Source organism: Peromyscus californicus, unplaced genomic scaffold, assembly GCF_007827085.1.
Source record: "Peromyscus californicus insignis strain IS unplaced genomic scaffold, ASM782708v3 Scaffold_19__1_contigs__length_69161282, whole genome shotgun sequence".
NCBI lineage: Eukaryota > Metazoa > Chordata > Mammalia > Rodentia > Cricetidae > Peromyscus > Peromyscus californicus.
In genome coordinates, this window is record NW_026294491.1 from 27,182,166 (window position 1) to 27,304,137 (window position 121,972).

The 121,972-nt window shown below is 43.0% G+C and overlaps 3 protein-coding genes across 7 annotated transcripts in view; 1 reads left to right on the top strand and 2 right to left on the bottom strand.

Moving 5' to 3' along the window:
• Oit3 (oncoprotein induced transcript 3) overlaps positions 1–12,954 on the top strand; it is a 20,810-nt gene extending 7,856 nt beyond the window's left edge. For both annotated transcript variants that reach the window (XM_052744938.1, XM_052744939.1), the window contains 6 exons: positions 2,537–2,659; positions 5,616–5,738; positions 7,065–7,225; positions 8,706–9,121; positions 11,383–11,482; positions 12,774–12,954. In XM_052744938.1, coding sequence (XP_052600898.1) covers positions 2,537–2,659; positions 5,616–5,738; positions 7,065–7,225; positions 8,706–9,121; positions 11,383–11,482; positions 12,774–12,947 — 1,097 coding nt within the window. In that variant the 3' untranslated portion in view covers positions 12,948–12,954. The remainder of the gene's footprint in view (positions 1–2,536; positions 2,660–5,615; positions 5,739–7,064; positions 7,226–8,705; positions 9,122–11,382; positions 11,483–12,773) is intronic.
• An 833-nt stretch (positions 12,955–13,787) lies between these two features.
• Positions 13,788–37,784, bottom strand: Pla2g12b (phospholipase A2 group XIIB). Of its 2 annotated transcripts, none has more exons than XM_052744940.1 (4): positions 36,260–37,780; positions 26,161–26,249; positions 20,534–20,699; positions 13,788–15,237 (listed from the first exon to the last, which is right to left on the bottom strand). In XM_052744940.1, the coding sequence occupies exons 1-4, from the start codon at positions 36,774–36,776 to the stop codon at positions 15,116–15,118; spliced, it is 894 nt and encodes a 297-aa protein (XP_052600900.1). In that variant the 5' UTR covers positions 36,777–37,780; the 3' UTR covers positions 13,788–15,115. The 2 variants fall into 2 exon arrangements, with proteins under 2 accessions (XP_052600900.1, XP_052600901.1); XM_052744941.1 differs by having other exon boundaries at positions 15,106–15,234; positions 36,260–37,784.
• A 21,485-nt stretch (positions 37,785–59,269) lies between these two features.
• Positions 59,270–118,912, bottom strand: P4ha1 (prolyl 4-hydroxylase subunit alpha 1). 3 transcript variants are annotated; one of them, XM_052744936.1, is made up of 16 exons: positions 118,660–118,912; positions 103,114–103,331; positions 100,734–100,836; positions 99,400–99,496; positions 96,738–96,889; positions 93,022–93,159; positions 87,574–87,813; positions 85,343–85,539; positions 82,608–82,784; positions 79,115–79,185; positions 71,751–71,850; positions 68,409–68,462; positions 66,485–66,550; positions 63,575–63,643; positions 62,827–62,923; positions 59,270–61,346 (listed from the first exon to the last, which is right to left on the bottom strand). In XM_052744936.1, the coding sequence occupies exons 2-16, from the start codon at positions 103,165–103,167 to the stop codon at positions 61,276–61,278; spliced, it is 1,686 nt and encodes a 561-aa protein (XP_052600896.1). In that variant the 5' UTR covers positions 103,168–103,331; positions 118,660–118,912; the 3' UTR covers positions 59,270–61,275. The 3 variants fall into 3 exon arrangements, with proteins under 3 accessions (XP_052600896.1, XP_052600895.1, XP_052600897.1); XM_052744935.1 differs by lacking the exon at positions 79,115–79,185 and adding an exon at positions 80,145–80,215; XM_052744937.1 differs by lacking the exons at positions 79,115–79,185; positions 103,114–103,331 and adding an exon at positions 80,145–80,215 and having other exon boundaries at positions 118,660–118,911.
• Positions 118,913–121,972: the final 3,060 nt, after the last annotated feature.

A 121,972-nucleotide genomic window follows, 5' to 3' on the forward strand; every position in this document is an offset into this window, starting at 1 on the left:
AGGTCAAGATTCCTACACTGGCTAAAAATAGCAGCCCTGTGTAACGGTAGCCTAAATAAGTAGAAGTTCATTTCTTCCTCACATTAAAAAATAAAAATCAAAAGAAGAAGCAGTCTCAAGGGTAAGGAGGCCAGGAGGAAGCCTTAGCATGGGTGTGGCCACACCTGCTGCCCGGGAGCTGCTGGCCTCCCGGCCTCCCTGGTGCAGGTAGTGGAGTGGAGATCAGGGCCCAGTTACAATCATGCTCTAGACAGGCCTGGTGGCACACAGCTGGAATCCCAGCCTTGGAATGTGGAAAAGGGAAGATCAGGAATTCAAGGCCAGCCTCTTCTGCATAGTGCATTCTGGACCATCCTGGGCTACATGCAATTCCCATCTTGTCTACTGTCGTTTTTACTTCTGCCAGCTATACATGTTGGCTTCTTTTCAGTTGTGATTTATTTGGTTCCTTTTATTTCTTTCATTTTTTTTTTCTAGTTTAAAAAAATTCTTGTATGGTTTTCTGGATTGTTCTTTTATTACCAGTTCAAAGCCTCCATCCATGCTTCAACCTTGCAGTCCACAGGCCCAGTGGTTCCATCCTATGAATGTGTATCTCTCTCTCTTTGGGCCTCCAGCAGGGAGCCTCCTAAATTGCTGTTGTATTTTCAAGGGAATCCGTGGCTGATATGTAGAACTGAATTGTATTGCAAAATAAAATAAAATAAAAAATAAAAAAAAACCAGCGGGAAGGAGTCACACCATACAACAGGGCCCACGTAGGAGGTCTATCGAGAGGAGGGGAGAGAAGAGTCAGAGAAGGGGGCAGAGACCGGTCCCTGGGTTCAAGGAAGAGGAAGAGAGAGAGAGAGACAGAGAGAGAGACAGAGAGAGAGACAGAGAGAGAGCCAGGAGGTGTATAAGGCACGTACAGGAAACCTAGCAAATGCGCACAGGAGTTACTTTTAGTGTCTGCAGCTGAGGTACATCCTGTCAGGGCACTGGGGGCAGGCCAGTACAGACGCCTAAATGCTGACAACGGCTACTTGCAGCAGAGTTCTACTCTCAGTTTTATTGAAATGTGTATTAGTTCTTGTTAACTATAATGAAATTGCTGACACTCAGTAGGTTACAAAGAAAAAGAAGCTTAGTTCACAATTCAAGGAGGGTCAATGGTATGTTGTCAACATTGGCTCAGCTCCAGGGAAGGCCTGGTGGGAGGTGATATACCAGGAATACAAGCAAAGACAGGAAGGCGGCGAGAACAGGGATCCCACAAGAACCACATTGGTCACCTCCAATGGCAGTGTTCCCGACTACTCCACTACGCCTTGCCTCTCAAAGGCCTGCCCACCACTTCATCACATCACACTGGAGGCCAAACTTCCAATACGTGAACCTTAGGGCTTGCTTAAATCATACCCAAACCCTAAGAGGGAGGGACCTATTCCAGGGCTCTGGGTGTTAAGTGGAGCTCCGCCCAGCTCATCTCCTTCCTGAGTCCAAAACCGTGTTCTGATACACTGTGAGCATTTTAGCTCCAGCCCTTGACTCACATCCTGAATCCAGGTTCCTTCCAAGGAAATAAGACATACTTTACTCTCAGCTTCCTTTTCTCTGTAGGAGAGAGATGACATTTATTGTCCATTTTTATGTTTTTTACAACAAGAATCCGTACATAGTTAATCAGATGTTTTATAGAATGAAACCATTTCTTAAATATAATGTGAAAATATTTCAAAAGAAATTTTTTTTGAGACAGGGTATCACTATGTAGCCCTGGTTGTTGTGGAGCTCACTATGTAGACAAATCTGGCCTCCAACTCACAGAAATCCACCTGTTTGTGCCTCTCAAGTGCTGGGATTAACGGTATGTGCCACCACCACACCCAGCTGAGACGATTTCAATTTTTAAAGTCGGTGTTTGAGGGTGGTTTGTCATGCAGAACAGAAGAGACTGTCTCTCACACTATTTTGCTAGATGTTTCCTTCTGCACTGTAAGCTCCTTTATATTTAAAACAAAATATAATTTATAACCTTGCATTTAACAATTTTTCATGACCTCATTGGAGAAAGAGGAATTCCTAAAAACAAACAAGCTTACCCAGCACACAAAAGGAACCTCATCCCTCCCAATAGCCTCACCTTATTACATTTATGTATTTATTGTGCATGCATGCTCATGTGCCATGCTGTGCATGTGAAAGTCACAGGACGACCTCCTGATGTGAGCGCTCAGCTTCCACCAAGTGTGTCCTGCTCAAACTCGGCCTGTCAGGGTTAGCAAAAAGCGCCTCTAGCTGCTGAGCCATCTTGCCAGCCCCAGAGTTCTGCCCTGAAGGATAGGAACTCACAGGCGCTCAGGCACCTTCTGCTCAACCAATGGTCAAACAGCTTGGCTGGGGAGACCAGCCCCCCCCCCCCCATGGGTCCATGCTGATTCACAGTAGGGGACAGGAGTATCCTACAGCTTCTGAGAAGAGGTGGGGACTCGATTCATTCGGTTCCGGGGCTGGGGGACAGCCATGGGGCGGTGACGTGATTTCCCTTCTACAGATGAAAACGAATGTGAGCAGAACAATGGTGGCTGTAGTGAGATCTGCGTCAACCTCAAAAACTCACACCGCTGTGCGTGTGGGGCTGGCCGCGTGCTGAGGAGCGATGGGAAAACCTGCGAAGGTGAGACTGGGTAAGGAGGGTAGGCAAACCCAGAGTCCAAAGGGAGCCACATTTGGAAAGCTGCCCCGGCCGTAGAGGCGAATAACAGTTTGTCAGCATAAGGCAGCGACAAGGGGTTCGTGGGGACTGGGGGTGCTTAAGCTGTGGACAGAATTCAGTATTGATTTTGTCTTCAAGACTGAAGAGGAGTGGGTTTTGCAAGAAGTGGAACGCTGTGGGGAAACTAACGTGGAGTAATACTCATTTTTCTCAAACTTCAGTGTGCCCCCAAATCCCATAGGATCTTGTTAAGGTGCAGATTCGGACTGAGTGGTGTGGGGTCAAGCTGAGGTGACTGTGTTTCTAGATAATGACTAGGTGCCTGAGGCTGCTGGCAAGAAGCTCTGAGTGGCGTCGTGGAGCAGAGCATGCTCTACAGCTCTCAACCTTCCTGGGCCTGAGACTGGCCTCCCACCCAGCCCCCACCGGACCTCTTGTGGGCGGGGAAGTCTGCTTCAGTGGGCTGGGATGGGGCCTCAGAACTTAGAATTTTAACAACTTCCATGGGTGATTTTTATTGTCTTAGAAATTTGAGAAACTGCTTTTACACGAAGTCATGTTTTCCTTTGTGTTGGGGGAGATTCATATATTTTTAGAGATAAAATTATTTACTTAAAAATTTTAGGCTTATTTATTTTATTTTATGTATATGAGTATTTTGCCTGCATGTGTGTATGTATACATACATGCATGCCTGGTGTCCATTGGGGTCAGAAGAGGGTGTTGGAGCTCCTGGAACTGGAGTTACTGATGGTTGTGAGCCACCATGTGGATGCTGGGAAAAGAAAAACAAGTGCTCTTAACACTGATCCATCGCTCCTGTCCACAAATAATCTTTTTTAAAAAAGATTAATTTCTTTTTATGTGTGTGGGTATTTTGTCTGCATGGATGTCTGTGCCCCATGTGCATATCTGGTGCTCAAAGAGTCCAGAAAAGTGTGTCAGAGCACCTGTAACTAGAGTTACAGATGGTTGTGAGCCACTATGCGGGTGCTGGGAATCCAACCCAGGTCTTCTGGAAGAGCAGCCAGTGCTCTTAACCACTGGGCCACCTCCCTAACTCCATTGTCTACTTTTAATAACAGAGATGCTGTGTGTACACGGCTTAGTAACCAAAAACTTATTGATGTATTTCAAGGAATTGAAATGAAATTGTCTATTATTACCCTCTTACTTCTTAAATGATATAGCATTTCACATAGTTATGGGATACTAGGTATGATTCAGTAATCTGCCACTGTTTTGTGGGACTCAGGTCGTGCGCTTGTTACAGCTAAAGTGACATCATATCTGTTTTCACAAATCTGAGGTCCCGTAGCGTTCTCTGCAGAGTGTGCCATGGAGAGGTAAATGGCATAGTTGTTATTATTTACAGAGGACACATGATTTGTCCTTCAGGAGAATTGAACTTGTGTATACTTGTGTATTAATAGAGCTCTAAATCCTATATTAAAATTTGTTGTATTCTCGGCACATTCAAGATAATAAAATATCATCCCAAAGAGAAAAATTATGAGTCGTGTCCAACAAAGTCTGCATTATTAATGCAGAGAACGTTAACTGGAGCACTAAATTGCTGTCCTTATAACAAGGCTAAATTATTTTAAATTTTATTGAATAAGGATAATGTGTGGAATCTTCCCTAAATCTTAATAATTTTGTGTAATAATTTTTGCATATTTTAATAGTAATAAAATATTCCTTGAAGAACATTTGTAATTATTCATGAGCACTTTATTGAGACTATTATGGTTAATACTCATATAACCTTAAAGCCTAATAACCATAACTGAAAAATATTTAGCAAATGATAAAAATTTTATGTGTCCATATGAGCAATACTTTAGGAATACTGTTTCTATTTATAACATTTAACTTTTTTTGAAAGACTAAATGTATTTGTTTCTTTAGTGCGGCTATTAAATGGTTATAGCTTTTTAAAAATTAATTATACTTTTAAATTTTTAAGTAAATTTGAATAGTTTATGATATAAATAAGAAACTAGAGAAAAGTAAAGGGGAGAATGCAAATGATCCTCAATCTCTGTCGCTAGGTAGTTCCACTCTGAACATTTCACTCCACCATCCCGAGGGGCTGAAATCCTTTAAGGCAATTTGGATTTTTTTGGTCTATTTTTTCTTTTGCATTTTTACATCTGAAAATGTTCAGTGTGATCAGTTAGGGTTACCCCTTCATCTTACAAACATTGAAATTGCAACTTAGAGAAATAAAATGATTTCAGAAAGGTCATTTTGCAGGTGGAGGCAGCAGGGTGCTGACTGAGTGTGGTGAGCACCTCAGTGATCCCCAGTACTGAAGGATCCCCAGCCTTCTATTAGAAAGGAAAACACATGTTAATGTTGGTATTTTTGTTTTGAGAGAGAGGCTCTTTTTATGTACCCTCAGCTGGCCTGGTACTTGATATGTAGACCAACCCGCCTCTGCCTCCAAAGTGCTGGGATTAAAGACGTATGCCACCACTGCTCGGCCCTACTCAATCGCTTTTTATCCATCAGTATGTCTATAACATTTTAACTTATATGAATATATTAAATGGTACAACAGTTAAGAAATGACTTTTGGGTCTTAGTCATAAATATTCATGACCTCACTCTAATCATGAGAAAAACATGGGAGAAATTGAGAGACCCTCTACAAAATGCCTGGAGCGCCTCGGGAAGTGTTGCTGTGGATGGAGGGTCAGGCCACTCTTGGTGGTCACAGCCTTTAATGGGTGTTTTCTGGGTTTGCCTCATGTTTCACTTACCACATTAGAGCACAGGGATTCTGCCATGAATCCAGAATCATGTCTGGTGATTAACGCTAGGATTCCTGCAGCAGAGGGTCTCATGGTGACTCGTTTTTTTTTGTTGTTGTTGTTGGTTTCTTTTTTTTTTTTTTTGGTTCCCTCTGCAGACATTGAAGGATGCCACAATAACAATGGCGGCTGCAGCCATGCTTGCGTTGGATCTGAGAGGGGCTACCAGTGCGAGTGTCCCAGGGGCTTGGTACTGTCTGAAGACAGCCACACCTGCCAAGGTAGACAGACCCTCTATGTCTTTCTCAATGAGATGTCTGTAAATTCATTACGCGACTTTGTCCAAGTTAAAGGATAGACTGCAAGGTTTGACTCTCTGTGGATCCACACACCCTCCCCCACTCAACCTTTGCCCTCCCTCCTCCAAGACTGTCAGCTTCTTATCTTTCAGAACACTGACTCTGAGCACCATGAGCTCCTGAGTCACCATTCTGGGGTGTGATGGCTCATATCTGTAATCTCAGCACTTGGGAGGTGGAGACCAGAGCCCTGCCTGAGAGCAAGGCCAACCTGAGCTACACAGTGAGACCTTGTCTCAAAAACAGACAGGAGTGAAAGAAGGTCTCTTTTTTTTTTTAAAGTCAAAAAACGCTAACTTTCCTTTGCTGTTTGCCTCTGAGTTCTCTGATTTCTATAGCCAACGGTACAACTACTCCTCAATTTGGAAGTATTGACCCAGTCCTTATTCAACAGTTTCATGGGCCCAAACTAGCTTGAAGGATGATGAATGATGGATTCTTCCCCCATTGATATGTTCTGAGAACGGTTTTCTAGTTCTTGGTGTCTGGGATAATAATTCCAGCAGCTAGCAAACAGTGACCAAGCTTCTCCCGTTTCTCATTTCTTTGTGCATCTCTTTGCTGAGATGTGTGTTCACAGGTGGGCATGGAGTTGGGGGGGCAGGGAGGCGGGGCAGGGGGTGCGGTGGGGAGAGGGGGCGGGTTCTGGCAGGACCCAGTCCCCTTCAGGGTGTTTGCAGGGTCAGAGGACATGAGGGCAGGAATGCTACAGAAAAGCAAACTCTTTTTATTATTAAATTCAAGTGGAATTTATAGTCAGAGTTTACCGTTTATTGAGTCGCTCAAGGACAATTTGGAAGGTTTCCAGAGTGCAGGAACACTGTTTATCACCTGTTTAATGGGGCAGTAATTAATGGTCAAAACACAGCAGGTCTGTTGTGCCATTTAAACCCATGTCAGCAGTGTCTTTCCTGGGCTGCCAGTAAACTGTGTTGGCATTAAAGTTCATCCTTGGGGTGTCTCACTCCATGGAATCATGCGAGCCACACTTTGGACAGGCGTTTGTTGAGCTGAAGCTTAATCACACTATTGCCTGCTAAAAGGAACATGTGATTTGAGGAGCACCATTGACCATAATCTTGGGAGTTAGTGATACCGATTGTGTTCATCAACTTGCTTCCAGCCCTTTCCTGGAGGAAGGAACAGAAAGTGCAGGTTGTGTGAAGGAGAAAGCATTCCCCTAGAAGCCTTCCTTAGCCTTTCCCCCAAGACAGGTTTCATGTTCTAACAGAATCCCCTCTCACACAGTCCCCGTGTTGTGCAAGTCCAACGCCATCGAAGTGAGTGTCCCCAGGGAGCTGGTTGGTGGCCTGGAGCTCTTCCTGACCAACAACTCCTGCCGAGGAGTGTCCAATGGCACCCACGTCAACATCGTCTTCTCCCTCAAGACCTGCGGTACAGTGGTTGATGTAGGTTCCCGAGTGGACACTTAGGGAATGACCCAAATTCCCTACTTGGGAAGGCAGTTGACAGAGGGCGTAAAGTGTGGCTTGTGTCAATGAGATAGGTTCCCATAAAAATTCTGAGCTCCAAACATCCTCTGCCCTGCACCATGGTCCTGGAACTGTGAGGTATGGAATGAATAACTCAGCCATCCCTGTTCTTACACAGCCCTGAGCAACCTGTATGCAAGGTGTTTTCCTACATCACCTCCAGTGGTACCAAGAGGCAGGATCCACTCTCTGTAGTCAATTATTTGGAGACTAGGGATGATAGGGACCAAAGGGCTGGTGGTTCATTTGTGACAGGCTGAGGTTAAAAGGTTTATGGTTTGTTTTTGTTTTTGTTTTTTCCAAACATGCTCACACCCTCATACTGGAAACTCAGAGGGTTCCCGCCTGTTAGGAAGCTCACAGCAGTACTGAGATGTCAACACATAAAATGTAAATAAGGGCTGGGCTGTCCGACACGTGACAGGGACTCCAGGAGTCCATGAAAAGGACGTGTGTAGCTCCCACAAGCAAAGAGGCAAAGAACCTTTTGATGAGGAACACGGGAACAGAATCTTAAGGGATTCTCCAGGTCCATGCTAGGGAAAATTCCTTGCAGCCTGCCCTGCAAGGAATCCTCACCAGAAAACGACACTGGAAAGGACCTGGGGTCGAGATCGCTTCCAAAGGCCTGGCTTGTGTGGTCGGGAGAAATAGCAGGTCTGAGTCCACAAAAATGGGACTCAGCTGGGGGCTGTGATCCCGCAGTGTGCAAGATGGGTGATGTACAGAGGACTGCTTACAGGTCAGTGCAGAGGCCTTAGTGGTCATTTATGAGTCCTGAGAAGTGAGTCAGAGGGCTGATCGCTGTGGGTGAGATTCAAGGTAGCTCCTGAGGAACAGCGGTTCCCTGTTGAGGCAAGCTGTGTGGATTGTTTCTGTGGATAACCTGATAGAATAGCCGGTAACTGGCGGTACCACTCCCAGGGTAAACAGCTGAAAATCCTCAGCACCAATGCGGGTGCAGATTCGGGAGGAATCCAGGCATGCTTAGAAACAGCGAGATCCTACATCTGGAACTCCTGCCGAGAGAGCATGTGGTGCTTGTCCTCTTCGGGATGCCAGAGCTTGGGCTTTGCTGGTTCTCTCCCTAGATCAGTTTTCATGCCTAATGCACCCGAGCGATGCCTGGGCCAACCAAGAAGTAGCCAGCATGCTGGCTTAGTCTGACTGTCTTACTAACCCACAAGAAGAGAAAGGGCTTGATTCACTTGAGGCCAGCCTGGGCAACATAAACAGCCCCCCATCTCAAAACGCACGCACTCAAACCCAAGCTCTTCTGGCGGAAGGAACAAAATCTGTGATGTTTGACATATCAGGTGTTTGGAGGATGTTAAGGTAAGAAGAGAGGTAACTAGAAATAAATCTCACAATCTCCGTTCACCTCGGACGGGCACAGGTGGTGAATGACAAAATCGTGGCCAGCAACCTCGTGACAGGTCTGCCCAAGCAGACCCCTGGGAGCAGCGGGGACATCATCATTCGGACCAGCGAACTGCTGATCCCGGTGACCTGTGAGTTCCCACGGCTGTACACTATCTCTGAAGGATACGTGCCCAACCTGCGCAATGCGCCTCTGGAAATCAGGAGCCGAAACCACGGCATCTTCCCCTTCACGCTGGAGATATTCAAGGACCACGAGTTCGAGGAGCCGTACAGGGAGACTCTGCCCACACTCAAGCTTCGCGACTCACTCTACTTCGGAATTGAGCCCCTGGTGCACGTGAGCGGCCTGGAGAGCCTGGTGGAGAGCTGCTTCGCCACGCCCACTGCCAAGATGGATGAGATACTCAAGTACTACCTGATCCAGGACGGGTGAGCACTGCCTCGCTCTGTGTGTGTGTGTGTGTGTGTGTATGTGTGTGTGTGTGTGTGTGTGTGTGTGTGTAATATATTATATATTATATTTTCATAATAAGTAACTCTGTTTACTGATAATAAATGATAAAAATAATTTAATTGCAATTATTCTATTTTTTAAATTATTACATAATTTTTAAAAAGCAGATTTGAGGTACAACTGAATTTGATCATAAAACATAGAGAATAATTTTATACTTGAAATGCCTACAGAATGCCTAGGAAGAAGTTCAGTGGGGCCACTAGAAATGTGTGGTTGTCTCAAGAACAAAGTCAGACCTACAGGCAAAGGACATGTGACTAGGATAGGCTAACTTGCTCAGAGGGGCCAGAAGTCAGGGAGGGGGAGGGCTGTGGGAGACACTGAACCAGCTCATGGAGACTCCACTTTCAGGAAGTTTGATCGTGGGGACTGGGAAAATGGCTCAGTGCTTGAAGTGCCTGTCACAAGGGTGAGGACATGAGTTCAGATCCCTAGAACCCAGAAGCCCACTGCACCTGGGTTAAACAGTCTACCTAATCTATGAGTTCCAGGTTCCGTGAAAGACCCTGTCTACCTAATCTATGAGTTCCAGGCTCAGTGACAGACCCTGTCTACCTAATCTATGAGCTCCAGGGTGAGAGACCCTGTCTACCTAATCTATGAGCTCCAGGGTGAGAAACCCTGTCTACCTAATCTATGAGCTCCAGGGTGAGAGATCCTGCCTCAATAATTAAGGTGGAGAGAGACTGAGAAAAACACCTGACATTGACCTCTCACCTCCACACATGCACACATGTGTACCCACATGGACACGTACATACACCCATATGAACATGAACATACATCACACATACATACACACAAAAATAAAAGTAAGAAATGAAGTTGGTAGTGTTGCAAAGAGAAGAAATTCTTGGTTGATTCTGGGGAACAAATATCGAGATTTCGGTGGCATCACCGAAAGGTTGGGGTTTGTGAGTATGTGGTGGCATCAATAAAAATCTAACTGCTCCCCAAATTCTTATCAAGGTTTTGTTCTTCCTTGGCCTAATGGCAGCTGGGACACATCTCCAGTGGTCAGGAACTGCAGCCTCCTGAATGGGAGAAGGGTCGAGTGTGTGCCACACAACATTTCTCCGGTTCTTCCCTTCCCTTATTGGCCCAGTTCCCCTGGAAGTTTCTAGTCTGCTTCAGCTTCTAGTTTTCCTCTCACCACAGCTACTCCTCATGCAGCTCTCAGTGCCTTGAACAGTGGGTTCAGAGTCCTTGGTGCATTGAGATCAGCTTGGAAGCCGATGCCTTTACACTCGCTGGGGATGAGTCACCTGCTGTCTCAATGCTGGGGAAATCTGCTTATCTATATGTTATTTGGACTCCAGGTGAAGGACTGTTACCTTCTGTTAGATAGTTCAAAGAAGCTGTGCTGTTTCCCCCTTGATCCTTAGTACATACAAAAGAGAAAAATATCTCTGTGTGTGTGTGAGCATTCATGTACATGCACACATGCACAAAGATACAAAATGGGACAAATCACACAAAGGTAGTCTTGGCTTCTCAGGAGAAAATGTGCATTAATACCTAAAACCACAGCCTTAGCATGTCAGTTAATGTGTCCCTTCTCCAGTTGACCATGACAGGAACCTCCTAGCAATGTGTCAAACTGACCTAAGACAAAGACCACAGACTGTGAAAGGGCAGCTTGCTGTTACATTTGGGAAAAGAAGTGAAACCATTTGAGGCCAGTTGTCACCTGAGAAGCTTAAATGTGTGTGCACAGATGGTTCATTGCCCTTTGTACCCCCTCCTGAGGCTTGTGTCCCTTATAGGAAATGGGTGTTAAGTTAAAGAAGAGCCTTCTCACACTGGTAACCATATTAACCCAGATTCCAACAATAGATCACCAATGGAAAGACAACCTTAGTAGCCAAGGGTCTCTCTGAAACACATTTTGGTGCTTCTAACACATGAAGCCCTTAGTCAAGCAAGAAGTGCTGTCTTCTCTGAGGCTCCATGGATGAAGGATGGGAAGACATGGTACTTAGCCCTACTTAACGAGGTCTGAAGATGCCTTTGACAGGAGGGGATGCCATTCACCCTTAATTCTTACAAGGCTGGCATGCAGCCCAGCACGCTCCACCCACTCTCCCTCTCTCTGGGCCAAATGCCTTAGCCGGGATTGTTTCCTACCCTATGGAGGCGATCAAGTCTGACACACAATCTGTCCCACTTTCAGCTGTGTCTCCGATGACTCAGTGAAGCAGTACTCATCCCGGGATCACCTAGCAAAGCACTTCCAGGTCCCCGTCTTCAAGTTTGTGGGCAAAGATCACAAGGTAAGCTGAACACCTTTGTCTCACAGCCCCATGCCCAAGCCGTCCTTCTCATTGTCTTGATGTGTTGACATTCTAAGAGCCTGCGGTTCGCTTCTGCTATCCTCTGGGGGAATATAGTTCAACTGGCTATCGAGAAACTTAATGCTCATACATGTTACGGTTGCCTGCCCCACCCAACTCCTGTGTAAAATGACTCTGCACAGAGAATATTTTAAGACCCTAATTTAAAATCTTTGTGGGCAGATAAGGGGGAAAAGCCAATGTTACTGTCAGTTCAACGAATAATTTAGACAGGAATCTCACAGAACGGCAGCAATGGCCTGGGAAGAGACTAGAACTCACAATGCTAATCATAGGACACAATAATATGGAATGTTCCCCATGGAATGTGTGGCAAACAACCAATTACAAAGCCATAGGAAGTGAACAGCGACAGTATAAATTGAATTTTTTTGAAGTAAGCTAGTATGCCATAATCGTTAACTCAGCATATGACTTTGTCTAGATACGTTGTTGGCAATGTCACAAAAACAAAACAGTTTGCTGGGTATGTTTATCGAACGTGGTCATAAGAGGGGGAAAGGGGCCCCCAAAGAAGCATAACCAGGGGGCTACACTGTATCAATGTAGTACAACGTTAAGCAGTTTTTAAAATTATGAACATGAGAAAAGCAGGCATGCAGAAAGTGTCATAAGAGCATGTGTATGCATGGGTCAAGATGGCAAGGGGCTGTCCCAAGGGGCTGGGGGTGACCACATGGAGCTTTGGCTGCTGTTACCAGTGTTGAAACACAGCCCAAACGAAGCACAACAGAGCAGCATTCTTTTCCACGTTGCCGCTAAGTGTCCTTTCAAGCTGTTTTGTTGTTCCAGAACTCCAGCTCAGTAGCTGAACCTGCCCTAGGCAGATCCTTCTGGAAAGGACGCACTCCTTTACAACAGGAGTCCTTGACCCCAGTGTTACTCCAGCCCAGGAACTGACATGTTAATGTCAGGAGACATGCTTCCCTAAGGTCTCTTCGGCATGCCAAAGTTGTGGGCCTAGGTTTTGAGGTCACCCACGTGGCTCCCTCCCAACTTGGCCACATTTCTCAACTTGTAGACTGGGCAATTTCCTTTTCCTAAGTCTCACTTTCCTGTCCATAAATACAAGACTGTCACTGCCACCTCAAGTTGTTGCTGCCATGGCCAAGGTGGCACTTGGGGAACATGGGGTACTGTGTGTGGCTCTCAGTCGTCGCCTACTGTGACAGTTGGCACCCCAGCTTTTCCATCATTACCTTCCTTCCAGGAGGTATTTCTTCACTGCCGTGTCCTTGTTTGTGGGGTTCTGGATGAACGCTCCCGCTGTGCCCAGGGATGCCACCGGCGAGTCCGTCGTGAGGTGAGGGAAGACGAGGACTCTGCTGGGCTGCGGAGCCAGACACTGACGGGCGGCCCCATCACCATCGACTGGCAGGACTAGTCCCTGCTTCCAGCCGCCCTCCTCTCTGGAATGTCTTCCTAGGTCCTCTGAGAGCGGCAGAGAACCTCCCAGAACACCTGGCTTCTTTAAACCATATACTGTGAGTTTAGACAACCCCTCCTACCACATGAAAGGATTGATTAGCTGGTTTTGTCCCTGGCTTTTGTCACTACTGACCCGTGACCTGGGTGGACTTCAGTTTCTGGGTTTGAAGAACTATGTTGTCCCCATGGAAGGACAGCTCCTTCATGTTCTCTATTTCTTTCTTACAATAAAACACCTCATTTATGGTAAAATGAGGTGCTGGGAATAGCATTCTAATTTAAAAACCTAAAAAGATGAATTACTAAAACTATAACTCGTGATCTCCTAAATATATAATAATTATGTCCTGAAATTCCAACCCCAATACAGAATATTTATAGGAGAGTTGAAAGTTTATCAATAAAAACAAATTCATAAGATGCTTAAGAACATTGGCTGCTCTTGCAGAGGACCTGGGTTCGATTCCCAGCACTCACATGGTGGCTCACAACTGTCTGTAACTCCAGTTCCAGGGGATCGGATGGCCTCTTCTGACCTCCTCAGGCACCAGACATGCATGTGGTGTGTAGACATACATGCAAGTAAAACATTCATACGTATGAAGTAAAATAAAACAATTTAAAAAATTGCCAGCATGCATGTAAGTGGTTCAATGGCTGGACTGAACAATAAGCAAAACTGAATTTTGGTCACAGATGCCCTGAACATTGGTATCCTGTGCCTTTGGTTAGGTAACACAATAGGAAACGGTATCAAATTATACCATACTCTTACTTTGCAGGTGCTCAATAAATTTTATTGAAATAAATATCATAAACTACAAAGATAAATGTTATCTGCGGTTGAATATGGCTCCTTGATATTCCAGTTAACTCCCGACTTGACAAGATGATCAGCGAAGAGTTCTTTTTCTTTCTCAAAGCGGTTGCAACGGACAGTTCCTTCTTTTTCTCTTTAATTACCATGTGGGGAGACTGACAATTCTGGTTCAACTTAATGAAATTAGGAAGAAAGGAAGTAGGAATTTCGGGTCAGAGAGCAGAAATGCTTCTCTACATGGTCAATGATGACTATTTCAGACTTTGGGACCTTTTACTCTCTGCCATACCTCTCTTTCTCTGACGTCACAGGGTGAGAGCAGCTTTAAACAAATAGAAACAAACATAAAAAAGTGACCGTGGCTGTGCTCTCAATGGCCACACAAAACAGCGGGCCTTGGACTGAAGCTGGCCTGTGTGACTTTGTTGGTCCAGATTGGTGGCCTTCTCAGGGCAACAGGACACCTGCAGAGTGTCATAGGTGGCCCAGGAACAGCAAACAGAGTCTTGGCTGCCTCCATTTAGAGGGTCCACACGAACTCCTAATCCATGGTCAGTACTGAGGGCCACAATTTAGGGACTGGCCCGTCACTCCCTGTCAGCTGCAAGCATGTCTTCTAGCCCTAACCAGACACATCTCAGATCTTCAAACGACTCTCACGCAGCTACGAGTCTGAGCATACCAACCAGGGCAGACCAAACATACCACCTGAGGCAGGCTACTGGAGGGAGAAATGGAACCTCGGGGACCTATTCCAGCCCACCTTTATCCGCCAGGCCTCCGCTCTCCCACCTGTTGTCTCTCGAGCCCCCGGGAGAATCCTCATTGGCAGAACTTACCAGGCCAGATTCTGTTCTCGTTAAGCGAAATAGAACTATCGGTGAGAACGGAATTCATTCATCTCTCTTCATGTTTTCTAAAAAGTGCACTTTATTAAATGTGAGGTGCTCACTGGCAACTGAAACATGGGCCAGAGGAAAGTCATTGTCTCCCAAATGTTTGGGCTCCCCCAGATTTCGCTTGTGACTATCGTGATCGGATCTAGGAATGGCGCGGTATCTGCTTGCTGTTCTGAGAACTGAATTTCCAGGCTCATGAGTCTTGACTGGGAGACCAGTGTTAGAGTGGACAGTCTTCAGCCTCTGCATCTCTTTTTTCTTAACTTTCCTCAAAGGACAAGGCTTGCTATCTCCCTTCTCCAGCCCACAGTCTCCAAAGGGTTGGAAGAAAGGATGGCCCTTCCGTCCACCGCCATCTCTGAAGTGGAGCCGTGGTGTCACTCAAAGCCTGAAAGATTTGCGTCTTCATAACTCTTCTTTCTCCTCCTCTGCACAGATGCAAGCTGCCCGCTGACTGTTCATAAAGGGTCGGCAGCCCAGGGTCCACACGGTGTTGAACACGGTGTCGGCCAGAGAATCACAGGCTGCTTGAAAAAGACGAACAGAGACAGAAGGTCAGCAGACGTCACCCCGTAGCATGTGAGGCAGCACATTTCCTGGGTGATCCCCAGAGGATGACAGACAGAACACAGAATTGAGAGGACCAGCATACCTTTAGGAGAGGCACTTTCAGAAAAGCCCCTCTTCGGTCCTCACATGTGTGGTACCCCTGGGGAAAGTCATTGAAATCCCACACCATCGTGATTTTAGAATACTCACTCAGACTATACTACTTTGTTTCCCATAGCTTGCCCTGCTCAAGTGTGGGGTACACAATCATTTGCAGCTTGAAGAATATGTGTATGAGAGATAGGCTCATTCTCTTGGGTGCCAGAGATAAACAGAAAACAATACATCATCCCCCATCTCGAGGATCTCATAGTTTGGGCCAAGAGGAGGAGCAGGCAAACAGGACAGCGGCTAATTATACTCCACTATGAAGACAGTAACCATAAGGTGGCTGGGAACTCGCTGAAAGGTTCCTGTCCCTTGGGAGAAGAGGCTCTGAGGGAAGGCATCCCAGGGAAAGACCTCTGGCTCACTAGTATAAGGGACACCATGACATGCCAGGAAATTTAGACAAGTTAGAGGAAATGGAAATTCCATGCTGAACTGACTCAATAAAATAGAAAATGGAAATAGTGCTAGTCCCCCCAAAATACACCTCTCAAGGAAATCCATTTCCCTATGTAGACCAGGCTGGCCTCGAACTCAGAGATCCACCTGGCTCTGTCTCCAGAGCTGGGGTTGAAGGTGTGCACCACTCCTGACTCCAGCTTTTTTTTTTTGCTAGATATTTAAAGAACTAACAGCCATCCCTTCTAAATGCTTCCAGAAATTAGGATTATGTCTTTCATTTTATGAGGTCAGTATTATGTTGATAACAAAAATCAGATAAACCAGAGGAATTATAAACCACTCACAGGTATTTCTCGTGACTAAACGTAACATCTTCAATGGATACCAGTCAACAAGACTCAGAAACACATAAGGGGACTCACACCATGCCCACGTTGCGCTTATCCTAAGAATGCAAGCTGGTTTAACACACTAAAATCAGTACAGCCTATGACCGACCAATAGAATAAAAGCCATAAGCCACATTCTGCAGAAAGACTCCAACCCCTTTCCATGATAGAAACGCTCAACAACCCAGGAGGATGACTTCCACACCTGCCAGGGGTCACCTAGGAAGATGCAGGGCCAGTCTCGTGCTCAGAGCTAAGCTGATTCCTCTTCCCTGCAGGACAGGGAGAAGATGCAAGGATATGAAGTCCTAACACTCCTGTGGGGCAATTAAAGTTCTAGCCAGAAAGGCATTCAAATTACAGTGGGAAAGGATGTGCTGGTGACAACTTATGTAAAGACTCAGAGATGCACTGAAAATCTATCAGAACTAATCAATTAACTCAGCCAGATCGCAGGATAAATCAATAGGCAGAAACCAACCGATTGTCTTTCTGTATAGCATCAATAAATCATCTGTCAAGAAAATTAAAAGGGCAGGAGAAAGGGCCCAGTGGGTAAAAGCCCCTGCCTGACATAGCCTGAGTTTGTCCCTGGAGCCCATGTGAAAAAGCTGGAGTCAGGAGTGGTGCACACCTTCAACCCCAGCTCTGGAGACAGAGCCAGGTGGATCTCTGAGTTCGAGGCCAGCCTGGTCTACATAGCGAGTTCCAGTCCAGCCAGGGCTGCCCAGTGAGACCCTGTCTGTAGCAAACACCAGCAGAAACAACAGCTGGAGCAGTGGCTTATGGCATCATTTCAGCTTTCCTAGAACGAGGTGAGAGGCAGGCGCAGGAGAATCACCGGGGACACCGACACTAGGAAGTTGTCCCGAGACCTTCACATGGTCTTTGTGATGAACACACATGTGAAAAGTAAGACCAAGACTGAAGAGATGGCTCAGCGGTTAAGAGCACTAACTGCTCTTCCAGAGGACCTGGGTTCAGTTCCCAACACCCACATGGCAGCTCACAACTGTCTGTAACTCCAAGATCTGACACCCTCAAACAGACATACATGCAGGCAAAACACCAACAGCATAAAATAAAAATAAATTAGATAAAACAAATTAAAATTTTTAAAAGAAAATGAAGAAAACAGTTCCATTTACTGTAACATCACAAAGGAATTACCAAACAAAGTGCAAGACCTATACTATGAACGTGGTAACACTGTGGGAAGAAATGAATGAAGAGATAAGCAAATAGAAAGACATTCATATTCTTGTACTGGAAAATATAATTTTGTAAAATTGTCAATATTGGAATTTATCCACAGACTCAAACAAAGCTCTGAGAATGACACCTGCCATTGCTTGCAGAAATTAACAAACCAATCCTGAAAATCCATAGAAATGACCAGAATCTAGTGTCTGGAGAGATCTAGATGAAGAGCAAATCAAGCACACATCTTATCTTCCAGATTCACTGCGACGCTGTGGAGCTAGGGACAGGGCTGTCCCAACTCCTGCTGGAGCAGGTCAGTGGAATAGAATCAGGTCAAAAGTCGCCAGACCACTGTTTACAGTTTAATGTGAGTAAGAATGGTATTTCCTACAACAGTACTAAATCAGCTGGATACCCACACAATGAAAGTGGACCCCATTCTCACACCATCTACAAATGATCTGCAAAACGGATCACAACCCTATACCAAAAGCTAAGATAATAAAAGTCTTAGAAGAAAAGACCAGTAGGTACTTTTGACCTTGGGCAAGTAAAAGCCTTATTACCACATAAGACAGCAAAAACACCATTGATGAAAATTAATAAATTGAACTTACTCAAAATTCAAACTTGCTGGGCCTCAGAATAATAACACTGAGTAGAAGCTGCTGTGGTGGTGTCCACCTGTATCTCCAGACCAAGGAGACTGAGGCAGGAGGATCTGGGAGTTTGACATCATCCTGGGCTACATGGAGACCCTGTCTCGAAGTGGGCCAGTGAATACTTGTAAATCATTCATCTGACAAAGGACAAGAAACAAAGAGCTCTCTGGACTCAATGTCAAAAGCAAATAAAAAAGCCAGGCGGTGGTGGTGCACGCCTTTAGTCCCAGCACTCGGGAGGCAGAGGCAGGTGGATCTTGGTGAGTTCGAGACCAGCCTAGTCTACAAAGTGAGTTCCAGGAGAGCCAGGACTGTTACACAGAGAAATGTTGTCTCGGAAAAAAAAAAAAAAAAAAAAAAAAAAAAAAAAAAGCAAATAAAAAAGGTAATGAACCTAGATAGACATATCTCATAAGCACGTATATGTTCAACATCATCAGTTGTCAGGGAGATACTCAAGAATCTGTGACAAAAATGATAATGAATGTTGACAAGGATGTGAAGAAACTGGAGGTTTGGGGGGATATAATATGGTGCAGCTGTTTAGGAAGACAATTTTTCAGGTTATCCAACAGTTCAACATATATTAACCATATAATCCATCAATTTCTTATATATATATGTATATGCATATATGTGTAAAAGAATGAAAACATGGTTCCTGCAGATATTCATATGTCCGTGTTCATGGTAGCAGCATTAATGCCAAAGCCAGCCCAAATATCAATCAATGGACAGATAAAGATGACATGGGAAGACACACAGTGGACTATTATTCGGCAATAAAGAGGAATGACCTTCCAGTACGTTCTACAGCAGTGGTTCTCAATCTGTGGATCGAGACCCCTTTGGGAGTCTAATGACCCTTTCATAGGGTTTGCCTAAGACCATTGGAAAACATGAATATTTATATTTCGATTCATAACAGCAGCAAAATTATAGTTACAAAGTAACAAAAATAGTTTTGTGGTTGGGGGGGGGGGTCACCACAATCTGAGGGACTGTATTAAAGGGTCGCAGCATTAGGAAGGTTGAGAACCACTGCTACACAGCATAGATAAATGAAATAAAATGGTCAGAGAGATCCATGTATTTTGATTCCACTATATAAAAAGTCTAGAATAGGCAAATCAATAGAGGTAGAAATTAGACTGATAGTTGCCTTGGGCTGAGCAAGAAGAGTTGGAGGGAAATGGCAATGAGATTTCTTTGGGAGATGATGAATATGGGGTTGAGCGTGCGACTCTGTAGACATATTCAACTAGTATTTAAAAGAGCTAAATCATACGTAAATCACATCTCAGATACACTGTCTGAGTACCACCAACGCATACTCAGAATGTTTCATGCAGAAGGAACTTAAGGGTGGAAAGCCTGGGCCTTCAACCCTGTTAGATTTCAGTGTGGGGGTCCAAAGGGAGATCTGGATGTCTGAATGATGCTAAGGAGGTCGCCTAGGGCCGACCTAGAAAGAGCTGTGCAAGCCGAACTCCAGAGTTTTATTTAGTCTATAGGGAAAAAAATTTTTTCAAGTGGCTTCAACTGTAGGCAGAGGCTGTCAGATTTAGGTGATATTGAAATGTAGTTGGTCCCAGGGGATGGCCCTCACTTGGAGAGAACATAAAAACGGAATTTACAGTAACCTGGCCAGTGGGAGAGCGATAAGATACTTAGGAAGGAAAAATCAATAGGACATTGGCCTAGAGCAGTCACCTGACCTGAACCTACACCAACAACAGTTCTTTCCTACCCTTTGTGGACACAGGATAGAGTTCTCCCTTTTACAAGGCCCAATTCATTACCCATATTCCCATATTCTAGACACGGTTCTATGAGCCACATCCAAGATTGTTCCCACAGTTGGTATCTCTGTGGGTCACAGGACCCTGGTTTTCAACCTTTCCCATCTGGGAGCTTTGAACATTAATACCAGGTTATCATGTTCTGGCGTCAGAAGTGGAGAGATTAAAACCTTTTGGACCGTAAATTAGGAAAAAGAAATTACAGAGTTGAAGCTGGGTGCTCAGTCGTTAGGCAGGGTTTAAAAATAATTATCCGGAAGCCCACAGAAAGCTGGAAACACACAGAAGAGGATTTTTAAAGTTCCCACCCAGAGTGAAAGCAAATATGAAAAGGGGCTTTAGCCAGACCACGTGGTCCTGTAGAGAGGGACTGCTGAGTGGAAAGTTATTTGACAGGGGTGTGGACGCTTTTTCTCCAGTCTTAAAGGAAAGGTTTTTATTCCGTGGAAGCGTTGCTGTGGCCTTTTCCAGCAGGGAAGGTGCCAGCAGTACGTGGACAGCAAGACCTTTCATGAAAGAGTGCCTGGACTCTCCCTCTGCCTTTCCAGCACGTTCTGACCATCTCTCCCCGTAAAGGGCGCCCTGGCTCCCAGTGTGGAGACAGGGGCGAAACTCCCTGCCACCGGGAAGTGTCCTTAAGAGCCCTACCTTCCACGTTGGAGACGAAGCCGAGGCTCCGCTTGAGGTCAGAGCAGATGGAGTGGAGACACCATCGGAATTTCGCATCACAGCGGTATTTGTTGGCACCGCAGGTGTCGTAGCAGACGTCCAGCTGGTTGCAGCACTTGGTCATCGCCGGGATGCCCAGGTCCATCTGGAAAAGTGAAGCAGGAGAGCGCCACGTTTAGACCCAGGACCTGAGGCAACCCTGCCCACCTCACTATGAACTAGCCACTTCTCAAGGGTGTGCCACGCATTAGATTCGTTCAGAAACACCAAGGACTTGGAAGAAGAAGCTCCGAGTCATTGGATGCTGAATTTTAATGTTGTTATTAGCTTCATACATGACTCTAGCCTATTTTTTTCATCTTTCCTTTTGTGAGATTAGTTATTTTCAAATCCACAGCCAGATGTGGTGTGAAAACAGAAACCAGAGGGGCGATCGAGATGATGGCAGAGTACCAGGAGATTCACGTGTGGTTCAAACTTTACGTTTGGGCCTGAGAGTCTGCTGAGGAAAAAGATTCTGTGACTACTCTGAACAATTCAGCCTCAAGTAACTGGGGCATGGCTGGCCTTTCAAGGACCTGTCCTCTCTAGCACTGTTTTAAGGTTGTATGTGAGTTGGGGAGAAAACCGAGGTGCAGGACGCTAAATGCCCAGCCACGAGAGGAATGACGTGATAGCACAGCATGGCACACACTAAGCATCCTGTAAACAGCTGTACCGACTGTGGCATACGATGGGAGAGCATCACACAGTTAGGACACAGGGATTGTGGGGACAGTGGAAGACTGAGAACGTCATGAGAAATGAGGTACATGGGCCTGGGATGTGACTCATCCAGGAGAGTGCTTGCCTAGCGTGCATGAAGCCTTGAGTTTTATACTCAGAACTGCATAAACCAGGCCTGGCAACCTGTATCCCAGCATTTGTGAGGCAGAGGCAGGAGGACCAGAAGTTTAAAGTCATCCTCGGCTACATTTCAAGCTTGAGGCTAGCCTGGACTACATAAGCCCCTGTCTTAAAAGGAGGAGGAGGCCGGGCGGTGGTGGCGCACGCCTTTAATCCCAGCACTCGGGAGGCAGAGCCAGGTGGATCTCTGTGAGTTCGAGGCCAGCCTGGTCTCCAAAGCGAGTTCCAGGAAAGGCGCAAAGCTACACAGAGAAACCCTGTCTCGAAAAACCAAAAAAAAAAAAAAAAAAAAAAAAAAGGAGGAGGAGGGCCGGGCAGTGGTGGCACACGCCTTTAATCCCAGCACTCAGGAGGCAGAGCCAGGCGGATCTCTGTGAGTTCGAGGCCAGCCTGGTCTACAGAGGGAGATCCAGGAAAGGCGCAAAGCTACACAGAGAAACCCTGTCTCGAAAAACCAAAAAAAAAAAGGAGGAGGAGGAAGAGGAGATGAAATAAAATTCAAGTAGACTTAGAGCAGAAAAAGAGAATGAGCAGGTTAACAAGTCAGTTTATTTAATGCGTCAAAGGTTTTAGCAGGAAACGTACATGCATATACATAGGCAGGCAAGCATGTGTGTGCATGGAAGAAGCTTTGCCGACCTTAGAGTCAGTCTGGTTCACTGGCAGTACCTGAAGCACCAAGTTTGAGTCTCAGCACCACATAACAAAACTTATTTGCCAAATTGATAAATAGCTTTGCCTGAGCAAGGAGGAGATAGTTTTAAAAAATAAAAACATGGGTATGTGCACACTCAGTGGTGCGTGAGCTCATTCAGTGATGCATGAGCCCATTCAGTGGTGCATGAGAGCGTTCAGTGATGCATCATTCAGCAATGCATAAGTGCATTCAGTGATGCATGAGTGCATTCAGTGATGCATGAGAGCATTCAGTGATGCATGAGCCCATTTAGTGATGCATGAGAGCATTCAGTGGTGCATGAGAGCATTCAGTGGTGTATGAGAGCATTCAGTGATGCATGAGCCCATTCAGTGGTGTGTGAGCTCATTCAGTGATGCATGAGCCCATTCAGTGGTGCATGAGAGCATTCAGTGATGCATCATTCAGTGATGCATAAGTGCATTCAGTGATGCATGAGAGCACTCAGTGGTGCAGGAGAGCACTCAGTGGTGCAGGAGATCACAGAGCAAGTGAGCTTAGTACTGGAGAGGGCATCTTAGACACCTTTGCAGTTTTCTGATAATCCGGGCTTGGTTTCTTGCTTGCTAGTTTTTCCAAACAGGTTCTTATGTAGCTCAGGCTGGCCCCAAACTCATTATGGCCTTGAGTGAATCCTGCCTCCACACCTGGCTTTGGAAGCTGGGATGTGGATGGGAGATGGTGAAATCCGCTTTCAGGGCACAGGAGAGGAGTGTCATCAGTGATTAGAGAGCCTCTCCACCTAGGGCCTTTCAGGTCCTCTTACTAATCCAAGGCCACCTGACACAACAAGGACTCCACTGTTTAAAATGCCCTGAAGCAAAGCAAAACAACAACAAAATCACATTAAAGACAGCCAGCTCTTTAGATGGGACACAGACTGGGTACAGTCTTGATAGGTAGTCTGATGCCTGAGGCAAAGGATTTTGTCTGGCCACACTACAGCAAGGCAGCTGCCCATAGCTGAAGTGTAATGACCACCACTCCACTGGATTGGATGGGAGATTCCTGAACTACTTCTAAATAGTGTGAATCCATTTGTTGGTTTGTTGGTTTGTTTTTTTTAGATGGTTTCACTGTGTAGCTCTGGCTGGCCTTGAACTCACAAAGATCCACCCCCTTCTAACCCTTGAGTGCTGGCATTAAAGGCATGCACCACCTCTGTACTGCATTAACTGGTTGACTGATTGATTGATTGATTGATTGATTGATTTATTGATTGATTGATTTTGGCAGCAATAGGGACTGAACTCAAGGCCTTGCACATGCAGGTAAGTGTTCAACCACTGAGCTACATCCTCAGTCCCTGTGCATCCCCTTCTAGAATGACTAAACTCACAGCTGAAAATAGGTCATTTCTCTAATCCACTCAGTTGAGAGCATAGTCTTGCTCGTGGATATATACTTACTGCTGATGGAGAACAGGCTGGCCCCAGGCAGTGTAAGGGACAAGAACACTGTATAGAGAGACCCCTTCCTCCAAGACAGTTTTAGTTCCACATACTTAAAACATATCCAGCCAACGGCAGTCAAGCTTCTAACAAAACCAGTGTGTGAGTACGTATTTCTGACAGATGCATGAAAATTGCCCAGAGGATAGAAGACCTTTCTGCAGTTGGTGTGGAAGTGCCAATAGCTGAGCAACAGGTCAGTTAGAAGCAGGCCGCTTAGACAGCAACTGCCCAGTGAAATTCTTGAATCAGCTAAAAATTGAGGCTTAGCTGTATTAAGATCCAATTCAGGGGGCTGGGGAGGTGCCTCAGAGGTTAGGAGCACTGACTGAGCTTCCAGAGGATCAGCATTGACATGGTACCCCGAAACAATCAGTGACTCCAGTCCCAGAGGATCTCACGCCCTCTTCTGGCCGCCATAGGCACTGCAGGCATATAGTGCACAGACATACATGCAGGCAAAAACATCCATACACATAAAATACCATTTCAATATCTATTATTTGATATATAAAACATATATGAAAAATATTTTTTAAAAAGAGACTATTCAGGGCCTGAGATGGATGTCAGTAGGTACTTGCCAAGCAAACATGAAGACCTGATAGTTCAACTCTAAGTGCCCACTTAAAAGTTGGCAGCCTGTAGCCCATCCAGGGAAGGTGAGATAAGAGGATCGAGGGCCAGGCAGTCTAGCTAAATTGGTAAGATCTAGATTCAGTGAGAGACTCTGCTCAGAAAATGAGGAGGATCTGAGGAGAGGGTTCAGTCACTAAAGAGCCTGCTGTGTGAGTGAGTGGGCCGGGGTTCTGACCCCAGCACACACACACAAAAGCCAAGCATGGTAGCCCCCCTGTCACCCCAGTGCTGTGGAGACAGCCGGATCCCTGAAGCTGACTGGCCAGCTGGCCTAGCCAAGTGATGAGCTTCAGGTTCAACACGAGACCCCATCTCTAAATAAACAAACAAATAATAAAAATAAGGTAGAGGGGAGGCAAGATGGCTCCGTGGGTAAAAGCACCTGGCGCCAAGCCTGAAGACTTGAGTTCAATCACCAGGATCCACAGAGTGGAAGGAGAAAACTCTGGTAAGTTGCCCTCTAGGGGCGTGTGCACACACACACACACACACACACACACACACACACACACACACACACACACACAAATAAACAAACAAATTAAAAAAAAAAACAAGTTGGAGATCAATTGAAGGAAACATCAAGTGTCAACCTCTGGCTTCCACACACACATGCACACACGTGCATAAGTATTTGAATGCGCATGTGCTCATAGACACCCCCCCCCCCCACACACACACACACGACATAATGCAAACACACATACACAGGACACAATTCAATATCATAATTGATGTACCTGTAGCTACATTTTATATGAAACCTCTCTTCTAAAGGGCAGGTCAAAAGCAACCTATGAAAGTCTCTTTCTCTTTCTGTGTGTGTGTGTGTGTGTGCGTGCGTGCGTGCGTGCGTGCGTGCGCCCGCCCATGTGATCTTTTGAATGGAGGCCAGAGGACAACATTAGCTATTATTTCCCAGGTGCCAATTCATGTGTTTTTTGTTAGCTTGTTTGTTTTTTTTTTTAAGTCAAGAACTTTCCAAACAGATCAGTTTGCTGCCTAGGGAGCCCTAGGCACCTGGCTGTCTTCACCCCACAGTGCTGGCATTACAAGCAAGTGTCACCATGACCAGACTTTTTAATGTGGGATCTGGGGACCGAACTCAGGTTCTCTTGGTTGCAAGGCAAGCGCTTGCTGACTGAGCTATCACCCAACCCAACCCCTAACTTTTGAGACAGAGTCTCGTGTAGCCCAGGCTGGCCTCAGATTCACTGTGTAGTCAAAGATGACCTTGAACTTCTGAACCTCCTGTTTCAACCTCTGGAATGCCGGAATTACAGGCATGGACCACTACACCTCGCTTATGTGGCACTACCTAAGGGCTTCATGCATCTGGGGCAAGCACTCTACAAAACCCAGACCCTCCCAAGAAACCTTCAAGGAGATCAAGTCATCTCTCGCTCCTAGAAGAAGCTGACAGTCTGAGAAAGGGTCAATGGTGTGCTAACAAATCTCAGCAAACAGCACCTGTGTCAGACTCCAGACTCTGTTGATCTGATACTTTGAACAGGAAGTCAGCCTGCAGAAGTCAGCCAATATAGCAATCAGTTCTTTCTGGCCAGTACCAGCCGCTCCAGTCCATCGCTGGAATGAATTACTAGCTTAAATAAGTCAACATCATCTAGTCATCTTTACATTGTATCTTGATGCCATAAATCGTAGCCAATGCTTATAGAGGTGATTTTGAAGTTCAATTATACCAGAAGCTTAGCAGAGGGACAGCAGTCTGAAAGAAAGAACTCAAGTGTCTGCCTTGAAAATCCTCTCCCTTCCCCTAGTCTTGTTTAAAATACCAAATCACACTGCTTAAGTGGATTCCATAAATGATCGCTTCCATCAGTGATTATAGCTCTTGGATTGCTCGCACTCAAAAACACATCAATCAAGAAGGTAATAATAGTGGTACATACACTTCCTGGTACCTTGATGCCCAGGAAATAGGAACCGCAACCATTGGGCTCCTGAGGTTTGTAGCCAGGTCTGGGCATCGGCGCCTTTCCTAGCAGGAAGAAAAGAGACAAGTAGAAGAATATTCAGAAGTCAAACATTTGACATTCATTCATCAAACAAAAATTTCCTAAAAGCGCATTCCATTTTTCCTTTAAATATCACTATCCCCCATAAGATATTCACATTAGATTGGTAGTGAGGAGGAGGTCACCAAAAATTCCACTTTACCCTTTTACAAACTGAACTATCTTACCCTTTTACAAACTGAACTATCTCCTCCAGACAGTGTGGGGCCACACCCCACAATTCAGAGCAGCACAGTCTGGTCACACACACGGACAAAATCAGTGTCATGCTTTGCCATCAAAGAGATTGACTCTTCACTGAAGGAAGCTTAGGGAGTCTTGGCAGGTGCAGACCAAGCATCACTGACCACAGAACAAAACAAACACCTGGTGTTCAGAAACTCGGAGGAGACAGTCTGGATGCTTTGACTTGTTCATGGAGCTTGAGAATCATTTTAAGATCTTGCAAATGTGTCAAAGGAGTTAGTTCAGTTGTACTGGGGGCGGGGAGGAGTCATCACATAACCTTGACCTGACTGCTTCCTGTTGTGACAGAGCAGGAGGAACCTCTGCCACACACTCCTGTCTCCATGAGCTCGGCCATGCCTTCCTTGCCACAGGGAACTACCGATCCCTCTGAGACCGTGAGCCAAGATAAGTCCTCCCGGTTTGAATTGCTTCTCTCGGGTGTGTATGGCAGAGATGAGCCGTACTGGAGGAGTAGGATTTCTGGGTCGTGTGATGACCCTGTGTTTAATTTTTTGAGGACCCCATACACACACTGTTTTCCCTAACAGCAGTACTATCCTTCATCCTAAGTAGCAATGCTCAATAGTTCCAACCTCCCCACATCCTTGTTCTTCACTACAGGGAACCTAGAAGGGGGATCTCTCCTTTTCCTGCTTCCTGGAGCAGAAGACTTGGGTGCCACACATTCCTGGGAAACTTGCAGTTGCTGTATACATACTTTCTTTGCCCCACTCACCTTCTTTTTTTCCTCCTGGGCTATGTATTTCCTTTCTAGCCTTCATATATCTCCATACATACTAATCTCCCTTTCATATTTTACTTTTCTTTTTCTCTCTCCTGAATTCTGGCATGCCTTATCAAATATATTTTCTGGGTCTAATTTAAAATACTGAATTATGTTGTTCCATTTACTAATTTTCTTTAGACGGACTAATCTGTTTAATTGACCCATTGAAGTTTTTCTTTCACAAGTGATATTTTTCATTTGAATTCTATTGATTCCTTCCTCCAGGCTTGAGCATTCACTTTTCATTAGGTTTTTGTTTGTAAAACTATACTTTCTGTTTATTCAGTAATTTGAAATATTACATTATGACTTCTACTCCTTGGGGATGCTGATTCTCAGTTTGTTTTGGTTATGTTTTGGCTTTGGTTTGGGTTTGATTTTTTTGGTTTTTTTGTTTTTTGTTTTGTTTTGTTTTTTGAGCCAGGGTCTCACTATATATGACCCAGGCCAGGCTGGCCTTGAACCCAGAATCCTTTTGCCTTAACCTCCTGAATGCTGGGACCACAGGCATGTGCCACCATTGATGGCTAATTGTCACATTTTAAATGCTGATTGACTTTTTCCCATGATAGATTATTGATATGGAATGTAATTTTTTTAGTAAGAACTATTTAAAACAAAAAGATTTATTTTAGGGCAAGAGAGATGCTCAGACTACAAGAGAGATGCACAGACTGCTCTTGCAGAGAACTCAGGTTTGGTTCCCAGCACCCAAATCGTGTGACTTCCAACAATCTGTAACTCTAGCTCCAGGGGATTCAACACCCTCTGCTGGCCTCCACAGGCACTACATTCAAGTGCACATACCTCACAAATACACATACATATAATTTTTTTAAAAAATGAAAAAAATTAAAACATTTCTTTTGTTTTTAATTATGTGTATGTGTGTGGCTCTGTGAAGGGGTATGTGCACGTGCATGCTGATGTCTGTGGAGACCAGATGTTTGGGACATGCTGGGAGCTGGAGATACAGGCAGGTAAGGGTACCATTGACTACTGAGCCATATCCCCGCCCCCTCAGTTCTTGTGTCCTGGGTGTATAGCTACAGATCAGCCATCAATCGCTTTTGGTGGCAATTGTTCTAGAACTGTAGCAGGGCCTCGAGTACTGTAAGAGTGTGCTCTGCCACTGATCTATGCTCCATCCCTCCACAAATGGTTTTACCATGACCACGAAAGTCTCAAGCTAGTTAAATCCTTACAGTCACTGTTCAGCTCGGGGCTCCTCAGGCTGCAGTTAAATACTGGGTGAACAGTGATCATTTCCTGTGTATGAAGTGTGCTTGGGTTGGAAATGTTTCAGGTAGACACTCTTCACCTTCATCACTAAGTAGATGGAAGCATCTAGATTCTTCCTTGTAATATTGGGGTGGAGACTATGTAATCTCTTTGCACATGTGGGTGAGTTCATGTGTGTATGTGTGTGGTATATGCATGTGAGGTGTATGGAATGTGTGGTGTGTGTGTGTGGTGTGTGTTTGGTGTGCTGTGTGTGGTGTTGTGGGTGGAGCGTGTGGTATGTAATGTGGTGTGTGTGGTGTGCAGAGTGGTGTGTAGTGTGGTATGTATGTGTGGTGGTGTGTGTGGTGAGGTATATATGTGTGGGTGTGTGTTATCATGTGAGAGGAGGTGCCTGTAATTCACCCGTGTGGAATTAGAAGCACACACCGCCAGGCCCGGGTGTGTGCCTCTGGCCCCGGTGCTTTCGCACACGTGCTGGGATCTGAACTCGGGTCTTCGTAACCAGGTGTTCACGCTTGTACGGCAGCACTTAGGGGATGGCACTGCCTCCCACGCTCTGAGATTGTGAACAACTTCTGTGGAAATGAAGACACTCAAGTCCTTGCAGCTGTTCAGGTTCTTCAGGTGCAGGCTACCTGTCCTCCTTCTGACACTAGACAGCCCTGACCTCGGTCCCAAGTTCCTGTCTGCTCTCAGGTCCAAGCCCGGGATCCCCCAACGTCTGCTTCTGCCCGCCATTATCTTCTCATGTTCTCTTCCTTCCTTCCTTCCTTCCTTCCTTTCTTTCTTTCTTTCTTTCTTTTTTTAGATTTATTTATTCTGTATACAGTGTTTTGCCTGCATGTATGCCTTCACACCAGAAGAGGGCACCAGATCTCATTCTGGGAATTGAACTCAGGACCTCTGGAAGAGCAATCAATGCTCTTAACCTCTGAGCCATCTCTCCAGCCCTCTCTTCATTTCCGAAGATCTCTCTCTCTCTGTCTCTCTCTGTCTCTCTCTCTCTCTGTCTCTCTCTCTCTCTCTCTCTCTCTCTCTCTCTCTCTCTCTCTCTCTCTCTCTCTCTATTTATTATATATACAGTGTTCTGCCTGCACGCCAGAAGAGGGCACCAGATTTCATTGCAGATGTTTCTGAGCCACCATGTGGTTGCTGGGAATTGAACTCAGGACCTCTGGAAGAGCAGTCAGTGTCCTTAACCACTGAGCCATTTCTCCAGTCCCTGAAGATTTCTCTTACCATTCTGCCATGTATGTGTGTATGTGTGTGTGTATGTGAGAGAGAGAGAGAGAGAGAGAGAGAGAGAGAGAGAGAGAGAGAGAGAGAGAGAGAGAGAATGAGAGCAAGAGACAGGCAGACAGACAGACACACAGAGAGGTGTATGTGTGTGAGAGAGGGTGGTATGAGACAGAGACAGAGACAGAAAGAGAGACAGAGAGAGTGTGAGAGTGTTGTATGTATGTGTGAGCATGAGTATGTGTGGGGGTGGGTGAGAGAGGGTAGAGTGTGTGTGTGTGTGTGTGTGTGTGTGTGTGTGTGTGTGTGTGTGTGAATATGTGTGGGTGGCTGAGAGAGGGTGGTGTGTGTGTGTGTGTGTGTGTGTGTGTGTGTGTGTGTGTGAGCATGAGTGAATATGTGTGGGTGGGTGAGAGAGGGTAGTGTGTGTGTGTGTGTGTGTGTGTGTGTATCACAATGGGGAACAGAGTCTGATATCACTAATTGAGTCACATGGGCAAACAATTGAACTGTGTGATATAATTCAATGTGGTTGTCTCCTAAGATTAGGGGTCTTTTACCTGTTCTTCAGATTGTCCTTTTTCAAGTGTTCTACACAAGTTACCTTTTTGTATATCAGAGAAAACTTAAAGAGACTAATGTCTGAATTCACAGACAATGCATTTTTTAAAATTTTCTTCTTAAATTGTTTCTTATTGTATGTGTGTGGGTGCTCTGCCTGCATGTATGTGTGTCTATATACCACATGTATGCCCCGTGTCCTTGGAGACCAGTTACAGATGATTGTGAACCATCCTGTGGGTCCTGGGAATTGAACCCTGGTCCTCTGGAAGAACAGCAAGTGCTGCTCTTAACCTCTGAGCCATCTCTCCAGCCCCCGAAGGCATCTTTTTAATGAGTGCTGGAGAAGGTGCTTGCTGCAGACGCTGGTCGTTTCCCAAGTCACCCCTGGTCTTTTTGCACTTAAGAAATCACAGAAGAAGCCGGGCGGTGGTGGCGCACGCCTTTAATCCCAGCACTCGGGAGGCAGAGCCAGGTGGATATCTGTGAGTTCGAGGCCAGCCTGGTCTCCAAAGCGAGTTCCAGGAAAGGCGCAAAGCTACACAGAGAAACCCTGTCTCGAAAAACCAAAAAAAAAAAAAAAAAAAAGAAATCACAGAAGAGAAATCTCGGTGTCAGTTTGAAAGATGATGGACCGGCCATCCTGCCTGCAGTCCTGGTGACGCAGGGTTGAGTATGAACTGCAGGAAGCTGCTTCGGAGAGAGGGTTTTATTGGAAATGACAGCTAAATCTAGGCAGAGATAAACACACCCTAGCCCCGAGCTGTGCTTTCTGGCTTGATGCTCTGAGCCTAGGCATCAGCAACAAGCTACATTGACATGGAGATTCATTTCCTGGTGTGGTTGACAAGTTGAAACTCTAGTTCTTTGGCAAATGGTAACTCCACTGGCTGCCAGCCTTTTGTAACCTGCCAACTAGGAATGGGCTTCATCTATTTTAATGATCGGAGGCGGGAATCAAAACAAGAATAATATTTTATAACGTGTGAAAATGATATGAAATTCAAATTTTAGTGCCCATAAAGAAGTTTTATTGGGCACAGCCACACTCATTTATTATGCATCAGCTGTGGCTGTTTCCACGGGAAAAGAAATCAGAGAATATTGCTACGGTCTTGAACTGAGGATGCTTTTCTAATCAAGATGCAAAAGTCAGAGGCCATAAAGAGCTTGACAAGTTTGATCTCATAAAACGCCAAACCTTCTAAACAAAGTTGACATCATAAAACACTTGAGAGACTTCGGGAGGGAGGTTCAGGGAAGAGTGAGCCCCGACACGCAACAATGCCGCCTCCAGCCACGAGTCCTGTGCTCTTGGCCAACATTTCTCCTCTCTCATTTTGGTCAATAAAAAGACTGGGAGAAAGGTATATCACAGATAACAGAATGTCGCTTGTGGAGGGTGAGACTGTCCTCACAACGCTGCTTCCCCCGAGGGGCCGGTGAGGGCACTGTGCACATACTCCTGGCAACCTCCAGGAGTGCCCAAATGAGCATCGAATTGATGGGAGGCAGCAAAATAGTGTCCATTCCATCAACACATAGACTTTGCATGTCAAGCACCAAAATAGATTAAGTTGCTTCCTGATTCAACTTGTCTTGGTCTACCTAGTCCCATATCTGTTTAACTACCCAGAGCCCCAAATCCTCTTTGCTGAAGAGGGACCACCTTCTTCAGCAAACTGGGAGACCCATCACCCCAGCACCGAGACAACCTGTTGGCTCCTAAATCTGTGGGTGTTTTTCTTTTCACGGGCTTCTGAGAATCCAGTGAAGGCTGTAAGAAAGTCCTTTGCGAGGAAAGTAGGCAAACTCACAAGTGTGTGGAGTTCTATGAAATTTCAGACAGATAAAACCATCTCTAGAAAACACAAAAATGGGAACGGGGCTCAGGTGGCAGAGTGCTTGCCCACCTGGATCCTTGGATTTGAGCACCAGTACTGAGTGAGTAAGCCTGGGCTTGTTGGCCTGTGTTTGTAATCTCAGTAGGAGATTGGAGGAGGTGGAGGCAAGGGGATCGAAGTTCAAGGTCATCCTTGGCTACATAGAAAGTTTGAAGCTAGCCTGGATTATAGGAGACACAAATATTTAAATAGGTAGAGATTTGCTAGCGTGAAAAGCTTTGGAACCGCAGCAGGAGTAATGACGGAGCAGAGACAACAGAGGAGCAGGGAGAATCGATTGGCACACTGTGCAGCTAATAAAGGGTTAACATCCAAAATACAGAGAGGAGCCAGAGCGTAAACACAACTTTAAAGTGGCTAAAAGCTGTTTCAAAAAAAAGAAAAGAAAAGAAAAGAGAGAGAGAGAGAGAGAGAGAGAAAGGAAGAAAGGAAGAAAGAAAGAGAGAGAGAAAGAGAAAGAAAAGAAAGAAAGAAAGAAAGAAAGAAAGAAAGAAAGAAAGAAAGAAAGAAAGAAAGAAAGAAAGAAAGAAAGAAAGCGTTTAAGAGAACTGGCTGCTCTCGAAGAGGACCTGGGTTCGAGTCCCTGCACTCACTTGGTTGTAACTCCAGTTCCAGGGACTCTGGTGTCCCCTTCTGGCCTTCACAGCCACCAGACACATGTATCACACACAGACATGCAAGCAAAACACCCGTACACATAAAATAAAATTAAAAAAAGAAAAAGTTTGAAGGCGGCAAACAAGTGATGGGCAGACCGGGAAACAGAAATGGAGACCACAGGAGATATCACCTTACACTTGCTAGAACAGCTCTTAGTGACAGACGGAAGTGGTGAGGGCGTAGCAAAAGGGAACTCGTTCCCCAATGGTGGGAATGTCATTGAGCATAGCCATTTGGAAAGCACTATGGAGGCTCCTCAGAAAACTAAAAACTAGGGGCTGGAGAGATGGCTCAGTGGTTAAGAGCACTGACTGCTTTTCCAGAGGACCTGGGTTCAATTCCCAGCACCCACATGACGGCGCACAACTGTCTGTAACTCTAATTCCAGGGGATCTGACACCCTCACATAGACATACATGCAGGCAAAAACAATAACACACGTAAAAATAAAAAAATTAAAGAAAAATTTTTTAAATTTAAAAAAGGAAAAGAAAACTAAAAACTAAGAACAGAACTGCTACACAGGCCAGCAACCCCACTTCTGGTATATATCCAACAGAATTGAAGAGAGCATGTGAAAAGAAGTCTTTTATGGGAGTAGATAAAGAAAACATGTGTACACAGTGGAGTGCTACTCCACCTTAAAGAGGAAACCCTATCATTCTGGAACTGGAAATCATTGCACCAGGTGGAATAAATCAGAAAAGCGCATACTCTATGATCTCAAATAAGAAAGGAAATAAGAAAGAAAAGTCAATTTCTTGGAAACAGGGTACAGAAAGCCTGAGAGGAGGGGTGATTGAGAAAAAGGAGATCTTGGTCTAGGGGCTCACAGAAGGAGTAAGTTTTAGTAATCTACTGTACAGAGATGATCACTGCTAATGACAATGTGTTGCATATTTCTATTATGATTTGAACCTAAAATGTTCCATGGGAACTGGGGAGATGCCTCAGTGGGTAAGGATGCTTGGTGTGCAGCATCAGGACCTGAGGGCAAATCTGTAGCATCTATGCAAAAAGCTGGGCACGACTGCTCATGCACCTGTAACCCCAAGGCTGTAAGAATTCAGAGACAGGATGGCTGTGACTTCCTGACTGCCAGCCTAGCTCCACATTCAGTGAGAGAACTGTCTCCAGGAACAAGGTGAAGCATGATCATTCGAAACACGGATGTCCTCCTCTGGCCTCCATGCATATATATGAGTATGTACACACACACACACACACACACACACACACACACACACACACACACACACACACTGCTCCCCACGGGTTCAGGTTTTGAGTGTCAGTTTTCTGGCTGATAATAGTGTCTGGGGAAGATGAGAGAGGGTCTGTGTGTCAGAAGTAGCTGTCCAGGATCAGGCCTTAGATACACCCAACCTGGCTATCTCTGATTCCCAACATTGCCTGGTGAATCAGCCTCCACTTCAAGCTCCCTCCACCCATACATAGTTCCTCCTCAGCCTTGCCTTCCTCCTTGATAAGCAGAGATCTCTGGAATCCTGAGGAGAAACATAAGCCCTTCTTCCCTTGGTTATTTTCAGCAAGCGTCTCCACACAGCTGTAGGCAAAGCAACACACCCTGAGCACCACAGAAAGAACAGACTTTTAACAGTCTCACGACAAATAGAAGGGAAGTTGGTAAGAGCCAGTGGATGTGATAATCAGCTGTTAAACCTTTCCACAATGGATCAAAGCATCAGGTTTTCTCCATAGATATCCACTATTATTTTTGTTGATTTAAAAAATTTTTTTAAAGATTGATGTTTAAGCATCCTTTCTGGGGGAGGTGGGCTGAGAGGGGACTTCAGGGGTCTCACTCTGTAGCCAGGCTGGCCTGGAACTCGAGCCTGTCCTGTCTCAGCCTCCCCAGTAGCCGAGATTGGATGGGGAGTCGGCTGGCCCTCGCCAGTCAGAGGCTGTCCAACCAAAATCGGCTGAAGTCTCTGGATGCCATTTTGCTAGAGAAGGAAGAACAGGGTTGGGTTCACAATTTGACAAGAGGCCCTGGCGTTGGATGTTTGCTAAACCTTGGGTATTATTGACAACCATCTGTGTTGATTCAAATGGCAGGTATTAACCCTTTGCTGCCTCTTCAGGGGAAACTAGGCGGCTTACTGCGGTGACCTGGCCTCTGCATTTATGCACCCAACTTTGGGTAAATATGAGGCTGAGGGGCCCAGGATTTGACTCCATGACGTTTTCATGCTGCGCTGAAGCACCGTTTTTTGCAGGTGCCTCAGTGACATTAAGCCTACTGAGAACAATGGTTTGGTTTAACCATTATCTCCTGGTTGGCCGCTCTTAGTAAGCAAGGACGCCATTTTTTCTCTCTCCAAAGATGAGGGCCAGAGGTGTAGGCCATGCAGCATGTACGTCCCAGCTATTCTGAGTGTCTCTGGCAAGCTAGTGCTGTCCGCTGAGAAAGTGTTTCCCAAGCCTGTTTCCCCCATAGGCTAAATAGACTTGGCATTTCCACCTGTGAGCCTCCTGCGGGGCATTTGCATAAACTAAATTCAGAGGCGTGTGCTGCGTGCTCGTGAAGAGCATTTCAAGGCCCAGGTGCAGCTCGGTGGTGGACCACACACTTGGCAAGTAGCCCTGAGTTAAAATTCCCAGCACCACATTACCAACAAGGCTTTTCACCTGCTGTGGGAGCGGCCAGACCCAGGCAGGGGCTCGGCTCCGACCTCTTTAGGAGAGCGAAGGCAAGCCGCCCAAGGTAGGCATGGGTGCCCAACCCAGTCCCCAGATCTGCCTCTGGTGTCTAGCTCTGGGATCCCTGGTGGGCAGCAGTGATGCCTGAGGCTACCGAGTGGGCCAGGGCTGGGACCCCTCCCTCAGGAGTGTCTAGGCAAATCGCTGCCAGTCAGAGGTCTGCGGCGGAAAGAGTCCTTTCGGGCTTCTAGGACTCGGAGGAGTTGTTTGACCGCAGGCAAAAATCTCCAAAATGGAACACCAGGTTCAATTTCCTTCCCTAAGAGCATCTCGGAGACCTCGAGGTCCCTCTCACCATGCCCTCCTGTTCCACACTGCTCTAACTACCTTCTCTTAAGGCCCAGCCTCCCAGCAAACTCATAAAGGGCCTCTGCGAAGACTCCCAGGAGGCTGAGTGGGGCTTGAGTTTCAGATCAATCATAATCGATCGGGAGATCGAGATCCCAAATGTCACCCCAGGCTCCTCGCAGGAATTTGTTGTCTGCCTGGATTTCCGATGTCACTACACCTGATTCGCTCAGTCTGGCAACCTGGCCTACCCGGTGTAGGACAGATGTGACCTGCTGCGCTGCCGGTGACCCAACCCCCGTCCCCCATCCCCCCCAGAGTAGGCACCCGGGGTACTCACCGTATCGGCACCGGTACTGACAGACTCCGTTCTTCCCTCCCAGCAGCTCCATGAAGGAATCCACGTAGCTGTTGACCGACTCGAAGCTGCCCCGCAGGTGCCGAAGGCCCCAGTCCGAGTAAGACTCCTCTCCCTTGGGGCTGGGGTCGCTCTGAGCCAGGCTGCCCGCCAGGCCAAGCCACAGGAGGAAGAAGCCGCAGGGCAGCTTCATCCTGCCCGCCAGTAGGACGCTGCGCTCGTCCCCCACCCCAGCCAGGGTCCCAGGAAGCCTGGGGACACACACAGCCCCGTGCCTGGGCTTATCGGAACAGTCAGCCTGTGTTCCCCAGAGGTGGACTTTAAACACAGCCATGGAGGCCGGGAGCAGATCCCAGCGATTAGAGAGGGCAAAGGTAAGACCGTGGGAGGGCCTGGATGAGGATGGCCCATGAGGGGACTTCCCGGTGGACCCCGAAGAGCTGGAGGGCATGATTTCACTCTGGGAATGGGGGAAGGGAGCCCCGGGATCCTCCTGCATACTTGCGCTCCCCAGGCTTCTTGACTACAGAGCTTGTCCCAAGATCCCAGCCACACCCCTAAGCCACTTCCTCCTCCACACCTGTCCCGGGGAGGCTCAGGAGGGTGTGTGCAAGGCTCAGGCAGCCTGACTTGGGGTCACCTTCACCAACAGACAGGTGTCTCAATGAGAGTTCAGGTTTTGAGCCCAGTTTCTGCCTGGGTCCCTCCTTGTCTCTAACTGAAATCCTTCCATCTGGTCAAGGTCCTGATATCCTCCCAGGGAATCCGCAGGCTACTCAGCGCTGTATCCTAAGATCCCCAGGCCTGCACGGTGGCCCCAGGTCTGTTCTGGGAACACTCAGCTCTCTGGTGGTGGTGTTTTTCCTTTGAGGCAGATAAAAAAAGTCCAGGCTATTATCAGAAAGCCTGTTGGAGATTCCAAGCTTGGAGACTGCTCACTGAAGTCCAGTGTTTGGGCATCACTCTGAGTGCTTTGCTCTTGGCCACGTGAGGAAATACCTATAAAATCACTCGTCTGGAAAACGACACCGTTGTGTACCAAGTAATCATTCGGCTGCTTTCTCAGACATCATGAAAGCTCTGTAGGAAATGTTAAACATATAACATCCTCAGTTTAGATAAAAGAATGTGTTCATCTAAAGACTTGATGTCCAGGAAGGGTAGTGGTTAAAATGGATCTCCAGTGTGCATTATTACTGTGTGAATTTTAAAAGAAGACGGTAATAATGCCACCCAGTATTTAAAGCACTTACACATTCTGAACTGGACAGTCTCTTGTCTGTCTCTATCCCTTTCCTGTCTCTCTATGGCTTTCTTCCTGTTTCTCCGTGTCTCCATCTCTCTCTCTCTCTTCCTTCCCCTCCCTCCCTCCACACATTCATACCTGTTCTAGGCAAGGTTCTTATCATTTCTATTTGAGGCATAACAAATCACGCACAGGTTAAATGACTTCATCACGTTGGGCGCGTGTCCAGTCAAGGCTGGATGAGGGCCAGTGATATAACTGATGAGATCATATCAAAACAAAACCGTGGAACTCCTTTTTTCCAAAAGTAAGGAAAACTGGGGGCATAGCTCAGTGGTGGGCCACATGCCTAGAGTGTACAGTGCCCTGAGTTCAATCTCCAGCTAACCAAAAAAGGAAAAGTGTCATTAAAAAATACGATAAATACAAAAGTTTTGGAAAACTTTTTAATAATTTTATTATTTTTAGTTACGTGTATTTGTGTGTGTGCGTGTGAGTACTGAAGCTGTGGAGGCCGGAGGATGTCCTGGAGCTGGAGGCTGAGTCACGTGACACAGGTGTCCGGAACTGAACTCAGGACTCTGGAAAAGCAGTGTGGGCTATTGGCTGCTAAACCTTGACTTTTTTTTCCCTTAAAAAAAGTCTGCTTGTTTGTAATTGCCATAATAATAGTGACACATGAGGAACATGTATACAATACATAATATTTTAATAATATATGCTATGCTGATCATGAGAACTTTAATGAAAATTCATTCACACCACCAAGACTTACCACTGCTTCAGTTCCGATATAAATGAAATTACAACTTCTCTGAACAGACACAAGGAATACTTATAATTTTTAGTTGCAAGAAGGATTTTTTTTTCTTTTTTTCTTTTTTTTTTTTGCTTATGCAATTGTTAGTGGCACTGTTGACAGTATTTTTTCCCTCTTTTTTTTTAAACCTAAATTTTGGGGGGCAGATACTTATTATTTTAAATATTTTTGAGGGAATAGTGCATGATGTTAAGGATATTAGTATTGTTATGTGACCAGCACCAGGACCATTTCCAAAGCTTTTTTCATTCTTGACGTCCAGTTTCCCAGCATCGTTTGTGGAAAAGGCGGTCTTTTCTCCAGTCTAGCTTTTGTAGATTTGTCAAAAATCAGGTGACTGCAGTCATGTAGACTTATATCTATGTCCTCCATTGATCTGGGCATCTGTGCTGGTACTGTGCTGATCTTATTGTGTTAGATCTGTGGCATGACTTGGATGATAATGATACCTTCACAGTGTTCATTTTCATCAGGATGGCATAGTCTATCCAGGGCCTTTTGTGATTCCACATGATTTTAAGGTTTTTTTTTTTTTCTACGTCATAAATGGCCCTGAAATTTTTATTGGGATTGCACCACATTTGTAGAATGCTTTTGGTAGGATGGCAGTTTTCACAATGTTAAGTTTTCTGATCTATGAGGATGGGAGGTCTTTCCATCTTCTGGTGTCTTCTGCATTTTCTTAAACTTTTCACTGTAGAAGTCTTTCATTTCCTTGGTTAGGCGTGTGTGTGTGTGTGTGTGTGTGTGTGTGTGTGTGTGTACATGTACATGCACATTTATCATGAAAGAGATTGTTCCCCTGGTTTCTTTTTCCATTGTTACTTTTATATATGAAAGCTACTGATTTTGCATTTTGTATTCTGCCACTTTGCTGAAAATGTTTCTCAGCTTCAAGAATTTTCTGGTTGAGTCTTTAGAGTCTCTTAAGTATGGACATCTATCGTCTGCAAATAGGAATACTTTGACTTCTTTATCTTAGTATCTCCTTTATTACTTCTCTTGTCCTACTGGTCTGGCTAAGACTTCAGGCACTATGCTGAACAGAAGTGGAGAGAATGAACACTCTTGTCTTGTTCATGGTCTAGTGGGGATACTTGTAGTTTTTCTTCAGTTAGCATGATGTTAGCTATAGGCTTTTCATATATAGTCTTTATTATATTGAGATATGCTCCCTCCATTCCTAGTCCCTCCAATGACTTTTTTTTATAATTTTTTTTTAAATTTTTATTTACTTTTATTTTATGTGCATTGGTGTTTTGCCTGCAGGTCAGATCTTTGAGTTACAGTTGTTAGCTGCCATGTGGGTGCTGGGATTTGAACCCAGGTCCTTTGGGAGAGCAGTCAGTGCCCTTAACCACTGAGCCATCTTTCCAGCTCCCTTCCATGATTTTTATTGTGAAATGATACTGGATTTTGTCAAAGGTCCTTTCTTTCTTTATTGAAATGATCAAGTGATTTTTGCCTTTGAGTCCATTTATGTGACAAGTTGTGCTTATGACTTCTGTGTGTTGAAACATCCCTGCACTTTTATGGAATGAAGCCAACTTGATCATGATGAATGATACTTTTGATGTGGTCTTGAATTTGATGTGCCATCATTTTATTTAGAATTTTTGCATCTATGTTCATCAGGGAGATCAATCTGTAATTTTCTTATTTTGTTGTATCTTTATCTGGCTTTGGTATCAAGGTAACACTGGGTTAAAAAAGTCATTTTGAAGCTTTTCTTCCTTTTTTGTTTTACAAAATGACTTGAGTAGCATTGGTGTTCTTTTTGGAAGTCTATTACAATTCTCCAGTAAAGCTAACTGACCTGGTTTTATTTTGTTTACCCCATCTATGGTGAATGAGAGCTTTGCTGGGTATAATAGTCAGGGTTGGCATCCGTGGTCTCTTAGTGTCTGCATAACATTTGTCCAGGACCTTCTGGCTTTCATAGTCTCTATTGAGAAGTCTGGTGTTATTCTGATGGGTCTGCCTTTAGATGTTACTTCTGACCTGGTTTTAATTTGGGAAAAAAATTATTACTGCTTCAATCTCATCCCTGGTTATGTATGTAGTTTGATTTTATTTCATATTGATTTAATTTTTGATAAGTCATATGTGTCTAGAAATTAACCCATTTATTTCAGATTTTTCCAGCTTAGTGGATAAGATTTTATGGTATGTCCTTATGGTTTTCTGAATGTCATTGGTATCTGTTGTAATGTCTCCCTTTCCATCTTTAATTTTGTTAGTTTGGGTTTTCTCATTTTCCCTTCTAAGTTGTCTAAGGGTTGGTATCTCTTATTATTTCAAAGACCCAAATCTTGGCTTCATTGATTTTCTATATTTTTATTTTTGTTTCTATTTCCTTAACTTTGGCCCACATCTTGATTATTTCTCTCATTCTACTGGTGTGGGTTTAATTTGTTCTTGTTTTTCCAGGGGTTTAAGGTACATCATTAAGATATCAATTTGAGATTTTTTTTTTATATTTATATAGTCACTTATCGATATAAATATTTCTCTTAGGATTTCCTTCTTTTGTGTCCCATTGAACTTGACATGTTGCATTTTTATTTTTATCCCATTCTGGGGAGTTTTGAAATCTCCTTCATTTCTACAGTGACCCATTCACCAGTCGGTAGTGGGCCGTTCAGTCCCCATGGGCCTGTGCTTGCTGCCGTTCCTCTCACTTTATCTACCTCTATTCCACTGTGTCAGATAGAATTCAATGTGTTCCTCTCACTTTATCTACCTCTATTCCACTGTGCTCAAATAGAAATCAATGTGTTCCTTTCGCTTTGTCTACCTCTATTCCACTGTGTCAGATAGAATTCAATGTGTTCCTCTCACTTTATCTACCTCTATTCCACTGTGCTCAGATAGAAATCAATTTCATCCAATTTCCCTATGTTTGTGGAGATTTGCTTTTATCCTAATATGTGACCTATTTTGGAGAAGGTTCCATGGACTGCTGAGAAGAATGTGAATCCTTTAGTACTTGGGTGGAAAGTTCTGCAGATGACTATAAAATCCATTTGGTCCATGATGTAATTTAATTTGAATGCTTCTTTGTTGATTTTTTTTTTTTTTTATGGATAGCCTGTTTCTTGTTGAGAATGGGGTATTAAAGTCACCACTGTTACTGTTCAGGGTTAGTCTGTGACTTTATATTTAATAATATTTATGAAATTTGGTACATTTGTGTTTGGAGCATATATGTTTAGAATTCTCTCTCTGTCTCTCTCTGTCTCTCTCTGTCTTCTGTCTCTCTGTCTCTGTCTCTCTCTCTCTCTCTCTCTCTCTCTCTCTCAGCAGGGTTTCTCTGTGTAGACCAGGCTGTCATGGAACTCACTCTGTAGACCAGGCTGGCCTCACACTCACAGAGATCCACCTGCCTCTGCCTCTGGAGTGCTGGGATTTAAAGGTGTGAGCCACCACCGCCATGCCCAGCTTGTTAGGGAAAGTTTTATTTCCCTTCAATGATGACAGATATCTTTGCTGGGTATAGAAGTCTGGGTTGGCAGTTGTCATCTCTGGGACTCTCTAACTTTTGACGTTCCAGTTAACCATCTACTGTTATTCTACTGAGCCTCCTTTATATGTGACTTGGTGTTTCTCTCTTGTCACCTCGATATGCTTTTCATTGTTGTTGCTCAGTGTATTTAGTTAGTATTTTAATTATAAAATGACAAGACAAGAGGAAGTTCTTTCCTGGTCTTGGGGTATTTGAGGTCTGAAATACCTCTTGTATCTTGGTACCTCTGCTCTTAACTCTGGGATATTATCTCTTATGATTCTTTTGAAAATGTTTACTATGCTTTTAGACGAGATTCTTCTTCTATGCCTATTACCCACAGGTTTGGTCTTTTCACTGTTGGAATCCCTACTGATACCCCTAGTTTGATGTTACAGTCCTTCTGCCTTGCCTTCAAGCTCAGATACGCTGTCCTGTCTTGATCCACCACAGCTGACACATTCCACTGTTTTCTGTGTTTTATCTCATCCTATGTTTTCTTCCATCTCCAGCATTTCAGGTTGGGTTTTCTTCAACAGTTCTTTGTTGAATTCCTCTGTCTTTAAAGAATTTCCTTTAACATTTATTTGGGGTTGGGGCATGCACATGCCACTGTGCACCTGTGGAAGAAGTCAGAGGCCCAGGAGTCTGTTGTCCCTTCCGTCATGTGGGCTCCGGGGATCCCACTCAGGAAGTCAGACTTGGCCCCCAGCACAGCTACCCACTGAGCCATCTCACTGGCCCCTGAACTTGGTTTTCTTACCTTGCATCGTTTTTCTTATTTCTCCCAGCTGTTTCCGTTCCATCAGGGGTTTATTTTCTTCTTAATTTTTGTGAACATACTTGAAATCATTATTTGAGTTCTTCGGGATTTCACTTAGCGCTCATTAGATTCCATTACTGTCTAGGTAGTGATTTTGGGGGTGTTGTCCTGGTTTTAGTGCTTCTGGTGTTACTGTGTTGGGAATGATACAGCTGGTGTTATTTTGGTGGCTGCTAATGAGATGTATTCTTTCAGTTTAAATATTGGTAAAGTTTGTGTAAGGCTTGCATGTGGCAGAGCTGAGCACGGTTCAGAGAACTCAATCCAGGGGCTTGGTGCCCGGTGTAAAGTTTATATTATTTTCTGAGGGAGGGCATTAACTGGGAGGATATCCACAGCTGTGTGACATCATCACTATGCAAATTCACACTAGCCAATGAACAGCAGCTGCCTCTTTAACTCCAATAACTGTTGGAGGATCAACACCCAAGGGTCACATGGTGTCCAGATCTCAGTTAATAAGGTTAGGAGTGGGAGTAGAGAATGCTGAGTAAGGATAACGGGAAGTATTAGATTGACTTCGAAAAGAAAAAATTGAGGCAAGTAAAGTAGTGGAGGGGATGGTTGGGATGCTGTTAGGACCCACAGATGACAGAGATGGTTAAAGTTATGGAAGGGTCTTATTAAAAAGAGGGAAGGATATGGATGAGAGAAGTCAGAAAAAGAGGGCAAATGCATGAGAGATGTGAGACTACGAGAATAAAACACGCCTTATAGTAAACAGCTGTCTTCAAATACAAATGCAAAACCGTCATGAGACATACACGTAAGAGGAGACATTATGTAACAGAAAAAGATAACAAAACAATGCTTTACAGAGTGAATGGCTGGCACAGCTGTGTGATTTGAAAGGCGACATCCTCTGATCTCTCTGGCTCCAGCAGGCTCCAGGTGGCTCTGCGGGAGAGGGGAGGTCTACATTTTTATATGTGTGCACATCTCACTTCCTTAACGCTCTTCCATCTGTTTGAGCTGTCCTTGATTGCAAGACGAGTTTTGAATTTTGAAGCTGTAATTGTAGGGCTATTTGTCTCTTCAATTCTGTCAATATTTATTTTTTTCCATGCTGTGATGTTAGGCAATTGTGTTTATATTTATTTCATCTTATTGAAGTGGCTGCTTTACCAGATATAATGGCCTTTATCACTTGTAATAGTTTTTTACCTTTTCACTATCCTTATATGAGTCAAATAGAAACCCATTATAACAGATGGAGAACATTATAGTCTATTCATCTCTGCATTGGGTATTTTTCTCAGTCTTTTCATTTTCAAACCATTTTTGTCTTTAGACATAATCCCCACCCCCTTTCCTTTTGAGACAGGGTCTAACTATGTAGCCCTGTGTGGCCTGGAACTTTCTATGTAAACCAGGCTAGCCTTGAACTCACAGAGATACCTCTGCCTCCTGAGTGTTGGCATCCGGGCATGTGACACCACACCCGGTACTTTTTTTTGTTTGTTTTAATTATGTGATGTGTGTGGGTATGCGCTGGTGTCCATAGAGACCAGGAGAAAACATCGGCTCTCCTGGAGCTGGAGTTACAGGCAGTTGTGAGCCGTCATCCAGTGTGGATGCTGGAAACCCAACATGGATCCTCTGCAAGAGCAGCATGGTCTCTCCACCACCACGCTGGCTCTCCAGCCCAATGAAAGTCGGCGAGTATTTGGATCAAGTTGGATGAATCCATTTCGCCACTCTTAGCTTTTTGACTGGAGACCTTAATCCCTCACGTGACTGCTGAGGATCTGCTCTGGCTATGTGGCTATTGTGCATGTTACTGCTTTTTGTCCTTCCCATCCCCCATCCCCCATCACTTCCTTCTTTGTGCTTAGTTGATACTTTTGTAGTGACACATTTTCACTCCCTTGTCATTGTGCAAACCAGCAGTTCTCAACCTGCATATCAGATATTTACATTATGATTCATAACGGTAGCAAAATCACAGTTAGGAAGTAGCAATGAAAGAATTGTATGGTGGGGGGGGGGGGGGTCACCACAACCTGAGGAACTGTGTTAAAGGGCCACAGCACTGGGATGGTTGGGAACCACTGATATGGAGGCCCTTTAAGTACTTTGTGAGATTTGTGCATAGCTTACTTTGTTTGTGGTTACCAGGATTTTACATAAAATACACTAAAGTTGTACTGGAGCAGTAGCTCGGCAGCGAGAGTGCCTTCTGCTCTTGCAGAGGACCCAACTTTAGCTCCGGCACTCACATTGGGCTCCTGACCCTCTGTATCTCCGGTTTTAGGGAATCTGATACCTTCTTCTAGATCCGGCAGGCACATAAGCTCAGGTACACGTATCCATACATGAGTACACACACACACAGGCATGCACACTTAAAGATACTGAAGCTCTGTCTCAGTTTAGCAGTATCACCAATTGCATCTCTATCTGGTTTATGCCCAAAAACAGATTTATAATGATTTCCAGGCATTTGTCTTTCAAGCCTTTTAGAAAAGTTACAAATCAAAATTAGAAGACTTTATATTTGCCTTCGCTTCATGTCCTCCTGAGTGACTGTCTAGATTCAGCTTGTGGAGTCCCTGTGGTGTCTCCTGCTGGACTGGTCAAGTGGGAATGTGCTCCTTCAGCTTTCATTTTCCTAGCAATGTATTGTTTCCCTCATTTTTGAAGGTTAATTTTGCCGGCTGTAGAATTCTCAGCAGATGAGAATCTCTTTCTCCTTTCCACACTTGAGACATACTGCTCCTGTCGTCTACTGGAGCCCTCTGCTGAGACACTGGATCATCTTATTGAGGATGAGCCCTGCTGTGTTCCACGAAGCCCTGCACAACCCTGATGCCAACTGCTTGGCACTGGGGACTCCTCCCATGTCCACAGATCGGGTCCCATCACCAATGCTCAGAGCCACGTTCCACTGCCATCAGAATTCACTTATAAAATGTTAAGTTCAAAGCTAACAGCTTTAAAAACATGAGGAAAGCTGGGCGATGGTGGCACACACCTTTAATCCCAGCGCTCGGGAGGCAGAGGAAGGCAGACTTCGGTGAGTTCAAGGCCATCCTGGTCTACAGAGTAAATTCCAGGATTATGCAGAGAAACCCTGTCTCAAGAAACAAAACAGGGGTTGGGGATTTAGCTCAGTAGTAGAGCGCTTGCCTAGCAAGCACAAGGCCCTGGGTTCGATCCTCAGCTCAAAAAAAAAAAACAAAACAAAAACAAAAACAAAAAAACGAAAGAACACGGAGACAATGGTATATTTTAATTAGCTTGCAAGATACACACAACAGAAAGGGGACATTCAAAGTAAGTTCTTGCACACAGGACAGCCTGGCTAGAGATGGACAGTGACGACGGAGTCTACACAGTACAAACACCCTCTGCTTGCTGGCACTGAGAAGTCCGCTTTTATTTTATTTTATTTTATTTTATTTGCATAGGATTTATGTGTGTGTCTGACCAGTGTTCCATAAGCAAAAAAAACCAACTGCTTGAGTTTGATTTATTTATATTATATCTATAAAGCTCATAGCACAATTGTGATATAAACCTTGTCATTTGCTCTAACTTCCTGTTGTAAATTTACAAACAGAATTATGTAAGAAAATAACTATATAAAGAATTTACAACTTTTAGATTTTACAACTGAAAATGAACATTAAAAGTGGAAATCTGGAACATATTGGCGTTTTGTTATATAACGCTTGAAAAATTTTTCAAAAGTTCCTTCAAACATTTTACAGCTCAGTGTCCAGGGCTCAGCACTCAGTGGCTCATTTTATCCCCCTCGACTTGGACACCCAAATCTAAAAACAGAACAGTCCACAACACTTCCACGGGGCCATAGAGACTGATGGAAGGCTTGGGTTGGTTGCTTACTTATTTAGAGACAGGTGCATATGTAGCCCAGACTGGTTTTGACCTCCTGATCCTCCTGACTCTGCCCTTTGGGTGCAGAGCTTACAGGCAGCTGTCAATCACATAGAGACCCGCCCACACTGGCCAGTTGAAACTCGCCCTCCATCCGGCCCTTTGCATCTCATTTTGAAAACCCTCCAATACTATTTTCCTTCCCTGCTTTCTCAGTAGACCCGGGAAGAGTGATTGAGGATTTGTATTGAAGTTTGTAGCTCAGGATTGTAAGAGGGACGTAATCAGGGAATAACCAAGCCCAAAGGTTTCCCGGGAGTTGAGTCACTCTAGGGACTCCATCCCAGATTTATTAAGCAGGTGGAGGGCAAAGTCGGCATGCAAATGCCAGGGAGGTCTTCCCAGGTGCCTGTCTTCTAGTGCAACCACTTTTCCCTAACGCTACTTGTGCTACCAGATATGGGAGCCGGGACCACGAGCATGTGAGGCAAGGAGCTGGTTTGATTCCCTTGACCATGGATGGAACTCTGGTCTTCAGGTTTGGAGGCAAGAGCCTTTATCGGCTGACCTTTCTCAGCAGCCCTTGCTTGCTCGTACACAGGTTATTAGAAAGGACACAGCTCAACAGCCTCAAAAGTTTTATTTCACAGACCCATAGACACCACCATTTCCACCGCACCTCTATCTTGCTGCCTCGGTGTTCCGCGATTCTCCACTCTTTCCCATCTAGATCCAAATGGACGCCATCTCTGCTCCTAGACCTAAGTGTGTTCTCAACTGACTTTTTTTTTAAGTCCAAATAATGGTATTGTCCAGAAAAATTCACGGTTGAATGAAAAAAAGAAGGAAAAGAAAGGACATGACTGCTCCGAGGTATGGTAGAGGAGAAGGTTTATTATAGATAAAAGGGAGACAGAGACAGGGCAGGGGCATCTGGGAGAGTCCGCAGTGGACATGACCAGACTGAGCTGGGCCATGTGGGAAGAGGCAGAGGGGAGAGAGAGGAACCAGGTGCAGCAGCCAGGAGGCCAAAGGTACAAAAGGGGCGGGGAGAGGGTAACCAAAATGTCTGGATTATATGGGAAGAGCCTCTGGGAGAAGGGCGGCCAAGCCCCTGGGCTGGATCGGTCAGGGTAGAGGGCAGGGTATGCCTGCCAGACCCTGTAACAGAGACTGAGGGATGCTGGGAGAGCCTGGAGGCCAGGTTGCCTTTCATATGTTAAATAAGCACCTCAGCTATTTGTTCTGGGTTTGAAACTTAACAGTGGTTTTATTGAAATTAAGAAGTTGAGTTGTAAAACCTTGTTCACGGAAATATTTTGGCACATTCTTTTTCTTTCTTATATTAATGCCATAGACCTAAGCATTTATATTACAACCTCACACACGGATGTAAATAGAAAAACTGGCAACAGCAAATGTCTGTCCTGTTTTTCCACTTGGAATCACAATTTTTTTTACTCTGTGGTAGTGGCAGTGGGATGATGTATCTACAAATAACAGAAAGAGGAAAACATTTTTGGTAATGAGACATTCCCGTCACTGTGGGGTCTTAAGCAGGTGGACGCATATGGAGTATGCTGGCTGCTGTCTTTGGCCATGACTATCCCGCTCACAACTGAGTTGGAGGCTTCAGAAAGGCCAATGGAAGGCGCCCTTGTCTCCCACAGAGTACGGGTAGTTACCTGAGAAGCCCACATGGTTTTTATCTTGAAACACCACCTCCACACTCCCTCACCCCTCGCCCCAGGGTTTCTCTGTATAGCCCTGGGTGTTCTGGAACTCACTGTGTAGACCAGGCTGCTAGAGATGAGTCTGCCTCTGCCTCCTCAATGCTGGGATTTGTGCCACCACCGCATGGCTTTGTCTTGAACTCTTGAAAGAAAACTTTGAAATGAGCTCCGGGGATTGGTGATGAGGGCTAGTTTGAATGTCACACGGTCCGGCAGCCATGAGGTTCTGCTCTCAACCAGTAGAGGGCACACTCTCGAGAGCAACTTCTGGAGCACTGCTTCCTGGGTGCTCTGCCTGAGTTTCTACCCACCGAGGGGGGTGGGGACCTCTTCAGCTGCAGCTGTGTGAGCTAGAGAGAGTCGGCTTCTGGGGTTAGGGAGTGATGGGAGACAGCCCAGCAGTTTAGAACACAGATGTGATGTGATGTGATGTGATGTGATGTGTGTGTGTCTGTCTGTCTGTCTGTGTCTGCCTGCTGCCTGTGGATCAGGATATAAAGCTCTGAGCTATTCCCCGGCACCACTGCCTTTGGGCCACCGAGCTCCTGCCTCCACACTGTGAGCAAGCCCCACTTAAATGCTTTCTTTTGTAAGAGTTGCCTTAGTCGTGCTCTTCACAGCAGCAGAACAGGGACAAAGACGGTATGCAGGCAGGGGATGACCTTGGCCCTCCTTCCTCAGGTGCCAGCTACCTTATGTCATCTGTCTGTCTGTCTATCATCTATCTATCTATCTATCTATCTATCTATCTATCTATCTATCTATCTATCTATCTATCTATCTACATGCTTGCTTACTTACAGGATCTCTCTGTAGAGTCCTGACCCACATGGGACTCACTCTGTAGCCCAGGCTGGCCTGGAACTCACCGAGATCCACCTGCCTCTGCCTCCTGAGTGTTGGGGTTAAAAGTGTACACCACCACATCCAACCACATTTCTTTCTATTTGTTTTAAACTTTACTGTTTTTTTATAAAAGTTGCAAATTAAGAAAATCACACATCTTTTGCTGTTGGTGGTGGTGGTGTTTTTAATAGCGCAGTCTGTCTCACTGGCATGAACTGGACAATTAAGCGAGGCTGCCAGCAGGCCTGGGGGGCCACCTGTCTCTGCCTCCAGGATCTGGGATTACAGGCACGCATCACCCATGTCTGGCTTTTTGATGTGAATTCTGGGAATCAGCTCAGGTCCGGCATGTGCTTTAACAATGCTGTTATCTGTCCAACCACACAATTCCATTTTTTTTTTAAGTTTCTAATCAAAAACGTGACTGCCTTAATGTTTTTAAAAGATTGGATCCCTATCTCCATATAGCATGTTTAAAACCACATTGATTTGTTTGTCAGCCTCCTGTGAACTTGATTTCTGGAGGGTAAGATTAATCTGTAACCCCAGGCTCAGAGTCCCAGCCCCATCACAGTTTCCCAGGACCAAGTGTCCCACACATGTGTACATGTGTATTTGTGATCTCACTGTATTCAGACACTGGACTATAGCCACTATTACAGCTTTGTGAGCCTGCCGGAAGACTGTGGAAACGGAGGACAAGACAAAGGGTCCATGGGAACCCAGAGGACGCACTTTAGGTCAACACGGACAGAGAGATGAGCGTTCGCGGGTCCTAGCAGGCAGTCATGAATGGTGGGGGAAGCATAGTGTATTCTACAGGGGTTTGGGTTCCTCCTGTCTCACCATCTCTCCATGTCACCCCATCCACGGAGCCTACAGCTTCCTGAATGCTAGGCAAGCATTCTACCTATGACTTACTACCTAGTCTTGAATCACTTTCTGGAAAGCTTACCTGTGTCTGGTCAACCCTGACCCATTCTTCGTGGCTCCGTTGGACTTCACTCACATGTGGAGTTCAATAATCATGACCATCACTCACTGAACACTGAGTCTCTACATGGCCTGGCACTAAAAATGTTCTGTTTGTACTTCCGGTGGATTTCTCAGAGCTGGGGAAGGTAGATACTGTCACCACTGTTTGTGGGGAAGCACAATGAGGCATGCCAACAGGCTGAGGGATTTGAGGTCAGGTTATCAGTCCAGTCCAGCCCTGCCTCATTCCCAGGCCTGTTCCTGATACTGCGGCCTGCTGGCTCCTGGTCGGTGGGTGCCGCCTCAGCCCCACTGAGCATCTCACTCCAAGGAGGAGAGGGGTCTCCCTAGAGCGGCAGCTGTGGCCGTCCTCCCTCCCTCCTGTGCCGAGGTCTGATTCTGGAACCAGGCTGGGCCAGTGACCTGAAGCTCCTCTGTTAGCCTGGCTGAAGTAGCCTAGGAATCGGTTACCCCGGAGCAGCCACTGTCAAAAGGGAGATAGTGTATAATCTCCTGGTCCTTTGCCCTGGGCTCGAGAGACCTCTGAGGAGTATTTTTAGAGTGTAATGGAAGGCTCCCTGCCAGGTCCTGTAGTAGTTCACCATTTTGGTCTATTTCTCTCTCTCTCTCTCTCTCTCTCTCTCTCTCTCTCTCTCTCTCTCTCTCTCTCTCTCTCTCTCTCTCTCTCTCTCTCTCTCTCTCTCTCTCTCTCTCTCTCTCTCTCAGGTACCTTACAAAGAACCTACTGGCACACCCCATCCCCACCCCACCCTGCCTCTGCCTGAGGAACTGCTACTGGGAAACTGAAACTGAGACCCCACCCCCCATGCCCCACCCCCCCACCCCGCCTCCTAATGTTGCGCCCTATTTCACTCAGCCCCCCAGCCCCCTTGTAAGGCAGATCCTTACCTTCTCTATCTGGTCACCCCATCTCCCTGCAGAACTAGAGTCAGCTGGGGCCCTGGGGCGGCGACTCTGAAGAAACACATCTCACTTGACTGACAGGCTGTGTTTGCCAAGGGCTTCAGTGAGGAGACTGAAAACACCCACCTCCTGGCTCTGGTTGAAAGGACTAAGATAGCTAACGGGCACACCCGCCCTTAGCAGGCAGTGGGCTGCTGGGGCTGGGGGTACTTGATAGGAGTTCTTCAAGTTAACTGTCTGAGTGGTCTGCTCATTTTCTTCGGCCCTTTGCCTTCTTCCTCCATTCTGCCTCATGACAGCCTTGCTTGAGTGAAGTTTTTTATTTTTATTTATTTATTTGGTTTTTTGAGACAGGGTTTATCTGTGTAGTTTTGCGCCTTTCCTGGAACTCACTTGGCAGCCCAGGCTGGCCTCGAACTCACAGAGATCCGCCTGGCTCTGCCTCCCGAGTGCTGGGATTAAAGGCGTGGGCCACCACCGCCCGGCTTGAGTGAATTTAGAGTTGACAGCAGAAGATGGTGTTGGGAGGAGGAGAATGCACAGATGACTGATTGAACAGCCATGCCAGGGTTACAAATCAATCCCTGCTCTTGGTTGTGAATGGTAGAAACTCAAGTTACCTTAGCAAAGGGGATCTACTGAAAGACTTGAAGAAAACGAGCGAGCGTAAAGAAAGGTGGGCCCTGCAGGAGTGCTCTCCTCACATAGTAAGTTTCCACAAGTGTACCCCACCCCACTGGCTGATTTTAACCATTAGAGAGCTGCCCTTCGGCACCCCTCCATCTACAGTGCCCCCGCCCCCCGCATCTCCCTGTATTTTATTTTTTGCTCAGTTTATGAACTGCCATCAGAGCATCAGTGTGTCTCTGTCTGTCTGTCTGTCTCTACTCTGTGAGATACACATACACCTAGGCAGGCAAACAAGCACCCTCCCTACTCAGTACACTCTATGCTCCCCTCAGGTCGAAGTGGAATTTCCTCATTTTTTTCCCTTGTTTCCTTTACAGCTGGCTTCTCTGTGTTAACTTCCTCCCCACTACGCCCAGACGGTCCCTGTTTTATATTACCTCCGCTTTCTTAACACCTTTTAATCCCGATACTGTAATAATTCACCTGGGAGGTGTGGTTATGTGTGTACGGTATATGTGCATGGAGTGTGCACGTATGTGTGTGAAGGTCGGAGTCAGCTGTCTTGGGTCACCCCCGAGTTTCTGTTTGAGTCAGAGGCAGCCACCCAACCTGGCAGGACCGATCTGGGAAGGCGGTCTGGTGAGCAGCTCTGGGGACTGCCTTGTCCTTGCCGCCTCCGCGCGGGGATTACAGGTGGGTGCTGTCCCCCTAGATGATGTGTGTGGAGGGTTCTGAACTTGGGTCCTCAGGCCTGTACAGCAAGTATTTGCCCTGTGGAGCTCTCCCCCAGGCCCCTACAATTACTTTTCTATGGCATATAGCTCAATTTTTTTCTATATATACTCAGCCATGGGATAATGCAAATAAAGAGAAATTAATTTTCTCTTAGTTATTATTACTTTTCTTGGTTAAGACTGCTAACTTCTTGTAACTCTTTAAGCAAAATGATAACAATTAATAATAATAATTAATAATGATAAGTTGAAAATTACTAAGGAGCTGGGGAGATGGATCAGCAGTTTAGAGCACTTGCTACTCTTCAAGAGGACCAGAGTTTAGTTCCTAGCACCCATATTGGACTGCTCACAAGCATCTGTTAACTCCAGCTCCAGGGGAATCTGATGCCCTCTTCTGGTCATCTTAGGCACTGCACTAAAATTCACAAACCTCACTACCACCCCTTCAAAAAAAAAAAAAAAAAAAAACCACGACAGATGTAATTAAAAGAAAAAATTTTTAATTAAAAGTATTTTTAAAATGATTAGGTCTTAGACTGGACATGTAGCTTGATGCTTGCCTAGCATGCACTAGTCACTGGTGTTAGACCCGCAAGAGTAAGAGCAGGATCCTAACATCTTACATCATCAGCGGGGGCATGGTCACGCAATCTCCGACTTTTTGCAATCTCTGCCTTAAAAAGTCAGACACGGACCCCCCACCCTTCTCTTTTCTGTTTCCTCTCTGCTGTCTGCTCTGCCCCGCTTCCCTCCCCCGCTAGGCCTGACTTCCACCACCCCCCCCATCCCCTCTTCTTTCTAATGAAGCTCTTTCTAACTCTGCCATGGCCGTGACTCTTCTGCCAATCAACCAGCACCGTTCAGCCCTTTCAACTGGCCCCACAAAACCAGGCATTACTATGCAAACATCTGTAATCATAGCACTTGGGAGGTAGCGGCCAGAGGATCACGAATTCAAGGTCATTCTCCACAATGTAACAAGTTCAAAGATTGCCTGGGATACATAAAAACCTGCCTCAAAACAGAAAACGAAACAAAAACCCAGGGTTAGGTCACAAAACCTATGGACCTGTTGAGCTTGGGCACTGCCTATTAAAATGTCCAACCTGCCCCTACTGCCACTTAGCATTTATGACCCTGAGGACAACATCACAAATTGGCTAGAGAAGTCCTGGAAGATCAAGATGCTACCACCTTGAGGCAGAGCAAGATTTCTGGAAAGCTACTAATTGGTTCAGGAAATCTGTGCTTTATTTGAGGCAGGGTCTGGCTAGTCTGAAACTTGCTATAGAGCACAGGCTGGCCTTGAACTTGGGGCAAGCTTCCTACCTGAGCCAAGGATCACGGACACATGTTATCACACCTGGCTCACTTAAAAAAAAATTATCAGCAATACTGAAATTTGTCGTGTGTTCTCTGGATCTTTTGAAATGATATTTCTTTTTTCCTCCTTTAACTTGCTAATATGATGATTTACCCAGGTAGAATTTGGACCATTAAACCAACCTTAGGTTTTTGAGATGAACGCGACTTTGCCATTTTTATTGCACTAATTTCTGTGTGAGAGGATACTTGTATGTGCCCAGCATGTGTAATGGTCAGAGTACAACGTATGGGCATCGGTTCTTTCCTACCCTGTGAACTCCGAAGACTAAACTCTGGTGGTCAGACTTAGCAGAAGTGCCTTTACCCACAGAGCCATCGTGCTGGCCCCAACTTTTGTGACTTAATTGTTGAACAGGACTGGTTAGTGTATTAAGCATATTTCAGTTAAACACACATTTTCCACTCATCGTTGGTTAAATGTAAGACTATTTTTTTAATAGTGAAATGTTTCATTGAGGCTTACCCAGTAATTCAGTCAAACCAAAACTTATTATAAGCCACAGTCATCCTAGGGTCCCCCCTGCTATATAGCCTCCCTGGTTCTGTGGGTTGCAGTCTGATTGTTCTTTGCTTTATATCTAGTATTCACTTATGAGTGAGTACATACCATGTTTGTCCTTCTGAGTCTGGGTTACCTCACTCAGGATGATATTTCTAGTTCCGTCCATTTGCCTGAAAATTTCATGCTGTCATTGTTTTTCTCTGCTGAGTAGTACTCCATTGTGTATATGTACCACATTTTCTTAATCCATTCTTCAGTTGACGGGCATCTAGGTTGTTTCCAGGTTCTGGCTGTTACAAATAGTGCTGCTATGAACATAGTTGAGCATGTATCTTTGTGGTATGAATCAGCGTTCCTTGGGTATATGCCCAAGAGTGGTATGGCTGGGTCTTGAGGTAGTTCGATTCCTAATTTTCTGAGAAACCGCCATACTGATTTCCACAGTGGTTGCACCAGTTTGCATTCCCACCAACAGTGAAGGAGTGTTCCCTTTGCTCTGCATCCTCTCCAACATAGACTGTCATTAGTGTTTTTGATCTTAGCCATTCTGACAGGTGTAAGGTGGTATCTCAGAGTCGTTTTGATTTGCATTTCTCTGATGATTAAGTATGTTGAGCATTTCTTTAAATGTCTTTCAGCCATTTGTGATTCTTTTGTGAATTCTCTATTTAGCTCTTTAGCCCATTTTTTAAATCGGATTGTTCAGTATTTTGATGTCTAGTTTCTTGAGTTCTTTATATACTGTGGAGATCAGTCCTCTGTCAGATGTGGGGTTGGTGAAAATCTTTACCCATTCTGTAGGCTGTCTTTTTGTCTTATTGACCATGTCTTTTGCCCTGCAAAAGCTTGTAAGACTATTTTTAATCTACATTCCTGAGAGATATTGATCCTTACACTTCCTTAGTCTCGTTAGAGATCAGGGACAATCTTTATTTTTGTGTGTGTGTGTAGGTGGGTGGCTTGAGACAGCGTTTCTGTGTCTCCCTGGCTTTTTTGGAGCTTGCTTTGTAGACCAGGCTGGCCTCGAACTCACAGATATCCTTCTGCCTCTATCTCCTAAGTGCTAGGATTAAAAAGTATGTGCCACCACCACCTGGCCAATGTTTTTTTCTTTTTTTAAAAAAGATTTATTTATTTTATGTATGTGAGTGCCCTATCTGCATGTATACATTTATGCCAGAAGAGGGCATCAGATCCCATGATAGATGGTTATGAGCCACCATGTGGTTGCTGGGAATTGAACTTAGGTCTTTTGGAAGCCCATGCTCTTAACCACTGAGCCATTTCTCCAACCCCCGCCCCTCCCCCCCAGTGTTTTTTCTCTTAAAGTGAGTTGGAAATTATGCATCTTCTGAAGCCATGTGTGTGGGGTATTCCTTATGGGGCAGTTTGGTGATGCCATCTAGAACTCTGCATTGCTTTTTGGGAAAAAAAAAATCAATAATGGGGATATTCAGGATTTCTCTTGAGATTTTAGTAATTTGTTAATTCACAGTCTGTCTGATTAGTCATAAAGATGTTAATAATACACCCTTTTAAGCTCTGTAGGATCTGTAGTTGTGGCCCATTCATGCCTGATATTGGCACTTTGCTGGTGTTGGCTTAGCTGGAGGTTTATCATTTGTAACAATAAAAGTTTTTTGGCTGCTTTAAAATTTCTCTATAGTTGGCCTAGCTTATGTTTATGTTTGATGTTTTTCTAGCTTTTTAAAAACAGCTTTTAGATATGTATTTCATACCATCCAACTCACTAACTTGAAGTGTATGTTTTATATAAATTATCAAATACTTTAGTTTTAACTCAATGGCTTAGTCATAGCATTGCACAGTCATCACAACATTCTCACCCAACATTTATCGTTTTTGAGGCAGGGTCTCTTGTTCCAGGCTAGCTTTGAACTCACCATGGAGCAGAGGACAACTTTGAATTTCTGATCCTCCTAGCTCCGCCACTCCTGGTTCGCACAACTTAGAAATGTTTTCATTACCAGCTGAAGAGAACTCAATCCCTCTGCTATGGGCCTCTAATTCCCCCCCCCCCCCACACACACACACACAATGGTGATACTTTGTTGTACCGTAATAAAACTTGCCTGAAGATCAGAAGACAGAGCCAGCCACAGAGTTAAACATAGAGGTCAGGCATTGGTGGCACACACCTTTAATCCAAGCACTCCGGAGGCAGAGGCAGAGATCCATCTGGATCTCTGTGAGTTCAAGGCCACCCTAGACTACACAAGATTAATCCAGTCTAAGGGAGAAACAGCCAGGCAGTGGTGGAGCACACCTTTAATCTCAACACATTGGATCTCATGCCTTTGCTCCCAGTATTTGGGAAGCACACAGGTCATTAATCCCAGCACTGGGAAGGTTGAGATAGGAAGTGAAATGGCTGGGTGGAGTTCTGACTCCTTTCAGCTGAGGACTCAGAGGCATTTAGTCAGAGTTGGCGAGGTGAGAAGTGGCTATGGCTTGTTCTTTTCTCTCTCTGATCGTTCAGTATTTACTCCAATATCTGGCTCCAGGTTTTTATTACAAGACCATTTAGAACTCATGTTACATTCCCCCACCTCCATTTTTTCTCTTTATACATTTCAAACATGGAATCACACACAGATTCTTGGTGACTTCAACTTCTCTCACTTGTTAGTTACACTGTACAGTAAAAATCCTGTCTAGTTCTGTAGGGTAGAAAACATGGTTCTTCTAACAACTCTCTTCTAAGCAATTCCTATTCCACTAACTTTGGGTGCCTTCTGTAGTTTATCAGGCTACTATGACACAACACTAAAGACAGATTTAAAACTCATAAACAGTAGCTGAGCCTGACCGTACAGGCCCACAATCTCGGCTCTGGGGCCAGGGGTTTCAGGAGTGTGAGGCTGGCCTCAACTGCATGCTGGAAAACATTCTTTGGTGGCGTATACCTTTAATGCCAGCACCAGGGAGGCAGAGGCAGCCAGATGTTCTAGTTCAAGGCCAGCCTGGTCTACATAGCTAGTCTAGGACAGCCAGGGCTACACAAAGAAACCCTGTCTAGAACAAAACAAAAACCAAACAAAAAAACCCACCTCTCACCACCCCAAATCGCAAAACGCTAAGTGCTACCATCCTTTGTGAACACTGATGTACCCACAGATCTGATAGATATCAACTGTCTTTGGAATCTAGTCCACAACTTCTAGAGGTCACAGCTTGTCTTCTAGCAGACTCCTTAGAGAAAGGATTTGTCATGTCCAATGCTGTATCAACAGATTTGTCTATGTACTGAGTGGATGTAGATCCGTTTGTGGGTTGTTTACGCACAACTTACGTGTGTGACAGTGCAGGTGCCCAGGTATGCACATGTGGAGGCCAGAGACTGATGTTAAGGTGTGTGGTCCGAGGTGGCTTTATGTTATGACAGGGGTCTAGAACTCAGCAGTTCTGATGGCTGGATTGTTCTGGAAATTCCATCTCCATCTTATAAGAGGACTGCCATGCCCACCTGACATTATGTGGGTTCTGGGGCTCCAAACTCCAGGTTCGAGCCATCACCCCAGCCCATACTAAGTATACTCTTGTTCTATGCTAAGAGTTGCTGCCAACGCCTTACACTCCAGTTTCCTCTTTTCTAGGTCATGAAGTTCGCTTATATGTCCAGTTTTCATTGTCTAAGATCTGGTAAATTCACAAGTGTATTCATGGTGGCCATTCTGACTGTTCTCAGAGTCATATAGTATGTTTCTAAACCATATGTAGTGTTAAACACTTTTTTAAAGAGTTGTCTTGAATGATTATGTGAAGCAGAGTCTCACTATGTAGACTGGGCTGGCTTCAGAGTCGGGTATCTGTCATGTCTCTGCCTTGAGTGTTGGGACTAAAGGTGTGCAGCAGCATGCCTGCCTGACTTGAATTTTTTTCTTAAAGAGCTGTTCTCATCCCTTAGTCTTGTTTTGGGATTCTGCTAATTCTCAGTGTTTGTCAGCTCTCTGGAGTTCTGACTCCAGATTAATTTTTAAGCCTATCTCGATTTTTCTTTTGCTTATCCCTTCAATTGCAGATACATCCTCAAGGCAGTTGCTTCCACCTTTGGCCAGTATAACTAATGCTGCCATAAATTCAGATGCTCTTGCTTTCAATTTGGGCTTATAAAAAGAATTGGTTGGAATGTAATTGTTTAAATTGTCAATTTTTTTTCTTTTCTTTTTTTTGGGAGAGGACTGAGGATTGAACTGAGGACCTTGGGCACACTCAACTACTGAGCTACATACATCTCTGGCATGTTTATTTTTAAGATTGTATTTAGGGGCTGGAGACATGGCTTGGCTCACAGGTCCCCCCTCTCCCCCCACGGAGCTGAGGACCGAACCCAGGGCCTTGTGCTTGCTAGGCAAGCACTCTACCACTGAGCTAAATCCCCAACCCCGGCTCACAGGTTTAAGAGCACTACTTGCTGCTTTTACAGAGGACCAGAGTTCAATTTCAGCACCTACATGATGGTTACCAACCAACCATAACTGGTTCTAGGGGATCGGATGGCCTCTTCTGATCACCAAGGGCACCAAGCTCACACATGGTGTACATATATTCATGCAGGGAAAACACTCATACGTACAAAATAAGTCTAAAATCAAAGAGTCTATTTAGATCATATTAAGTGCATATTCTTGTGCAACATACCCATTAAGTACTAACTCCCAAGTGTCTTCTCCACCCAGGCAAGCATCTGCTTCCTTTGCATTTGATTACTCGGGGCATCTCATCAAGTGGAGAAGAGCATTTGTGTGACTGACTTCACCAAACTTCATCCATGCTGAGAGCGTGAGTATTTTTCTAACGTATAACCACCTTGTCCCACTCATCTAGTTCTGTACTTAAGTGGCCTCGCTTCATGGTGATTACAAATACTCCTGTTAGGAGCCTGGGTGGAAACACTTCAACTCTCTGTCTTCATTTCATACCCAGAATCAGAATTTCGGGATGCTAACTTCTGATAGGAAATAAAGTTGTGAAGAACTTTTATACAATGGCAGTTTTCACACATCCTAGACAACACACTTTATTTGCCTGAGTTAACATTGCTGACTTCCTTAAAAGATCAGTGAGGTCAAGTGTCTCCTCATGTGTTTACAGGCCATGCCTGGTTTCAACAACTGTCCCCCTTTCCCTCACAAACCCTGTGGCTTTCTGACTGGGGACCAGCCACTGGACAGTTCCCTGAGACTGCAAACTGCACCCATGACAAAGTACCTTTCTCCAACTGCCAGATGTTCAGAACTCAGGAGGCAGAGGCAGGCTGATACATAGATTAAGTTCTTATAGAAGATACATAATCTGCTTTTAAATGTATACATTACCTTCCTAATTTATAATCTAGTTGCTAACACATTGTGACAAAACAAAAATTTTCTGGCCTTGAGACCCCATTTTCCTTGTAGAATTTGTTGCCTCCATGTTAACTGGTGTGGAGTTTTAGCAGTGGAATGGAACCCAGGGCTCACCCATGTTGCTCTATGCCTGAGTTACACCACCAGCCTAAGAGAAGTTGATTTGCTGGTCTGGTTTTGAGACAAGATCTCTCTACGTAGCTCTGGCTGACCTAAAACTTACTGTGTAGACTAGGCTGTCTTTGAACTCAGAGATCCTTCTGCCTCTGCCTCCAAAGTGCTGGGAGTAAAGATGTGGGCCACCATGCCCAAACTGTGTTTTGTTTTTTTGTTTTTTTTGTTTTTTTTTTTTGGCTAAAATCTTTGATTGGAACAGTTCACTTTAATACCTACTTTCCCAGAGAATTAAAAAGAAAGAACCAGAGCCCTGTGTGAATGAAGAATTCCCTCATACATATCAAGACCACACCCAGGCTTTTGAATAAAAGAAAGTGTAAGTTTCGTTATTTTAACAACTTACAATCAAAGCATGACTGTCTCTGAATAAGTACACTTTTTGTTAGTGTTTCACAGAGTCTAGAGGGAGTCAGGCATGCTCTACCCCAAGGAACCATGTTTTGATTGACTAAATGTCTAACCACAAATATTAAACCTAAGCTCTATGTAGTAAAGGAGTAATGTATATTAACCTGTGAGCACTGTTATTTTATACTTGAATTTAAACATGAAAAATACCACACAGAAACATTTTTTTAAAAAAGATTTAAGATCATAAATAGGTCACTGTTATAACACGTTTCAGAATTTAAAAGGAAAACACATTTTGGCTTTTTATAAAACAGATTCTTTTTAAAACTCCACTCCCTCACTCGTCATGACAAGGACCTGTCTATGTTAACCCCCAGTCTTCTAAGGCACAGGACTGAATCAGAGTGCCAACATCACCAGCTGCTGTAGTGGGATACAGGGCAGGGTGTCGGCACATGGAACAGCAAGTCTCTGGACACCGTCAGTCATTGAAGAAAAAGCCCAAGTCTGAGCATTTTAATTGTGAGGCCAGGTCTGCTCTGCAGGACTTTTTCAACAAAGTAATTTTCTCTAACCAGCTGAATTCACCACTGGTGAGGAGGGGGATTTGGTAAAAACTATGGTTTCTTTAAATAGTAAGAAATATGAACGTGGAATAATAGATGGAGGCGAGCCCCTTAGGACCCAGACTAGGCTCCTAGTTGATTACCAGTGCTCAGCAACCCAGCAAAGGAAGAGCGGGGGTGTAAGCATCTGAACCCCATGCACAGCCTCTCTTGGCCCACCATCTACTGAGATGTGGAAAATCTACAATTGGATGGTTTGGTTTTTTGTTGTTGTTGTTTTTTTTTAATCTAACCAAAATGCTCTTAAACAACAATTAGGATTCCTCATTTTAAATGTCCTGTACCCTGTGATAACTGAACTGTAAAATTTTACATAATGTGGTGATTGAGTGTTAATTAAAAAACAAAAACCCCCATAAAATAAGTGATTGTCCACTGACAAAACATGGGATGAAGTTCATGACCGAATGAATCATGGAGTGTTAGTCAGCTGTAAACTTCAGAAAGTTCTAATCAGCAATTGTGCCAGGCATGTTAGAGGACATCAGGAGCGAGGGTAGCCTGTCTGTCATTCCAATTCTGACAGGGTGCACGGCCTTCGAAATTCTTGTCCACGTTCATGCAGCCATTTGTTGGATACTATGAGAAAAAAAAAAAAAAGACTTTTCTTCTCTCCTCTAAAAGCTTGTCAATAACAGTTTCAACATGGATTAAAACCCAGATAAAGGCAGATGCTGCATAAACTTGACAATGTTGGAAACATCAGATTTCATGTATGTGTATCTAATGAGGCCTAAAGTGAGCTACACGTGGAACAGCATGGATGGAACAGAACGCTTTCCCTCTGCCTCCAAGTGCTACCTCCAAATCCAAGGACAGTAAAGCAAACACGATTCTCTGATCAGTCATTGCTATCACATACACAGACAGTTACCTTGGTTCCAAAATGTTTGTTCTTGAGAAGGGTTCTTCTGCATAGCCTTGGCTGTCCTAGAATTCACTCTGTAGACTAGGCTATCCTTAAACTCAAAGATCTGTGCTTGATTCTGCCTCTTGAGTGCTGGGGTTAAAAGCATGTACCACTACATCCATAATATACTCTTTTAAAGGATCCCCTCCCCCAAATTTTCTACCCCATTTTCTGGTATTACAGAATAAGCCAATGTCACTGACTTATACAAAATATCTGAACTAGGTTGCCTACACTCGTTACTGTCACCTCCCTGGTACCCAGTCTTTATTCAACAGTTGGCTCAAAGACATAAGAAAAAAATAGCCAAAACCTTTTGCTGCTGCTTTAGACCACTCACATGATGGAGAAGCTGTTTCTTTGCTTTAGACCACTCACATGATGGAGAAGCTCTTTCTTCCCAATCAGCCTGTCCTCACTGAGGTCCAGCAGTTCACAAGCATCACAATCAGCAAGAGGATTTTATGGTCTTGCTAAACAGGCTTCCTTGCAGTGGTTATATCATAACCACTAGACACATGTAGACTGTGAGCATTTGAAATGTGGCCACTGACATACTGTAACTCACATACTGATTAATATATTATCAAACCCGTTTCTTTTCCTATTGTAGTTGTTAATGGGGCCATCCTATACCTGCAAGGTCTGAGAGGAGGCCTCTTAAACACTACACTAGAACCAAGTGCTGTCCCAGCCTTAGCACAAATCTATTCTGGCACTGAACATGCCTAAAAAGTAACTGCTGTGTGCTGAGGACACAAAGATTAAGCTAAGGCTTAGGAAAGCCCCATTAGCTCAGGGAGAAACACTCTCTCTTCCATCTCAGGCATTAGTCTGCACTGTGCCATATTCTGACTTACCCATCAGTACATGCTCTCAGACTGTGACTTTTCCAAGGGAAAGAAGTCAACTAATCTAACGCTTCTTGGAAAACTCAAGTGAAATGGAATACCTACCCTCAAAAACAATCTCACTAAAATGCTCACCTATGGGATGCAAATTTATATTCAGATCAGGCTTAGCTGAATCCCATACAACATGAAGCCATATGGCAAATCATGGGAGGAGGCATTTTGTTGTAAGGTGCAGGTTATAAATTTAAAAGTGAAATAAAGAACTCATTTTTCAGAGACTACAGGAACTATTTACCCCATTTGTTTCCAACTAGCACAGGACAGGCTGCATGGCGTGTGCTGTAATCTCCTTCTCCACTGGCAAACAGATTATACCAGAAGACAGCGGTGCCCTGTGGAGAACAACGCAAAATTATCACCAGATAAAATGCTAGGTCTTCACTTTTCACAGCACTTATATTTTCCTGTTCCTTCTACAGTAGCGAATAGTGTTCTCTAATTCCGTGAGTCTATCTATCACTTTGAAATGTTTCCTTACTCATATGGAAGTTAACACATGGTTGACAAAAGAGTGTTTTAGCCGGGCATAGTGGCGCACACGCCTTTAATCCCAGCACTTGGGAGGCAGGTGGATCTCTGAGTTCAAGGACAGCCAGGGCTATACAGAGAAACCCTGTCTTGAAAAACCAAAGTGTTTTAAAGAACAGTCCAGCAATATGGAGAGAACTACACAAAAACCAAATCTTGGAAATTAGATCTCAATTATTGTTCCTTGCCCAGCCTTTACTTAGAGATTAATGTAGTCTGAAAATCTAACTTGGGGCTGGAGAGATGAACCCAGAGGACCCAGGTATTCCCAGCACCCACATGGCAGCTCACAATTGTCTGTAACTCCAGGATCTAACACATACATACAGGCAAAAGACCATATAATAAATATAAAAGAAAATGTAATTCATTCCTGGGCCACAATCTGCAGGTGCAGCTCTACTTCAGGAGAAAAAGACCCATAAAGACAAGCCCCACAAACAAAGTGAGCTTACTTTTTTGGGCCAAACACTGGCTCCTACTTCAGGAAAAACAGTAGCTCCTCCAGCAGACACATCACTCATCTACAAGAGAAAAAAAAATTTATCTTTAGATAAAATTTAAATGAAAAAAAACAAAAACAAAAACAGAAGATTAAAGAAATATATATATAGTTATCATAAAGGTAACCTAGAATAAAAATACAAACCTTAATTAACTGAAAAAGCACATGCACCAAGGAAATCCATCATAGTGTGAAGATTTTTAAATACCACCACAAGCAGAAAATACCAAATAAAACTCGACTATGTATTGCATCATAATGTCACCTCTAAAATAAGTGACTAAAAACATTGTGCCACCATGCCCTGCTAAACCACGTATTTTAAAAATAAGGGTTACACCACTAGCCAATTGTATTTCCAAATGTAATAACGTCCTAACTACGTGTTTTTGTTTTCCCAGTGCTCAAGATCCAAGCCAGGATTCTGAGCTACAGCCTCAGTCATTAAGGCTCTTTTGACATGACTTTGGAATCCCTTCAAGTGGTTCGAGCCCATGTTCCCTCACCCCGACGCTGGGTAGAACTGAGGATGTAGTTCAGATGTAAAGTGCTTCCCTAGCAGGTGTGATTTAAAAACAGAGGACAACACTGTATGACTTCTAAAAACAGGCTGTAAAAATGTCATGTTCATGTAAAGTTTTTTGTTTGGGAGGCTGGCTACTCTCCAAGCGTGAAGATGGCCAGGCCACATGGACTGGCTACAATGCTGTGGGTATCTTTCTGTACGCTGTGAATGTATGTTGTTCCCACTGGTTAATAAAAAAGCTGCTTTGGCCTATGGCAAGGCAGCTTAGAGGTAGGCAGGAAATCCAAGGAGAGAGACAGGAAAGAGACAGGTGGGAAGAAGAGATGCCAGCCTGCTGCCCAAGGGGCAACAAGATGCCAGCAAACTGGTAATGCTACGGCCATGTGGCAACATATAGACTAACAGAAATGGGTTAAGATGAAAGAGCTCATTTGCAAGAAGCCTGAGCCATAGGCCATACAATCTGTAATTAATATAAGCCTCTGTTTACTTGGGACCAAGAGGCACTACATTTGGTGTTCAAACATGGGGCAAGAATTTCCACCTAAGACTTGAGAAAGCTTTAAGAAAGAGTTCTAAAACAGAGCCAGAGCAGCTTCCCAGTTTGTGCCTCTCATGTGGCACAGAGACGCTGCGGCATCTGAGCTTGACCTACAGCATGGAGGATTCCCGCCATGGTACACAGAGGCATCTCCAAGTGGATTTAGCTTTTGCTAGCACAGACCAAAAAAAAGGTTTCTGGGCTGCATGCTGCTTGATGGAGGCACAGACCCACTGCTTCCCAGAGTTGGCAGTGAACGTGGCTCCCAGAGCTGGCAGTAAGTGTACCTCTGCCATGTTGGGAAGCTGAATGGGGCAGAATCAACAGCAAAGCTGCTGCACAGCTGGGCAGTTTAAAATCTCTCCTAGCCAGAAAAGGATTATAGATACACAATGAGACAAGATTCAGATGGAATAAACATCTAAACGGTTTGCAATGTGTGTAAAAATGTACGTAGGCCTAGATGGGAGAGGAAAATGAGTATAGGCAGTTATATAAAAAAAATAAGGGCTGGAGAGATGGCTCAGAGGTTAAGAACACTGGATGCTCTTCCAGAGGTCCTGAGTTCAATTCCCAGCAACCACATGGCGGCTCACAACCATCTACAATGAGATCTGATGCCCTCTTCTGGCCTGCAGGCAAAACACTGGATACATAATAAATAAATAAACCTTAAAAAAAATAAATAGTTTAAAAAATAGTCTTTAAAGAGATAATAAAAAATATAAAAGAAATAGCCATGTAAAGATGGAAAATACACAAAGAGTCTGGATTAAGTATATTGTGTTTTCTTTACATTTTTGGACTGTTAAGGAGCTAACAGCAAGAAGACATTTGATTGTAAAGGCTGCTATATGAGAATGAATGAGACCATAGGTTTGACACCCTACCACCTCCACCAAAGGGAAAATCATTTAGGGGTGATTTGTCATATAACAGAAAAGTTTGATGAAATGGAACAAATATTAATTTTGGAGTTGGGCATGTAGCTCAGAGACACAGTGTTTGCTTAGCATATTTTAGGCCCTGAGTTTAATGCCCTCCCCCACACACACACACACACACAATTCTAACAAATGTAATTTTTGCTGTTTTGAAACTTTAACCATGAAAATAGCTACTGTTCTGTGCTATGTTCTAATCTGATTACCAGACATGTTCAGTTTGTGGAAAACTGTAAAGCTACATGTTTATAATGTGTGCATATGTAGATAATGTATATATAAAAACAGTCCAAATTCTAAAATACTCAACATCTCCAAGTACTAGGACTACCAATAATTTTTTTGTTGTTTGGTTTTGTTTTTCAAGACAGTCTTTCACTATGTAGCCCTAGCTGTCCTGGAACTCATTCTGTAGACCAGGCTGGCCTTGAACTCACAGAGATCTGCCTGCTCTGCCTCCTGAGTGCTGGGATTAAAGGCAGGCACCACCATCGCCAGGAATTAATTTTTAAACAACACCCTTCCCCCTCAGAGACAAGGTCTCATAATCAATGCTGGCCTCAAACTCACTATATACCCGAGGATGCCCTTGATCCTTCTGACTTCCAAGTACTGGGACTGCAGGCATGCAGCCCTATGCCTGGCCTATGACATGCTAGAAATCAAGCCCAGGCCTTCCCGCACACTGGACAAATCATGGAGCCTCACCCCCAGGCCTTTTTCTGTCTGAGACCCAGGCTGGCTTTGACATGACTGTGTAGTCAACGGGAGTGACCCCCAAATCAACTTCATGTAACACACCAAAATCAAGGAGTCATGCAATCCAATCTCAATTTAGCTGTAACTTACATAGAACAGCCACGTAGCAATTCTATTTCCTGTCCCAAGCTCTCTGAAAGCATCCGGCTCATCTTTCTGTGGATAAAGCAGTGAACAGAATGGTATACAACTCAGTAATGTGAATACTCAGGGACACAGTAGTAGGAAGTTAAAGAACATACTCCCAACACACCACCAGTGAGCTGTGCCCACACTAGCCTCTCGGTGCTTGCATCAGCCCACACCCTGGATACTTTTGGCAAAATTATCAGAGAAAACAAACTCTAGACCTGTTTTCTGAATGAATCAATAGTGTGTTCTTCTATGTAATGGTGTTAGCAGAAATTAAGGATGGGAGAAGGAAGGGGGTGTGTAGTAACAGAACAGTACTTCAGGGGGACTTGTGACGTATAGTGATGTGCCTCGGACATGACAGGAATTACATAAAGTCACATGTATGAGAGTGCAGAGCCATATGCAAAAATAAGCAGAACTGGTGACATCATAATGAGTGTTGTGAATGCACCAATGGCACGTTCTTGGTTTGCTACTGTGCTACAGTTAAACAAGACCTCAACCTTGGGGGTGGGACACGGAAGTGTCTCATACACTTATTTGCTACTTCCTAGGAATCGACAATTATCTCAAAATAGTGTGTTTTAGTTTTGTGATGTGGGGCTATAACCTGACATCACCAAAACCCCTGACATGTTCCAGTATCGGGAATAAGAGGAAAAGAGACAAAAGTGTGGTTTTTGCAGGATTCCCCAGAAAAGCGCCCAGGGACCTGAGCTAAGTCAGTAAAGAGCTGCTCCAGGCCAGGACTGTTGCCACCCTGAAGAGGCGAGTTTGTGGAATCACACAGCACGGTATCAGAGCGTCAGTGGTTATGTTGAGAGCTGATTAAATGAAGATTTGATAATGGCACTGGAACAGGCTCATGTCCACTCAGCTCCCAGACTCCAGTCTCTCTCACTCTCAAATGCACTCATCTCTCATCTCTCAGCCAGTTCAGTTCTCTCAGCTCTCATCTTTTTACAAGTCAACATTTGTCTATTTAGAACTTCCCTTTGCTTATTTTTCAAATTTCTGCTGCCCCTTATTTATTTTTTAAGGACCACACACGGTACACAGTGACTGAGCGAGCGTCTGCCTGCTGCTTGCTACAGTCTCCAGATGCACCTTATCCACAGATTTTTTTTTTTTTTTAATTTGCTTCTGCCACACTGAAAAACATTACCAAACTAAGCAACTTTAATCCTTCCCATGAGGCCAGGTCTACACTTTCATCAAACTCCTAGGGAACAGCTCCCCTCTGGAAGCAGGTGTTAAGGCGTCTTTTCTTTCCTAACGATGGGATCTGACTGTCTGACTGGAGGTCTATGGGCAAACCTCTCTCAGAGCACCAGGTGCTGACAGGAGTGCTCCTTCACACCTCCTCCCCACTGTCTTTGTTCAGTGTGTCTGTGGGAAATAACCTTTCATTCTTCGAGGCTCACCAATGCACTGAACTAAAGGTCTTCAATGTTTTGGAGTGCTTTTGCTATTGTTTTCTTCGGAGACTTCTCAAGATCTCCTGGCACAACTTTCAAGCAGTCAACGGGTTTTTATATGAAGACAGCATCCACAAAGGCATTCTTCCTGACCACACCTCAGTTCCTCTGCACCCTCTCCTCAGCTAGGCCCCGGATTCGAACCTTTTTATGCTTATCTCTCCACCCTAGTATCTCATCAGGCTCCTGTCCCTGTGCAGCAAGAAAGCCCAATCACTGCTCAGTCATCGGCTCCCTATGCCCCCTGCCCCATAACCTGGAGTTCAGCTTAGTCTCTCACTGAAATCCTCATTACAGCTGCACCATCCCCACACCCCCAATAAAGTCTGCCTGTCTTAAACAAGCACCACGAAGATCTATCTTTAAACATGGAGTACCTAAGTGGATTTAGTTTCACATACCCGTGCAAAGTCAAAATGGGGTTCATACTGTCCTCCAACTCCATAATTTGCTACCTGAAGGAAAGAAAGAAAACATAAATGAGAACTATTACTATTACCATTCAAGGGCACAGAGTTTGCAAAGCAAGACTGAGTTCCTGAGTCCAACCTCTAGTATCAAAAAAGGGGGGGGGGATCAAGATTAATATTCAAAAAATTCTTAAGAGCCCCCATTTTGACCTCTTATATAGCTAGGTAAACTTTAAAAAACTATTGTGTATGTGTGCATGTGTGGGTGTGTGTGCACTTGCGCCCCTTCATGATTATATGTGCATCATATGTGCTGGAACCTGTGGAGGCAGGAAGGGGGCATTGGGTCCTCTGGAAATGGAGTTACAGGAGATTGTGAGCTACCATGTGTGTGCTGGGAACTGAACCCCGATCCTCTGGAAGAGCAACAAGTGTTCTTAATCACTCAGCCATCTCTCTAGCCCAATGCACTTTAACAAAAATAAATTGTCTTTTACATAATTTTCATCATATTAGGTTAAAGGGAAGAAGTCCACACCAATGTAATCATTCCTGCTGTAGGGTCCTAATAATTCAGATGTTCCCCATGATGCCCCAGTAAAGGAGGCATTTGGTCTAAGTCCACATCACAGTTATAACTTAGGACACAATATAAAATGAAAATGATGCTTTCTTTAACCCTATCCTCCATCACAAAATCAAATGCTGACAAATGGACAGTTAAGAGCCACCATGACAGAGAAGACGCCATCTGTAAATTATTACACTGTGTCCTTTACTTGTTATGTTGTGGAAACAACTGTATCCTCTAGGAAGGAGAAATGTATCAATTCTCTAGTAGGGTAAATGACTAGGTAAGAAAAAAACACATCAAGATGGTTTTTAAAAATAATCAGATCAAATACCCAGGAAGATGATCAGAGACTAAATGACAATTTAAGCAACTCTGATCCAGGCTCCCTGCTTTGCAGTGGCCGTCAGCTCAGCTGCTGCGGTATACTGACTGTAAGGGCACGAGGCACAGGAGCTGCTGCTCCAGTTCTTCCTGTAACAACTTACTACATACACATCAGGTCAAGGAGCAAGCACGGCATCCCTCCCAAAGGCTGTCACGACAGCACAGTCGGGACCTGTGTCACCTGCCCACCGCAGTGACAAACCCAGGTGACAGTCGACAGAGACGGCAGTACAGTACAGTACAGCACAGTGGCGAGCATGAAGGTTCGAATGCTAATGAGGGAGATATGTCCACTCTTGTCTGAGAGACTCCAGGCAAGCAGCCTGGGAACTTCCTGACGGCAGGTGAGTGGAGGGAGGAAAATGTCACCTCAGATACTTCCGAGTACTGAGAGCACAAAGGACAAAGCCAACTCCAAAGTACGCCGTGTCACAAAACGGAAGTCCACAATAAAACTGGGACAAGTACCAAACCATTTTTTTTTAACAAAAAGTACAAAACGTTGGTTCTCCATTATTTCTAAATGTTGTAAATTGTCAAGATAATTAAACAGAAAAAAGTCTTTTCAACCAATGGTCCTGGGACAATTGACACCCACTCGGAAGTGATGAAGCTGGAGCCGCCTCACCATACCACATGTGAAACACCATCCAAATGGATGTAAGTGGTAACAGAATTCTTCAGAGCCAGGGGTAGAGTATGTGGTCACATGCTTGAGACCGCAGACTTGGTTCCTAGCCACTGAGGTAGAGAACGGAAGCTCTCACTACAGGAGGAAACTCAAGTGTTGGCTGTGGATCACGTGACACAAGCAGCAGAAAGTGTCAGAAAAACTGCAGCAGTGAGACTCGTGGGTAGAGGGCTCAGGCTTAGGGTAAGAGTGCTTGCTGGCAGGCAGGAGGCCCCGAGGGCAGGGTCCCGGCACCCATGTGTGTAAAAGCAGGGCCCAGCTGTGGCTGTGGAAGCCCAGCCCTGGAAAATGAGGTGAGGGTCTGCAGAGGGACAGGAGGATCACTGGGGCTCCCTGACTAGCCAACCTAACCTAGGCTCCAGCTTCAGTGAGACCCCATCTCAAGGGTCGTCCAACACCTGACTTCCTTGTGGGTGTGCAAATACACAAACCACACATAGATTAAAACTTGTGTTAATGGACACCACCGAGAAAGTGAAGATAGGTCACAGAACAGGATTTCCTATCTACAAGTCAGTTGTCTGATAAGGGACTAGTATCCAGAACATATAAAGAACACAAATCAACAGAACAGGAGAAATGACCGATAAGCCTGTGAACGGTGTTCAGTATCATTACTCATCAGGAACACGCCAGGGAACCCGGAAACAGTTCACACCCACTGTGCATGCTGCACTAACACCGGAAAAGGACAGTGTTAAGGAGGTTCATGTGTTGCTGCCACACCCACTTTGGAAAACAGCTTGAAAGCTCTTCAGATGTTAAGTGCAGGGCTGCCACATGAGTTCACTCTCACATGTACACACTCTCACAAAACACACATGGGAATTTCCCATGTTTGGTCCTACAAAAACTTGCATGCAGAATTAGTCACAGCAGCAAAAAAGCAGAAGTAACCCAGATATCCATCAACTGATGAGCAGAGAGATAAAAGGTAACTCTACGAAAGGAATCATGCTATTAAAAGAATAAAGTAGGAATACAAGCTGCAATGTACATACACCTTAGCAACATAATTTTTAGTGAAAGAAATCTGATATAAAGGTCACATGTTAAGCAATTCCTATACACAAAATATCCAGAATAAGTATATGCATAGAAGCACAAAGTAGCTAGTGGTACCAGGGGCCTGGGAAGGGGAATAGGAAGTTACTGCTCGGGGTATGGACAGTTTCTTGCTAGGGTGATGAAAACATCTGAAATTAAATCATGGTGATGAGATCACAACCAAGTAAATATACCTAAACCAAGGTAAAATGTATGACACCCAATTATACCTCAATTTAAAGAATACCTTTTAAAGAACCAAAGTCACCCCAGCCATTCATAAGAAGGCTGGGTCCAGGAATGAACAAGAAAAATTAGGGACAAGTAGGATGGCTCAGTGGGTAAAGGCCACCAAGCCGGGTAACTTGAGTCCAGTTCTGAGGACCCACAGCATATACATGCATATGTACACACCATGATAAATAATTTGAAAATTTAAAAGTTAAGTGTATGCTTAATATTAAGTTTAGTAATAGGTATCTTTCAAATTTTCAATTTCTGCAGTGGATTAGGTGTTTTGAATGCTGTGGCTTACAGGGTCTCCTGCACAAGTAAAGCACTGTCTGTTCAGTGCAGGAAATCTACAGAAGAGCCTCCTGGAGAAGCAGGAATAACTTCAGATGCTGCGGTTGCTTACCTGCAATTCCTCTGCTGTGGAAACATCTAGTCCTGTGAGATCTTGTATTCTCATGTTAATTCTAGACACCACAGGGTCTTCATAGCCAGCCAGCCAAGCACTAGGACAAGAAAATATCAGTTTTATGGCTACTGTTTCATTAGATAAAAGCCCAACAGCTGCCACTTTCAAAGCAACACAGAGGACATTAAACTTCTTCAACACAGTGTTAGAGATCAAATCCAGCCAGGACACTGAATGCTAAACCAATGTCTACCATGATGCTTCCCTCTCACCCTTAGTTTTCTGAGTTTCACTGTGGAGTTCAGGCTGGCCTTCATCTGCAGCGTCCCTTGATTCAGTCTCCCAAGCACTAGGATAACTGTACACTACCACACTCAGCCGGATAATAAACTTGCAGCTCATCTGCTTCATCTGCTCGTCTGACCGATTTTCACTAATAGTTCTTAATGGTGACACATTCTGCAGTTAGAGGAAATCCCACGTTGCATTTCTATGAAATGCTGCATTAATGGAGGGAAACTATTAATGCTACTTCCTATACTGAGAATCCTCCTTCTGCCCTCTCTCCTTTTCTCTCTTGAGACAAGGCCTCATTTTATTGCCTCATCTCCAACTTCTGGGCTTGAGGAATCTTACCCAGTCTCCTGAACAGCTGGAACTGCAGGGGCACACCACCTATTTACACTGAAAATTTCTGGACATTTCAGAAAAATACATATTAAGCTGGAAACAATTATTTCTTCTACATACAGTATAGAAGCTGACTAGATTAGGTCAAAGGGTTTGGGGGCTGCTCTACAATGATATTTTACTGGGGACAAATTCATGCATTATATGCTTAAATAACTTTTATACATACATTGCTGGCAGGAAAATAAAATGGTGCAGACAATATAGAAAACAGTTTAGCATTTCCTTTAAATGTTAGACATAGTTTACCACCAGCAATTCTACTTCTATTTAGATACTCAAGAAAAACAAAATCATAAAATACAGAAATGTTCATAACAACATTATCAGCCAAAAAGTAACAACCTTATTAATGTTCATCAATTTATGAACAGACTCACTACAAATGTAGTAAATCTAAAAACATGAATTATTGTGCCATTAAAGGAATAAAGCAAGGACGCATGCTCTAACATAAAATCTTAAAAACATGTGAAGTGAAAGAAGCTAGATACAAAGGGCCTCATGCTCTATGACTCCATTTATGTGAAATAGGCAGAACAGGCAAATCAATATGGAAAGCAATTACTGGTTGCCATGGGGGGGTATGGAGTGGGGGTAGGGTGGGTAATGAGTAACTCCATTCATGGATTCATGATTAGGGGTGTGTGTGAAAAATGTTTAAGGAGTCTGGGGAAATGGCTCAGTGGATAAAGTGTCCAGGTCCTTAAGAGACAGAGACTGAATCCTTAGACTAGCCAAACTGGCAGACTCCAAGTTCAGCAAGAGATCTTCAGTTTAAAAAAATATACGGAAAACAAGAAAGACTCCTGACATCAACCTCTGGTCTCCACTTGACGCATGAAAAAAGAAATCTGTGTTTAGTGAATGCTACTATATAAAAGTGCCTGGAATTAAATGATAAGTGTAGCACAACTGAAATACACACTTTCGAAAGGTATATTTGACAGTGGTGGCTGAAGTAGATGCTGCTTTAACCTCAGGATTTGGGAAGTTGAGATAGTACTAAGAGTCTGAAGTCACCCTTAGCTACAGAAGAAAACCCTGCCTGAAAAACAAAACTTAGTAAAAATTTAAAAAGTAAAAACAATGCTGGACAGTGGTGGCACACACCTTTATCCTAGAACTCAGGAGGCAGAGGCAGGTGAATCTCTGAGTTCAAGGCCAGTCTGATCTACAAAGAGATTTCCAGGACAGCCAGGGCTGTTACACAGAGAAACCCTGTCTCCAAAAAAAAGGACTAAATAAATAAATAAAATTTTAAAAAATGTAAAAATAAGGCTGGAGAGATGGCTCATCAGTTAAGAACATTGGCTGCTCCTCCAGAGGACTGGGCTGGGTTCCCGGCAGACATGGTAATTCCAGTTCCAGGGTATCTGATGCCTTCTTCTGGCCTCTGCTGGCACCAGGCATGCCATGCATTTATGCAGACATATTTGCAAAATATCCGTATTCATAAAGTAAAATTAAAATTAAAAAATTTTAAACATAAAAATGAAGTGAATTTTGTGACTTGGAAGCTGTACTGCCAATGTAAGGCCAAGGGTAAACCTCAGATCTCAAACAAGATGGTACCCCAAGTTCCAGTATATCCTTTTGCTGTGGGATGGTCTGTATGTCAAGTGTGTTGCTGATTGGTCAATAAATAAATCACTGATTGGCCAGTGGCCAGGCAGGAAGTATAGGCAGGACAAGGAGGAGAATAAAGCTGGGAAGTGGAAGGCTGAGTCAGAGAGACACTGTCAGCCGCCACGATGACAAACAGCATGTGAAGATGCCGGTAAGCCACGAGCCACGTGGCAAGGTATAGACTTATAGAAATGGATTAATTTAAGCTGTAAGAACAGTTAGCAAGAAGCCTGCCACGGCCATACAGTTTGTAACCAATATAAGTCTCTGTGTTTACTTGGTCGGGTCTGAGCGGCTATGAGACTGGCAGGTGAGAGAGATTTGTCCTGACCGTGGGCCAGGCAGGAAAACTCTAGCTACATCCTTTGTTCTGCTTCTGACCAGTCCATCAACATTTTCTTCCTTCTCATTAAGCTTTGATTCTACAGTCCATTGTTTTAACAGTATTCTTGCTAAAAACCTAACTTAACTGTCCAGTAAAAAGAACAATCCTGTATCACTTTCCTATCTTGTTTATTATATTTCATTTTGTAGTGCTGAGGATGAAACCCAGAACCTTACATATGCTAGGCAAACATTTTAACACTGAGGGGATATACTCAGCCCTAATTTTTTTATTTACATTAATCACAAAATAAGGTTACGGTATGTTCCAGTAAAGTTCCATGAAGCCATCTTTGAATGGTGAGTCTGTGCTTATCACAACATGAAATTTACTACCCAAAGACAGAAACCAACTTCTACTTCCACTTCCCCGACAGCTACCAACTTTTTAAATGTCTATTGTTTGTTTTGAGACAGGATCTTAAGTGGTCAGGCTGGCCTTGAACTCACTATGAGCTGTACTCCCAACCCTCCGGCATCCACCTGCCCGCTCTAGCAATTCTATACGCACTGCATCCTCCATTAAAAATTAAATAGCCAAAAGAGGAAAGAAAGGAGAAAAAGAGAGAGAAAGAAAGAAAGAAAAAAGAAAAAGAGAAAAAAAGTAAAAAGAAAAAAAAAAGATAAAAAAAATTAAATAGCCAAATATCTTCCTTTTGGACTCATAACAGGGCTTGTACTTTCAATTACTTCAATTAAAAAATTACATTTTTTAAAAGCAAGATTCCTCTACTTTAAATAATCCTGACTTTTCTTTTTAACATACAAATCTTAAAAGCATCACAGGAAAGTTGACTGAGGAATAAACAACATCCTCCGTTTTGGAGACAGTTACAGACCGCCACAGGAAGATGTCAGTAATCCAATCTGAACACTGTCACACCTCCTTCCACAACACAGATGTGAAAACTAACATGTTACAATTAGCTAATATAAAATCAATATACTGTTCCTTTGTAAAGGCAAATGATAATGCTGGGCTTATAAAGTACTAGTTCCTAAGAGCAACATTTCCAATTTCTAATAATAATTCTTTTTTTTTTCTTTTTCCCTGAGACAGGGTTTCTCTGTGTAGTTTTGGTGAGTGTCTTGGATCTCTTTCTGTAGACCAGGCTGATCTCAAACTCACAGACATCTGCCTGGCTCTGTCTCCTGAGTGCTGGGACCAAAGACGTGCACCACCACCGCCCAGCAATAATTCTTTAAGTGCTTGATGGTTGGTAAAGTAATTTTAGACAGGGCTGGAGAGATGGCTCAGTGGTTAAGAGCATTGGCTGCTCTTCCAGAGGTCCTGAGTTCAATCCCAGCAACCACATGGTGGCTTACAACCATGTGTAATGAGATCTGGCACCCTCTTCTGGCCTGCAGGGATACATGCAGGCAGAACACTGTATACATAATAAATAAATAAATCTTAAAAAAAAAAACAACAACTCAATTTTAGGCATAAATGTCATGTTTATGACATATAATTATGAAATTATAAATAAATAAATGATTGTCGGAAATCATTACTTCAGAGTGAAAAACTGAAAACTGTCTCCAAGAATAATCCACCAAAATCAAAGACCCTTCCTCCTAGTTTAAGCAGAAGACTGTTTACTTTTACAGCAGGATCTGTGCTACAGCAAGCTGACTTCAGAATTCACCCAACTTAACTGTCTTTTCACAGCGCATAACTGAACCTTTCAAACCTTAAATTCCATTCATCTCATCTAGCCATTTATCCAGCCAGCAATAAGAGGTAAGTGTTGTTTTGTTTTTGGCTGGGGGGTATTTGGTTTTCCTATAGAAAAAGACAGACATGATTTACCTGCTTAATGTTACATATAGTTTGAATTCTTGGAATCAAGCAATCCTGCCTTAGCCTCCCAGTCTGCTGAGACTACAGGTACCCATCACGGCCAGCCTGAACTTTTTTAAACAGTAGCAAACTTCCATGTGTGCCCTGCCAAAGAAAATTCCATTTGCTGGAATGCTGGAACCTTTCCTTCTACACAAAATGATATAATCACTTGGAATGTTACAAAGTGCAGATGTTGCTAGAGCAAAAGGGATTATTACATTAACTGACATCAGAACATATATTTTCTTCTATGAAACCCTTTTCTCATAATTTATAAGGGAAATAAAATGTTGGGTTTATTTATAACTTAAATTCTAATATAAACTTCAAATTTCAGGTTTTCAAAACTATGTTCAGTGGCTCAGACCTGTACTAGGGTACTCCCAAGTATTAGGGAGGTTGAGACAGGAGGATCACACGTTCAAGGCAAACTGCATCAATACCTTACTAAGGCCCTGTCTCTAAATAGAGTTAAAGAAGAGGGCCAGGGTGGAGCACCTGCTTAGCACACGATCGCTGGCACCAAAGAAAACCTGACTTCCACTAGTAATAATAAGTATCTGGATCGACCTACCTACCTACCTACCTACCTACCTACCTACCTACCTACCTACCTATCCATCTACTCATTCATTCATCATGAAATTCTTCCTCTAATAGTAAAAAACTTTATTTGTTAAAGTATACTCAATACTTCCAGTGGGAAGCTTCTTTAACAGCTAAGGTCTGTCTCTCAAAGCTTATTTTTATTTTGATACGTTTCTTTAAAAATAAATACTAAAGTCATTGAAATATAAAGTTCATTTTTCACTAGTTCATTTAAAACACACCATACTTTGCCAAGACTGGTCAAAATTCTTCTCAGGCATTGAATGCTATTGGCTGGAAGCCTTCTGCTGCCACTTAGAATGTATAACATCAAGTATGACTATGCCTTTCTCAAATAACCCAATAAAGCCACTTCTCAGGGTTATAAAACTAGAATACTTAAACAGTAAGTCTGAAATGTTTGAGAGTAGTTAGTTTTAAGAAAACAAATATTTGCAGATCACTTTCAACAGAAGTTATTTGAAACCAGTAAGAGTCCAATGATGTACTTGGCTGAGAATTTCTTCATCGTGTCTGTTTTATATATAGAAAGCTTTTTAAAATGTCATCCAAAACACTTCATTCATGAAAGTTTGGTTTTTTAATTTTTAAGATTATAATAGAACCGTATCATTTCCCTTTCCTCCTTTGAAGTTTTAAATACTCCTTAGAAGCATCCAAATTAGGAGAACCTAAAATACTTACTAGCTTTATGACTGTGAAAATGTCAAATCCATGCGCAAGTCTCTGAAATGTAGAAACAGCTTTTGGGGGATACTTTGTTTTGAGACAGGGTCCCCTATGTACACTAGGCTAACCTCAAACTCACAGATTCTCTGGTCTCGGCCTCCTGAATACTGGAATTACAAGCATGCACAGCCACACCTGGCCAAAGAAGGTCATATTTCGATTCAGTAACAGAATGGAAAATCAGTATAGGATTAACTTGAAACTAAGATTGATTACAGTTCACAGAAGCCCAGTAAAACATGTCTTAGAACAAATTCACCCAAATTAGTTTTTTGCAAATCCTCACTATCTGTTCGTGTTCCTTAAGGATAACTGCTCTGATTATTAGTAGATCTAAAGCAGACCATGACTAACTTTAATTCATCCACGTCTCTGGCAAGTTTGTGGCAAGCAGGCCACAGAAGTCTGACCACTAAGACCTGGACACAGAAATGCCAAGTGTCTGAAGAAGCAGACCCAGCTAAAGTCCCTCCAGTTTATTACTGTTAGAGCACGTCACCATTACTCAACCATTTATGTTATCAAATGATTTTCTGTTTCTTTGGGTCTTCATTTCTGAAAGCCTTAAGTCACACACACACACACACACACACACACACACACACACACACACACACACACACAATCAATAAATCAACTAAAAAAAACCCCTTTAAAACAAATTTAAAAAGCAGTAGCTTCAGACTGAGTTATTTCAACTAGTATTAGTACATATTAATCTAAGCAATTGATTAAACAGTTACTATTAAATATATTTAAACATTTATAATGAGATGGGAAGGGCTTGTATTTATCTCTATAATTGTTGCATCTGTGGAAAAATTTAACTAGGGTTAGAATCAAACAGAATTCAGTGCAATGACATTTCTGTTTTCATTTTCTGATCTGAGAAACCTTTATCACATAGGCCAGTCAATGCTGTACTAACCTTACTCAGCCTTAGTTACTCGGCTGAGCTGCACCATATTCTTAAAAATTACTTCTAGGGTTGGGGATTTAGCTCAGTGGTAGAGCGCTTGCCTAGCAAGCAAGGCCCTGGGTAGCTCCGAATTAAAAAAAAAAAAAATTACTTCTAAATGTGGCTAAAAGCGAGGAATTTGAAACTGGCTTGTAGAGGCGTCACTGTCCTTCCAGGCGTTCCTTCCACATTCCTGGTGATGCACAGATGAACTCACAGCACAGTCTACCTTGGGCCGTGCTCTGTGCAGAGCCTTTAAGGCGTTCTCGAAACATGAGACACTCACATGCCAGTGAGCACTGCCAGAGCCTCACCAGGCACTTATACTGATGGTGATTTGGAAAACACCTGTAACTGCCTGGGTCTGCTGACTGGTCCACCATGAGAATTGAGCACAGATATCAAAACCTTCCCCTGACATCTACATCTCAGAAACAAAATCATATTTTGTCAAACTTAGATTCTCAAGAAAGAACATTCCAAGTACGCCTGAAGTTCTCTCCACTGCTCCCTTACCTCTTAGATACTCTGTACTGTGCTGTGGTCAATTTCCCCGTCTCAGGGTCATGTACTGTAGCTCGGCTCAGCTACAAAAAGAAAAAAGAGAAAGGACAAGGGCTTACACTCCAGCAGGCCATGGGGCTTTGTTCACATAGGTTGGTTTTGCCAAGCCACAGGTGATTGGAAGGATTCTGATTGGTCTGCATGGTGGGTAATGGTTCGAATCAGCAAAACATTCAGGAAGGTGGCAGAAGACCAGCCACTTCTGAGTCAGGAGGAAAATGACTGACAGAATTTGATTGTAATGTATTTATTGTCCTTTCACTTTTTTTGAACTAAAATCATTTGAGGCTGGATGGAAATGATCTGCAGCAGTGGGTTTCACAGGAACTTTCCCCAGGTCTAGAAGTTTAATGTTCTTCAAATAGAGTTTAAAAAGTATTCACATGAGATCACCATTTTAAAACTTTCATCAAGACAAAACTGTTTTTCAGTCTCTCTGCATCATCCAGATCAACAGAGATCACAAGTCGTTTGGAAGACTGAACTGCTCTTTCCACAGCCAACTTTTGGGCTAGTGACTTTTTTTTTTTTTTTTTTTTTTTTTTTTAATGAAAAACTCCAGTAAGAACAGATTAGTCCACAATGACCATGACAGATTAAAGTGGACAATCACCACAGAAGAGGGTGTGAGGCACTGTAGTCCTCTACCCCAGATTAACCCACGGGTTCTTTGTCTTTATTTCCCACTCTCACAACAGAGGGAAACAGAAAAGGACCAGGCAATTTCCTGGGTGTTTAATACCTGATCTTAAAAAACAGAGCACTCAATTCCTGAGACCTGAGAGCAAACAGATAAAAACAGAACTTCTAGTTAAAGGGAGCCTGTGAAACACAAAGCATGCGTCCATGCATCACTCTTCGTATGTGGAAGGCGGCCACTTGAGCTGGAGACTGGAAATGACCTACTCCTATAAATGATAAGACTTCGGTAGGATGTTCAAATACTCTTTAGGAGGAAAAATATGCAGCATATATCTCTTACCTTTTGCTAATTCTGTAATGTACCGTCTCCAAGTCTCCTGTTATTGGGTTTGAAATGGTGGCTCGCCTCAGCTGTGAAGCCAACCATCAAAATAGTTGCATTACAAGACAAAAAATGAATCACATTTACCTAACCAGTCAGATCTCTCGGTTTTCTTTTTTTTCTTTAAACAAGAGGATGAATAGAGAAAATAATTCAATACCCTTCCAATCACCTTGTGTTGAGCCTTGAAAGCCATTTAGTTTTTTGGTGTGTTTCTTAAAAATTATTTTACTTGCTTTTGTACTACATGAATACAGGCCACACAAAAAGAAAAGACTGGAAATTAAATTTCTTCAATAGTTAGAGAATGTGATAAGAAAAATTCCTAAAATGTAAGTACAATTTATAGCTGTAAGAATGGCTGTTTAAACAGTGCAGGGTGGTGGCACACATCTTTAATCCCAGCACTCAGGAGGCAGAGGCAGGTGGATCTCTGTAAGTTCAAGGCCAGCCTGGTCTACAGAGCTAGTTCTAAGATAGACAGGGCTACATAGAGAAACCCTGTCTGGCAAAACAAAAAACAAAACAAAACAAAAGGCTATTTGTAATCAATCATCTACTCTAAAATCACCAATTGTAACTCCAGTGAGACGTGTTCACAAAGGTTAATATTGTCTAAAATTTGTTTTAAGGTCATTTATCTTTTCAAGAGATGGTATGTACTCAGTAAGAGATACAGTAAATCAGCCTTTCTGCAGGAGGTAGAAGAGCAGTGCAGCTGGGCTTGAAAGGAAAGATGATAGCCAAGACAACCATTTCAGACTTTTAAATGGGAGAGTGACTCCGAAATGACAAAAAATTAACCAGCTGTCACTGAATTTATTGATCAAAAACAATCCCAACAAAAGTATTTCCTTTGGAGACTTAGGCCTTGCATCTCAAAAGTGAATTCTTCACAAATACTCTACCAAGGAATACTGGTAAACTGGGTCTGACTACAAATAAAGGACTGAATTAGGAATTCAAGCGAGGATGAGGAAATATGGAGTCCTATTAAGGGGCATTCTGCCTGGCAGCTGATTTCCGAGACTCTCCCTGGACAGCACCCACACGCAGCACATCAAACCTTTGCACCTACAGTGCCAGCTTTTTTTTCTTCCTTTTTTTGATAAAACCAAAAAGTGTACGTTTGGAAAAAATAATAAAACTTTAAAAATTTCAAGTTTATATGGGCAGCACAAGTTGGACTTGTGGTTCTTTTGTTTTTCTTTTTTGGGGGAGGCCTCAAGGGTGGGGGGCATCTGGGAGGACTGGGTGCATGATGTGAAGTTCCCAAATAATCAATAAAAATATTATGTTTAAAAAATTTAGAAAAAATAAAAAAATCTCAAGTTTATCTAAGTACCTATACACACAACCAGGAAGCCCACCAGCCAAATCAGCTGCCACCAGCTTTTAGAAGTAAAGACTTGACTGTACCATAACCACTGCACTTATTCACATGCTCTCTTTGGCTGCTTTTACACCAGATAGCAGAGCGGAGTAGTTAGGACAGAGACCACACAGCTGACAAAGTCCAAAAAACACTTACTACCTTGACTTTTATAGAAATGTGTCAACCCTACATACTACAAAAGAAATAATAATCAGAGTTTATTTAATAACTCTACAAAAGCTTGCATTTTATTATTAATCAAATGTGCTGTCTTAAAGAACAAAATGATCGGAAAGGGCAAGGACAGAGAGATAGTCTCCACATTCTCACACAAAGACAAGCTTCTACACGTGTAGAAGACCAACACTACACGTGTAGAGTTAGGTGTAACTCACGTCCGACTGCTCTTCTTATTAAGATAGATTAAGGGGGCTGGAGAGATGGCCCAGCAGTTCTTCAGAGCACTTTGTTGCTCTTGCAGAGGACTGAGGTTCGATTCCCTGCACCCACGTGGCAGAACACAATCATTTGTAACTCCAGTTCCAGAGGATCTGACACCCTCCAGCCTCTATAGAGGCACAGCATGCACATGGTACATGGACACACATGCAAACAAAACACCCATATACATAAAAGAAAATTTTAAAAAAAATGATACAAACTAAAATTAGGAAACTATAATACTATTTTAAAATTAGCAAGATTCCTATAAAAATATACTATGTATGAAGTTTGACTTTGAGTGGTACTGAAGGCTACAAAATACGTAGAAAGGTCTTCCGGTAAGACAGCAAACACACTTCTCAAGTATGAAGAGAAATCTATGGTTTTCATTACTTACTGTTTAAAGTCCAGCCATAGGATGTGTTAGCTGTGCTGATAACAAACTGAGACAACTAGTATAAACCGTAACTTAACACCATTATGTTGGGGCAATAACACTTAAGACCATCTGAAGTTATGGCCACCTTAGTTATCCTTCCTGTCACCATGCAAAGAAAAGATTATCACAAACATTCAGTCAACTGAGAAGAAAAAAAAGTTACCCTTGGTTTTGCTAAGTCTTTGACAATTTCAATTTCTGCATCAGAAATAATATCATGGAAACGAATAATTCGAGGCTTGTCCCACTCATCCTCTTGTTTGGCTGGAGCCAGAATAAACTTAGGGTTCCGGTTTCCATCGTGGTAGCGGCAGAACAGCTTTTTTTGTCTCCGAGGAGTCTAAATAGAAAGAAAATAAGAAATATATTAGAACAATACCTTACCGTCTATTCCTCTATGGGTTAGAAACAATAATTATGTTTGCACACACATACACAGATGATCTCTGGAACAGCACACAAAGCAGCAGTATCCTGCAAATGTTTTGCATCAACCATTTAGGATCTTTAAAATGTTATTAATGATTCGTAGGGTTTGTGGGTGCAGCTTGGTGGCAGAGTGGTTACCTGGCATATGAAAAGCACTGGGTTCAATCCCTAGTACTGCAAAAAATAAAAAGATTATTTTCTGGAGAAGAGGGAGGCTTCGAATTAAAAAAAAAAAAAGATAATGTTTCTTATTTCCATCATTCTCTTATCAAATAAATTTTAGGTATCATAAAAATCAAGTAACATTTAAATGCTTATTTAAAAGAAAAAAAAAAAAAAAAAGTATGTCCAGCATTGCTCCAAAATCCAAAGTAACCAGAAAAATGCAGTTTCAAGAAGGGGGGAAAAACACAAAATAACTAAACTAAATGAAATATTCATAATTATTTCACAGTTAAAAGCTTGTGGTAAAAATAGCAGTTATGGGGGGCTGGAGAGATGGCTCAGAGGTTAAGACCACTGACTGCTCTTCCAGAGGTCCTGAGTTCAATTCCCAGCAACCACATGGTGACTCACAACCATCTGTAATGAGATCTGGTGCCCTCTTCTGGCCTGCAGCCATACATGCTGTATACATAATAAATAAATAAATCTTTAAAAAAAAAAAAAAAAAAGCAGTTATGATAATATTGTGTGTGTGTGTAATTTTTAACATGTATGTGTGTGTGTGCATGTGAGTGCAGTGCTCATAAAAGTCAGAAGAGTGTGTTGGTCAACTCTCCTGGAGTTATAGGTGGTTCTGAGTCACCTGACATGGGTATTGGGACCACACTCAAATCCCTGGAAGAGCAGCAAGCACTCATAGCCACAAAAATCTCTTCAGCCCCAGTAATAGTATATTTTTAACAGCAAAAGTGAAAATGAGTACTTAAAGTAAATTCTTAAAGAAACCAGGCACTTGTATTATTGAGAATGAGAACAGACAACAAAACAAATAAATGTTTCCTTCAATCATCTATGCACATACAGTAATGAAATAAGCTACTGTTTTGTTTTAAAGGCAAGGTCCCTCATACTCCAGGCTGACTTCAAACTCAAAAACCATTTGCCTCAGCCTCTTGGATGTTTGAGTGATGGTTTTACACCCATGTGCCACCATGATAAGCTTCTGGATTCTTATCTTAAACATGTATGTCACATATGACATTTAACTGTTAGATAACGAACAATAATTTGTTTTTCTCCATGTACTTCAAGAGTCAAATCCAAGGCTTTACATCCAATCAATCTTTTATAGTGATAAATTTAACAATTTGAAAAAGGGATGCTTCTCTGACTATGGGCAGAGCTGACATTCATGAGGCATACTAACAAATGTAAATTAGCAAGATTCTATATGGAGTCATAATTCCCCTTTGGTGGCTTACTCAAAGTTACTAAGGACTGGGCATGTAGTTCAGTTGGCAGAGTGCTTGCCTAGCATGCACAAAGCCCTTCTAAGTTGAATCCCTAGCAATGTATTAACTGGGTGTGGGCATAAATGCACAAGGACCAGGTCAAAATTCCATAGTGAGTAAGACACAGAGTTACAAGCCAATAGTCTGTGATGTAGAAGATCCTGTTTCTAAAACAAGTTCAGACGGTTCACCATGGAAATTTGAAAACTAACTAGACGTTTGATATTATTATGTAACTTCTATAAATCTGTAAAGATATGATAATGGCCTCTTGTGAGTTTGAGTTCTTAATGCCTTTAAAAGGAGGAAAGATTAATTTAGGCTCATGGGCTCAGAGATTTTAGTCCATAATCCATACCACTCACTGCATCCTTTGGGCCCATGGCAAAGCAGAACACCCTGGAGAGAGTATGTGGTGCTTACCCCACAACCTCTGGCATTTTATCAGCAATACAAAGGTGCCTAACACACACACACACACACACACACACACACACACACACACACACACACACACACGTATTAGAAATGAAATGAACAGCTTCAGGAATCTAACAAAGTCTTCCTATTCTTGCCTTCTCATTAGCTCCCAAAGCAAAAGTAAAAAGTTGTTGCTAGGGATCTGTGAACCTGTCCATAATGATGCAATGTACACATCTGTGGTTAGCGATTAGACGTTAGCACTCTTCAATGCCAAAACAGGAAGCCTAACTTTACTTTCTTAGTAGAGATAGAGAATGTAAACATTTTTTAAGTGTTTACACTTAGAAATACTTACTCTAAAAACTCACTAACAATCTATGTCTGCACCACAGAACAGTTTTAAAGAAGGTTCCATAATCAATTCATTTGGGGAAATAATGTGTAACGTATGCAGAGTATACATGTTCATCCACAGTAAGGCAATACAGCACACTATTTTGTACAGTCATTCTGATTTTTATCATATCTCTAGAACTATGTACAAGCACATACACATTCACACACACACAATTGACTTTTTCCACTTTACCATTTTGATACCCTCCCCACGGCACAGCATTTCGTACTTCTGTCTCTCTGGCAGGTAATCCACAGCAATCCCTTTTTTCCTTGGTGTAGTTTTCTGATCAGATTGGTCATCTGAAGCAGACTTATTGGTATCTTTTTCTTTAGTCATAATGTACTCAAAATATCTTAAGTTACCATTAGCTCTCTGATGTTCAGGATCTATTAGAGAGAGACAGAGTATACATGGTCAAGATTCCAGTTGTCCAATCATCAGAAAACAGTAACATAAACACAGGGATCTAAAGTTTATCTTCTTAACTAAGATGCTTTTGAGAAAGGAGGTACTAATATAAGTTGCCAAAACAAGATGTAAACTAGTCAATCAGGACAGAGCCGCCCTGTACAGAAACAGCTCTGGCGACAGAGCAGTCTTGTGTCTTTAGGCAGCAATTCTTTGAGAATTGCTCAATCTCAATCTACTTTGAGAACTTTACTCATCAGCCCCCAACCAATGTTCAATCTGATGTCAAATGACACTTTAGAGTCTTACTCAGCTGGGCACAGTGGGCACACCTTTAATCCCAGCACTTAGGAAGCAGAGGCAGGAGGATCTCAAGTTCAAGGCCAGCCTGGTCTACAGAGCAAGTTCCAGGATAGCCAGGGCTACACGGAGAAACCCTGTCACGGGGGAAAACAAAACAAAACAGTCTTTCTCATCCATGTATTTTAAGTAAGGAAAAGATCATTTTGTGGCTACAAAGTAATCACTATAGTAAAGACAAAGTAGACCCACTTCTAACTAATATTCACCACAGACAAATGCAGACCAGTTTACATCTGAGGGCTGAGGAGACTTCAGCTCTAAATTTCTAAGTAAGAAGGAAAAAGGAAACTGAAGAGATGTAATTTTCAAACATGCCAAAATTCACTAACTGCCCCAGAAATTGCTAGTGATAATTTTTAGCTACTTTCTATTCAGGAAAAACCAATCCAAACAACCACAGAGACAGAAATAAAAAAGAACAGGAAGTAGATGCATCACTTGTGGCGTTAATCAAAGCGTTCAGTTTGTAAAGTATTTTAGTTCTTCTGAAACAGATCACAATGTACATGACGGTATACAATAAGAGAGAAAAGTAAATGTGTGTAGAGAGGGAATATATACTACAGTGGAAAAAAGTTGATTCTCTTTCTCTATTAATACATTTTCGACATGGAATACAAAGTATAATTTAAATCATGAGAAAAACATACCAAAAGAAAAACCAATGTTATTTGACCTAATATCTTGATTTAGTCATTAACTAAGAAATAAACCAATTATCATAAAGTTCACTTTCAGTTCATCAATCTTTTGGAGCAGGCTCACTTTTCCAACATCATCTTAATCATAAAATAATTTATTAAATGTTCTCTCTTCATATTGTATCAAAGGATGCCTGAATTGATTATTTTGTGTATTCTGAGACTCTGTTTCCACAGACCACGGCATTTCATTGGGTAGAAATCAAGGAATCTGGGCGGCCAGAGAAACGGCTCAGGGTAAGAGCGTGGCTGCTTAAAGGACCAGGGCTCAGTTCCCAGCCCCCACGTGCTTTCAAGGGACGTGACAGCCTTTTCGGGCCTTAGTGATCACTACACACACGCAGGTGAATACTCATACACACAAAATAAGTCATTTTTTAAAAATTCTCATGTCATTTTTCTAACATTTGAATATGAAATTCAAAACAGAATTTTCTTCAAAGGAAAGTGGTTAGCAATTACTATGGCCACATGGCAGGTAAGTAAACATTTTCAACTGAGTTCTTCATCTAGGTTTGACCTATTTCTTTACTCAAAAAAAATTTTTTTTCCCCCTGAGACAAGATCCTACTGCGTAGGCCTGGCTGTCCTGGAACTCACTATATAGACCAGGCTGGCCTTAATCTCACAGAGATTCACCTGCCTCTGTCTCCCAAGTGCTTGAGATTCAAGGAGTGCACCACCATGGCCTGGCTGTTCCAGTTTTTAAATTCCCAGAGGAAATAGCAGAGGAATAGAGCAACTGCTGTGTTACTATCAAGTGACTAACTCAGTTCCGGCTTACTCTGAGAATAAGTAGTGAGAAGATAAAAGTATGTATGGTGGAGCAAGTGCTAGACTTCTGATGAAAAACACATGGCTGGCTGTGTGGTTGGAGAGACAAGTCAATAGATTTGCAGAAAGATCGTCCCGTCCCCGAAAATAATGTAAATAGGCCAGATAACATACCTAGTTCAAGAAGCTTCTTCGTGAGTAAAAGTGCCTTATCCAGGTCTCCCTGCTGGTACACGGCATAGCTCAGATAATCTAGAACAGAGACTTTATCCACAGCAGAAACCTCGCCTTCCTCCAACTGCATTAGCGCTTGTTCCATCCACAACTCTGTGTGGTAGTAATCTGCTTCTGTATAGGCCACTTTGCCCAACTCAAAGCAGTCCTCAGCTGTTAGGAAAGACTTGTGTTGCACTCCTATGGAGAGAAAACACAGAGCATTGGCCATCTTCACATCGTTCACAACTTACTTAGGGTCACACAAACTCTCCAAGTGCTGCTTCACCTTGATTTGAACTTCTTAATCATCAGTGGTAAGAACAGCAAAACTCAGCTCAATGTGCTAGCACACACCGCCGTTAATTCCAGCACTCAGGGGGTAAAGGCAGGCAGTGAATTCTCTGTGAGTTCAAGGCCAGCCTAGTCTATATAGCAAGTTCCAGGACTGTCAGAGCTACAGAGAGAGACCCTGCCTCAAAATCAATCAACCCAAAGACTGGCCCGATTTAGAAACAAACAAGAGCGCAGCACAGAGGATGACACAGCTGGTTCGGGGATGTGCCTCAAGAGCCTAAGGCCAGCCGGGCGGCGGCGGTGGCGCACGCCTTTAATCCCAGCACTCGGGAGGCAGAGGCAGGCGGATCTCTGTGAGTTTGAGGCCAGCCTGGTCTACAGAGTGAGTTCTAGGACAGGCAAAGCTGTTACACAGAGAAACCCTGTCTTGAAAAAAAAACAAAAAAAAAACACTACGAGCTGGCTCAGCAGGTGAAGGGACTGGCTTCCAAGCCTGAAGACCTACCTTCATCCCTAAAACTCACAGTGGCAGGAGAGAACTGACCCCACAAGTTGTCCTCTGACTCCCACATGCAAGCCATCGCACTCATATGGCATATACACAAAGTCAGTAAATGTAAAAAAATGAAAAGAACCCAAGATTTAGATGGAATCATGTAGCATCTATGTTACATTATAATTATTACCACATTAACATCTGTGTACAGGTCACGGTGTGGGCAGGTGTTTTCATTTATGAAGTATATATGAAGCAGATGAAGTTACCAAAATGAACATCCATCAAGATGAAGTACGCTGTTATACATCACATCAGGAATCACACTGTCTCAGAAGCAACAACAAAAATGGGATATCTATCTTATCCTTAAGGGACCTTCTGGTCAAGAGATGAACAGAGAGAAAAGCAAACCGCTGACGAGTTCACTTTGTAAAAGCAGTCCTCAGTGTCTGCTCTACCTCCTCCTTTTGGTCTCTACTTTGAGTTATGTGGACCTTCTCTGTCCGTTTTCAGTTAATCTGGTTAAGGGTTTACCAATCTTACTGATCTTCTCTTTGTTTCACTGATTCTCTGTATTGTTGCTGTTGTTTCTATTTACCGATTTCAGCCGAGTTTGATCATCCTTACCGTCTACTCCTTTTAGGTGTTATTTCCTCCTTTGGGCATCTACCCAAAGGACTCTACATTAAGAGACACTTGTTCAACCATGTTCACTGCTGCTCTGTTCTATTATTAAAACAGCTAAAAATTGGAAACAGATGTCCATCATCAGATGTGGTGATGTTTTATCTGTGTACCCCAATAAAGTTTATCTGAGGATCACAGGAAAAAGCCAGCCACTATAGCAAACATAGAGGTCGGGCAATGGTAGCACACGATTTTAATCCTATCACTCAGAACTCAGCGATCCATCAGGATCTCTGTGAGTTCAAGGCCACACTGGGAATAGAGCCAGTCTGGTAGTACATACCTTTAATCCCAGCATTAACCATAAAGGTCTGGAGGTCTGTACAGACAGACAGGAAGTGACAGAGCTGGGCAGGAAGAGGAAATGATGTAGCCAGGCAGAGAAAGGAAATGAGATGGCAGAACAGAAAGGCATATAGGCGTGAGTATTCTGGAAGTAGTCTCTTTGGACACTGAGGTGTCAGTGCGGTGAGGTTGGCTGTGGCTTGTCCTATTCCTCTGATCTCCGAGTTTTTCACCCCAATATCTGGCTCCAGGGTTTTATTAATAAGACCATTTAATAATTCGTTTACAAACAGATGACTGGATAAAAGAAAATGTAGTACACTACTCAGTTGTTTAAAAAAACAAAAACAAAAACATAGCTAAATGGATGGAACTAGAAAACCATCAACCTGAGGGAGGTGCCCCAGACTCAAGAAGACAAATGTGGTATGTGTCTGATTATATGTGCGTATTAGCTGTTAAATCAGTATAACCAGAGGTGAGGTATAGAATAAGGGACTAGTGGGGAGGAAAGGATCTCCCTAGGAAGGCGAAAAAGAACCGTTATGGAGGACCAGGGAGGGTGGGGGTGGGGCAAAGACAACTGGGATGGGAGAGTCAAACAGGGAAGGGATTAAGGGAGGGAAAACACTTGTCTTGTCCCACTTTTTTGTCTTTCTCTCTCTCTCTTTTTTTTTTTTTAGAAACCTGTTTGTATTCTAATGGAGAGAGAAAGAAAAGAGTGTGGACTTGGGTGGGTGGGGAAGTAAGAAGGATCCTGGAGGAGCTGGGAGAGAGGAAACTAATCAGAATATACTATATTGAAAAAACTACTTTCAATAACAAATGACAAACTATTCCTGTTAAATTTACACATCACCCCATTGAGGGAGTGAACCCACCTTTAGTGGGCAGGCCCTCCTATTTCATTCTAGTATTAAAGACAATCCCCCACAGGCAAGTCCAGAGGCCCATCTCTTCCCAAGGCATTCTACTTTGGTCAAATTGACAATTAATACTAACCAACAAACTGACAAAAGAAACAACTTTGCTATACATCCCTGTGTGGTCGGGTACTTGTTAATGTACCAGGCTGGCCTCAAATCCATGGCGGTGAAGTCTCAATAGCTGGAACTGGCAGAGAGACATTAAACCATAGCAGATAACAAATCCTACTTCTTACTAGTTCAGTGTGATAGAATTCCAGACACCAAAGAGTCATATGAAGTTTTGACCCTCACTGCTGTGCGGCTGGTATGTGTCTGAAATGAGCTCACGATCCAGCAAGTCTAGTGTTTGGGGCCACAAGGCACAACGGGAGAGTATGGACATGAACACATGCAGGCCACACAGTAACAGTCTGTAAGTGACAATATGTGGCAGTGTGGATGACAAGCATGATGATAAAGGGCAGAATATCTTCTGCTTTGGCAAGGTGATTATGACTTAGCTATTATCTATTCACAATTATTACAGAAGACTGTATGGGAACTGGGTGCTTCAAACAAGAAAGTAAAAAAAAATCAACACAGCACCTGAACATGAGAATATTCCACGGTGGGCATGAAGGAAACAAGAGCAGATAGGCAAGAAAATGGAGAAATAATACAAGCCCTCTCTGGGGTGATGTTCACTGCCCTCTTTAGCCTCATGTCTCACTACTCTCACAAACCAAAGCCCATTCCTGATTCATGCAGCTTCCAGTGGAACTGTGTGGTAAGCCACACAAAGTACTTGTTAGCCAGTGTGGTGGCGCACACCACTAATCCCAGCACTGGGGAGGCAGAGGCAGGCGGATCTCTGTGAGTTCGAGATCAGCCTGGTCTACAGAGTGAGTTCCAGGACAGCCAGGGCTACACAAAGAGAAACCCTGTCTCGAAAAAAACAAAAAACAATACCTGCCCTCCCCTCTGGGGAAAAAGAGAGAGAGAGAGAGAGAGAGAGAGAGAGAGAGAGAGAGAGAGAGAGAGAAAGCATCTTCATCAATAACCATCTCTCTGTCTTGTTCTCTTACTGAGAAAACCCACTTCAGTCTGACCACAGAGCAACCTATTTTTTATTTCTCCAGCGATAGTGCAAGAGGACAGTGAGCCATGAACTCACAGAGAAAGTGACAGAAGCAAATTATCACAAAATCAGATGTAACTCAAAGTTTTTCACCAAAATAGTTGTATACTATAGTAGGTTCCTTCATACTACAGAACTTTTTTTTAATTAAAAAAATTATGTGTATGTGTATTTTGCCTGCATGTATGTTTATGTACCACATATATGCATAGTGCCCATGGAAGGCAGAAAAAGGCATCTGATCCCTTGGATGTGGAATTACAGATGGTTATAAGCTGTCTTGTGTGTACTAGAAACTTAACCTAAGTCCTCTGGAAGAACAGCCAATGTTCTTAATCACTGGACCACCTCTTCAGCCCCATACTACAGAATATTTTAATATGAGTCCATATTTAGAACATCTTAGCTTCTAGTTAATGAACATAAAAAAAAATTTTTTTAAAAGATTTATTTATTTATTATGTATACAGTGTTCTGTCTGCATGTATGCCTGTAAACCAGAAAAGGGGCAACAGATCTCATTACGGATGGTTGTGAGCCACAATGTGGTTGCTGGGAATTGAACTCAGGATCTCTGGAAGAGCAGCCAGTTCTCTTAACCACTGAACCATCTTTCTAGCCCAAACATAAAAAATCTTGATGATTAATCATCTTATAATTTTATCTACAAAGCATTTAAGTAATATCAGATGTTCTAAAGGAAAAACTGGAAAAATGACTTTTCTTATATACTGGAATTCCTTCCTTAGTTGCTGCTTTCACAGCATCAAGATAAAAGCATTACCCCCCTGCCATCAACTCCTAGAGAAAGGGAGAGTTTTCTTTTGTTCTCAAAGAATAGAAAGCAGGACAACTGCGATGGCCCATCAGGTGGATCACCAGATCCCTCCCTCCCACGGAAGAAGGAGAGAAGCAACTCCCAGGCTGTTCTCTGACCTCTAAATGTGCCCTGGCACGTGCAAGCACCCATATACTCTCATATCCTTGCAAATACCAACAACCAATAACTTTATTCATAAGAAAAAAAGAGCCGGGCGGTGGTGGCGCACGCCTTTAATCCCAGCACTCGGGAGGCAGAGCCAGGCGGATCTCTGTGAGTTCGAGGCCAGCCTGGTCTCCAAAGCGAGTTCCAGGAAAGGCGCAAAGCTACACAGAGAAACCCTGTCTCGAAAAACCAAAAAAAAAAAAAAAAAAAAAAAAAAAAAAAAAAAAAAAAAAAAAAAGAAAAAAAGAAAAAAAAAAAACAGGTGTTGGTGGTCCAAGCCTTTAATCTCAGCACTCAGGAGGCAGAGAAAAGGCAGAGCTCTGAGTTCCAAGCCTGCCAGGACTAAATAGATCCTACTCAAAATAAATAAATAAATAAAATAAAATAAGCTACATTTGAAAATTTTAAGATAGAAAGCCAGGTGTAGTAATATCTGCTTGAAATCCCAGAGGCTGAAACAGGAGGACTGCCATGAGCTTGCGTTAGAGACCAGCCTGAACTGCAGGAGACTCCGTCACAAACTTTAAGATATAAATTACTCACATTCTCCTAGTGGGCTGAAGACAGCAGCTGGGTGACAAACACTGATGGAGGGGAAGAATTCTCTTACCTGGAAGATTGCCCTTTGAGATGGTGTCTGTGTCCAGATTATAGGTGTCTTGCAGACGAAACAGAGCTTTAGCGGCCCCAACCTGATCTTCATCATTAGGGAAGTACTGCCTCTGAATGGTCAGGTTAGAGATAAAGCCTTGAAATAGAAAAGACAGTGGGGAAGGCTAGGCTGTAAATATTCATTGACTTTTAATAGAAATGCACTGACTTTTAAGAGTATAAAAAAAAACTTACAATTTTTCTACCTTAACATGAAATTTCCACATGTTCACCAAGAAGAGAAACACATTGACATTGATGGAACAGACCATTAACTTCAATTCCCTAGTCCCATTAAAATGTAAGCAATCTGAGGTCACTTCAGAATTCGTATTAGTCATTGTTACACAACACAACAAGAAAAAAGGAAACAAGCCGGGAGGTGGTGGTGCACGCCTTTAATCCCAGCACTCGAGAGGCAGAGGCAGGCGGATCTCTGTGAGTTCGAGGCCAGCCTGGTCTATAAAGCGAATTCCAGGAAAGGCGCAAAACTACACAGAGAAACCCTGTCTCGAAAAACAAAAAAAAAAGAAAAAGAAAAAAGGAAACAACCCAGAGGCCAAGGATGGTAGCACATGCCTCTAAATCAAGAACTCCTACAACAAGAGGATGACAAGTGTTTGGGCCAGCCTGGGATACATAATAAGACTGTCTCAAAATGCCCAAACAAGCCAGGCATGCTAGCCCTTAATTCCAGCATGTGGAGGCAGAGGCAGGCAGAATCTACGAGTTGCAGACCAGCTAGTACTACACAGTTAGACCCTGTCTAAAAAAATACACAGAAGGTTGGGCAGTGGTGGCACACGCCTTTAATCCCAGCACTTGGGAGGCAGAGGCAGGCAGATCTCTGTGAGTTCGAGGCCAGCCTGGTCCACAAAGCGAGTTCCAGGAAAGGCGCAAAGCTACACAGAGAAACCCTGTCTCCAAAAAACAAAAACAAAAAAAAAACAAAACGAAAAGAAAAGAAAGAGAAAACCCACCGAAGAGACATACAGAAAATACAAAGTTGGTGATGTAAAATACCTGTCTAAAATGCACAAAGCCCCAGGTTCCATCCTCAGGACCCTTTTCCTGACAGACATAAACACTATAGGATTTATATAAACTATATTAAAGTCAAACTAACAAGTGAGTTACCTGATAACTATATAGCCCCTAAAGAGAATGGATTATAAACACTCCTTTAAAAAAATAAACAAAATCAAAATGTGATTCAAAATTTTAATAACACTAATGTCACCATTGGAAATTGTTTCATTAATTTACTATGGACTATATGTATTTTGATCACTAAACAAACATCATATATTTTTTAATGGTAATGTACAACTGAATATTTAGCTGGAAGACTAGCATTTATATCAATACTTTCTTTTATTTTATTTTATTTTATTTTGGTTTTTCGAGACAGGGTTTCTCTGTTTAGTTTTGGTGCCTGTCCTGGAACTCACTCTGTAGACCAGGCTGGTCTCGAACTCACAGAGATCCGCCGGGCTCTGCCTCCTGAATGCTGGGATTAAAGGCGTGCGCCATTGCCGCCCAGCCTCAATATTTTCTATTTTAAAACCAACTTTTTCACATGAAATTTCATAAGCAAGTTTTACAGAAGAATATGATTTTTTTCTTTTTGTTTTTTTCAAGACAGAGTCTCATTAGCCCAGACTGGCCTAGACCTCAGAGATCCACCTGCCTCTGCCTCTTGAGTGCTGGGATTAAAGGCGTGCGCCACCACATCTGGCTCTTATGTTTTCTTATGCATCAAAACAAACCTAATATGCTGCTTAAGTTCTCCCAGAGAAAAAGAGGAAAATGTATGTGACTTTATATATATGTAAATTGTATATTACATATAATACATTATATATTATATAATATTCTATTATTGCTATAATTGTTTTATATATAATATACATAACTATTTACAGTGGTGACATTTGTGTTATTAAAATTTTAAATCACATTTTGATTTTGTCTTTTAATTTAAAGGAGTGTTTATAATTCATTCCCCTTAGGGGCTATATAGTTATCAAGTAATTCACTTGTTAGTTTGATTTTAATGTAGTTTATATAAATCCTATAGTGTTTGTGTCTTTTGGGGAAAGAGTCCTGAGGATGGAACCTGGGGCTTTGTGCATTTTACACAGGTTCTCGTTCTCGCTCGCTCTCTCTCTCTCCCTCACCACTCCCCCAAATATATGGTTTTTGACTGTGTGTGTGTGTGTGTGTGTGTGTGTGTGTGTGTGTGTGTGTGTGTGTGTGTGTATAATTATGGGATGACTACCACACACAAAAATGCCAAAGTCTCAAGGTTGACATTATAAAAGAACTATAGGTCATTACTGTAGAATGGGGTGTGTGTATACAAAAGGTGTATTTCCTTATAAATGGTCTCAGGTGTTAATATAACGGGAAACCCTGCTCATGGTAAAGAAGTCTCCACAAGCATCTGTCATTACTTTCCACGGTCCTATAGGTAGCGGTGTTCCATCCTTACCCACAGGAGACCCACTGCAAAACTTTTGGTAGTTGAAAGAAAGCAGGGCTAGTACCAAAGCCTTACAGACTGTCTTTCTTCTACATACATGTACAAGTTCAGTACCTTCTCTAGCTAACTGAGGTGCTCACCATGCAGCATGAGCACAGCTTTTGTAATCTGAGGTGCAACAGCAAAACCATAAAGAACTTATTTTTCCTTCTTCACAATTTAATGAATGAGACTTACTCTTACCAAGGATCTTAGGGACTTCTATGTTTTTTCCTTCATTTCTAAGTCAAGAGCTTTCACTTACAGGAACACTGTATTGCTTCTAACACATCCAAATTGCAGCATCATTATGCTTGCACTTGTGGATTATGTGTGCTCCGAGGGTTACGTAACACTATGAAATGTGAGACCACAACAATGCCCTGAGAACAGAGGATAAGGAAAGGGGCCTCACATCCCAGGAGGGCAGCAGGAGTTCATCTCACAGACAAAAGCCACAAAACTTTCAACTTACTTACTATTCCCTTTTGAAGTTTTCCACACTTTGGACCTGTGGCTAACTGTAACTATCATGATAAAGAGGTTTACTTTACTGCTAACACTGGTAAGCATTCTAGAGAGTATTTTTATCTCCACAGTTCAGCTTGCTCTTTTTTCTTTCTTCTTTAAATCAGTCATGCAGTCAACAAATAGTTGAGCTTCTACTACTGTACACTACAAAATGCCTTTACCTCCTTAAATTCCAGGCTTGGTTTTCTTTGTTATCTAGAACAACAACATTCCAACTACAATTTTATTATTTCATGTACAAAGACTTGTGAGTATTAATGTCTGTAGCTTCGTTTTTTTTGTTTGATTGTTTGTTTAATTTATTGCCTACATTAAGTAAAATAACCCTAAACACAAAATACTGGGTAGAACAGTTAACATTCCTCTTTGTGAAGACAATTCCCAATTGTTTTCACCCTTAGAAATGAAGTTATATTCCAAATAATCTAATCATTTCTGTAGATCAAAAGGTAAAACCACCCACGTTGTTGCAAGTATTAAAAGTTACCATTTTTTTTAATCAAATGCTCCAGAATCTCTAGTCAAACCAAACATACTTGCAATAATTCAATTAACAACATAAACATCTGCTGTACTAACAACTGAATTAGTGTTTGGTTCTCAAGTCTCTTTAAACTTACCATCTGACATATCCTTGAGGACCAGATTCTCCAACTCACTCCACTCAGTGTTCAGACGTTTCATTAACTTGAATGCATTTACAGGATGCCCAACAAACCCTTCTGGATCTTTTGTTGCTGTGTTGGTTAGTCGGTCTAACTTCTCCGCCCATCTACAGACATAAGACATCAAAGCAGTATACTAAGCCAGGCATTGTGGCACATGCTTTTTTTGTTTCTGAAAAGATTTTTTTCCACACAATATATTCAGATTTCCCCTCCCCCCACACCTCCCCACTTCCCCAGCCACCCAAATGTGGCACGTGCTTTTAATCCCAGCACTCAGGAGGCAGAGGCAAGTGAATTCAAGGCTAGCCTGGTCTACACAGCAAGTCCCTCTCCATCCCCTCAAAAAGAGTGTACCAAGGAAAATCACATAAAGTAAAGAACTTGGGAAAAGGGACTAATTATAAGCTTTTCATTTAAAGCCATTGATTACAACTTCCTTTAAAATAAAATTATAAAGACTCTCTAAAACACAAGATCTTACAGATAAAAATCTAACTTATAGAATAAAAAATACAACCATATAACTTTTGTTTTAGATTATTTCTCCCAAATGGAATCTTATCTCAGTCAAAGCTAAAATTTAATCACTCAAAACTTTCATTTCCCCATAAGTCCTAGAAAACTTTAATTACTATTATAATAAAAATGAACTGGCCCTGCCTAAATTCTGTTAAGTATGCATTTAAAACAACTTAAGATTCTTAAAAACAAATTTGTATTTTTTTTCTTATTTTTATATTGTGTATGAGTGATCTGCCTGCATGAAGGTATGTTTACCATGTGCAGGCTTGGTGCCTGAGGAGGCCAGAAGAGGGTATCAGATCTGGAACTGGAGTTACAGACAATTGTCAGTCACCTTGTGGGTGCTGGAAATTGAACCTGAATCCTCTGAGAGAGCAGCCAGTGCCCTTAACTGCTGAGCCATCTTTCTAGCCCCTTATACAATGTTTTTTTCTTTTTTAAAAAATATGTTGCCACTCAGGCTAGCCCTGAATCTCTGGACTCAAGAGCTCTCTCTGCTTCCTCCCCTGGAGTAGCAGTGAGTACTGGTACATGACATTGAGTCCAGCCTAATTCATGCTAATTATTTTATTATTATTATTATTATTATTATTATTATTATTATTATTTGCTTTGTTTTTCTTTTTGAGAGGTCTTACTGTATTATGCAGTCTAGACTGGCTTTCATTATGATCCTCCTGCCTCTACCTCCCAAGCGCTGGAATTACATGTGTGTGCAGCCATGTTTGACTAATTTACAGCAAATCTTTAAACTCTATGTAGAAAATGAGTTTGAAAGCAGAAACATCATCAGCCAGGTGCACACCTTTAATCCCAGCACTCATCAGGCAGAAGCAGGTCAATCTCAGTGAGTTTCAGGTCAGCCAGTGCTACGGTGAGACACTTTCAAAACACACACATAAAACAAGAACATCAATACTGAGACACTCATTAAACAAAGCACAAATTCTCAGGATTAACTATAAATCTAAGTCAATAAAACTAACACTCAAGAAAAACCACATGGTTTTTTATATTAGATAACACTAATCATGCTTATCACTGTAAGCTCTACAATAGAATCTCATGAGTAGAACTGGAAAAGTGTTCAGCAGGTGGCTTATTTGGGAGATTATGGAAGATATTAGCCTGACTTCTACATCCTCATTCGTCCATATTCTTCTACACTGTGATGGTTAATCTTGACGGTCAACATCATTAGATGGAGAAGTTCCTCTTAAAGGAAAGCTTTGGGTGTGTCTGTGAGGTGTTTTCAGAGACGATTAAATAGGTAGGGAAGACCTACCCTGAATGCTGGCAGCACCTTCATAAGTTAGGGAAGGAGGAAGTCTGCTATCCCTCCATTCTCTACCTCTGCTGCTTGTTTTATTGGAATGGAACTAGATCATCTGAACTGTGAGACAAAGTCCATACTTTCTCCAAGGAGTTTTTGTCAAGTTACTTTGTCACAGCAATGAAAAGGCTAACTGGGGACTAGGGAGATGGCTCAGGTGGTATAAAGTGCTTGTCACATAAGGATGGGCACTTGAGTTCAGATTCCCAACACCCACACCAACAGTGGTGTGTGCCTGTAATTCCAGTGCTGGGGTAGCGGAAACAGGAAGATCCCGGAAAGTTACTGGCCAACTAGTCTTGCCTGGTTCAGTTAAGAGACCCTGTCATGCCAGGCGGTGGTGGCGCACGTCTTTAATCCCAGCACTCAGGCGGATCTCTGTGAGTTCGAGGCCAGCCTGGGCTACCAAGTGGGTTCCAGGAAAGGCGCAAAGCTACACAGAGAAACCCTGTCTCGAAAAACTTAAAAAAAAAAAAAAAAAAAGAGACCCTGTCTGAAAAAATAAGCAGCCAGCCACAGAGGAAGGTATCTAATGTCAACCTTTGGCCTCTACACACACGTGCACTTGCACCTGCAAACATAAACATGTGCATACACCTACCACACAAGCTGACACACATGAACCTGACCCAGGATTAACCCATTCTCCTGTGCCCACTGCTTCAGACGTTCTAACTGGCTTTCATTTCCACTTGATGCTTCAGTGCAAAAGAAAACATTCAGGTAGAGTTGGAGTTCTAGTAAGGAAAACACACTTACTTTTTGATTTGCTCTAACTTGTCCTCTTCTGCTTTGATATAATCTTTTAGTGATGTCACCAGGTCTTTCTCAGTATGGATCAAATCAGTCATCTGACCTACATGGGAAGAGAAAGGTTATTAAATATTCATTACTATAAACCTTTAGCTACAGGAGGATTTAACTGGAGTGGAACAGAGATTATAAAGATGTTATAAAGGGTCATTTTCTCTCCTTTTTTTAATTCACCATATAAACCAAAATTAATCCAAATAAAATTCTAATCATGAGTTCCAGTTCCAGTTTTTGTAACTAATAAATTTTGCAAACTTAGATTATGTTGGGAAATGGTATTTTCATTTACAAACTTAACAAATAACACTGCTTTCCAAGAATTACTGTTTCTTCTTTACTGCCTCTGCTCTTATATCTCATCTTTTGTGTTCAAGATTAGTTGGGATCAAACTTTTCATTAAAAAAAAAAAAAAAAAAAAAACTACACACACTTGAAACAGTTGCAAAAATAAATTTTTATTTTTTGAAGAATAAGAGAGCTCATCATTTTGTATATGGAAACTAAGTGTTAGAAATATTTATACTTCTGTTTTAGTTCTGCAATTTTAAAAGGGTCAAAATGGTCACTAGAATGAAGGGAAACATCTCTTTTAACACTTCATTTTATATATCAAGTGTACAGAGAGGAAATTACAGAGAGACATAGCTCAAACTTTAGGCAAGGCCTATTCTGAGAACAAGGAAGGGCGGGAGATCTTACAGTCTATACATTTGCTCTTTAGAGCCCCCCACACACAAACTCTGCTTTAATCTACATACTTAGTTTGTTTAAGACAGTTTCTCTGTGTAGCTCTGACTGTCCTGTAACTCAATCTGTGTAGACCAGGCTGGCTTTGAACTCACAGAGATTCATTTGAACTCACAGAGATCCACCTGCCTGCCTCTGCCTCCAGTCCTGGTATTAAAGTCATGCACCACCACACCCAACTATCAATAACTCTTTGGTATGCTTGTCTAAATTTACCTAAGTTTCTAAGCAAAAAACCTGTCACTTCTGTAATCAGGAAAAATTAATTTAAAGGAAACCAATGCAGGCAGTACTATAGTTACTGCCCAAGCACTACACTCTTATAGTGTACTCAATAAACTATCTTTAAAAAAGAAGAAAAGCAGACAGACATAACTGATTGTTTTTAAACTGCCCGTTTAGATAGGCAAGGGGTAAACCAAGGTTAGTCTTCAGGAATATAGTACATTTATTTTTCACTAATTTAAAAATACAAAAGCATTTACATTTTAAAATGTAGAACACAGTTAAGTCATAAATGGTAAAGACTTACCAATTGAAGTAAAAAAGCCTGGATGGGCTGAAGACTGAGGAAGTAGAATCCCTATCATTAAAACACACCAGATCATCTTGGAAGACTTCACAGGGTCACACACCTACAAGAACACAGCCATTAGTCTCCAGGCTAGAACTGATGTTAATTTTTATAAACCAATTTAATAACAGTTAATTTACAATTTTAAGTTAGATGTTCCATACTAGAGAGAAACTTCAACCCCTTTGTTTTCCTGTTACCATTAGAAGAACAACTAACAGCTGTAGTTTCTTTTCAAGATGTATTTTTCTTAGTTGTATGTGTACACACTGTGTAGCTATGCACACAAGTACACGTGTCCTTGCAGGCCAGAGGCATCAGATGCCCTAGAGCTGAAGTTACAGGCAGTTGTAAGCTACCAGATATGGGTGCTGGGAACTGAACTCAGGTCCTCTGGAAGAGCAGAAAGTATTCTTTTTTTTTTTTTTTTTTTTTGGTTTTTCGAGACAGGGTTTCTCTGTGTAGCTTTGCGCCTTTCCTGGTACTCGCTTTGGAGACCAGGCTGGCCTCGAACTCACAGAGATCCACCTGGCTCTGCCTCCCGAGTGCTGGGATTAAAGGCGTGCGCCACCACCGCCCGGCGAGCAGAAAGTATTCTTAACAGCTGAGCTATCTCTCCAGTCCCAGCTGTGGCTTTTTATTTAGTATGAAAAATAGTTTTCCCTTTGAGCTAGATCTAAAACACAAATTTCCCACAAAAATATACTTTAAACATCACCAATATATTTTAAAGATGTTAAAAATGGTTTAAAAGAAAAAAATATTCAAAGCTCTCTAGTTCTTTTCTTTTTTCTTTTGATTTTTTGGAATAGGGTTTCTCTCTGTAGCCCTGGCTGTCTGGAACTCACTATGTAGACCAAGATGTCCTTGAACTCCTAGAGATGAGTCTGCCTCTGCCTCCCGAGTGCTGGGATTAAAGGGGTGTGACACCACTGCCAGGCTCCCAAGTATGGTTCTAAAATTTAAAACCCAAAGTTGCGGATTTGGCGGTGATAAAAATGTTCTAAAACCGAGGTGACTGAATATTTCATAACTCTGTGAAAGGACTGACTCATGAATGATGAAAGAGAGAGGATTGTATGGTATATTAATTAAACATGAATTAAGCTATGCTATTTCTTTGTTTGTTAGAGACAAGGCCAGACAGGATGGCCTTGAACTTACTACGTAGCCAAGGATGACCTGGAACTTCTGATCCTAATAACTGGGATTACAGGTATGTACCACCATGCCCTGTTTATGTGGTACTGGAGATGGAACCCAGAGCATGATAAACCCAGAGTATGTTAAGTACTGTATCAACTGAGCTACACCCCCAACCACAATGCTATTATTTCAAGTTGTGGAGAATGCCAAAAGAATTAACAGCCCTGTATATTTAAACTAGTAATTTCTCTTAAAGACACAGTTTTTGAGGACTAGCTTTGGAGGAAGGAAGTAATAACTTTTAGGAAGGACTAACTTCTCTTATTATTGTGTTCTATGTTAAAAAAAAAAATCCAAGGGCTGGAGAGATGGTTCAGAGGTCCTGAGTTCAATTCCCAGCACCCATATGGTGGCTCACAACCACCTGTAATAAGATCTGGCTCCCTCTTCTGGGCTTGCAGGGATACACGCAAACAACACTGTATACATGATAAATAAATAAATCTTTAAAAAAAAAATCCAAGCCTAGTACACAGCTGTGATTTCCCCCCTAATTTCAACCTTGTAGCAAAGCCTTTCTTTCTAATTTTTTTCTTTTTCCATTCTTCTGTGTGTGATGCACATGTGCATGCACGCATAGCCTGAGGCGGATGTCTGGAATCTCCTAATCACCCTTTTAATTATTCATTGAGGCAGGTTCTTTCAACCAAACCCAGAGCTCACTCATGGCTAGTCCCTGGAGCCAGCTTGTTCTAGGGATCAGGGTTTTGCCATCTAAGGCTGGACTCACAGAAGACTGCCACACCCACTTGGCATAAAACCTGCATTCTGGGGGTCTGAACTCTGGTCCTCACAGTCGTTTAACCACAGAGCCTCTCACCCCTGCCTCCGGTCTTTTCCCCCAGTCCCTGGAACAGTCTTTCCTAGTGAGGACTACTCATGACAAGGAGGGTCTTAAGCAACCACGGACAGGCTCCGCCTTGCTTCACCCACTACATTAGCACTCTTCCTCCTCCCACTGCGTTACGGCCCTCCTCACTACAGTGGGGCTTGCTTCAGAAGCAGGTTCCCATCGGTTAGACTGACTTGCCAACCTGTTCTTGTAGGCATCTCACTGATCTTTCCCATGTGAATCTGTCTAAACCAACAGACTTTTCAGACGCATTTCATAAAAGCTGAAAAGTACCTTTACCTTCACCCTTATGTAGAATCTCAGTAAAAATAGATCACCGCAATAAAATGGCATTCTGGAAGAACTCCTATATCTCCTCCCTCAAGTTTGCTACAAGTTTCCAGATCCTTCCAGAAGCACACAGTAGTGAGATCCAGCTTTCTTGGCTGCTTTACAGAGAGTGATCTAGGGAAAGCTTCTAGAATGTAGCAGATGCAGGCACTTCCTCTCTTGGGCTCCTGCCAAAGCACAAGACTTTTTCAAAACACTGGGCTATCTGAAGAGTCTAGAATTTTCTCAGTGTTTAATCAGATTTCTGCCATAATTTTCTTAATGAGTAAATGCTATTTCCAGAAAAAAAAATTACACGTTTTGATTATATTAACAGAAGGCTAATCACCAGTATTGTGTAAATTTTTAACTCTTATGATAAATTTGAGATCTGTCAGATAAGATTTTTCATTACTAAAATATAGTTATTAAAGATTCTTCGTTACTTGCCATTTTCTTTAAACCTCATAATAAATCAAGAACCATTAGCTTACAGAAATAACAAAAAAGCAGCTTTAAGATGGCATTTTCTTCAGTAACCGTATTTTTTTAAACATTTCCCTTTTTAAAAACTATTGGTTTAGATTTATTTAAATGTCTGAGTGTTTCTCTCTGGAGCATATATGTGCACCGCATGCATGCATGGTGCTCTCAGAGGCCAGAAGAGGGCATCAGACCACCCGAGACTAGAATTTTCAGCTGGGACTAAACCCCAGAGCCCCTGGAAGAAGAGACAGTGCTCTGAAGTCCTGCACCACCCCTCCAGCCCTGAAAATCTATACCTTTAATAACTACAGAGCCTCTACAAAACCCCAGAGCACTAGGAATAAAGAATAAATGTCTGCTTCTTCAAAATAAAGTTTGCAAAGATCAAACAGTGTAACAAAACAAGTTATAAAGTCTTGGAAAGCTGGGAATTGATAAGCTTAAAATAAGAAAATGGGTGCCAGTAAGACGGCTCAGCTGGTAAGGCACTTGCCAACGAACCCGGTGGGTGGCCTGAGTTCAGTCCCCAGATCTCATATGGCTCAAGGAGAGATCGAGCTCCTGTTAGTTGTCCTCTAGTCTCCACACACAAATCATGATACAAGCTCCACCCCCAGTAAGTTAATTAAAAAATAAAAAGTACACCTTTAAATCCCAGAACTCAAGGAGGCAGGGGCAGGTGGAGCTCGGTCAGTTCAAGGCCATCCTTGTCTACACAGTGAGATCCTGTCTCAAAAATAAGTGGCTAGAGTATGTAATGCCCTTACAGAGAATCTGAACTTGGTTCCCAGCACCCACATCAGGTACCTCATAACCACCTGTAACTCCAGCTCCAGAGAATCTGACTCCTCTGGCCTCCATAGGCACCTGCACTATAAGCATGTGCATGTGTGTGTGCGCAAGAGCTTGCACAAGCTTGCACACACACACACACACACACACACACACACACACACACACACACACACGGGTGGGGGAGGTGAGAGGGAGAAAGGAAAGAGAAAACAATCTATCAAAATCCAGATGGTATAAAAATGAATAATAGGTCTGTAGGGACCACTGAAGTGGCCCAGTGGGTAAAGGCTGCTACCAGCCTGAGGACCTGAGTTCACTCCTCAGGACACACATGGTGGAGAAGAAAAGTGACACCAAGTTATCTTCCGACCTCCGCTGGAGCACCATGGCACACACGAACATCCAGGCACACAAAGTAAATAAAGTGCAATAAAAGAAAAATTTAGATGAAACTGTCTTTTATAATTCTACTGAGGAGTCCTCACAAAAAGATACCAATAGGTAAATGGATAAAGAAATTAGAAATTCAAAAGGAGAAACTATGCTAACAAAAAAATGTTCAAATTTGTACATCTGTGATCCTAGCATTTGGGGAGGCTGAGGCAGAAGTTCAAACCCAGCCTGTGCTATATAAATAGTGAAAGTGTCTCCAGCAAAACAGAAGGGGGAAAAATTAACATGTAATATAGTTGGGACTATGTAAGAAAATATGCAGAAGGAATTCATGAGAATGTAGAAGAGCATTAGGTGACTTTTTATATACCTCTGCATATTTTCCTATGTATGCATAGATGATGTATGTGTCGGAGTGCACACATATGGAGGTCAGACAACTTTGTGCATTTTGTTCTCTCCTTCAACCTTTACAAGGATCCTGGGGTCCAAACTCAGGTCCTCAGCGCTGTGTGGCAAGTGCTTTACACACCGAGCTACCTTGTCACCTACCCATTTTCCAGGTGTCTTATCTGGAGGTCTATCTGAGGGCAAACCAACTATGAAGTAGTGAACTACGCTGTCATGGTGGCATGCCTGCTCATTCTCCTTCTTCCTAGAAATAGACACACAACCCAGAGCAAGCCAATCACTGACCCTCTTCCTCACGAACATAATGGTTAAGGAATGGGCTTGTGACTGGGAGAAAGCAGGTCTTCATGGAATTGCTTAACTCACATGTGAACTGGGGTCGGACCTATGACTATTTTTCCTAGTTCTCAAGGATGTATCCAACCAATAAAGACAAAGTAATATAGCATCAAGTACTTCTAACCACAAGGCCTCTCATTCTTTACAACTGGAGCACTGAACCAGTGAGATATCCCAATAACTTCCCAATACACCGAAGGAAGCCTCTTATATAAGTCTTTTTTTTCCAGGCTACTTTAAATTGGATTTTATCATTTGCAATATAAAGTTCAGGCCTATACAGCATCACTTCAAACAACCAGCAAGACAAGCTAATTGTTTCCATACAGCTATGGTTCTCAAACCGCCAAATCAGAACCATCCAAAGATCTGAGATAGGCAGGTAATTTGTACACATATCCAGGTGCTGCAGACGTTGCTGGTCTGCGTCTGGTCTGCCGACAATACTTGGAGAGCCACTGGATACAGAAAAACACTGAAATCACAACAACAGGACTCGTTCTTTAAAATGGTTTTACACTTCAATTCATCTTTCAGAAAAACAGACTCACTCTAATCTGTTTCAGTACCATGTCTCATTTACTCATATTCACTGAACAACCTAAGAGGCATGTTAATAGGCAGACATAGCTTTATTAATCACAGGGTTTTTTTTAAAGCATAATGATTTTCTTAATTACTATGTCCTACTTCCATTTATTTCTACCCTTCAGGTCTGCAAAAGCAAATCACTACAGAATACTTAAGAGTCAGGCTTCCCAAGGGCTACTACAGCATTAAGAAATAGTGAGATATAATCGCCTTCTGCTCTAAGTCTTCACGCAGGGAACAGAATTTAAATAAGCCAAAGTAAATACAATCTCTCTCATTTTATGGTATTTCTTTATTTGGTTTTTCTGAGACAGGGTCTCACTATGTAGTCCGTGCCCGCCTTGAATTCCCAGAGATTCCTCTACTCCTGCCCCTGGAGTATTGAATGGAATCTCTTCAGAGGAAAAACTAAGTATGAGGACTCCGAGAAGACCTGCAGAGGAGAAGACTTAAGGGATGGAAGGAGGAGAAAACGGACAGGATGCCAGGATAAACCTGGAATCGTGGAATAGGAATAATTTCAGAGCCCAGTGCGGCCCTGCAGAGCTCTAACTGCAGCACTGATGAGGCTAACGCGGAAGACTGGGAATCTGAGGCCAGCCTGGGCTACCATAATGAGTTCTCGGCCAGCCTAAGCTACAGAGCAAAACCATGTATCAAAAAAGAAAAGGATTTGATTCCTGCTTAGACAGCAGATTCATGAATTTTTATTATACAACCCTGTAACATACATGTATATGTTTAGTGTGAATGTTGCATTTTTAGAACTATGGGAGGGGGACAGAAGAGAAGCAACCTTACTGAAGACACATTCTCAGGCAGGCCTGGATAAACATACCCTGCTATCTACCGAACACATAACTTTTCTGTCATGCTTCTTTCAGGAAAAGTCCAGCCCCACACACTCATCAGGTCAATCAAAGCTAGGAACAGGTTTTGGAATAGTTCTACTACACTGTAAACATTTACAGTGTTATCAGCAGTCATTGAGTTTCAAGTACAAGTTATTTAATGGATTACTAGAACAGGACATCTGGCAGATACTTTATTATCCTTTCAGCCTCATATTTTTCTTCTAAAAAAGTTGCAACGTTTTAAGAAAATTCCTCCTTCCCAGACACATCACCCAAATCTTAACGGAGATGAAAGAATGCTTGATATTCTAATCTAAACTTTGCCTGACATTAAAGTTTTTCCACAAGGCTCTTTTAAGTCTCTCCCTGCCTCCCATACTTGCGTCAAACCTTTTAGAAAGCTCTAGCAGAGTTCATACTAACTGCTTGTTCTCCTGGCTTCTGTGTTCACCTTTAATCTTGTGATAGTTTTCCCAATCAACACAAACTCTGGTTCCTAATGAAGGCCATTACAACGTGCTGTGTAACTGGACTTGGCATGCTTTCCCACTCAAGTAGGACATGTTTTCCAAAACAACTAAGCAATTACTAAAAGAACTGGTTAAATTTCTAATCTTCCTTGCAATCCCTCATCAAACTGTAATTTGTCTTAACTTTATTCTATAAATTTCCATCATGCTTCTGATGGACAATTAATTTAATGCTATGGTCAGATTTTTAATAAAAATTTAGGAATCACTATTAAAATGGTCTTGTTCTTGACTTTTAGACTATTTTATTTTATTTTATTTTATTTTATTTTAGAGAGAGGGTCTTCCTATGAAGTCCTGGTTGTCCTGGAACTCACTCTATAGACCAGGATGACCTTGAACTCAGAGATCCACCTGCGTCTGCCTGAGTGCTGGGATTAAAGGCATGTGCCACCACATCTGGCTTAGACTGCCTATTTTAAACTAAACAATAGATTTTAATTGTTTCAAGCACCTTAGAAACACATAGGCAGTTCCTGTCAGGTGTGGTACCACACACCTACAATTCAAGAGACTAAAGCAGTAAGATTATGAGTTCTAAACCAGCCTAAGGGTGTGTGTGTGTGTGTGTGTGTGTGTGTGTGTGTATCCTGTCTCAAAACATACCTTTCCTAGCCGGGCGGTGGTGGCGCACGCCTTTAATCCCAGCACTCGGGAGGCAGAGCCAGGCGGATCTCTGTGAGTTCGAGGCCAGTCTGGGCTACCAAGTGAGTTCCAGGAAAGGCGCAAAGCTACACAGAGAAACCCTGTCTCGAAAAAAACAAAACAAAACAAAACAAAACAAAACAAAACCAAAAAAAAACAAAACAAAACAAAACATACCTTTCCTAATGTAGAAAAAAGTTAGAGCTCTTTTCCCAGGATAGAGAGCCTAAAAATGGCACTGTAAGTGATATATTACAAACATTCTAAATTAATAAGATTTATCAATAATGTCTACTTTATTTGGTGGCCTTTTAATTGGAAGGAGAATAAGCAACTTAAAACATGAGGCTAAAAGTGACCACCACCAAGTAACTAAAAAAGCAGTATTTCAGGGCTGGAGAGAATCCAGCAGTTAACAGCACTGGCTGCTCTTTCAGAGGACCAGGGTCTGATTCCCAGCATCCCTATGACCACTTGCCTGTAACTCCAGTCCCAGGGGATTTGACACCCTCTTCTGGCCTTTTCAGATACTACACATACAGTGTACAGATAAACAATCAGGCAGAACACTGACACATGAAATAAAATAATAATAAGAAAGCCTTAGGCTTATAAAAACAACAACAATAAACCCAAGTGATGTAAATTAAGGCACTTAGGATGGTGTCAGGCACACAGAAGACACTTAAGAATGGCCAACGGTGGGGCAAGAACTACAGCTGGATTTGTTACCAAGGTGTCCTGAGGAACATGGGAAGAAAAACAAAGACTTGGAGAAGTAGAGAAGAGGCCACTTCGACTCAAAGTTCACTACAAATCAGATGCAGATTGTATTTTAAGAGGGAGCAAAGAGTGAAAGGAGGCTGTGGAAAGGAAGGAGGAAAAGAAACATTAACTTATGCATGCAACATTAATTTATTCCTGCAATGCTTGACGCTGCTTAAGGATCCTGATATATACAAACAGTAACATTTTCTAAAATTTCTCTTACAGATAAAACAAAGATGCCAGGTGTGGTGGCACACACCTGAAATCCCAGCACCAGGAGGTAGGGGCAAGAGGATCAACTGAGAGTTTGGGGCCAACCTAGTCTACATAGTGAGTTCTGGGCCAGCCAGAGCTACTGAGACCTTGTCTCAAAACAACAAACAAACAAAAACACCAGAAAATAAGAAAAGAGCCAATAATCCCTTCACTCAGACGACTGAACCAGTAGACTCTTGAGTTTGAGGTTCACCTGAACTACAGAGTCCAAAGTTGCCGGCCTGAACTATACAATAAGACCCTGTTTCAACAAAATAAAACAAACAGAAAACCTTACAAGGACTCTCCTCCCTTTTTTGCATATAATTAAGCAACTGTTCCAGACTTCTCTGTATTGATTTGCTTTTTAGCTTCCCAAAAAAGGAACTGAGCTGAATGTGTAATATTCAAGCAGATGAGACAGGAGAATTTTGAATTCAAGGCAGTCTGGTCTATGACTTTGTCTCAGAGGGGGTTTGTTTGTTTGTTTGTTTATTTTTGTTTTTATTTAATTGGCCATGTTTGTGTGTGAACTCTGTTTTGTTCACTGACTATATCTTTTTCTAATATCAGACTGTCTGGAGTACGGTAGCTTTATAGTAACTTGGCTCTTTCCAAGGGATTTCACTTTTCTCCATCTTTAGAATCAGCTCCTCAGTCTCTGTAGGTATACTGCTGGGATACAGGCTGGCTTGAGAAGAGTGAGCATCGTAACAGTCAGTCTTCCCATCCATGAAGATGGTATAGCCAGTTTTGTCATTTCAGCATACTCACCTTGTACAGTTCTGTGAAGCTGCATGTTTCTGGGGTCATTAAGATGGTAATTGTTCAGTTAATTGCCAGTTGTTAAGTACCCGTTAAGGAGAAGGACAACTGACCGCTGTATATTGACTTTCTATCCTGTGAACTTGCTCAATGCACTCATTTGGAGGACTTTGCTTTTTGAAACAGGATCACATGTAGCCCAGGCTGACCTCAAGCTCACCATGTAGCAGACAATGACCTTGAAACTCCGCATCTTCCTGCCTCTCTCTCCCATGTGCTGGAATTACATGCACAAGTCCTCTAGAGCCTTTTAAAATTATCTTTCAGATCTTTTACATAGATATGTTTGTCTCAGAATAGTGGTAATTCTTACCTCTTAAAGCATACTGCTAAAAAAAATAGAGACAAGCCAACAATGGGGAGGAGACTATTTCCTTATCATTTATGCTCTAGTTATTCTGCTCCTAGATATTAACCCAGGGAGAAGTATGCGCCTCTACAAAGATGTTTACATAAAAGCTCACAACACAACACAGAAAATGGCCCAAATGTCCATCAAAATACTATTCATCAATAAAAAAAAGAATGTACATGCAGCAACATGGATAAATGCCAAAAGTCAATGTTAACTTTAAGAAGTCAGACTCACACCTCCACACAAAATTATTTTATATAATACCCACAAACGAATCTTAAGTCACATAGACAAAAGGTCTCTAAGAGCAGGAAACGGAGACCTCAAAGAGCCATGAGGAAAATTTTAAGGGTGACGGACGTTCCTTGTATTGACTATATTGACATTTTTTAAGTGTCTTTGCCAAACTTACCAAATTGCACACTAAACATGTGCACTTTACTGAGTGTCTGTTATTCCTCAGCAGAATTGTTTAAAATATGTCCATTTCTTCAGCTTACTAGCAATCTCCTTTCTCATTTTCATCACTATCACTCTGCTTGGTACCTATAACAACTGTTCACTGTATTCATATGTAAGGTCAGTAGTGTTTTTCATCATTCAAGTATAAGTAATTTATTTTCAAAATACATTTGTGGTGAAAAGAGAAGACGGACATATTTTGAAATCATGCAAACTTGACAACTTCACACAATTTTTTAATATAAGTAAAATCTTTATATTTCTTATACTTTTTATTAATGGGGGCACATGCCATGGCATATGTGAAGGTCAAAGGACAGCCTGGAATCAGTTCCTGTTCCGCCATGTGGATCAGAGAATCCAACTTAGGCCACTGGACTTGGTAGCAAGTACCTTATCCTGCTGAGCACCATCTTGCAGCCCTGAATATGAGTGAAATCTTATGTAGGTTAAAAAAAATAGGTGGAGCAATTCATGTCACAGATATTGAAGGACAATCTATAACCACTTCATTACTAAGCCAGCAGCATCTCTAATAACATCTGTCCTTATACCAACAGATAAGTGTAGTGTTCACCCTCATCAAGGAAAGTTCTCTAAGCAACAAAGAAGACCACTACAGAAAACCATAACCAATCAAAACACAGAGCTGTGGAGCCCAGTCACAGTCCATACATCTAAAAATCACCCCTACATCTCAGGCTCAGGGAACATCGCCCAGGAGGGGTCAGAAAGATCGTAAGAGCCAGAGGATCAGGGAATTTGCTGTGAGAGTATCTTATCTCCTAGTAATGTCAAAAGCTACACCCACAAACTCTCAACCTGACCTACCCAAACATGAGCTGAGCAAGGACAACACGAGTGGACAGGGTGTGGGGAGGCCCTACATAAAGAGCTATAGGCAACTACGGAATGCTGGGAGCAGGGAAATAAGTCTTCCCTAGGGAAGAGCACATCAACTGGTTCTCCAATACCACGTGGTCAGCCCTGCAAACGTACACACAAGCAACACTATACAGACTGAGGTTTTACATGTATGTATGTATGTATACACATATATAGTCATATTATATATATGTGTGTGTATGAAATGACAATTGATGAAAAGAGGCTATAAATTTGAAAAATGAGGATTTTATGGGAGGATTTGGAGGGAGGAAAGAAAAATGTTGTAATTATATTACAATATCAAAATTTTCTTTTAAGTTAAAAAACATAGCCGGGCGGTGGTGGCGCACGCCTTTAATCCCAGCACTCGGGAGGCAGAGCCAGGCGGATCTCTGTGAGTTCGAGGCCAGCCTGGTCTACAGCGCGAGATCCAGGAAAGGCGCAAAGCTACACAGAGAAACCCTGTCTCGAAAAACCAAAAAAAAAAAAAAAAAAAAAAAAAAACATGAGGTGCCAGGCAGTGGTGGCACATACCTTTCATCTCAATACTCAGGAGGCAGAGGCAGGGGAATATATGTGAGTTCAAGGCCAACTTGGTCTACAGAGTGAGATCCAGGACAGTCACACAATTCCAGGGCTATACACTGAAACTCTGTCTCAACCCCCACCCCCTCAAAAAAAGTGTGAGGGGACTTGTTTGAACAAAGGAGCAAAAACAAAAGTCAACATGGCAAGTCATGTTTGGAGCCCTAAATTCAGCGAGGAGGGTTCACAAACACTATAGGGTTCTTGTTTTTAGAGAACTGGATATGAAAGTCCAATTAATATAAAATTAGAGTAAAAGAGAAGCCTTCAGCCTATTTAAAATGAGTTAATATTTACTAGATGTTTCTCAAATACACATATAAATACATGTAACTCTTTTCCATTCCATTTCAAACTATAAATTATAATTCTTTCAGCACAGTAATCAATATATATGTATATATATGTGTGTGTGTATACACACACACATAACAAATGCTTACCTATTCAGAATCAAAGACACCTTCAAAACAGTGTCTCTAAGACCCAACACTAGTGCATCTCAATATATGTATTTGCCTTAGCTGAAACAATTATTTGGTTATCCAATAATTTATCCAATAATAAATATCCATCTGTACTTCCAGTTCCAGGTAAGCTGATGCCTCTTGTGATCACTGTGGGCACACTGGTACACATACAGACAAGCAGACAAAATACCAATACATATAAAATAAATAAACCAACTCCCTTAAAAAACAAAACACTTTTCAAAGACTGAAAAAAAAAAAAATCCAGAGAACTGGGTACAGTGTGAGACACCTGTAATCCCGGCACTCAAGAGGCTTCAGCAGGAAGCGCCTCAATTTGTGGTCAGTCTAGGCTACACATCAAGAGATTCTGTGTCAAGCAAAGAAAAAGGAGAAAAACAAACCACAGTCAACTCTATAGCTCTTGCTCATTACATTTCAACAGAGGTCTACAGCATGTGGGCTACATTCACACAGAGATGAATTTTCTTTGTGAAATAGAAGAACCGGAGGACTAAAGAGAGCTTAATGTAAAGCTCCGGGCAGCTGGTGTCAACAATTGCTAACTACTACTACCGTATTTGGGGCAACTTTGTCTTTTGAGGGAGTGTAAAATAACCCAGAGAACAATTCATGATTAGAAAGCTTGGTATGTTTCACTAACATGAAACATGAATCAAGAGAATGGACAACCTGCAACCAATCACATCCAAGTCCCAGCTTCACCACTTACTATTCTTAACCAAATGGTGAGACCTTTTTGAGTCTTTTATTGGTAAAATGGAGCTGACCATAAAAGCACCTCACAGAATTTACTTAAAAACGAAGATCTATGGCACAGGGAATGTGACTCAGTGGAAAAAGCACTTGCTTAGCATGCACAAAACTCTGTGTTCGATTCCCAACATAGAGGAAGGAGAGCCTAGGAGTATAGATAAGTTATGTGTGTGTATATAAAACTACATAATGATTTCCAGGATAGCCAGGGCTACATAGTGATGAGACTTTGTCTCAAAAATAAATAAAACCTTTTTCCGGAGCACTTTCTAAATTATTTGAGGATGAGTACAATGGTTGGCATCCATGGTTTGGATCTAGTTTTACACCTCAAAGGTTCCCGTGTTGGAAGCTTAGTCTCCGAGTATGGCTGTAGACAGGGAGTGGGAGGAAAGATGAAGGACATGCAAGATGAAGGAGGTGCAGAGGTCAACTCCCAGGAGTCAGGTCTCTCTCCTAATATGTGGGCCCTGAGGACTGAACTCAGGTTTCCAGGCTTGGTAACAAGTGTCTTTACCCACTGAGCCATCTCATCACCCGAAGGGTAGAACTTCTGAAGCTTTTGTTTTGTTACTAAGATTTAAAAATGTTTATATATATATATATATATATATGTGTGTGTGTGTGTGTGTGTGTGTGTGTGTGTGTGTGTGTATGTATATGTGTGTGTGTGTGTGTGTGTGTGTGTGTGTGTGTGTGTGTGTGTGTATGAGTATTCTGGCCACATGCATGTATGTGCACCACGTGCATGCCTGGTATCCTCAAAGGTCAGAAGAGTGCATAAGATCCTCTAGAACTGAAGTTACTGTCGATTGTGAGCCCCGAAATCAAACCCAGGTCCTCCGCAAGAGTAGCAGGTGCTGGTAACCACTGAGCCACCTGCCCAGCCCCAGTGGTAGAGCTTGTAAGAGGTGGGGACTAACAGGAGGAGGTGAAGTCACTGGGGACAGCATTTTCAGAAAGGACCAATGAAGTGGTTAAGTTACTGGGCTGCCACTCTTAGAAGGGATAACGCTGTTTCAGGGTATGTCAGTCAGTTCCCTCAAGAGCAGATTGTTAGGGAAAGTGAACCACACCCCTGGATCTATGTGGCTTTCCTCCTTACCCCATGATTACTTTCAAATACTCTCAGCATTGTGAGGCCATCTGCTGTGAGGCCATCACTAGAGCTGACCACAAGTCAGAGCCATGATTCTTTTCTTTTCCTTCTTTTTTTTGGTTTTTCGAGACAGGGTTTCTCTGTGTAGCTTTGCGCCTTTCCTGGATCTTGCTCTGTAGCCCAGGCTGGCCTCGAACTCACAGAGATCCACCTGGCTCTGCCTCCCGAGTGCTGGGACTAAAGGAGTGCACCACCACCGCCCAGCCAGAGCTGTGTTTCTAAGACTTCCAGATTCATGAACAAAATTCTTTTCTTTACGTATTATCCAGTCTTGAGCATTTTGTTAGAACAACAGAAAAATGACTAAGACAAGGCTGAGCACAGTGGCATATGCCTTTAATCCCAGCATTTGGGAGGCAGACACAGGCAGATCTTTCTGAGTCTGAGGGAAGTTCTACGTTCAACCAGGGCTACAATAGTGAGAACCTTTCTCAAAATATTTAATTAATTACAGAGATGAAAAGAAAAACAGTTAAAAGTTATCTGCAACCATCCAAATAAATGAAACAACTACTGAATTAGTTTTCCCTTTACATTATTTATAATAAACAGCTCAAATGTAAAATATCAGAAGCATGGTATATTAATTTGATTTAATATTACTGAGAAAACTGTAAACCATCAAAACATGGACACATTTCTAAAAACAGGAAGCAGAAGAAATCTAAGGCAGAATTTATTCTGATGATAGTTATGTAAGATGCATGAATCTTAGCACTGTATTTTTAGCCAACATCCAGCCAAATATACTAACAATCATCCTGGGCATCCAAAAGAAGACAGGAAGAGGAATTTGCTTCAAAATTTCTATAGTACCCTAAATGAGAATCTTTTATAATTTTCTAGGTTTAATCAGGCATAATATCTATTTGGCTAAAGGAAAACTAACGAGAGGATAGCTTCAATTTATATAAAAACATTTCACCAAATATAAACACAAGTTTTAACTGATTTCACATATCTTCCCCGCCCCCCAGCTGAAGAACAAACCCTGGGCCTAGCAAGCGCTCTAAGGGCTCTACCACTGAGCTAAATCCCCAACCCCTGATTTCACATATCTAAGTCCTCATTTTATGCATATATTTATACACATGCCACAAATGGTTTAATTGTAAAATTCAATATTTTACCACAAGAAAGGCAATAAAACTCAATGTCAAAAGACCATTCAAGTTATTTTTCTTATCTTCATGTTTATTTCACCTTCAGTGTTACAATATTGGGGGAGAGGAAGGACCATAATATAACATGATATATTTTATTGACTCACAATACAGCAGTTCAACAAATTCTAAGAACCTATTTCGTTAAAAACACTTTCAGCAAAAGTTTATTAGAGCCATCTATATACTTGAATAAAGCTGACATATGCTCATCTCAACTTTCTAAAACAATCAAGAAGTCTGCCTCAAGAAGCCTAGATATTCTTAAATAGTAGCTTCACATCTCTTATTTTTTAGGGATTCTTATAACGGAGTTAATGGATGGGGGCATAAAATGATATATAAAAATTACATAGAAGTGTGTATTTGTATTTTCTGATTTAGGCCCCCCACCTTCCTGCTGACTTTCAAGGGGTTTCATGGCCTCAAAATAGGTTGAAAACCATTCTGGATCTCAAAGATTAATCTAAGAACAATAATTACCCCCCCCAGGTTAGTGGTTTATTAAAAACAAAGCACTCCTTCCATAGAAACTAAGGTTCACAAACTTTATCGCTGTCCCAATTCTTAACATATCCCTGGCATCAATGCAAATGTTTGAAATTAACTACTCCATACTTGTCAAATATGTAACTCACTCTGCAGCAACAGAAAAAATAGCAGTCTCCCCCTTCCAAAGCTGAGACTCACCTGCAACAATGGAATACCCAGGTGGCCTAAAGCCTTGTTCTTCAGTTTATTTTTATAATAATTACAAGTTGTACCTATTTTTCACCTACTTTGCAGAGTTAGCAAGGGACAAAATTGCTCAGTCCTTTTATATCACAGTCCCTGTTTTCAATATTTCAAAATGAAACTCATTTCAGTAGAACAATGGAAACAGCTTTACCCACCTAAAAGAGAAATAATCCTTTCCCTAGTCTATAAACTCAAAAGGCATTTGCCCTCAGGAAAAAACACTAGACATAATATTCCAAAATCAAACTGTCACAACCTCTGAAAGAAGTAGTTAAAAAAAAAAAAATCTATGCTTCCTACAGAAAGAAAAAGGCAAAACTTCAAAATCATATTTAAGGATCTGAAATGACACTCGGGCTAAAGTCCAAAGTTAAAGAAAAATCAGAGGCTGAGGGGGAAAAAAGAAATCACAGCTGTTCATATTTCAAATCAAGACCAAAAAAAAATTCAAGCTTGTTCACTTTCAGCTTCCTCACTACTTCCTGCTTAAAAATCTACTTTCTCCCCTAGAAATAACCAAAATAACCCTTTTATGTGTTTTTAAAATTAATTTTCAGTGTTCCTGCTACGCAGGCATGATTTTTTTTTATATGATTATTTTAGGAAAAGACTAGCTCCATTCATAAGCTACATCTAAACCTGAGAAGGGAAATACTTTTTTTCCCCTCAACCTTAAAAAAAAAAAAAAGGCAAAAAGTTGATGAAAGAACGCTGCTGCCACGTCTCCCCCCTCCCCCACTCACGTAGTGGCGATTCCATCCCTCCAGAGCGCATTCCAAGGAAAAGTCCAAGAGCCACGGCTCTCGGAGAAACAGTTAAGTTGAAACTGGCAAGTTCCTTTTAATTTTTTTTTTTTCAGCTCGGTTCCTAAAAGAGGGACCCAGCAGCTTCTCCACTCCTTTCTGTGGGAGGCTCTGCCCTATAACTAAGGGGGCAAAAAAAATCCAAGAGTCCTCATTCTGTGCGGTCCGCTTAAGATGTCAGCGTCTAAAAAGTGCGTCCGTATTAAGTTCCCGCTCTTGAAAGGGTCTCATGTTTCTCGTACCATCCTTTCCCCCCCACATATACATACACACTAAACATCCATCGGGGGGGGGGGGCGATCACAAAATTTAAATTTAAAATTCTCACACAACCATGGAAGGTCTGCCTGCATGCAATAGACTGACTTTTCGACCCCACGAGGGGAGGGAGGGCGGGAGGGACGAAAAGGGGTGGGGGGGAGTGAGCAGAACGAGGGGAGTGGGAAAGGAGGACGAAGTGGGGGGGGGGGATACAGAATTCAGAGATGGGTTCACGCGTCCTTAAATGATTCACGGGGATGCAGAGGAAGCCAGCTTCCCCGACAGTGTTGAATGACAGCCACTTCTCAGCTCCCGCCGCTCAACTCCCCGGGCTACGTCTAACGGCTGAGGCAGCACCGCGACACGCCACAGACAAGTCCAGCCCTAACTTGTGAGCGGGTCCCACTTCCCCAGCTTCACTTTGCAAAAGCGAGAAGAAGAAAAAAAGAAAAAAAAGAAAAAGGCGGAGGAGGAGTGCCTCAGCCCCGGCTGCAAAGCGCCCGCCGCAAGCTTCTCCCCAGCCACATGCTAACCATCTGCGGCCGTGGCAGCCCAGAAAACCCCCGCCCGCCCGCCCGCCCTCGCCGCCTCCTTCCTCCAGCTTTGGAGGGAGGACCAGGTACCGCCGCGACCCAAGTCAACAGGGGAGGCTGGCTGCCCGGGATGGAACATTCAAGAAGGTCCCAGTCCCGGGGCGGGGCAGAAGCGGCTTGCAGCCTTCCTAGCCGGACGGGGGCAGGACGGGGGCGGCGAGGGGAAGCCGGGGCGAGCGGCGGCGGGGCGGCTGGGCCTCGGGGGGTGCGGGGGCCGCATCCCCTCCGAGAGACCCGGGGGGGGCGGGGGGGGCGGTGGTGGCACGGCACAGTGCCCCCCCGCCGCCGAGAGCGAGGGGACCCCCACCCTCACCCCCGGCTGCCCGCGGGGACCCGGCACCGGTCCCCAAGGTCGGGGGGAGCGCCTCACCTAGACAGCGGGGCCGTGGAGGGCGGCGACAGCTCGGGTGCGGCGGGTCCTGTCGGGTCCTGTCGCCTGCGCTCGGGCCGCTAGCCTCCCCGTTACCTCCCCTCCGCCGGCTGCTAGCGGTGCCCCTGGGCGGCAGAGGGAGCCCGTCCGGCCCTTTTATAACCCCCGGGCCGCGCCGGCGCGCCGGGGAAGGGGCGGTCGCAGCCCTCGCTACGTGCGCCCGGTCACACCAGCGCCCGGCCCAGTGCGCAGGCGCGCGCCGCCGGGCTCCCACCCACCAGCCGGAGTCGCCCTCGGCCCCGGGGAGTTCCAGGCCCAGGCAGGCCCCCCGCGAGGACGCAGTGCGCCTGCGCACGACTCCCGCCACGCCACCGTTACCGTGGTTACCACGGGGGTTCCTCCTCCCTTCCCCCCCCCCCGCCCCGCCCACAAGTTTCCCCATTCCACGGAGCGCCTGCGTTTCGGGGTCAGCGTTCGGTCTCAGAGCGTCGAAGGCATCGGGACAGACAGAGATGTCTGGAAAATGAGGAAATCACGCGGAGTCGTGGGATGGGAAATAAGACGTGCGTCCCGGATGGCTGTCGGGGCTTTCTTGGCCCTTACGGGCTTTTGGTTTAATAAATGCCTATTTATACCTTTAAACACGAGGATTTCGCGCTGTCTCCCACCTGTATACTCTTATCAGTGAATAATAGACTGAACCCCAGCGTCGTCTGGGTTTAAATCCTGACCCAGTTTTGTGTAAGACTGGGCTTTAACCTGCCTGTATCTTACTTAGGCTTCACATCTGCAAAAGAGTCCAGTATTATTATCTGTCTCCTAGGATGGCTGCGAGGATGAAATACGATAATGAATAAAAAAGCACTTACTTAGCCCATGGATTCAGGGAGAAGTTGGAAACTTAGGTAATAGGAGCAGCCAGGGGTGTGCCAGACTGTTAGCCTTTGAGTATTTGCCTACCATGGAAGAAGGCCTTAGATTTTGTTACCTACACCCAAACAAACCCACACAAAAACAAACAAGCGTCAACAACAAAAGAACCGTTTGGAGATAGGGCACAACCGCACCCATGTTGGAACACTCACAAGGGCCAGCAACTCTAGCTCCAGGGATCCAACACCTCTCTGGGCCTCCAGAGCACCTGTATTTACACACACACACACACACACACACACACACACAACACACACACACACACACAGAGTTAAAATTAATAAAAGTAAATCTTTAAAAAAAAAAACACGCCGGGCGGTGGTGGCGCACGCCTTTAATCCCAGCACTCGGGAGGCAGAGCCAGGCGGATCTCTGTGAGTTCGAGGCCAGCCTGGGCTACCAAGTGAGTTCCAGGAAAGGCGCAAAGCTACACAGAGAAACCCTGTCTCGAAAAACCAAAAAAAAAAAAAAAAAACAAAACAAAACACTACTGAGCACACTATATGAAGCACCTAAGTTGTGTTTGAGCTTAGTCATGGTTTTAAAGCCTTACTAACTAGAATTAAGGACAATGCTGGAGATAATTTACCCCTTGCCAGTGAAAGGATAACTTCCCTAAGACTTGTTATTCATTAAAAGCTGTCTGTAAAGTTTTCCTTGTTTGCTAAAGTAGGGAACCGATTGGCACTTATCTGGGGAGGTGGGGTTGATTAAATAGATAAAGAGCTTCAGGCACCCAAAAGAATTGACTTGTAAATGTGTGGTTCTGCAAACCTAGTCAGGGGTCAATAAAGCCAAAATTATTTTTGTAGGAAGATTCTCCCTCCTCTTTCACTATAATGACAACACAGCTGAATTTCCAGAGACGACTGCACCCCTGTAACAGTTGAGGGTAGAGCATATCCCAACCAAGCCACAAACAAGAGAATTGACAGAAATATAAACAAAAATACCACACACATCTCACTAATACTTTTTAAATGTTTTTATTAAAAATGTTATTCTTCACCGGGCGGGTGGTGGCTCACGCCTTTAATCCCCAGCACTCGGGGAGGCAGAGCCAGGGTGGATCTCTGAGTTCGAGAGATCTGGTCTACAGAGCAAATTCCAGGGCAGGCTCCAAAGCTACACAGAGAAACCTGTCAGGGGGGAGGGGGCGAGTTATTCTTTTAACTTGTAATATAATTGTTTTAAAATGCATTAATAAAAGTATTTTACATGTTTTTTAACTCCCACTATAGTACATGCTGACAGATATGACCCATATAAAAGCTCCTTTCATCCTTAATATGTTTTATGAGTCAAGGACCAAAGAATGTCTCCAGATCCTGAAGACAGTTGGTGAAACTTCACTTTTAGGATTTACAGGAGCAGTGCCCCTTCTAAGACCCTAGAAGGGATCTTAACAATATGTCTCCGTGACCATATGCTTTGATAAACTTTTGTAAAGAGTAAGGTCTTATTACTGTTCTCATTCATCCTCAGTGACTCCCCCTCTGCCATACTTCCTCTTGACTATAGGTGTTGGAGTAGCTGGCAGTCATCTAAATGTTTTGCTAAAATTGAACTAGGGTTACATTTGGTTTGCATTTAGTAAGATTTATTTTTGTAACCTCGAGTCTCTTTTATATGTGGTTAGGATATTGCCAGCTGTCCCCAAGCTTCCAAGAATACTCTTCCCACCCATTGTGCTGGCCCTCCCAGGATTATGAAAGAAAGGTGCAGGACCAGACCTCTTATCGTGTGGATTTGTGCTTTGTTCCAGAGTCAAAAGTGTGTGACTTGGAATGTGGACCTCCGTTGGTAGTAGAGTGCTTGGTAGCACGTGTGATACTATTGGTTCAGACCCTGCACTGAAAAAAGAAAACAGAAGAATGGGAAAATAATGGAGGAAAGCAGAATTGAAATTAAGAGAGCATGAGGCTAATCCATGGCAATTTCTCCGTGTGTGTGTGTGTGGTGTGTGTGTGTGTGTGTGTGTATGTGTGTGTGTGTGATTTTATTTATTTTTGTTTGGATTTTTTTTGAAGCAGCGTCTCACACTATAGGCTACAACACTGGGAAGTTACTATGTAACTAGCCTCGAAATTTCGATAATCCTCCTGCCTCAGCCCTTAAATTGGCAAGTTCCCTTTTAATTTTTTCAGATCAGTTTCTAAAAGAGGGCCCAACAGCTTCTCCATTCCTTTCTGTGGGAGGCTCTGCCCTATAACGAACAGGGCAAAAATCTAAGTCCTCATTCTGTGCGGGCCACTTAAGATGTTAGGGCTAGGATTATAGGAACTGCCACCAATCCTGGCTTGATTGATACTATTTTAATTTAAAGATTTAATGTTTACCAGTGCTTAGTTTAAAAGGAAGTTCTCTCTTGCTAGAATTT

What these genes read in the sequence shown, in the direction of transcription:
- Pla2g12b (XM_052744940.1), bottom strand. Translation starts at nt 36,776, where the DNA reads ATGCAGGAGGATCCCGGGGCTCCCTTCCCCCATTCCCAGAGTGAAATC. An exon ending in GCATCAAGGTACCAGGAAGT is followed by an intron (nt 20,700 to 26,160) that starts GTATGTACCACT and finishes TCACTTTTCCAG; the next exon opens with ATGGACCTGGGCATCCCGGC. An exon ending in CTTCGTCTCCAACGTGGAAG is followed by an intron (nt 15,238 to 20,533) that starts GTAGGGCTCTTA and finishes GTCTTTTTCAAG; the next exon opens with CAGCCTGTGATTCTCTGGCC.
- P4ha1 (XM_052744936.1), bottom strand. Translation starts at nt 103,167, where the DNA reads ATGCCATTTTATTGCGGTGATCTATTTTTACTGAGATTCTACATAAGG. An exon ending in AAGACTTAGCAAAACCAAGG is followed by an intron (nt 79,186 to 82,607) that starts GTAACTTTTTTT and finishes TTCTTTTTGTAG; the next exon opens with CTGAGCCGAGCTACAGTACA. An exon ending in CAGTACAGAGTATCTAAGAG is followed by an intron (nt 71,851 to 79,114) that starts GTAAGGGAGCAG and finishes TTCTTGTCCTAG; the next exon opens with TGCTTGGCTGGCTGGCTATG.